Source organism: Scyliorhinus canicula, chromosome 14, assembly GCF_902713615.1.
Source record: "Scyliorhinus canicula chromosome 14, sScyCan1.1, whole genome shotgun sequence".
NCBI classification, from domain to species: Eukaryota; Metazoa; Chordata; class Chondrichthyes; order Carcharhiniformes; family Scyliorhinidae; genus Scyliorhinus; species Scyliorhinus canicula.
In genome coordinates this window covers 100,878,768-101,022,946 of record NC_052159.1, presented here as the reverse complement: position 1 = coordinate 101,022,946, position 144,179 = coordinate 100,878,768, and the positions used below count along the sequence as shown (strand labels likewise).

General features: G+C 48.4%; 3 protein-coding genes across 4 annotated transcripts in view; 2 read left to right on the top strand and 1 right to left on the bottom strand.

The window, feature by feature from the left end:
• The window catches only part of tex30 (testis expressed 30), a 9,143-nt gene extending 6,565 nt beyond the window's left edge, over positions 1–2,578 (top strand). Inside the window, exons 2-5 of the mRNA XM_038819062.1 lie at positions 128–358; positions 895–946; positions 1,087–1,283; positions 2,308–2,578. Coding sequence (XP_038674990.1) covers positions 128–358; positions 895–946; positions 1,087–1,283; positions 2,308–2,469 — 642 coding nt within the window. The 3' untranslated portion in view covers positions 2,470–2,578. The remainder of the gene's footprint in view (positions 1–127; positions 359–894; positions 947–1,086; positions 1,284–2,307) is intronic.
• Positions 2,579–37,112: 34,534 nt separating this feature from the next.
• On the top strand, positions 37,113–53,960 carry nepro (nucleolus and neural progenitor protein). Of its 2 annotated transcripts, none has more exons than XM_038818336.1 (9): positions 37,113–37,266; positions 43,639–43,793; positions 44,051–44,127; positions 45,038–45,169; positions 48,401–48,478; positions 48,583–48,965; positions 49,154–49,218; positions 51,319–51,563; positions 52,519–53,960. In XM_038818336.1, the coding sequence occupies exons 1-9, from the start codon at positions 37,182–37,184 to the stop codon at positions 52,973–52,975; spliced, it is 1,677 nt and encodes a 558-aa protein (XP_038674264.1). In that variant the 5' UTR covers positions 37,113–37,181; the 3' UTR covers positions 52,976–53,960. The 2 variants fall into 2 exon arrangements, with proteins under 2 accessions (XP_038674264.1, XP_038674265.1); XM_038818337.1 differs by lacking the exon at positions 37,113–37,266 and adding an exon at positions 37,274–37,416.
• Positions 53,961–54,638: 678 nt separating this feature from the next.
• On the bottom strand, positions 54,639–105,992 carry slc10a2 (solute carrier family 10 member 2). Its single transcript, XM_038817948.1, has 6 exons — positions 105,619–105,992; positions 97,256–97,374; positions 97,062–97,150; positions 92,238–92,413; positions 71,370–71,527; positions 54,639–54,892 (listed from the first exon to the last, which is right to left on the bottom strand). The coding sequence occupies exons 1-6, from the start codon at positions 105,990–105,992 to the stop codon at positions 54,639–54,641; spliced, it is 1,170 nt and encodes a 389-aa protein (XP_038673876.1).
• Positions 105,993–144,179: the final 38,187 nt, after the last annotated feature.

Genomic DNA, 144,179 nt, shown 5'->3' with positions numbered 1-144,179 from the left:
AAAATAATAATTTAAAAATAAGGTAGTTGGCATAGATTATACACTAGTTTTGGCAGATTATATAAAAACCTTTTATTTTATTATAACATGTCACAAGAAATCATAATTTATGTTCTTGATTTTTTAGGTTCAATTAAAAATACCATTTGGAGAAAAAATTCTGAATGCAATCTATACAGTACCAAATGTTCCTTTCACACAAGGAGTAATCCTCACGCATGGTGCAGGTGGAGACATGAACTTCCAACAGCTCGTATCCATGACAAAATTCCTTGCATCTAATGGAATCCTATGTCTTAGATTCACATGCAAAGGCCTCAACTTAGACTACAGAATTAGAGCTTACAGGGCAGTGATGGTAAGATTAAGTCACTTTTTGTGGTATTTGTTAACAAAACATTCAATAAATAATCTGCTCCAGTATTTTGTTTCCTCCTGTTTATCAGTTCTCCTTCCTCTCTTAAGAATATTAACCCAAAGCTGGGTACTATTTCAAAGGCTCCAGTAGATCATACTACTATTCCATATTTCAGTGTGAACCTTGACAATGAGCGTCAACAGATTATGCATTTTGTAGGATGGCATTAATACTAATCCAGCGTTGCCTTCATACAATGTCCACACATGTATATGTTGCAGTGGCCACTGGAATGAACCAAGACTGTAAACCCTGGATGAGTTTCCCCTCCCTAAGCCAAGGGTGTTACCAGCCACTCTGTCTGAGATAGACCCACCCAGTAGGCTGATGATCAACTTTGGAACCTGTCCAGTTTGCATAGCCCAGTCCTCACTGAACTATTGGGACGCTCCCGTAAATTCTTTTGAAAGTCACACTTTTTCTCAATATGAATTACTCTACATTGTAACTTTCCTTCTCAACCATAATTATTGCAGGAATACCTAAAAACATCAAAGGACTATGGAGTAAAAAGCTGGTTTCTAGGGGGTAAGTGAAAAAGTTCCCTGTCAGAACCACCATTATCATTAACAATTTCTACATTGAATATAATATATATGAAAAATTGATTTCTTCAAAAAAAATGTTTTACCAGAATTGTAGATAAGTAAGCAATCTTTACTTTCTAGGTCGATCTATGGGATCTAGAGCTGCTGCCTCTATCGTCAAGGAAAGCCACAATGAAGAGTTTGTGAAAGGTCTTATTTGTCTGTCATTTCCACTACACCCACCAAAGCAGCAGAGTAAGCTTCGCTCAGAGGAACTGCTTCTTGTACACCATCCGGTCCTTCTGATTTCCGGATCAGCAGATGACATGTGCGAGAAAGTGAGTTACATTGAATTTTCTTTGACAAATGAAATAGTGAGAGATGTCCAGTAGACGGCTGTGTATTAATTTGATGTCAACTGTTCTTTGTATGAAAACATATCTAGAAGAAATGGATTTAAGATCAGTTGATCAATGCCTGACAATTAGACACCACAAGGGCAGTAACATCAGCTGATATTTGTGGGCAGCACGGTAGCATTGTGGATAGCACAATTGCTTCACAGCTCCAGGGTCCCAGGTTTGATTCCGGCTTGGGTCACTGTCTGTGCGTAGTCTGCACATCCTCCCTGTGTGTGCGTGGGTTTCCTCTGGGTGCTCCGGTTTCCTCCCACAGTCCAAAGATGTGCAGATTAGGTAGATTGGCCATGATAAATTGCCCTTAGTGTCCAAAATTGCCCTTAGTGTTGGGTGGGGTTACTGGGTTATGGGGATAGGGTGGAGGTTTTGACCTTGGATAGGGTGCTCTTTCCAGGAGCCAGTGCAGACTCGATGGGCCAAATGGCCTCCTTCTGCACTGTAAATTCTATGATAATCTATATAGTTTTTTTTACAGTAGTAAAGTTTAATTCCATTTTATTTTTCTATTGTCCACAATCTCTTTGAACCACCAAACTGTTAGATGTGATGTCCAAATTCTGTGTACAGAAAGGTGAATTTTTGATGGTAGCTATAGTATCCTTTCTCGCGTGTACGAACTAGAGCTGGTTCAGTCCCTTAATGTGAGATTTGTCTGGGTATATTGCAAATGTCATTACAAACCTAATCTGAAAATTCAGGATGCATGTTTCTGGCAAGTATACTTAATAACTGGTGGACAAGTTAGTTATATTATCTGCTGTAAATTAAATAAAAGTAATTACTTACAGTAAAAGGAAAGCAACCATAAAGAAGTGTTTTGAGTAAGCAAAGGTTTCAGTGTAATATGCTAATTTTATTTAATGTAATGCTATATCCATTAAATTACTAAATTCATATTAATATTTGTATTTAATTGTGATTTTAAAACCATTTGTACACGTAGGGCTTATTGGAAAGCACATTGAACCAAATGCCAGTGGCTGTCAAAGTACATTGGGTAGAAGGAGCTAGCCATGGAATGGAAGTTAAAGGAAGATCAAAGGAAGACATCATGGCTGAGATTAATACTGAGGTCCTTTCATGGATCAGAGAATTCCTTCAATAAAAATAAGATTTAAATTATTTATGTGGTGGTCAAAAATATGATTAAAAAGATCAAATTTAAAATATGGGTGTAATGTGTGTGAAACGTCCAATAAAGACATTGGATGGGACTTGTTCTGCCCTAATGTTCATTGTTACTTAAAGTTAAATGAATTTTCCAATATCTGAGCACTTAAATGAAATGTTGCTGCAATTTATACTTAGGGGGCAGCATGGTGGCACAGTGGGTTAGCCCTGCTGCCTCACAGCGCCAAGGTCCCAGGTTCGATCCTGGCTCTGGGTCACTGTCCGTGTGGAGTTTGCACATTCTCCCCATGTTTGTGTGGGTTTCACCCCCACAACCCAAAGATGTACAGGGTAGGTGGATTGGCCATGATAAATTGCCCCTTAATTGGGAAAAATGAATTGGGTACTCTAAATTTATTTTTTAAAAATTATACTTAGGAGCTTCTTTGTGTATGTAAAGATTATACGTCACCAACTTTACCAGTAAATGTTCATTTGTACACGTTATTAAATAATTACAGTGTGAACGAGGTTAAACACAAACTTTTAGTTCTGCTGCTAGAAAATGTAAATAATCAGCAAACAGTGGAAAAATACAATTAAAAACAATAAAAAATAATGCCCATAACTTAATTTCAATAATAAACTCATTGAGTATTTGTCCATCTCTTACTAAACCGTTCATGGTGTAGTTCAGATCCATGATGAAGATGTATTTGTATTTAAATATTTTGGCCTTATAGTTGTAGCTCTAGAAAAATAAATTACCTGATGTAACTTGATTTTCTATGCCTTCATAGTAAAAATACAATGTGATAGTTTTAAATTGACATTGTGTACATACAGCCAATAAAAATCTAGCTATCTCCAGAAAATGTACTACTAATTTAACTTGTACAGTAGTTTGATGAGGGCTGCACCGATACAATATTTTTTGCATTGTTTTCTATTGGTCAATGTGACCACTTAACTGACTTAACTTAAAGCATAGGAAGGGACCATTGAGCCTAGGCTGGCTTTCTGAAGGAGAATTCCATTAAATTCTATCCCCTCCCCTTCATGATCACCCATCTAAATTTTACATTTTAAAATATTTATCGATATCCCTTCGGCCAGCTATTGTGGATTCTCTTCCCATTACTGTTTCTGGTACAACATTACATGCCCTAGTCCAACATCTCTCTATTTTCCTACTTTAAAAATGTCCTACATCTCCTTTGATTCTTCTGCTGATTGTTTATATATGTGCTCTAGTTATTAAATTAATAACTAGTGGAAATAGTTTTTCTTGAATACCTTTGTCATTTCTCCTCTTAAACCTATTTCATACTAACAGTCCAGACTCTCTAATCTCTCCTCATAGCTGGCACAGTGGTTAGCACCGTTGCTTCACGGCGCTAGGGTCCCAGGTTCTTGATTCCTGATTCTATGATTCTATCTATAATCCTATGATTCTATGGTTCGATTCCCGGCTTGGGTCGCTGTCTGTGCGGAGTCTGCATATTCTCCCTGTGTCTGCGTTGGTTTCCTCCGGGTGCTCTGGTTTCCTCCCACAAGTCCCGAAAGACATGCTGTTAGGTAATTTGGACATTCTGCCTCTTCCTCCGTGTACCTGAACAGGCGCCGGAATGTGGCGACTAGGGGCTTTTCACAGAAACTTAATCGCAGTGTTAATGTAAGCCTACTTGTGACAATAAAGATGATTATTATTATTATTATTAATTAAAGTCTTCCACCTTGGGTGTCATATTAGTGAATCTCTTCTGTGTCTTTACATGACCTTGACAACCTTCCTAAAGGTGGCTGAAATTGGATATAACATTACAATTGGCTTAACCATTCATGATCTACGCATGAAGGCAGAAGTCAATAGGACTTAAACAGAAAGAACATGAAAATAATTGCTCAGGTTCAAGTTAAAATACATCAATTTCCCTTTATTGATTATCATTAGTTGGAAGGTAATTATCACAAGAAAGTGAATGACTCGTCCTGGCCTTTACTGGTTTTAGAGGGACAAATTCTGCCTTTTGGACCGGTTGCAGTGTTAGGGGGTGAAATTCTTCCATCGGGAGACAAACAGCGGGAATCTCGGGCGCCGGGCCTTGACGCTTGCGTCAAAGCGGCGTGGCGGGAATGACATGGCCGGCGGCGCCTAAGTGACGTCAACCGCGCATGCGCGATTGCCGTCTTCCCCTCCGCTACCCCGCAAGACATGGCGGCTTGATCTTGCGGGGCGGCGGAGGGAAAAGAGTGCGTTTTTTAGAGACGCCGGCCCGATGATCAGTGGGCACCGATCGCGGGCGAGACATCTCCTGAGCACGCCCGTGGTGCTCGATCCTCCCTCCGCCCCCCACAGGCCCCACACACAGAGGTCGCGCGCTGTTCATGCCAGCAGCGACCAGGTGTGGTTGGCACTGGTGTGAACCGGTCGGGTTCGGCAGGCCGCTCGGCCCATCCGGCCGGTGAATTGCTGGTCGCCGTGAGAAATGGCGAGCGGCGATTCTCCGAGCGGCCTGTTGAAAAACGCGACATGCCATTTTGGGAGGGGGTGGGAGAATCGCGGGGGGTGCCAGGGCGGCGTGGCGTGATTCGCCCGGCCCTCCCGCAATTCTCCCCCCCCCCCCAGCGTGGGGAGCGGAGAATCGCGCCCAGGGTTTCTGGAAAGATTTAGGGATGGGGAAGATTTGGGGAGGCACAGGATAAGTTTCAAAATCAGTGTGATATGTGCGAGTGAATTAGTAAAAGTTAGGATGGATTAGATTGGCAAGTGGCAGTTGTATGGAATAGGATGTGTACGTTGAAGTTGAGGATGAGTTGTGTTTTATGGAGGGTACTAACGGAGGCCAGCAATGAAGGCGTTGGAAATGACTGGTGCTGCCTAAGGCACAGATGAGCGTTTTGGTGGCACGGTAGATGAGGTAGGATGGGGTTAACAATATTTCAGAGATGAACTGAACTTCAGGAAAAACAGGATGGTCTCAGTCTTGAGGTGCAAGAAGTTCCGCTTATCATTCTTGTTAACAGTAGAGCAACATTCATAGATTCAAAGGGTATAGTGAAGCAGTAAAGCTGGATATCATCATGACCATTGAGCCCATGCTGATGAATAATGTTACTGAGGAATGACCTATTGAAGAATAGGAGCTTGTCAGAAATGGAATATTGAGACACATGGGAGGCAATTACATGAGCAGAAAACCTATTGCAGGATATATGAGTGCTTCGTTGGAATAATTGATACTAGGACTGGGTAAATGTATAATATGGAGGTGGGTCATGAAGTAGTCAAGAGTGGTATAGTTTTGAATTGAAAGCTGTAGAGAGGATGGGGAGATATATGCAACATTCATACATAATAAGTGGTATTTATTGGGAGCAGAGAGGGTTTTGCCCATCAGCTGGAGATCCAGTGTGTCACCTCTTTTAGGGAACACTCTCCATGTGATGTGCCACTTAGGCACGTAACTGGACAGGTGCTGGGCTTTTCCAGGATCAAGGACCTGGAGATCGAAGACTTGCTCACCGAGAGCTGCTAGACATGTCACACGTGCCTCCCCCATGGTGAGTTTACATCTCATCTGAAAATGGGGAAGATCCTAGACAATATTGGTCCCTCGAACAAATTCCAAGAAAAATAACATTTGTTAATTTCCAATTTGTGGCAGTTTGCTGTGTGAATATCAGTTACCACATTTGGCTACATAAAAACTATTTTGGCTGCATTAAAATTATGGCAAATAATTTGAAAGTAATCCATTCGTGGTCGCGTGCTTTGGAGCTTCTTGGCCATGTGATAACGCACAACAGAAATGCTGTTTTTTTTCTTTTATTAAGATCAGTAACAAAGAAAACATACCATAATCTCATTGCTTGTACCGCCCCTGTCCTGGGCATCTTCCAAAATTGATCAAAATCATAATGGCTAATATTTTGTAGTCAGCAGCAAAGTCACAGCACTTACTGCTGATCTTGGCAAAAGTGCCTGCTTACTTAATGCGATGTTCTAACAAGAATTTCACTGGGAAGTCAAAAGGATTCCCTCACAACATGGGCCCCAGCATAGCTCTGGAGCATACTACAGTGTGAGCATCAGAGTATGTGTGGTGCATGAATAGAAACCACAGAATCTGTCAAAAGTCACAGGAGGAAAAGACACAGTTCCAAAAGTTTAGAAATATTGTTGACGTAATAAAGCCAATGTTTACAATGTCATATACACGTAAATAGGATTTTTTAAAGTCAGAAATATTCAGAATCATGTTTTAAAAATCCAAAGTTCATAATGTGAACAAAGTGCGGCGGTGGTGGGAATGAGAAGGGGTAGAGTAGGTTAGGATGGAGGAGATGTCTTGTAAGGGGTCTAGTTTGAGGGCTATGATGATGGCAGAGTTGCCAATGGCTCCGAGTAGGTATTCAAGGAGCCCAGTGGTGCAGTCCACAGTGAAGATTTGGAATCAGTTGAGGCATTTTAGGGTGGAAGGGATGTCGGTGCTAACGTCGCTGTGAGAGTATCTTGGGTTTGAGCCGGGGAGATGGGTAGTGTATACAGGAGGTAGAGGAAAGTGGGTCTGGTCAAGGTGAGGGATCTGTATTTGGAGAAAAGATTTGCCAGTCTGGAGGAGCTAAGGTAGAGCTGCTGAAGGATGTGAGTTCAGATATCTGCAGGTTAAGGACTTTGCACAAAAGGTCTGGAGGGGGTTCCCTAGGTTGCCGGGATACACCCTGCTGGAGCGACTGCTGCTTCCAGATGTGGAAGGGGAGGAAAGATTTGGGATATATACAAGTGGCTGGGGGAGAAGAGGCGAGCGGGTGGTGAAGATCAAGGAGAAATGGGAAGTGGAGTTGGGAGGGGAGATCAATTGAGGAGTATGGAGTGAGGCACCATGTAGGGTTAACGGGACCTCCTCTTATGCAAGGATGAGCCTGATACAGTTTAAGGTGGTTCACAGGGTGCATATGACTCAGGCGAGAATATGTGGGCTCTTTCAGGGGGTAGCAGATGAGTGTGAGAGGTGTGGGCGGGGGCCAGCGAATCACGCGCACATGTTTTGGGATTGCAAAAAATTGGGAAGATTCTGGGTGGGAGTGTTCGCGGTCTTAGCCAGGATAGTGGAGGAGGAGGTGGACCCAGACTCTTTGGTGGCGATATTTGGGGTTTCAGAGAAGCCGGAGCTCATGGAGAGGAGGAAGGCCGATGTCTTGGCCTTCGCCTTTCTGATTGCGCGGCGGCAAATTTTTAAAAATAAATTTAGTGTACCCAATTAATTTTTTCCAATTAAGGGGCAATTTAGCATGGCCAATCCACCTAGCCTGCATATCTTTGGGTTATGGGGGCAAAACCCCCCAAACACGGGGAGAATGTGCAAACACCACACGGACCGTGACCCAGAGCCAGGATCGAACCTGGGACCTCGGCGCTGTGAGGCCGCAGGGCGAACCAACTGCGCCACCGTGCTGCCCTCACGGTGGTGAATTTTGTTGGAGTGGCGGTCAGCATCACCATCGGTGGGTGGCGGCTTGGTTGGGTGACCTGTATGACTTCCTGCGATTAGAGAAGATAAAGTATGTGTTAAGGGGCACTTCGGGGGAGTTTGAGGAAAGGTGGGGGATATTTGTGACCGTGTTTGAGGGGCTGTTCGTTACGGGGGAGGGGGGGGTGAAAAAAGGGAAAAATCTGTACAGACTGTATAGTTGATTGTTGGGAAGTATGTTTCCCGGGGTGTTTATTCGCTGTAACCTGCTTTGACACATGTTTGTAATAAAATGCATTTTTTTTTAAAATCCAAAATTCATTATTTAATAAGTAAGATAAATGGTATCAATATAATCATTAATTAAGAATATTTATCTGACTTTTTATGTCAGATAAATTAGAAGGGAGTTGAAGAATTGGGATCATCATTGAATATTCCTAAACTTCCACCTCGGAAAACCAGTCATAACATTTTGAAAAGTCTGTTATTAATTGGCTATTAGCCCAAATTCACTCTAGAACATAGAACAGTACAGCACAGAACAGGCCCTTCGGCCCTCGATGTTGTGCCGAGCAATGATCACCCCACTTAAACCCACATACCCCTAACCCAACAATCCCCCCCATTAACCTTTACACTACGGGCAATTTAGCATGGCCAATCCACCTAACCCGCACATCTTTGGACTGTGGGAGGAAACCGGAGCACCCGGAGGAAACCCACGCACACACGGGGAGGACGTGCAGACTCCACACAGACAGTGACCCAGCCGGGAATCGAACCTGGGACCCTGGAGCTGTGAAGCATTGATGCTAACCACCATGCTACCGTGAGGCCCCTAATTCCACCTTTCCTGTTTGTGTTTGTGGCCCAGATTTTGCGGTCAGTGGCTAAGTGGTGGTGTTTGCCATTGGCCGTGCTGCGAAAGGAGAACTTAGTTTGCTGGCTATAGCGAGAATTTCAATTTCCATTTTGATCATTTGAATTTTGGGAATAATAAGTGTGGCATATGCCTAAAATGTTAGTATTTTGGCATGAAAGGTCACAGATGTCTGACTGCAATAGCATCATTCCACAGACCACAGGGAAATGTGACAAGAAATGTAATGATTTAACATGAATTGCCAGGTTTTGTAGGCTACTTGGCATTTTTACTTAATTAAAATTTAAATCTAAGATTTAAAAGTTATGAAGTGAAGATCTTGTTAGTTGGTGAATGATGCGTTCAGCATTAGATGACTTTAAATGGTTGTAAAATTTAGTTGCTTCGAGGCAGGGATTACCGTTAAAGATCTTTTAACCGCAGGCCACAATCTGGAAGTATGAAATTGTCTCCAAACCACCCAACAAGTTGTACCCAAACCGACAAAAAGCACAAAGTGATATTATTTTTTTTTTGCAGTTCTGTTTAGGAGTAAGTTGGTTCATAATGTCCAGGGACATTCATTGACTGGGATGGGGGGAGGGTGGTGGGGACCTTTCTGAAGAAAGTGCAGAGTTAATTATTGAGTTACATTTATACTTGTGTCTGTTGTTGTATTTACACATAAGCCTGTAATCGTTCTATAGTATTCAAAATAATTTTACCAACGTGAACTATTGTAATGTTACAACAATTTACAAAGCCGAAAATAAGTAAAGTTGCCATAGTCCCAGATGACCATTGGCTGTTTTCCCCTTTGAGGGGGAGAGTTGACTGGTGGTGATTTAACCTGAGGATCGCCACACCTCAGGCAAGGGGCAAGTTTGGGAAAGCGGGTCTTCAGTACGGGAATTGAACCTGCGCTGCTGATCTCTCTCTGCATCACAAACGAACTGTCCAGTCAACTGGGCTAAATCAGTCCACTGCAGAAAAATAGCTAATCAGACAAATGGTATTAAAAGGCTTGCACTAGGATGTGCACTAGCGGGCAAGCCAGGGCTGATGTTATCTTCCACCAGGAGGCACACCTGAGGGAGAAGGACCGACTGCGGGTAAGAAAAATCTGGGTGGGTCAGATGTACCAATCGTGTTACGGGATGAGAGCGAGGAGGATAGCTATACTATGAAACAAAAGGACAACCTTCATGGCAACAAGGATGGTTATGACTTCCAGTGGCGGCTATGAGGGAGTAAGTTGCGCATTTGATGGCTCCTGCTCTGGCCGGACTTTTGGACCTTTCCCCCCGACCTTTTTGCATTTTTGAGCGCTGGCTTTGACGGCGAAGTCAATCTGGCACCGGTTCCACACATTGGTGTATGGAACAAAGAACCCCAAGGGATCAAAAAGGGAGAAATAGGAAGACAAGCAAGGGCTGGGTGGAGGCTGTGGCAGAAGGCAATATGGCTGATGTTCGGACCCCTGCTGTGACGGCCCAACTATCAACGGAGGAGTTGATGCAGGTCATTCAAGAGGGTTTCGCTAGGCAGAAACAGGACTGTCTTGATCCGATAAAGGAATCGATCGATCGGATGGAGCGCAGGTTGGATGCCCAGGATCTGGAGAAAGCGCTGGCGGACGCCCAGGATCGGACGATTGAGGATCTGGAGAAAGCGCTGGTGGACGCCCAGGATCGGACGATTGAGGATCTGGAGAAAGCGCTGGCGGACCAGGAGGAGCACCAAACGGTGGTGGAGCTGGAGGTGAGGATGCTGAAGGAGCAGCAAAAAAGGCTGCTGGAGAAGGTAGAAGACCTGGAAAATAGAGCTCGCCGGCAGAACTTAAGAATTGTCAGCCTCCCGGAGGGGGCTGATGCTGGTGCGTTTGTGGCGAGTATGTTTCAGAAGCTTCTGGGGGAGGGGGCCTTTCCCAGACTGTTGGAGGTGGACAGGGCGTACAGAGCGCTGGCGAGGAAGCCGTTGTCGAGGGCCCCCCCGCCCCCCAAGGGCGATGGTGGTCCGGTCCCCAAGGGCGATGGTGGTCCAGTTCCACAGATTTTGGACAGGTAGTGTGTTTTCCAGTGGGCCAAGCGTACGCGGAGCTGCAAATGGGACACAGCATTTTGCGTGTTTACCAGGATCTGAGCGTGGGGGTGGCCAGAAGGAGGGCAGGCTTTATCACGTTAAGGCAATCCTGTTCAAGAAGTGGGTGAAATTTGGACTGTTATACCCGGCGCATCTTTGGGTTACGCATGAAGTAGGACATTTTTTAAGGCTATATTGGATTCGTATTAATATTTACATCATCAAAGCATTCTTCATTTATTGGACTGATTGGCACCATTTATGATGTAAAGGGATGGGCATTCGTTTTAATCCCATTTTTGCACAGCTGAGAAACCTTTTTCGAACAAAATGGAGAATCTATAATCTGCCTAGCAACAGCACGAAGCTGGATCTTAAAACGGCACCATGGCCAGAAGATCGGGATATCTGCGAGTCAAGACCCTGACAGTGGGGCAGATATATATATATTTTGATTAAAACTAAGACTTATAGAATGAAATGTTATAAAATTAAATGTTGTAAAACCAAAATGACCCAGGCAGGCAAAAGAAACCTAAGGATTAAATATATTGATTAGATTAGTTTTACACACAGACACAAATCCTATCAAATAGGAGGCTGACACAATAGATTCCCAGGTTAACCCAGGAACCACACTCAACACCTAATCAAGGTACAGCATAGAGATAATGGGACCCCATTGTAAATCAAGGGAACACCTATTAAAACCAAGCAGATTACGAGACATCGACGTCAGAGTCAGGAAGCCTGGGAAATCATGTATCTGTACTATTTATCTGTACTATTCAAATGTAAAACGGCAAAAGCCCGCCAAAACCTTGCAAATGCTTGTACTCTCTATAAATATTGAACCTCGTCTGCATATCGGGGAGATCACCGTGGTCAAGCCATTGTTAGGAGCTGGCTGCATGGGTCTCCCTGAAGGACTTCAGAACTTGTACAATACAGTAAAAACGCTTTGAACCTTGCCTTGAGGCTCGACCTCTTGAATGCACTGGAACAAGGGATTTTTCCCTACAAAACGCACAAGGACCAGCACCATTATTTTGAGTCACCCGAAGACCCGATGGACTTTGCCAAGAGGAAAGGGCTGGTGCTGAACTGAGAACTTATTGTTTTAAGTTGCAACTTTTCAAGTGATATTTATATGTTTCTATTGTCATTTCTCTTCTGTATTTGAGTTTGATTGAAGAAGGGGGAAGTAAAAGTTATTCGGTTTCTGCGGGTTTTCGGTGTGTTGATGGGGGTGGCTGGTGGGGCTTTTTACTTTGTATTACTTTGATTTACACTATTGGGGGGTTTTCTGTGTGTTTTTCATTTTGGGTTGTCTTTTATGTTAATTGGGCGATTGTTTGGGGTCGGTTTAATGAGGGAAGTCGTTTCGATGGGCGGGGAGGAGGGGAGTGAGGGAACAAAAGGTGGGAGACTTCTTGGCGCCGGAGGCGAGGGCCACCAGGCTAGCTGGGTGAACTAGTCTACGGAAGCAAAGTGGGGGGTGTGCATATGATTAATCTATGGCAGGGGTTAGGTTACAAAGTGTTGTTGCTGGGGGTGGGGGGGGGATGGGGGAGTTACTCTGCTGACGAGGGAGAGACTTAGGTTTCGGACAGAGAGGAGGTCGGGGGTGGGGGCTGCCAGGAGTCGGGCCGATGGAGGCGCGGCGCATGGGCTGGTGGCGGGCCCAGGAAAGGGGATGGCTGATCGGCGGGGGAGGGGGGGGTGGTGAGGTCAACAAGGCTGATCACCTGGAATGTTAGAGGGTTGAACGGGCCAGTCAAGAGGGAACGTGTGTTGGCACATCTGAGGGCTCTGAGGGCTCAGGTGGGCAGTATAGTCTCGGACGGGGGTGGGGGCCGTTATGTCATGGTTAGCGGTAAGCTGGAGGGGAGGAAGGTAGGCTTGGTTAATTTGTACGTGCCAAATTGGGATGATGTGGAATTTATAAAGAGGTTGCTGGGGAAGATACCTGACCTGGACTCTCACAAGTTGGTTATGGGAGGGGATTTTAATACAGTCATCAATCCCAGCCTGGACCGGTCGTGTTCAAAAACGATTAGGGTGCCAGATATTGCAAAGGAACTGATAGGGTTCATGAAGCAGATGGGGGGGGTCGACCCATGGAGGTTTAGGCAGCAGACAGGGAAGGAGTTTTCTTTTTATTCGCATGTTCACAAGGTTTATTCCCGGATAGACTTTGTCATTTTGAGCAGGGATTTACTGGCGAGGGTGCTGGACACGGGGTATTCGGCCATCACTATTTCGGATCATGCCCCACACTGGGTGGAACTGCAGGTTAGTGAGGAGAGCTTCCAGCGCCCGCAATGGGGGTTGGATGTGGGGTTGTTGGCGGACGAGGCGGTGTGCGAGAGGCTGAGGAAGTGTATGCAGAATTCCCTGCAGGTTAATGACATGGGGAAGTCTCAGCAGCAGCGGTCTGGGAGGCGCTGAAGACAGTGGTGAGAGGGGAGCTGATTTCGATTCGGGCTCATAGGGACAGGACGGATAGGGCAGAAATGGACATATATCTTGCAGACAGGAGGTATGTGGTGACCCCGGGGGTGGAACTCTTAAGGGAACGTCGGAGGCTGCAGGCGCAGTTCTGGGTGTTGTCCACAGGTAAGGCAGTGGAGCAGCTTAGAAAGGCGAGGGGTGCGTTTTACGAATATGGGGAGAAGGCCAGCAGAATGCTTGCACGGTAGCTTAGGAAGAGGGAGGTGGCCAGGGAAATAGAGAGGGTAGTCGATGGGGATGGGAACGTAGTAGGGGAGTCGGCTGGGCTAAACAGAGCGTTCAGGGACTTTTACAATAGGCTCTATTGCTCAGAACCCCCCACGGGGCCTGAGGGGACGAGATGCTTTTTGCATGGACTGTCCTTCCCAAGAGTTGGTAGGGAGCTGGTACATGGGCTGGGGGCCCCGATTAGGGCCAAATAAATAGTCGAGGGCTTGAAGGTAATGCAGTCGCGTAAAGCCCCGGGGCTGGACGGGTACCCGGTGGAGTTCTATAAAAAGTTCTCGGGAATTTTAGGGCCATTGCTGGTCAAGGTTTTCAATGAGGAAAGGGACAGAGGGGTGCTGCCCCCCCCCCCCCCCCCCCGATGTCACAGGCCATTATCTCGTTCATATTGAAGTGGGACAAGAAGCGGGACAAGAACCCGGAGCTATGCGGGTCATATAGGCTGATCTCCCTGCTTAATGTGGACGCCAAACTTTTGGCCTCCAGGATTGAAGATTGTGGGCGCGATTCTCCCAAAACGGGAGAAATCGTAAGGCTGGCGTCAAACCCGGGCGGGTTTGACGCCAGCGCGCCCCTTCCCGACCGGGAACCGATTCTGGTCCCCGGTCGGGGCTAGCAGCCCGACGCCGCAAGCTCCGGCATCACGGGCTTAACGAATTTCGTTAAGCCCGCTTGCCGGAGTTAGCGCCGGCTGACTCGTCATATGACGTCAGCCGCGCATGCGCGGATTGGAAGACTCCAACCCGCGCATGCGCGGATGACGTCATCGCGTATTTGCGCGAAACCCGCGCATGCGCGGGCCGGGATGCCCCTCAGCCGCCCCGCGAATGGATACTGCGGGGCGGTGGAAGGACAAATAGTGCGCGGGCATCGGGCCCGCTGCCCGCGATCGGTGCCCACCGATCGTGGGCCCATGGCACCCTTGGCATGGCCGTGGTACTGCCGTGCCAATCGGTGCCATGGTTATAAAAAGCGAGTTGTTCCCGCCGTTTTTACGAACGGCCAGACCAGGTCTGTTTGCCATTCGTAAAAACAGCGTAAAGGGCTGGGACTTCGGCCCATCGAACAGCTGTGAATCGCTGCCGGCCGTAAAAAAACGGCGCCAGCGATTCGTGTCGGGAGTTGGGCGGGGGGGGGGGGGAGAATAGCGGGAGGGCGGGAAAAATGTCGGGAAGGCCCTCCCGCTATTCTCCGACCCGTCGTGGGGGTCGGAGAATTTCGCCCTGTGTGTCGGATGTGATTATGGAGGATCAAACCAGGTTTGTCAAGGGCAGGCAGTTGGTGGCCAATATAAGATGGCTGCTCAATGTGTTCATGATGCCCCTGGAGAGTAGGGAGGTTGAGGTAGTTGTGGCAATGCATGCGGAAAAGGCATTCGGCCGGGTGGAGTGGGACTATCTATGGGAGGTGCTGGGACTATTTTGGTTTGGTAAGGGCTTTATTGACTGGGTCAGGCTGTTGTACCAGGCCCTGGAGACTAGTGTAAGGACAAATAGGACGATCTTGGAATATTTTAGACTGTACCAGGGGACAAGACAGGGGTGCCCCCTCTCCCCACTATTGTTGGCAATTGCTCTGAGAACTTCAAGAGGCTGGAAGGGGCTTGAAGGGATGGGGGAGGGGGGGGGGGGGGGTGGAACAGTCTTGTACGCGGACAACCTGCTCTTATGCGTATCGGATCCAGGGGCAGGGATGGGCGGAATTATGAAGATTTTGGAGGAATTTGGCCGGTTTTCAGGGTATAAACTGAATATGACAAAGAGTGAGATGTTTGTAGTCCAGGCGAGGGGTCAGGAGGGTCGGCTGAGGGGGCTGCCGTTTAGGTTAGTAGGGGACCGTTTCAGTAACTTAGTGATACAAGTGGCGCGCGACTGGGGCCGGTTACACAAGTTGAACTTGGCTCGGTTGGTTGAACAGATTGGGGTGAGTTTCGGAGATGGGATGCGCTCCCGCTGTCGTTAGCTGGGAGAGTGCAGATGATCAAAATGACGGTCCTGCCGAGATTTCTGTTCGTATTTCAGTGTCTCCCAATTTTCGTCCCGCGATTCTTTTTTAAGAGGGTCAATAAAATCATCCCGGGCTTTGTGTGGGCGGGTAAGTCCCCGCGAGTGAGGAAGTAGATGCGCGAGTGTAATCGGGGGGAGGAGGGGGCTTGCACTGCCGAATCTTAGTAATTATTACTGGGTGGCTGACATAGCCAATGATAAGGAAGTGGGTGGTGGGGGCGGGGTCGGTTTGGGAGCGGATGGAGGCAGCTTCGTGTAGGGGCACCAGCCTGGGGGCGTTGATAACGGCACCTCTGCCGTTCCTGCCGGCGAGGTACTCCACCAGCCCCATAGTGGTGGAGACCCTGAGAATCTGGGGTCAGTGGAGGAGGTACGCTGGGGCAGTGGGAGCATCGGTCTGGTCCCCAATATGTGACAATCACCGGTTTGTCCCGGGGAGCTTGGATGGGGGGGTTCCGAGTATGGCGAAGGGCGGGAATTGAGAAGATGGGGGACTTGTTTTTAGAGGGGAGCTTCCCTAGCTTGAGGGCGCTGGAGGAGGTTTGGGTTGGAACGAATTTAGATATTTACAGGTGAGGGACTTTCTGTGCAGGCAGGTTTCATCCTTCCCACTCCTGCCACTAAGGGAAATCCAGGGTAGGGTAGCGTCCAGAGGATGGGTAGGGGAGGGGAGCGTCTCGGAGATCTACAAAGAACTCATGGGGGCGGAGGGGACGCAGACCGAGGAGCTGAAGCGTACGTGGGAGGAGGAGGTTGGTGGCGAGATGGAGGATGGCTTATGGGCGGACGCCTTGAGCAGACTCAACGCGACTGTAACATGCGCCAGGCTCAGCTTGATGCAATTCAAGGTGGTCCAGCGGGCCCACATGACAGTGGCGCGGGTGAGTAGATTCTTTGGCATGAAGGACAGGTGTGTAAAATGTGTGGGAGGACCAGCGAACCATGTCCACATGTTCTGGGCGTGCCCAAAACTTCGGGGATATTGGCAGGGGTATACGGACGTCATGTCCAGAGTATTGAAAACAAGGGTGCAATGAGTCCAGAGGTGGCGATTTCCGAGGTGTCGGAAGACCCGGGAACCCAGGAGGAGAAAGAGGCAGATGTTCTGGCCTTTGCTTCCCTGGTAGCCCGGAGACGGATACTGCTAGCTTGGAGGGACTCAAAGCCCCCGAAGTCGGAGACCTGGCTAACTGACATGGCGAGCTTTCTCAGACTAGAGAAGATTAAGTTCGCCTTGAGAGGGTCACTGCTAGGGTTCGCCCGGAGGTGGCAACCATTCATCGACTTCTTCGCAGAGAATTAATCATCAGCGGGGGGGGGGGGTTTAGAGTTGCGGGTAATAGGGGGTCAATTATGCAGGTCTTGGCAGGATGTTTCGTCGGTGATTGCACTATGTTTATTGCTCTTTGTACATTGTTTTTATACTGTTGCTGTTTGTAATGCCAAAATTACCTCATTAAAATTGTTTATTACGAGCCCAGGGGGACGGGATGTCATGGTTAGCAGTGTCTTGGAAGGGGCACCAGTGGTCCTTGTCAACTTGTATGCTCCCAATGGGATGACACAGAATTCATGAAAAAAACCATGGCAGAAATCTTCAACACAGAGGCACACCGACTCATCATGGGAGGCGACCTTAACTGCGTACAGTACACACAGACAGACAGATCCAGCTCAACATTGGGGAAACTAACTAACTATGATGGCAAAAGGGCTGAACACCATCATGGAGCGATTGGAGGTTCATGCACCCAAGGGAGAAGGACTTCTCCTTCTTTTCCCAGATCCACAGGATCTACTCTTGGTCCAACATCTTCGTAGTGGGGAAATTGGTACTTACAGGGGCAGTAGGAGCGGAATACTCCACAAGCGTAATCTCTGACCACGCTTTATACTATATGGATGTAAGGTTGGAGTTGGGCAGAGCTCAACGCTCCCATGGAGACTGGTCACAGCCCTCCTTGCCGAGAAAGCATTTTGCGATTTAATATCACAGGCCATAGACAGCCACATTACCAACAACCAGAACGGGGAGGTCTCACCCTCCACATTCTGGGAGACACTGAAGGCAGTGATCAGGGGGACAATTCTTTCATTCAAGACATGCAAAGACGGAAAGGAGAGAGCTGCCAGGCAACAGCTGGTAGACTCAATACTGGAAGTGACCGGTGGTACTACATAGCCCCAACTGAAGTGTTGGGCACTGTGAACTCGTGAAGCAGACATATGCCACCAACACTGAAGAAGGTTCAACACTGTTTTATTAACTCTTATAAAATACTAGACATACTATAACTGTGGGTTTACACAATGCTAGTTTAACTAGAGACCTGTGCCTGTCTGAACCAGTTTAATCACTCAGCACGTGGTGTGAGTCTGTACTTTATTTGATGAGCTCTTGTGCTTCTGAGAGGCAGCATCCAGAATGAGCGGGAAAAGTGATGCCCTCTGTCTTTATAGTGCATGTGTTCTAACTGGTGATTGGCTGCGGTGTTTGTGCATGTTGATTGGTCCTAGTGTATGTCCATCAGTGTGTGTCTGCACCATTATATACTGGTGTATATTATGACACCGACCATGGAACTGCTGGCAGAGTAAAATATTTTAAATGGACTTTGACCTCGCCTCCACTGGGAAAATAGTGAACCAACTCGACCACACATTGGGGACCTTTTATGAGCATGGAGACAAAGCCAGCTATCAGCTGACGAAGCAGGCAGTCACGAGCAAAATAACTCAAGTCAAAGACAGGTGCGGCAAGCTAGTCGCAGCGCTGGAACTGATCAACAAAGCCTTTTCAACCTAATACCGAGGGCTGTATTCCTCTGAGCCACCGGAAAGGGGCTCAAAGATGAAGTAGTTCCTTGACGGACAGGTCATGCTGGTCATCGGGGCGAAGCACCATTAGAATTGAGGGAAGTCATGGAGAGTATCATCTCCATGCAAGCGGGGAAAGTGCCTGGGCTGGATGGATCCCGGGCGGACCTCTACAAAAAATCTGTCCGAGCATTGGCCCTGCACCTGCGGGAGGTGTTCGTAGACTTGCTAGTAAAGGCTACCCTGCTACCAACGCTGACCCAAGCCTCAATATCGCCGATGCCCAAAAAAGTCAAAGACCCGACGAAATGCAGGTCCTGCAGACCCATCTCACTCCTAAACACCTTGGGGCTGGTTTAGCACACTGGGCTAAATCGCTGACTTTTAAAGCAGACCAAGCAGGCCAGCAGCATGGTTTGATTCCCGTACCAGCCTCCCCGGACAGACGCCGGAATGTGGCACTAGGGGCTTTTCACAGTAACTTCATTGAATCCTATTCGTGACAATAAGTGATTTTCATTTTCATTTTCAACATTATGCAAATATCCTGGCAAAGGCCCCAGCGAGGCGGCTGGAGAGCTATGTGCCTGGGTTAGTTGCGGAAAGTCAGACGGGCTTTGTCAAGGGCAGGCAGCTAATAGGGAAAACCAAGTGCCTGCTGAACGTGATAATGACCCCATCTGGGGAGCGAACACCGGAAGTGATCATCTCTCTGGATGAAGAAAAGGCCTTTGACAGAGTCAAATGGAAATACTGGAACAGTTTGGGTTCAGGCCAGGGTTCACCTGGGTGAAACTACTGTACAGTGCCCATGGCGAGTGTAGGGACAAACACCACCAGCTCTAGATGCTTTCAGCTGCACAGAGGCACGAGGCAGGCATGTCCTTTATCCCAGCTACTGTTTGCCCTGGCAATCAAGTTATTGGCGATCACCCTCAGAGTGACAAAGGGTGGGCAGGTATCCAAAGGGGGACAGAGAGCATAGAGTCTCAGCCTACGTAGATGGTCTGCTCCTCTACATCTTGAACACCCTGGCCAGCATGGAAGGGATAATAAACTCCTAAAGGAGTTTGGAGCCTTCTCAGGTTACAAGCTAAACCTGAGCAAGAGCGAGATCTTCCCTGTGACGCACAGGTGGTGGCCGGGGGTGGGGGGGGAGTGATACAGCTGGGGGGGCTGCCGTTCAATCGGGCCCAGACTAAGATCCGCCACCCAGGATCCAAATAGCCCATGACTGGACACGGACCCACAAATGGAGCCTGACAAGTTTGGTGGAGGAAATCAAAAAGGACCTGCAGAGGTGGGACTCACTCCCACTTTCCCTGGTAGGGAGAGTGCAGCCAATCAAAATGAACCTGCTGCCCAGGTTCCTCTTCATGTTCAGACCCCTCCCGATCTACATCCCCAAGGCCTTTTGCAATGCAGTCAACAGGTTAATCATGGTGTTTGTGTGGAGGGGTTGGGGAAACAACCCGAGGATCCACACGAAGGTCCAACGAAGGAGAAGAAATGTGGGAGGCCTGGTCCTCCAGAACCTACAGTTCTACCACTGGGGGGCCACAGCAGAAAGAGTTTGAGGATGGGTCAAGGAGCCTTCACCAAAGATCCACTTCCAGGATTTCAATCCCTCCTTTCAGTATTCCTCTGCCTTGGATTTCCATATGTATTTGAGCTTCTATACGATCTCTCGGGTACCCAGCCATGGCAACAGAACACTACTGCTTCACAGGCTGTATTAAGATGTCACCAAACTTTTATTTACCTTTTTTGTCTGTTTTTCCACTTTAAATCTGGTTACTGCAGCTGACTCTAATTCAGAGTACTTTCTCTGCTTTTCACTTAAATTCTCCTGAATACGATCTTGTTCAACTTCTTGTTCTTTTCATTCTCTGGTTTCTAGAACTATGTTCCTTAGCTTCTCAGCATTGTTTGCTGCCGCATACTCCATTTCTTGCCTCTTTGCTGGCAGTTCCTGTGAGAGATGCTTTCTTCCCAGGTACCTGGTTCCAACTGAAGCAGAAGTGCTGATGCACTTCAGTGTGGGCCCCTGATCACTAAGCAACAGTCAAGCCTTTCTTTCAATTCTGATTGTTTTCATGTCATAAGCCCTTTACAATGCAGACAGTTTAAAATGAAACCAAAACCCAGACATGCAGGCACCTTTGGTTCACATGAGCCAACTGAAGTTTTAACTCTTTATCAGCACATGACTACAGAAACACAAATTAACGTAAATTAACATAAACCTTATTCCAATACCCACAAATACAAATATAGATTACTTAAAACTACCTGTATCCTGACAGATGTGAGATTCCATATGGGTGAGGGTTGAATTTTGTCCTGTAATTACTGTTGGAAGTTTCCCAAACTGTAGCCAACTTGCAAATCATGTGACCTGTTGTTGCCATGTTTTTGCTCCAGCAAAGTCAATTTTTAAACAAGCAAAAAGTAAGGTTTTTTTTTGTATGGATCCTTCCTGTTTGTTTCCTGTTTATTCTCTTATTTCCCTTTTCTTTTATTTTGCTATTACCATTTTGATCCATGACTGAGTAATGGATCTGTGACCTTAATGCAGCCGGTATCTTTTTTAAAAATATATTTTTATTCTCCTCCTTTTTCCCATTTTCTCCCAAATTTACACCCATCATCAATAAACAATAATCAGCAACAAATATGTCAATCCCCATATCAATAACAATGAACCCCTCCTCCCACCAACCCTCAAACATTAGCCTGCATATCTACGTAAACAAATGACAAACAGGAATCAGGGATTACCCACAGTCTTCCCTTAATAAACACAGACCCCCCCCCCCGCAACCCTCCCACCCATCCCCCCAACTAATGTTTGATGTTATCCAGTTCTTGAAAATGCATAATGAATAATGCCCATGACTTTAAAAAAAAAAAATGTTATTGAAAAATTTTGTATTTATATAACATCAACGAACCGCAATAAAATACCAACAATAACAATAATGATAACAGTCATAAATATTCGTCCATTTTCAAGAACAACAAAACATATTAACAACAACTCAAATTAACACAATATTAAGTTAAATAACCATAGAAAAAATAGAAACAATAATAAGGAACACCCCCTCCCCCCCCCCCCCCCCCGGGTTGCTGCTGCAATTGACCAAGATACCTATCTTTGAGCCAGAAAGTCCAGAAAAGGCTGCCACCATTTATAGAACCCTTGTATTGATCCTCTCAGGGCAAATTTGACCCTCTCCAATTTTATAAATCCCGCCATGTCACTGATCCAGGTCTCCACACTTGAGGGCCTCGCATCCTTCCAATGCAGCAAGATCCTCCGCCGGGCTACTAGGGACGCAAAGGCCAAAACACCGGCCTCTTTTGCCTCCTGCACTCCCGGCTCTGCCGCAACTCCAAAAATCGCGAGTCCCCAACTTGGTTTGACCCTGGATCCAACCACCCTCGACACCGTCCCCACCACCCCCTTCCAGAATTCTTCCAGTGCCGGGCATGCCCAGAACATGTGGGCATGATTCGCTGGACTCTCCGAACACCTGGTGCACCTGTCTTCACCCCCAAAGAACCTGCTCATCTGAGTCACAGACATATGGGCCCGATGCAGCACCTTAAATTGGATGAGGCTAAGCCTCGCACATGAGGGGGAAGAGTTGACCCTCTCCAAGGCATCCGCCCAAGACCCATCCTCTATCTGCTCCCCTAGTTCCCACTCCCATTTAGCCTTCAGCTCCTCCACTGACGATTCCTCCACCTCCTGCATTTCCTTTTAGATGTCAGACACCTTCCCCTCTCCGACCCACACCCCCGAAAGCATTCTGTCCATCGCCCCCGCGAGGGCAGCAAAGGAAATTCCTCCACCTGTCGCCTAGCAAATGCCTTTACCTGCAAGTATCTGAACATGTTCCCTTGGGGCAGCCCAAATTTATCTTCCAGTTCCCCTAGGCCCGCAAACCTCCTGCCAATAAACAGGTCCCTCAATTTACTGATGCCCACCCTATGTCACCCCCTAAATCCCCCATCAGTGTTCCCTGGGATGAACCGATGATTTCCACCCAGTGGAGCCTCCATCGAGCCCCCTGTTTCCCCCTATGCCGTCTCCACTGTCCCCAGATTCTCAGGGTCGCCGCCACCACCGGGCTCGTGGTAAACCTCTTAGGGGATAGCGGCAACGGCGCCGTTACCAGGGCGCCCAAGCTCGTACCTCTTCAAGACGCCATCTCCATTCTTTTCCATGCCGCCCCCCCCCCCCCCCCCCCCCATCGCCCATTTACGCACCATTGACACATTGGCTGCCCAATAGTACCCCAAAAGGTTGGGCAGCGCCAGCCCGCCTCTATCCCTCCCTCGCTCCAGGAACACCCTCTTCACTCTCGGAGTCCCATGTGCCCACACAAAGCTCAAAATACTGCTAGTCACCCTCCTAAAAAAAGCCCTGGGGATGAAAATGGGCAGGCACTGAAAGAGGAACAAGAACCGCGGAAGCACCGTCATTTTGACGGACTGCACCCTCCCCGCCAACGACAATGGCAGCATGTTCCACCTCTTGAACTCCTCCTCCATCTGATCCACAAGCCTGGTGAAATTATGCTTGTGAAGAGTCCCCCAGTCCCTGGCCACCTGCACCCCCAGGTACCTAAAACTCTCCCCTGCCCTCCTAAGCGGGAGCCTACCAATTCCCTCCTCCTGGTCCCCAGGGTGCACCACGAACACCTCACTCTTGCCTAGATTTAGTTTATAGCCTGAAAAGGTCCCAAACTCAGCTAGCAACTCCATCACTCCCGACATCCCTCCCACCGGGTCCGCCACATACAGTAGCAGGTCATCGGCATACAACGACACCCTATGTTCCTCCCCACCCCGCACCAAACCCCTCCACCTCCCTGAATCCCTCAATGCCATCGCCAGCGGCTCGATTGCCAGTGCAAACAACAAGGGGGACAGGGGCAACCCTGCCTGGTCCCTCGGTAAAGCCGGAAGTACTCCGACCTCCTCCCATTCGTGGCCACACACGCCATCGGGGCCTCATATCGCAGCCTTACCCATCTAATAAACCCTTCACCAAATCCAAACCTCCCCAACACCTCCCATAAGTACCCCCATTCCACTCTGTCGAAGGCCTTCTCCGCATCCAGCGCCACCACTATCTCTGCCTCCCCTTCAATCGCCGGCATCATGATGATATTCAACAATCTCCGCACATTCGTGTTCAGCTGCCTTCCCTTCACAAAACCTGTCTGGTCCTCGTGTACAACCCCTGGCACACAGTCCTCTATCCTGGTGGCCAGGATCTTTGCCAGCACCGTGGCATCCACATTAAGGAGAGATATGGGCCTGTATGAACCACACTGCTGGGGGTCCTTGTCCCTCTTTAAGATTAAAGAAATCAGCGCCCGCGACATCGTCGGGGGCAAAGTCCCCCCTTCCCACGCTTCATTAAGTGTCCGCACCAGCAAGGGGCCCACTAGGTCCACAAACTTTTTATAAAACTCCACCGGGAACCCATCCGGCCCCGGCGCCTTCCCTAACTGCATCTGCCCGATCCCCTTAACTAGCTCCTCCAGCTCAATCGGCGCACCCAACCCCTCCTCCTGCACCTTCGGGAAAGCTAGCCCGTCGAGAAAACTCTCCATTCCCCTCCTCTCCACCGTTGGATCCGACCGGTACAGTTCCCCGTAAAAGTCCTTGAAGACCTCATTCACCTCTACCCCCTTCCGCACCACATTCCCACTCTTATCTCTCACTCCAGCAATTTCCCTAGCTGCATCGTGCTTGCAAAGCTGATGAGCCAGCATCCTACTCGCCTTTTCACCATGTTCATACACTGCCCCTTGTGCCTTCCTCCACTGTGCCTCCGCCTTTCTAGTGGTCAACAGATCAAATTTAGCCTGTAGGCTACGCCTCTCTCCCAACAATCCCTCCTCTGGTGCCTCCGCGTACCTCCTATCTACCTCCAGCATCTTCCCCACCAGTCTATCCCTCTCGCTCCTCTCCCTGTGTGCCAGGATGGATATCAGCTCCCCACGAATCACTGCCTTCAGAGCTTCCCAGACCATCCCCACCCGGACCTCCCCCGTATCATTCATCTCGAGGTACCCCTCAATACTAGCCCGGACCCTCCTGCACACCTCCTCCTACGCCAACAACCCCACATCCAACCGCCACAACGGGCACTGGTCCCGCACCTCCCCCATCTCCAACTCCATCCAATGCGGAGCGTGGTCGGAGATTGCAATGGCTGAATATTCGGCCTCCTCCATTCTCGGAATCAGTCCCCTACTCACCACGAAGAAGTCTATCCGAGAATAAACCCTATGTACATGGGAGAAGAAGGAGTACTCCCGTGCCCTCGTCCTCACAAATCTCCATGGGTCCACCCCTCCCATCTGGTCCATAGCACCTTGGCCACCGCCGGCCTCCTACCCGTCCTTGAACTGGACCGATCCAGTGAAGGATCCAACACCGTATTGAAGTCCCCCCCCCCATAATCAGACCTTCCGCCTCTAGATCCGGGACACGTCCCAGCATACGCCTCATAAAGCCTGCATCATCCGAGAATAAACCCTATGTACATGGGAGAAGAAGGAGTACTCCCGTGCCCTCGTCCTCACAAATCTCCATGGGTCCACCCCTCCCATCTGGTCCATAGCACCTTGGCCACCGCCGGCCTCCTACCCGTCCTTGAACTGGACCGATCCAGTGAAGGATCCAACACCGTATTGAAGTCGTCCCCCCCCATAATCAGACCTCCCGCCTCTAGATCCGGGACACGTCCCAGCATACGCCTCAAAAAGCCCGCATCATCCCAATTTGGGGCATACACACTAGCAAGTACCACCTTCTCTCCCTGTAGCCTGCCCCTTACCATAACAAACCTACCCCCCTTATCCGCCACCACCTCAGATGCCTCAAACGACACATTTTTCCCCACCAGAATCGCCAGTCCCCGGTTCTTCACATCCAACCCGGAGTGGAAAACCTGCCCCACCCACCCCTTCCTCAGACGGACCTGGTCCGCCACCTTCAGGTAGGTCTCCTGAAGCATTGCCACATCTGCCTTCAGCCCCTCAGATGAGCAAGTACCCTAGACCGCTTCACTGGCCCATTCAGTCCTCTCGCATTCCAGGTGACCAACCGAATCAGAGGGCGTCCTGCCCCCCTCCCCCGTCGACTAGCCATAGCCCGTCAACAGCCTGCCCCAGGCCAGCACCCCCTGTCCGACCCAGTCCCCACAGCAACAACACCTCACCTCTGTCCCCCCAGCCCCCACCAGCTCCTTCCTGACCCTACCAGCAGCAACCCGGTATTCCCCTTTCCCCCCCTCCCTCCCCCCCCAGGCTAGGAACCCTCCTAGCCACGAACCGTCCTCCATTGTACTTCCGTGGGTCAGCTAACTTCTGCTAACGCCGGAAACTCCTGCCAAAAACCCGACCCCTCCCAAAGTGGGATCATCCCCCATCCTCAAGGCACCGCTCCAGCGCGGGGAAGAACCAGTTAAGGCCCCGCCTCCCCCCGTCATCATCTCCACCCCCCAGCCCCGCAACGCGGGAAACCAGAGGAAAACCCGTGCTTTCGCACTGCCCCACCACACCCTTCTGACGCAGCTCCCAAATACCAGCCCCACTCCATACCCCCAACCCTATACAGAATACAACAAACCCCCCAACCCTCCCCGCAAAATACAAAACCCAAACAGTGCCCCCCAACAAAAAACAGAACAACACCCCAATAAATAACCATATCAAAATTACAAAAGTACAGAAAAAAAAACACAGCAACAGCAGAAACCAGCAATAAAGCATTACAACCGACCCCGCAACCCCCAACCCCTAGTTCGAGTCCAGCTTCTCCGTCCGCACGAAGGCCCACATCTCCTCCGGGGAATCAAAATAATAATGTCGCTCCAGATAAGTTACCCACAAGCGTGCAGGCTGCAACATTCCAAACTTTATTTTCTTCTTATAGAGCCCCTCCTTCGTCCGATTAAACCCGGACCACCGCTTAGCCACCTCCGCACTCCAATCCTGGTAGATCCGTACTACCCCATTCTCCCAGTTGCTGCTCTTCACCCTCTTGGCCCAGCGCAGCACACACTCCCGATCACTGAACCGGTGGAACCTCACCAGCACCGCACGCGGGGGTTCGTTCTCCTTAGGCATCCTGACCAGTACTCTGTGGGCTCCCTCCAGCTCCAGGAGGGAAAGATCCTGCCCCCACTAGCGAGTTCATCATCGTGGCCACGTAGTTTGTCAGAACCGACCCCTCCAGTCCCTCCGCAAGGCCCAAGATCCTCAGATTCTTCTGCCTCATGCGGTGATCAAGCTCCTTGAAGCGGTCTTGCCACTTCTTATGGAGTGCCTCGTGCCCCTCCACCTTACTCACGAGGACCACGGCCTCCTCCTCACGTTCAGCGGCCTGCGTCTGCAACGCCTGGATGGCAGCACCCTGGGTTGTCTGAATCTCCGAAAGCCTTTTATTCGTTTCCTGCAGAGAGCTCAGCACCTCAGCCGTAAAGTCTGCAAAACAGCGCAGGAGAGCAGCTTGCTGCTCCTGCGCCCACAGCCTCCACTCCTCTGGTGCTCCGCCGGCTGCCATCTTGGAATCCTTCCCCCGTTTTTTCTGGGGAGCTGCTGCCGTTTTTTCCCCCTTTCCACTCCGAGTTTGAGTCATGAAATGCGGAGAAAGTCGATCACCACACCTTCTCCCACCGGCAGACGTCGAAAAAATTCTGTTTTGGGCTCTAAAAAGAGCCGAAAAGACCGTTTGAATCGGGAGCTCCCAAATGTGCGGCTTCCTACGTCATCGCCGCCACCGGAACATAATGCCCATGACTTGTAGAACCCCTCTGTCCTTCCCCTCAGTTCAAACTTAACCTCCTCAAGAGTCAAGAATTCCAACAGGTCCCCCCCCGCCACACCAGGGCACAGGGTGGAGAGGCTGCTCTCCATCCCAACAGGATCTGCCTTTGGGCGATCAACGAGGCAAAGGCTATGATATCGGCATCCGCACCCGTTTCCAACCCTGGTAGGTCTGACACCCCGAATATGGCCTCCCGGGGACCCGGGTCCAGTTTCACGTGCAGCACCTTGGAAATTACCCTAAAAACCTCCTTCCAGTAATCCTTTAGCTTTGGACAGGACCAAAACATATGAACGTGAAGCAACGCTTCCACACATCTACTCCTTCAAAGAATCGGCTCATCCTCCCCCTCGTGAGATGTGCTCTGTCTCCCACCTTCAGCTGTATCAGCCCCAACCTTGCACATGAGGTGGAGGCATTCACTCTCCGGAGCACCTCACACCAGATCCCCTCCTCTATAACCTCTCCCAAATCTTCCTCCCACTTTGCTTTGATCCCTTCCAGTGGTGCCTTGACCTCTTCCAAAATAGCTCTGTACACCGCTGACACTACCCTCTTCTTCAGTCCCCTTGTCATCAGCCCCTCCTCCAGCAATGTGGAGGCCGGCTGCTCCGGGAAGTTCTGTATCTCCATTCTGGCAAAATCTCGAATCTGCATGTATCTAAACATTTCCCCCTGCTCCAGCCCATACTTTGTTTCCAGCTCCCTCAATCCTGCAAACCGACCCCTAAGAAACAGATCTTTTAGGGTCTTAATCCCCTTCTCTTCCCATTTCCGAAAGCTTCCGTCCCACCTCCCTGGCTCAAATCTGTGGTCCTCCCGAATCGGCATTTCCCTTGACCCTGCCTCCAACCTGAAGTGTTGGTGAAACTTCCTCCAGATTTTCAATGAAGCTATTACTACCAGACTCCCTGAGTATTTCCCCGGAGCTATCGGGAGTGGCGCCGTTGCTAGTGCTTTCAGCCCCGACCCCCTGCACAAACTCTCCTCCATTCTGACCCACTGGGAATCAATCCCTCTGACCCAGCTCCACACCTTCTCCACATTCACCACCCAGTAATAGTACATCAGGTTCGGGAGACCTTCCCTCAATCTCCCTGAAAAAAGCCTTTGGCAGGAAAAGTGGTAGGCATTGAAAAATAAACAGAAATCGCGGCAACACATTCATTTTAACCACCTGTACCCGACCCGCCAGTGACAGAGGGAGACCATCCCACCTCACCAGGTCAGTTTTGACTCTCCCCACCAAACTGGTGATGTTGTACCTGCGAAGCCTCCCCCACTCCCGGGCAACCTGCACCCCCAGATACCTAAAGTGAGTCCCTGCCCCACGGAATGGCAGCCCCCCCCCACCCCTGCCCCACCCCCAGCCGAGACATCACAAAATACTCACTCTTGTCCAGGTTCAGCTCAGTACCCCGAGAAAGACCCAAGTACTCGCAGTAGCTCTAATATTCCCCCCATCGACGCACTCGGTTCCGACACGTACAGCAGCAAGTCGTCGGCATATAAGGCCACCCTATACTCTAGCCACACCACCCCCCCCCCCCCCCCCCCCAGCACTATTCCTTTCCATGCTCTGAACTTCTTAATGCGATGGCCAACGGCTCAATCACAAGTGCAAACAGCAGGGGGGGACATAGGACATCCCTGCCTTGTCCCACTGTGGAGAGAAAATTATCTCGAGCTGATGTTGTTTGTACGGACACTCGCCTTCGGCTCCTTATATAGTAGCTTTACCCAGTTCACAAATCTCGGTCCAATCGCAAACCGCTCCAGAACTGCCATCAAGTACCCCCATTCTATCCGGTTAAACACCTTCTCGGCGTCCAATGCCACAACCGTCTCTGTTTCCTTCCTTTCTGCCGGTGCCATAACGACGTTCAAAACCCTCCTAATGTTCGAAAAAAGCTGCCTGCCTCTCTCGAACCCGTCTGATCCTCACCTATCACCTTCGGGAGGCACTCCTCCAGCCAACCCGCCAGTACCTTCGCCAATACTTTTGCCTCCACATTCAGAAGTGATATGGGCCGATACGACCCACACTCCGTCGCATCCTTATCTTTTTTTAGCGACAGTGAAATCGATGCCTGCCCCAAAGTTTGTGGCAACACCCCCTTCCCTATCGCCTCTTCAAACATCCCCGCCATCAGGGGTGCCAGCTTATCCTTGAATTTTTTATAATATTCCACCGGAAACCCATCCGACCCTGCCACCTTCCCCGAATGCATCCTCCCAATCGCATCCTTTATCTCCTGCTCCACTATTGCTCCTTCTAATATAGCCCCGTCCCCCTCCCCTAGCCTTGGGTCCTCCAACCCATCTAGAAATTCCTGCATCTTACGGTTTCCCCCAGGTGGCTCTGACCTGTACAACCTCTCACAGAACTCCCCAAAAACCTTGTTAATCAGCTCTGGAGCCACCACCAACTTATCTGCCCTATCCCTCACCTGAAGAATTCCCCTTGTCGCTGCCTCCCTCCGGAGCTGACCTGCTAACATACGCCCTGCCTTGTCTCCATGTTCGTAAACTGCACCCGTTGCTCGTCTCAGTTGGCGCACCGCCTTCCTGGTAGATAGTCGGTCAAAGCTTGCCTGTAGTTCATTCCTCTTTTCCAGCTTTGCTGGGTCCCCATCCTCTGCATAACTCCTATCTATCTCCAACATTGCATCTGTTACCCTCTGCCGCTCCAACCACTCCTCTTTGTCCACCCTGGCCTTAAACAAAATTTCCTCACCCCTCACCACCGCCTTTAGAGCCTCCCAGACAACTGCCTTCGACACCTCACCCGTACAGTTGAAACCTACATATTCCTTAATTACCTTTTCAATTTTCTCACAGAACACTTGGTTTCCCAAAAGCCCCACATCCAGTTTCCACCCCGGTCTCTGCACTACCCCCTTTTCCAGTACCATATCCACCCAATGCGGAGCATGATCTGACACAGCAATTGCCGAGTATTCCGACTCCTTAACCCCAGCCAGCAGAGCCTTCCCCACCACAAAAAAGTCGATCCGCAAGTATACCTTATGGACTGCTGAGAAAAACGAGCACTCCCGTTCCCTTGAGTGCAGAAACCTCCAAGGATCTACCACTCCCATTTGCACAATTAGCCCAGCCAGTGCCTTCGCCCCCCCCACCCGCCCCCTGTTGCTCGTTCTGGGTGAGTGTGCTTAACACTCAATTTGGCTCTGTTTCATTACTTAGCTCTGGAGTCGTCAGGTATCGTTAAGATACCGCCACAAGTTTCAAGGTCAAGTTCAAAGCAATAAACCATACACCAATTAGTAAGTTCAAACAAATGAGTTTATTATAATACAATTATAATACTACCCATGCACACGCTTAGATGATTAAACTATTCCTACCACTAAATAAACCAATACTTTTTTTTAATAAATGTTTTTTATTGAGTTTTCATATTTTATATATGACAAATTACAAATTATTAGAGAGAAAAAAAGAAAACACAAAAATTTAACATGTATATTTACAGGTAAGCATCTTCATAACAACAATTGTGGCCGCCCCCTTTAGCCGGCATACATATTTTACATTCCCCATACTGATCTTAAAGGGAACTGCCGGATCAGGGGACAAGGCCTCTTGCTCTGCACTGGGTCCGCAGACTTCAGGTTGGTACGGGTTAAAAGGGGTCAGGAGTGTCTATCTCTGGTAGCGATCGTTGTGAGACACTTATTTGCTGGCGGCTGCTGTCCGAACCTCTCCTCTCTCTCGGTCAAGGTCTTCTTCGGTAAAGGCTGGTCGAGAGGGCTGGTCAAGAGAGGAGGGCTGGTCAAGAAGAACAAACTGAGTTTGGGACCTGTCTTTTATAGGTCCTAAGGCTTCGTGCCCTTTTGGGCGGACCCTGTATCTGCTGGGAATCGATTGGGTCTCTTCCCAATCGATTTGTTTGAATCCCCCCAATACTGAGGCTGTCCCTCAGCTACTGGGCGGGCCTTCAGGTGTTTTGTCTTTGAACCCCGCTGGTGCCGGGGTGTCTGATTTCCCATACACTGTTGCAATCACTTCCCTATTTGTGTCCTTTGTCCCTGGGATCGTTCCATTACTATGCTAACTGTCCCGGAGATTGCCTCATTAGTATGCGGAATGTTTGTTTCGGTGCTGTCTGCTCTCTTAGCAGACAGAATACACAGTGGCTTGTTGCAGCCTGCTTGTGCTGCAAACTTTGTCCATTTTACCCTGCAAGCTTTGCGTTCCTCCATTTTGTATTGAGGGAATGGGCAACTTTGGTGGCTACCCCCCCCCCCTCCCCCCGGACGGGACCAGCGAGCACAGCCGTGATCTGTCCAACCTTGGGCTCCTGCACCAAGTTCCAGTCCCCCCCCTACAATCAGCTCGTTTGTGTCCAAGTCGGGGATGGCCCCAAACACCTTCTTCGCGAATCCCACATCGTCCCAATTGGGACCGTATACACTTAACAGCGCCACTAGTCTCCCCTCCAGTGCCCCTGTCACAATCACATATCTATCCCCCTGATCTGCCACCACCTTCTCCATCTGGAAGCGGACCCTTTTGCTGACCAACACCGCTACCCCTCGAGCCCTTCCATCAAATCCAGAGTGAAACACCTGACTAACCCAGCCCTTTTGAAGTCTCACCTGGTCCTTCACCCTCAAATGAGCCTCCTGCAGCATTGCCACATCGGCTTTCAAACTTTTAAGATGTGCAAGCACCCTTGACCTCTTGACAGGACCTCCTAACCCTCTCACGTTCCAAGTGACTATCCTTACTGGGGGTATCTCGCCCCCCCCCTCCCCCCACCTTTCTTATCAGTGGGTTGGTGGCCCGGTAGCACAGTGGTTAGCACTGATGCTTCATAGCGCCAGGGTCCCAGTTTCGATTTGTGGCTTGGGTCACTGTCATTGCGGAGTCTGCACGTTCTCCCTGTGTCTGCGTGTGTTTCCTCCGGGTGCTCCGGTTTTCCTCCCACAAGTCCCGAAAGATGTGCTGTTAGGTAATTTGGACATTCTGAATTTTCCCTCTGTGTACCTGAACAGGTGCAGGAATGTGGCGACATAGACTTTTCACAGTAACTTCATTGCAGTATTAATGTTAGCCTACTTGTGACAAGAAAGATTATTATTATATACTGCTGAGATGCAAGACCATTACATGTTGTAGGCCATAGATTTTAAACAACACTCATACTGTGAAGCAAGTGCATTAAAGGACTCATCATTTGAAGCAAGGACTCTTTTTTTTCACAGTAATCATTATTATTTTTTCACTTTCCCCCCTTCTGTGTTTGTCTGTCTCATGTGTGTGGGTTGAAGGTGGGGCAATTAAAGGGGTGTCGAGTATTAGCTCGATGTTAAGCAGCTCTGTTTACTGTATATTTCATATTTGTTCTAGTTATAAATAAACAATATTTGTATTTCAACTTACAAACCTGGTAACTGTAATTATTGGGCAGCCAAGGGCCAAAGATTTGGAGGAAATGTTCTGAGAATTATGGATTAATTCACTTGTGTTGTGACTCCAGGGCACAAGCTGGAATTGCCCAGGGTGGCGTAACAATTCAAACCAGGAGTTCCCAAGCGTTTTCAACAACGGACCCCTTTGCCCTCCCAAAAGTACTGATGGAACCCCTGAGAAACATTCTTATTATGACCAAGAGTTATACTACAAAAATTGAGTGTTATTGCGCAGTAAGTACTAACATGAAAAAACAAATCTATAAAAGTATTTTCTATTTCCTATTTATATACATTTATTTTAATTATAAAGTTATCTCATTCAACAAAATACTTAAGTCTTACCTTTTTCTAATTTTTATCGGGAGAAATGATGCTGTTTCTTTTGCTCAAATTTGTTTAATATTCTGAGTGCTGCTGGAGAGCTGGATTTGTGTAACAGACATGTGCACACACTCTCACTCTCTCACACACAAACACACGCATATACATTCACACCTGACAGCACTACACTGCTGCTTGCCCCTGGTCATGGCTGCAAATGCCTGGAGGCTGCTGTTGCTGTTTCCTTCCTTTTCTGTAGCCGGAAAGAATAACTATTTTTTCTAAGATACATGGGTCCTGGAACATACAACTCAGGGGACGTATGAGTCCAGAAGGCAATCCAGTTTGAAGCACAAAGGCGCTGCAGGACCTTGTGCGTGACATTGATCCAAGTGGGCCATCTGATGACGCCATTGAAGAAATGCTTTTTGCAGGTTGCTGATGCTTTTGTTCCTGGTGTGGTGAGTGTTGCATGTAACTGGCATGCCATGGCGGATTAGACATGCTGGAAGTCAAGGATGTTCAACTGCACCTTGAATGCCAGTGGAATATGTGAATGCCGGGATTTGGTTCCGGTGAGATTGGACAGTGTGGGAGAGCCTGCACAGCTGCAGCTCCTGGATGAAGAATGGCTCTGATACTTGGATAAAGTAACACATTGATGAACAAAGGTCTGGACATGATAACACAGTCTCACGCTTATCCTCCATTTCTTTTGAGGAACCTGTGAGGGGTGATATTGTGCGTTTGTTGTTTTTTGTGAAAATGAGCTGATATAGCTTTGCATTGGTACCAATATGGAAAGGTAACGTTTCCTTGTTATTTAATGGTTAGTGTGATATGTGGAATGCTACATAGTTGATTTCCAATCTTTGTTATTGTTGACCGTTTAATAAACAAAATATTCTACACACTCACCTGACATGCACACTCACCTCTCTCACACACTCCCATACATGCACACATTTACTCACCTTTTACACATGCACACTCATCTTTTTCTCCCTCTCTAACACTCATCTCATCCTTGGTCCATGGCTGCTACTAACCTCACTCCACAATCCGCTCACGCCTGGAACTTTGAACACTCACTTTGTTTCTATTTCCAGCTCATCCAGTCAGAGGCCCGCTTCGCAGTGCATTGTCTGTAGATGGGCTAACTAGTGCACATATCAGTAGCCAAAACAGTAGTGTGAAAACCATCTCTGATTGAACAAGCTTGGACACCATTTTTCAAATTTACAACATCCAGACTTACTGCGGATGTTTTCTACAGAATTCGGTTTGGGAAATATATTGGTTTGGTTGATAGCTTTAAGTTCCTGGGGGTCACCATCACCAACAGTCTGTCTTGGTCCACTCACGTTGATGCAACAGTCAAGAAAGCCCAACAATGTCTCTACTTGCTACGGAAGTTAAAGAAATTTGGCATGTCTGCATTAACTCTCACAAACTCTTACAGATGTGCGATAGAGAGCATCCTACCCAGCTGCATCAAAGTTTGGTATGGCAACTGCTCGGTCCAAGATCGCAAGAAACTGCAGACTGTGGTGAACTCAGCCCAATGCATCACACAAACTTGCCATCCCCACATTGATTCTGTATGCACCTCCCGCTGCCCCAGGAAGGCAGACAGCATTGTCAGAGACCCCCTCCCACCCAGGCATTGCCTTCTTCCAGACCCTTCCATCAGGCAGAAGATACAGAAGTCTGAAGACCCGCACATCCAGACATAGGAACAGCTTCTTCCCCACAGCTATAAGACTCCTCAACGACTCTCCCTTGGACTGATCTGTTCCCTGTAAGAACACTATTCATGACGCCCGAATGCTGCTCTTGCTCATGTATTTGCTTTGTTTGGCATTGTTCCGCACTGTAACCAATCACTGTTTTGTCGATGTATCATTTGTCAATATTCTCTGTTGATTATTCTTGTGTCTACTTTGTACGTACTGTGTACCTTCCTCGGCCGCAGAAAAATATTTTTCACTGTACTTCGGCACATGTGACAATAAATCAAATCAAAATCAAATCAAATAAGCAAAATACTGTGGATGCTGGATTCTGAAACAAAGAATGTTGCAATGCATATGCTGCCAGACCTGTTCGAGTTTTTTTTTCCCAGTTTGGAAAATATTGATTTAAATTGTTTTTGATCTCTTTCATGTCTTATGGACATGCCACTATACTGAGGAGACCAAATGAAGATTGGGTGACTGCTTATAGAGAACTTTATCCTGCCTCCTACAAGGATTCCTACATCAGACTCCTATTTATTGACTACAGCTCCGCCTTCAACACCATAATCCCAGCCAAGATCATATCAAAGCTCCAAAACCTAGGACTTGGCTCCCCAATCTGCAACTGGATCCTCGATTTTCTGACCAACAGACCACAATCAGTAAGAATGAACAACAACACCTCGTCCACAATAGTCCTCAATACTGGGGCCCCGCAAGGCTGCGTACTTAACCCCCTACTCTACTCCCTGTACACACACGACTGCGTGGCAAAATTTGGTTCCAACTCCATCTACAAGTTTGTTGACCATAGTGGGCCAGATCTCGAATAACGACGAGTCAGAATACAGGAGGGAGAATGAGAACTTAGTGGAGTGGTGTAGCGACAACAATCTCCCCCTCAATGCCAGCAAAACTAAACAGCTGGTCATTGACTTCAGGAAGCAAAGTACTGTACAAACCCCTGTCAGCATCAACGGGGCCGAGGTGGTGATGGTTAGCAGTTTCAAATTCGTAGGGGTGCACATCTCCAAAAATCTGTCCTGGTCCACCCACGTCGACGCTATCACCAAGAAAGCACAACAGCGCCTATACTTCCTCAGGAAACTAAGGAAATTTGGCATGCCCACATTAACCCTTACCAACTTTTACAGATGCACCATAGAAAACATCCTATCTGGCTGCATCACAGTCTGGTATGGCAACTGCTCGGCCCAGGACCGCAAAAAACTTCAGAGGGTCGTGAATACCGCCCAGTGCATCACAGGAACCTGCCTCCCATCCATTGACTCCATCTACACTTCCCGGTGCCTGGGGAAAGGGGGCAGCATAATCAAAGATCCCTCCCACCTGGCTTACTCACTCTTCCAACTTCTTCCATCGAGCAGGAGATACAGAAGTCTGAGAACACGCACAGACTCAAAAACAGCTTCTTCCCCGCTGTTACCAGACTCCTAAATGACCCTCTTAAGGACTGACCTCATTAACACTACACCCTGTATGCTTCATCCGATGCCAGTGCTTATGTATTTACATTGTATTCCTTGTGCTGTCCTATTATGTACATTTTAAAAATTCCCTTTTCTTCCCATGTACTTAATGATCTGTTGAGCTCCTCGCAGAAAAATACTTTTCACTGTATCTCGGTACACGTGACAATAAACGAATCCAATCCAATCCTTCAACCATGATTCTTATTTTTGTGTGGCTGGCAACTTGTGATTTAATTTTTCACTTTGACCCCCATTAAAAACAAGCTAAAGACAAGTTATAGGAATACCATCAGTTTATTCTGTATTCTGAACTAACATTATCTTTAGCAACTTAAAATAAGGCTAAGATTAGTCTTTTTCCTCTGACGCAGTGGGTGTGATCATGGCTGACAGCTGACTACAACCTATTCACTTTGTTTTATCCCCCCCCCCCCTTCTATATTTTCTCATTTGAATGCATCTTCATTAATCCTATCTTTTTTCAGGGCTCCTTGGGTCCACAAGGCAAGGCGTGAGCCAAATGTGTTTAACCCATTCGCCGCCATAAATCTCAAGATGCTGGCTAGTTCCCTGTTATGTTTGTGCATTCGCATTAGGAATTACGATTTTGAGGCCCTCGGAATTCCAAAAAATAAGACGACACGGAGGATGATTAATAAATTTAAGCAGAGCCGAGTCATGCCCCTGAATTGCTCCGGGGGGAATGCCCCTGACTGTGACCCATCCTCTCCCCTGCAGAGGTGAGCGAAAGGCAGCAGGCATCTGTGGAAGGCGCAGCGCGAGCTCCTTCCCCAGCGCAGCCCCGCGCCAAATCCCGCCCCTCGGCTGCTCTGGGCGGGGCGGCGCGAGGCTGGCCTTCCTGCTGTGGAACATGGCGGCGGAACGCTGGAATGCGGTGAACGTTCCATTCCCGGGCGCTTCTTGCAGCGTGGCTGTGTCCACGTGCAGCAGCCCAGGTACCAACGACTCTGCACACGGGGAGGGCCGACTGCACTCACCGCTGTTTCCTAAACTGTTTAGTCGGATCCGTATGCAGCATTTAAAAAAAAAACCTCTTGAAAAACTTTGACCTGATTTAAGGGGAATGATCTTCTGCAGTTTTGCAGGTTGTTTTTTGTAAAATTCCAGCCGTTTTACAGATGCTCTTTTCTGTCTGTTTTTGGCCTGTTATAGTCCCCCCCCCCCCCCCGCCCCCCGCGCTCTCTGCCGCCACATGTCTTCAATTTTGCTGTATAGATTTTCAGATAGTGATTAACATTTTACGTACATGTGCACAAGGTTTATTAAATCATTTTTTTTTTAAATCCGAGAGTGCGGGAAATATTCAGTTCACGTAGGTGCAGTGAGAGAAACGTTTAGCGGCTGGTATTTAATAGAGGAGACAGGCTGGACGTGCGAGCTCCCTGCCAGCTGCTGGGTTAATGCCAATGGGATGGGGAACAGAGACGGTGGGAAACACACCAGCCGTCCTCCTGTTTGATTAAATGCACAGTGGGGAGAACATTAAATCAGATGTGGGGCGGGATTCTCCATTAGCTGACACTGAAATTGGGAAATGTGATTGGACGGAGAATAGCTTTCCACGCCAAATTGTGATTCTCTGTCACCTCGAAATCTGCATCAATGCGTTTCATTCCGCACGTACAATAGACCACCTATAGATGGGCAGCATGGTCGGCACAGGCTTGGAGGGCTGAAGGGCCTGTTCCTGTGCTGTACTCTTTGTTCTTTGTTTTGCATATCATTAGCAGGCCCTACCCAGTACTCTACAGAGTTCCCGACGGCGTGGTTCACTTGTGCTTTTAACAATCGTGAAACCGGAGTTTTGCTGAGGGAGCGAGAGAGGGTACGGTAGGTGTCCAACATCGGACTTGTGCCACTGGTTGGGAGGCTTCTGCCAGGGCTGGGGGGAGTAGTGGGGGGTGGCCAGGAAATGGGCTGTGGGGTCGGGTTGGACAGGCAAGGAGCACCATTGCCACAAGGCCCCCAATCAGCTGTGCACACTGCTAACAGCCCACTTTGAACCTTGTGCTACGGGTTGTATCGATGTCCCGTCCCAAAGTTGGAGAAATCCCTCTTGGAAGCTCCCAGGTAAGGGTTTACCTGGCAATTGTTCAGAAGCACTAACTTCCCCTGGACGATTGCATTGTGCTGTGAGCCATCCGACAAAGCGATTTAAATCACTTACTTTGGATGGTTCTGCTAGTGTTATGCTGATAGTTACTCTGAAAAAAATAGCAGAAATAAAACTACTAACTTCAGCGTGATGACTTTAAATACCCAGATTGGTCCGTGCATGAGACCCTACCCCAGCCGACCCCACAGGGGACTGTTTTCCCTCCCTCCACTAAGCACCTGCCCCCTCTGTATTCCCCACCCCAACTTCTCTGTCCATATGGGATTCCCCACCCAACCTAGCTGGACAGCCCCCTCCCCTGACCCCACCGGCCCCCAGTCTGGCTGGACTCCGACCTGACACCCCTCCCTCAACAGATGTCCAACCCCATCACTCCCAAAATCACAAAACTTACCCTAGACATTTACCTTCTCTCTGGCTTGTTATTTTCAATGGGACCATTAAACTCTGCTTTACGGCAGCTAGTGCTGTAAAAAAAGGAAGCGCATCCTTTGCTCCCTGATTCTTTTAGAATTGTCCGTGGAGGGATCAACCCAGTGATCCCTGTGCTGCCAGGATCCCGTCCGGCGTCAGTCAGGAAAGTTGGGCTAAATGGGCACTGAAGAGATTTAGCGCAGGTAAATGGTTACAGTGTGGTAATATGTTGATTGCCACTCTGCGGAGGCTACGGCCCTCCCCACTGAATGCTGAATATTTCCATCATTTTCTGTTTTTTATTTACGATTCCCAGCATCTGCACTGCTACTTTTGTATTTTTTAAATCAAGTTAAAACTTGGTCAACATCATTTCAGCTCATAAATATTGTGTTTCTGAACATGAGTGACTTGCAGCTACTATATTTGCTCCATGTGTTATCTTATCAATCCTGACATAGCAAGGTGGCCTCTAATTTATGGGGACTTGCATTTATGTGGTAGAGACACTTGAGCAGTGCAAAAGAAAGGCTGTTATTGGGTATTAATTATGCCACTCCATATCTTTCTGGGATTTATGTTAACTTAGTTGTCCTCCCTGAAAACAGATGGTGATTATAACTCCACTTATACAAAAATCGGCAACAGTTTCATGGTCATCATTTATTTCCAGATATCTATTGAATTCAAATTCCACCAAGTGACAGATTCCAACTCTCGATCCGAGAACATTACCCTGGTTCTCTGGATTACTAGTCCAGTGAAAATAACACAACACCACCGCCTCTCCTCACTCGATCACACTGTTGGTGACGCCATCTTTCACATGAGACATTAAACCAAGGTCCCAGCTTTCCCTCGGGTGAACGTGAAATGATCCAGTGGTATTATTTCTTAGGGGAACAGCAGAACGCACCTAGTGTTCAGCCCAATATTCATCTCGATTATCACCACAAAGACAGGTTATCTGGTCATTATCATAAAATCTTGGGAAGAGATACCACCTCTTGATTTCACAATGCCATCTTTGTTTCACTTTTCACGAGGGTGATAAATCCATATGTGGGAACTATAAAGACACATCCCTTCTGTTTACACAAATCCTCCTGGATGACCTAATACCCATCAGCAAAGACCCAGGTGGTTTCCGGTCATCTCGGGGAACCACAGATATGGTCTTTATTGCTCAACAAATTCAAGAAGAGTGTGTGGAACCATGCAAAGACCTCTACGTGGCCGTTATGATCTCTCAAAGGCATTTGAATTTACCCACTGCATAACCCTCTAGAAAATCCTTCTGAGACTTGGATAGTTGGCAAAATTTGTTTCTTTCCTGCAACCCTTGCATGACAGTGTGGCAGCAAATGTCCAACTGGATTGGAGACTGAGCCCTTTTGTGGCTGAACAAGCAGCACCCATGATTGCACTATCTCTTTCCACTAGCTGCCTCCACTTGGTAATAGAATTCATTCACAGCCAGTTTCCACATGGGATCATGATTGCATTTCGATTCGACGGAAACCCTTCAGCCTCAACAGGCCGAGTGCCAAAACCAAGGTGACTTGTCAGCGTATCTGCTGCTTACGATATGCCCGCATGACTGTGCAGTTGTGGCTTACACTGCAAGTGACACTTGGACCTCTCTCAACCCCTTCAATTCTGCAAGGCCAGAATTCTCCATCAGCCCTCCCATGGACAAACACCAGCTATTGTAATTGGGGGAGAGGCCATAGAAATTATGGAACATTTTCCATATCTCATGACGCTTCACAGTGCCAGGATCCCAGGTTCGATTCCCTGCTGGGTCACTGTCTGTGCAGAGTCTGCACGTTCTTCCCGTGTCTGCATGGGTTTCCTCCGGGTGCTCCGGTTCCCTCCCACAGTCCAAAGTTGTGCAGGTTAGGTGGATTGGCCAGGCTAAATTGCCCTTAGTGTCCAAAAAGGTTAGGAGGGGTTATTGGATTACGGGGATAGGGTGGAAGTGAGGGCTTAAGTGGGTAGGTGCAGACTCGATGGGCCAGAGAAAACATTTTAAGGACACTGAAAGCATAATTGACATGGGGGCAAATTGATATCACTGCGTGGGAGGAACTTGTAATTCATGCCATGTTATTAGACACCATTTGACATGGTGCCAAAAGGGAGATTTAGGACCCATGTGACCATGTAGACTTTAAGGAACATCTTGAAGGAGGAGAGTGAGCCAGAAACATATAGGAAGGAAATTCCAGAGCTTGGCAGGGTCTCCAGTGGTGAGCTGATTTCTACCAGGTGCATGAGGTAAGTTGGAGGAATGCAGAGTTCTCCGTGGAGTAGTAGCTTTGAAGAGGTTACAGAGATAAGGTGGGACGTGACCATGGAGGAATTTGAACATAATGAGAATTTTGTATGTTCTATGTCTTCATGCTGCTTGTCCTGCATCCAGTATTACAAATCAGAGGCACTGGAGGAATGCGGCGAGGTGATGGTAAGATATAGCTGAGGCCATCAACATAACATGTAGGATCTGACTTGTTTTGCATGATGTTGCCGAAGATTTGAACTTGTTTGAAAAAGTGGGAGGGGAACTAGCCCTTGAGGTACTCCAGCGGAAATCATTTGGGAACTGAGAAACAACTGCAGGCGATTTTCTACTTCTGGTTAGATAGATAAGAACAAGGAATAAGCATCAAATGTTGCTTAACTGTAACCTGTGTAAAATGTGTTTGAAAGTTAATTGTATCTATTTTCTGTGCAATTAATGGAAGCAAAATAAAACAGCCGTCGAGTCCCATTTCCATATTTCCCAGAAGAAACAAACCTTTCTAGAAATGGCGTGTTTCAACTTCAAACATCATCTGTTCTGTTACTTTTCGCGAAGTTTCTTAACTGAATTTAGCATCAAGTCTATAATCAGTCAGTTCCAATTTTGTCTGTTATTGGAAATAAATTCATGAAATTTATTTGTGTCAGGACACACATTGCTTCTGCTTTTAGCGGTTCCTCGACCGCTTTGCCAGTGGTATTTTAAAATTGAAATCCGGTATCCTGTTAATTAAAATGTATGGAAGTATCTGCTTGCAGTTACTGGGATCATACCAGTGCCAGTAGCATGATGCCATGGATAAACCCTATTAACCATGGAGCTGTGCTTATACTGGTTTTGCTGCTGGTTGGTCAATGTAAAATAATCTCCAATGCCCATTGAACAAAGGTTCAGGCAGTAACCTGACTGCAGGCCATTATAGCAAAAGATGTGAGTCTATGGTGAAAAATATATTATCCTATTAGTATTTATGCCTGACACATTTTCAAAAAATGAGAACTTTAAAAATGTTTTAAAGTGCCCAATTTTTTTATTTTCGAATTAAGGGGCAATTTAGTGTGGCCAATCCACCTACCCTGCACATTTTAGGGTTGTGGGGGTGAGACCCATGCAGACATGGGGAGGATGTGCAAACGCCACATGGACAGTGACCCGGGGTCGGGATCGAACCTGGGACCTTGGCACTGTGAGGCAGCAGTGCTAACCACTGGCCACCGTGCCGCCCTTCCCACATGAGATTTAACATACGTTAAGAGCCAGTGGTGCAATATGCTAACTCCTTACATGAAAATTTCAGTTATGCTTTGATGTCAGCAGGGTTTTGGATAAGGAAGACTCCTTTACACCTGGTGAGTTTATGATATGGGAAGTGGCAGTGTAATATTGAGCCGGCTAAACCTGTGCGGCAGAGGTCTCCGCTTCATAGTGGTACCCACATTATAGTGAGAGAAGTGTTTGGATGAAGACTTTGATGATGCATTGGAATGTATCTGCCAAAAAAAGTGATTTGCCTTCACTGCAGGAGTCCACTATGTACACGTTCAGATTATAAAGAATTAGCCAGACAGGTTATGAATTTAAACAAATAGCATGATGAGGTTATTGAAGCTACTTCCGAAAAAAGTCTAGGTAAATCGCAACCACCATTCACATGTCACACACATTCCCAGGTCCCCACACACACTAATACAGATGGTAGGATAAGAGAATAGCTGAAGGGCAATTTCCAGTTTGTAAGTAGATAAAACAAAGGAGTACACGGTTAACTTATTTGTTTGGTCTCGATGTGGTGACTCATGTTGCAGCAGTGCTGTCCGGTTGTCTTGCTGGATGATGTTGTATGAAGCAAATTTCCACATTTAATTCCCAACAGATGTTGGTTTGCAAAAGATTTCCCTTCTCAGGATGGTCACTTTGCAAATCCTGGCACAGTACTTTCGAGAGAGACAGTTTCTTTGCAGCCATACGGTCGAGTATGTTAATCTCTGATCTCTCTGGCTTGCTAAACAGTTCTTAAAAGTCCTGCTGACTGTATAATCCAGAGGAATTCAATTAATCCATGTCTGCTACGGCCATTTTTTTAAGAAGATAATTGCATTTTGATATCTCATCTCTGAAACCTTTGAAGAATTATAGGATTGTGGGAAAGCCAGCAGGAGATAGTGTCTTTCATACTCCCCAGGGGTTGTTTGGTGTCTGTTCCCATTTCACCCTACTTGGGTGAAATGCAAGTTGCATGTTGTGGCTGGTTGGCAGTCTTTCATTGTCTTAATATGATTACAGTTCTTATTCTTTAAAATTCAGCCAAAGAAGGAATAATTAGAAACTATATATGTTTATTTTCAGAAGAGCACATCCTCGTAACAGGGTTGATTCATAGGGATTGGAATAAAGTCTTTAAAATGTTTACCATGCATCTGTTGTGATTCAAGTAAATTTAAATGACAGAATTCCTCTTTTAATTTGTTCTAGATGGATATATACAAGATCTTGTAAGAGCCTGTGAAAATGCCTTAACAGCATTAAGGAGTAAACTTCTTACAGTAGAACGTAACGTTCTGCATTCTCTGTTGTATGTGTTCCACAACAGGTTACGTCAGCACAAGCCTTATCTTGCACTGAAGCAGGTTAGTATACTCGTCCAAAGGGTAGGGTTAGCACTGGATTTAGTGTACGATTGCTACAGTGCCAAATTATGATTTAATAAAATCAATTGTTCTCATGATATTTGAGAAAAACTTCACTTTCACTATAACAATTTTAGCTAAGGGAATGGAGCAATGTGCAAATTCAGTTTTGAAATTGATGTAATTTATATTCATTTATGTATTCTGGTCCAAATATAAAGTGTACGTATTTAATTTATTTCATTAACCTTTTTTAGGTTGAACAATGTGTAAAGCGTTTACACAATATGAAACTTGAAGGTTCAATTCAAGATCTGATCCAATTATGCCCAAGGTAATTTATGAAGCAGGTGTTATTTTGTAATAAATGTAGGAAGGGGAGAGAAAGCAGGAAACTACAAGCCAATTAGCTTGACATCATTTGTCAGGTAAATGCTGGAATCTATTTTGGAAGTCTTAAAAATGCACATTGAAAATCATAGAATGATAGATAGAGTCAGCATGGTTTTACAAAAAACAAATCGTATTTGACAAAGTTATAGGTTTTTGAGTATGTTACTAGTAAAGGAGAGCCAGTAGATAGAACGTATTTGGATTTCAAAAGGCATTTGATAAGGTATCATACAAATGGTGAATGAACAAAATAAGGGCCCATGGAGTGAGGGATATATTAGATGAAGGATTGGCTAATGAGCGGGAAGCAGGAATAATTGAAGCATTTTCAAGTTACCGGCTATAACTAGGGGAGTGGCGCAAGGAGCATTGCTGGGTATCCATCTATTTGCAATCAATATTAATGACTTAAAGAAAATTGAGCCTATACTCAATGGAGTTTAAAAGTGTTTTCATTGAAATGTTCAAAAATTTTAAGGGGCCTGATGGATAAACACCAAGAGGTTATTTCCTCTGACTGAAATCTAAAACAACAGGGCACAGTCTTGGATTGGGAGGTAAATCATTTAGGACTGATGATATGAGGAGAAGTATGTTCACTCAGAGTTGTGAATCTTTGGAATGATCTATTCTGGAGCAGTGTGGATGCTTCCACTACTGAATATGTTTAAGACCGATAGGTATTTGGTATCTCAGAGAATATGGGGAATGAACTGGAAAGTGGAGTTGAGGCAGAAAGTCAGCCTTGATTGTATTGAAAGGCAGAGAAGGCTCAAGGGTCCATATGGTCTACTCCTATTACTTATGAACTTTAGCTTGTAATTTCGATCTTTCTTTTTTAAAAACATCAGGACAGCCAAGATACAAAATGCTAAGACAACATATGTCCCCAGCCAACCAGTCCTTGAGTGGATATCGCTGAAAGTTTTGGGAGGCTCCAAGTTGATTTTACGCCTGATGGAAATGTGCTCCAAAGTATTTCTGTATCCTTAAATCTGGTTATATCCCACTGCATGTGTATGCGTAACGTGTCTCAATCTGAAATTTGCTAATCTATAAAAAATATAGACCATAGAGGTACTCACGGTCATGTGTGACCTTTAGCAAAAGTGCTGCCTTGGCAACAAAAAATTAATGAATAATTAGACATTTGATCATGTGTCTGGACTGTGGAAATCATATAATTAATGTTCATTGCTGTTTCTTTTTGAGTGAACAAACTTCCTTTGTTTTATTCCCTAAGTCATGTATGCAGCCAATTGATAATTGCTTTGAATTGGTGTTGAACCATGTGTAATTGTGCCTTGGTATTTTTTCTCTTATTCATTTTTTCCTCCAGTTGTATGGCTCAGTTGAGGAGCTCAGTTGTACGTTTCAATCACTGGTATTGCACAAAATTGTATTCAGCCATTAGCATTGTACAGCGTGTCAATGAAAGACTGTCATATTTAGCTCCGTTGGCTGGACAGCTGGTTTGTGATGCAGAATGAGACCAACAGTGGATTCAGTTCCCTTACCGGCTGAGGTTATTCAAGAAGGCGCCACCTTCTCAAACTTACCCCTCGCCTGAGGTGTGGTGATCGAGATCAGCAATGATGGTAAATTGAATTTTGTGTAGGATGGGACATGGCTGGCAGAGCTTTTGGGCTGAGGTTCGTGAAACATGTGAGGCTGGCCAGAAGAGCATTAGAGTAATCAGATGTGGAGAGGGAGAAGGCATAAATTAAGGTTTTAGTGGCAGAGGAGCTGAGGGAGGAATGGAGTTGAGGAATATTGAGATGAAAGTCAGTGGGTTTATAAGTAAAATAACTTAGAAGCCATGTTCCCTCTAAGTGGCTGTGCAAAAACCCAAAGGTTCCCATGCACACAAGTTCAGTCGACCAGGCTAGATGGAATTGAGGTTCACAAGGAGGAGGTGTTAGTAATTTTGGAAAGTGTAAAAATAGATAAGTCCCCTGGGCCAGATGGGATTTACCCTAGGATTCTCTGGGAAGCCAGGGAGGAGATTGCAGAGCCTTTGTCCTTGATCTTTATGTCGTCATTGTCGACAGGAATAGTGCCAGAAGACTGGAGGATAGCAAATGTTGTCCCCTTGTTCAAGAAGGGGAGTAGAGACAACCCTGGTAATTATAGACCTGTGAGCCGTACTTCGGTTGTGGGTAAAATGTTGGAAAAGGTTATAAGAGATAGGGTTTATAATCATCTTGAAAAGAACAAGTTGATTAGCGATAGTCAACACGGTTTTGTGAAGGGTAGGTCATGTCTCACAAACCTTATTGAGTTTTTTGAGAAGGTGACCAAACAGTTGGATGAGGGTAAAGCGGTTGATGTGGTGTATATGGATTTCAGTAAGGCGTTTGATAAGGTTCCACACGGTAGGCTATTGCAGAGAATAAGGAAGTATGGGATTGAAGGTGATTTAGCGGTTTGGATCAGTAATTGGCTAGCTGAAAGAAGACAGAGGGTGGTGATTGATGGCAAATGTTCATCCTGGAGTTCAGTTACTAGTGGTGTACCGCAAGGATCTGTTTTGGGGCCACTGCTGTTTGTCATTTTTATAAATGACCTGGAAGAGGGTGTAGAAGGATGGGTTAGTAAATTTGCAGATGACACGAAGGTTGGTGGAGTTGTGGATAGTGCTGAAGGATGTTATAGGATACAGAGGGACATAGATAAGCTGCAGAGCTGGGCTGAGAGGTGGCAGATGGAGTTTAAGGCGGAAAAGTGTGAGGTGGTTCACTTTGGAAGGAGTAACAGGAATGCAGAGTACTGGGCTAATGGCAAGATTCTTGGTAGTGTAAATGAACAGAGAGATCTCGGCATCCATATACATAAATCCCTGAAAGTTGCCACCCAGGTTAATAGGGCTGTTAAGAAGGCATATGGTGTGCTAGCCTTTATCAGTAGGGGGATTGAGTTTCGGAGCCACAAGATCATGCTGCAGCTGTACATAACTCTGGTGCGGCCGCTCCTGGAGTACTGCATGCAGTTCTGGTCCCCACATTATAGGAAGGATGTGGAAGCTTTGGAAAGGGTTCAGAGGAGATTTACTAGGATGTTGCCTGGTATGGAGGGAAGGTCTTACGAGGAAAGGCTCAGGGACTTGAGGTTGTTTTCGTTAGATAGGAGAAGACTGAGAGGTGACTTAATAGAGACATATAAGATAGTCAGAGGGTTAGATAGGGTGGACAGTGAGAGTCTCTTTCCTCGGATGGTGATGACCAACACGAGGGGACATAGCTTTAAATTGAGGGGTAGTAGATATAGGACAGATGTCAGAGGCAGTTTCTTTACTCAGAGAGTAGTAGGGGTGTGGAACGCCCTGCCTGCAACAGTAGTAGACTCGCCAACTTTAAGGGCATTTAAGTGGTCGCTGGATAGACATATGGATGAAAATGGAATAGTGTAGGTCAAATAGGCTTCAGATGGTTTCACAGGTCGGCGCAACATCGAGGGCCGAAGGGCCCGTACTGCGCTGTAATGTTCTATGTTCTATAAGTTAGGTCCTTGAAGTTGCCTCAGATGTGCGCAACACAAAAGGTTAAAGGACCTGAACCCGTGCTTACAAAACTCAACTGGAGTTCGAACAACAGTCATTGCAAACTATCTAGTTCAGCCTGAAACAGGATCCAAGCAAAGAGGCATACGGGTATGAAATTTGTGACGACAGGTAAGAAATATTTACTCAATCCTTTTGGTATTTGAAGACTGTCTAAGAGTGATTGTTGAATAAAAGCAATCTGACAGCACAGAGTGAGAGTTAGAGGGCTCAATAGGAGTGTGGAGAGATCTCGGTGTTATTTGTTGTTTATGTGGAATCTGACTCTGTACCTGGCTATGTGGTAGAATTGAGGATTTTAAGGCGGAAATAACAATTCCCTGAAAGGATATGCTTCTGGGAAATTACCTAGTTGGAGCACTGCTGTTTTGATCTGCTGGTTAGAAAAAGCATTTTGAAATGATGTATCCAGCATGTTTATCTTTGATAAGCTACCATTCAAGTGAATAAGGATTGGAATCCTTTTTGGTCTCGTCGCTCTCTTCAGGTATCATACCGAAGAGGGCAGTGGCGACCATGAACTTTCATGTGTTGGTCCATGATTATTCTTGGCAAGGTATTGCAGGAATTTGCCATTGTCTTCTGCAGGATCAAGTGTAACATTCATTAACAGAATTCTGAACTGTTGGATTACCTTAATTCTAACGTACAATAGTTTGACTACTCAATATCTACGCTGCGAAGAATTTATTGTCCTAAATGTGGTTATTACAGGATTGGTCAGCAGGTTGTGGTAAGTGAAGAATTGATTCTGTTGACATTTAATTTATATTCATTGATTTTTAGCGAATTAGTTTTAGGAAAAAGAAATATGCTGAAATGTAACTTTTTTTTTAGGGTCCTATCTACAAATATTTTATTCAGCCTCGATCTTATGTATGATAGATTGTTCCTGTTGCTGAATGAGGTGACTAAAATTCAACAAATGGCATACGTGAAGGAGTTCCCCTTCCCTGTTAGTATCAGGAAATGGCTTGGCCTTTCCCATTTCAAAGTCATACCATCGAAGTTGCCAAGTCTCTCATCGCCGATGAGTGGGATACCTTCAGGAGAACCAGGTTTACTTGACAAATTGTTCTCGGGGCCTGAACGTTTATTATTGGATGATGATCAAGATGCAACATCAGAAGGAAATAAAATAAATGGCAGTAGCACCCCTGAAACAAATCAGAATATCGATATCGGACTCCCTGAACCGGACAAAAGACTTTGTGAAATTGGTGAGTGTTTGCATGATGCTATTGCAATAAATTGTTGCACTGCTTTGCCGGCTTAATAATCTAAACGTTATTGCTACGTTTCCAAAATGATGTGTAGTAATGTTATATGCCTCTATTAATGCATTATTGTTACTGTTTCTAATCTAAATTGTTTTTGTGTTGAATTAAATTTTATGTTTCTCTTGAAGAAATTGGAATTCAGATGGGATTTGGAATGAAGTCTCTGCAAGCTCACAGTCCGAACTATTCCGAGGTCAGTATGGTTCTAATTTTTTATGATTCATTATTTGCTCCCACTCTGATTCCTCGTCCTTGGCCTTTGACTTGTTCTCAGGAAGCTACATGGAAACTCGAGGAACAGCACCTAATTTTTCAATTAGGCTCTTCACAATCTTCTAAGGAGAACCAGTGGACATGACCTATTTAGATTTCTAGAATCTTTGACAAGGTGCTGTATAGGAGGCTGTTAAATAAGTTAAGAGCCCATGGTGTTATGGGTAAGATACTGGCACAGATAGAGGATTTGCTGACTGGCAGAAGTCAGAGAGTGGGGATAAAGGGGTCTTTTTCAGGATGACAGCCGGTGACTAGTGATGTGCCTCAGGGGTCAGTGTTGGGACCACAGCTTTTCAGAATATACATTAACGATCTGGAAGAAGGAACTGAGGGCACTGTTAAGTTTGCAGATGATACAAAGATATGCCGAGGGACAGGTAGTATTGAGGAAGCAGGGGGGCTGCAGAAGGACCTGGACAGGCTAGGAGAGTAGGCAAAGAAGTGGCAGATGAAATATAATCTGGAAAAGTGTGAGGTTATGCACTTTGGTAGGAAGAATGGAGGCATAGACTATTTTCTGAATGGGAAAAGACTTAGAAAATCAGAAACACAATGGGAGTTGGGAGTCCTAGTTTAAAATTCTCTTCAGGTTAACGTGCAGGTTCAGTCGGCAGTTAGGAAGGCAAGTGCAATGTTAGCATTCATGTTAAGAGGGCTAGAATAAAAGGGAGGGGATGTACTTCTCAGAGTGTATACGGCTATGGTCAGACTCCATTTAGTGTATTGTGAGCTGTTTTGGGCCCCGTATCTAAGGAAGGATGTGCTGGCCTTGGAAAGGGTCCAGAGGAGGTTCATAAGAATGATGCCTGGAAGGAAGAGCTTATCATATGAGGAGCGGTTGAGGACTCTGCGTCTGTATTCATTGAGGTTTAGGAGGATGAGGGGTATCTTATTGAAACTTAAAGGATACTGAGAGGCCTAGATAGAGTGGACGTGGAGAGGGTCTTTCCACCAGTAGGAAAAACTAAAACACGAGGACACAGCCTCAGACTGAAGGGATGATACTTTAAAACAGAGATGAGGAGGAATTTCTTCAGCCAGAGGGTGGTGAATCTGTGGAACTCTTTGCCACATAAGGCTGTGGAGGTCAAATAACTGAGTGTCATTAAGACAAAGATTGATAGATTCTTGATTAATAAGGGGATCAGGAGTTATGGGGAGAAGGCAGGAGAATGGGGATGAGATACATATCAGCTATGACTGAATGGTGGAGCAGACCCGATGGGCCAAATTACTCAATTCTGCCCCTTTGTCTTAAGTCTAATCTTGATATTGCATTCAACAGTTTCAGATTATAATCTCTGTCCCTGTCTTTTCAGACAGCAGGTCTGGTATTGATTTTGCTAATATCATTTATAGCTCTCCTGCACCCTCCTTGTTTATTACTTTTTAATTTACCTGGTTCCGTCATCGGTTCTGTCATTTAATCATTCCTTCCTGCCTTTTTGTTCTTTTCACCCCACTATACCCTTCTTTTCCTACCTTTGTACTTGCTTAAAACCCATTTCTAACTTTTTTTAGTTCCAATAAAAGACCATTGACCTGAAGCATTAACTCTGTTTCTCTCTCCAGATGCTCCCTGTTTTGCTGAGCATTTCCAGCATTTTCAGTTTTTATTTCAGGTTACCAACATCTGCAGTGTTTTGCTTTTAGTGCTATAATTGTACATGAGAATATATATCTCATGCGGCATGTGCATAGTGGTTAGCACTGTTGCTTCACAGTGCCAGGGTCCCAGGTCACTATCTGTGCAGAGTATGCACATTCTCCCCGTGTCTGCATGGGTTTCTTCTGGGTGCTCCGCTTTCCTCCCACAAGTCCTGAAAGACGTGCTTGTTAGGTGAATTGGACATTCTGAATTCTCCCTCCATGCATCCGAACGGGAGTGTGGCGACATGGGGATTTTCACAGTAACTTTATTGCACTGTTAATGTAAGTCTACTTGTGACACTAATAAAGATTATTATATCTCTTATTTAGCTACCATCTTTTGTAAAATCTAGTTTTGTTTTTGTAGAACATCCAGAAGTTTGTGAAAGAATTTCACTGCAGTAGTTCGAAGAAAGATAAGCAACCACTTCCTTTGTCGGGCGAGTATGTGAGAAGGATTGGTGCAACACAGACTTTCAATGTACTGTGTTTGGAGCTCCAGACAATATTCCATTGGTTTAGGGGCAAAAAATTAAAACCTGAAACCTGCTATTTAAGAAATCAGCTTCTCAAATGTCACAGACTTGGAATGGTGGAAGCTCTTGGATACAGGTATGTATGGTATGCATAGGGAGAGGGTTAGAGAAAATGAAAATAAAATCTTAGTGTTCTGGTGGTGAAACATTCTGCTCCAAATTTATAAATATTACTCTGCAATAAAATCAGCTCAAATAAAGTTATAGGTGTGCAGAAAAGCTATTAGATCTATACTTGCGCCTTGGTTTTGAAACCATAAGAATTTATATATTGCTGCGATGCAAATAAAGCAATGACTAAACATAATAGTGTGTAACTTTTATTTGAAATGTGTTGTAGATCGCGAGAATTTTAATAATGAATCTCCACCCAGGAAATACTCATGACTTCAGACAATCACTTCTGGGAGGATTGAACAAAGTTCATGACAATGAAACGTTGAGTCATTCTCTTTTGCTTGTAACTATAAAAACATATTAATTGTTAAACATTTAATCAGATCACTGCTGGGAATAATGGAGAACTCCTTCCTCAAAGCTGAATTTGCTCGTGCCTTATAAGTTGTCAAGTCATTCTCACTTGTTGAATGTGGGTATTCACTATCCCAGTTGTACAGCAGTTGTGCTTTTCCTTAGGGGTAGAAGGAAAGGAAGGGAATGCAATACTGCTTGTTGTGAAATTTGGCCACATTTTCTGCAATGCCTGTCTAGTATGACCATATTAAGTGACTCTCATCTCACTCAACCACCGCTGAACCTGTGCGTCTTTTCCATTTCCCACTTTAGCCACCCTTCTAGCTTTACACTACTGAAATGAGGATAGCTTTCTCCCAGAGCATTATGAGCTTCTAGGTCTAATCTATTGCACTTAAAACTTTCAGTGGCATAAAGAGTGAGTAGAGACTCAACCAGATTCAAACCCAAGCCAGAAGTGAAAAAATGTATTAACTGAATGAAAGTTACAATAAATGATAAGTCTCATGAAAGCTGAATAGTAACAATATCTGTATTTATTTTCATTAACAATATAGATTTCCAAAGAAGATACATTTCATAAAAATGGCCATCTGCAGATATCTCACTAAAAGGTCTCGGGGGAAATTGCATCAAGATAAAACGTTCAAAAATTGCAAGAGCACAGTGTTCCTTCGCCAGAACTATAAGATGAGACAATCAAAATTATACAAGGTATTGCCAAGGAGAAAGAAGTGCTCACTCAAGAAGAAGCAGGCGAGGGTTAGACTTCATACGAAGAAAAGATGCAAAATGACATTACAAACCACTCCAAATTTTCTATCTGATACACAAGCTGTTATAAAGAGACTGCGTGTTACTGGAGACATGCCTACTGAACTCGTTGGAAACAATGGTTTGTATCAGAATCTCAAGAATATGGCACTCCCACTAGGTTCTTTGGGAGGAGGTTCGGCAGTTCTGCCCAAGGTGGACAATGATATTGATGACATTTTTGCATCGATTGGAATATAGTTTGTTCCTTGAAATTTAAAAACCACGGCAAGTAAAATATTTGACAATCCTATCAAACTTGGAGATGTGCATTTCTCTTGGCATGGATTTGAAAAGTGAATGCATAATTTATATGCTGCCTCAAACTTGTGCCACTTTTACTATTCTGTTCTAATAACTTTAGAACCAGGTTTCAGGTCCAAGAAAGTGGCTCCATGTGTTTTTTTTCCCTTTCTCAAAATAAGGGTGTGTTAGAGTGTGGAAAAAAGGAAGAAACAAATCCTAATTTCCTTCAGGTTTTCAGCTTTGCATTCGTATCACCTGGAGTTTGCAGATGTAGTTATTAGTTTTAATAATTTGTTATACTTATTGCATTTATTGCTACATTTGAGCTGGGCCATATCCTTCAATCTTTTCTCCCTAATGAAAACTAGGTTGGTTCCGTTAGTCACCTCTTGCTATTTAGCTTTAATTTCTAAAATAGTCATTTAAAAAAATTATACAAAATTGGCATAAATTTGGACGGGTGTCGTCTTAGCAGTTTTCTTTGTCTTAATAACTACTGTAAGATACTTCTCTACTGTACAAAATGGACCATTACCTAATTTTTCTGCACTCTTACTTAACTTGATTTTATTACTGTGTAATATTTCATATATTTGCAATTTTATGTGTGGCTGAGTAACAAAAACAGCATTGTGATAATATCTCTTGATTTAAATGTTAAGCTCCAATGTGTACAAGTTCTTGACATGTTTTAAGTTCATCTTGACAACCCTCAATGCTATGTCTGCGCTAGTGTAAAGCCAGATTTTTCACCAGTTCCGAGTGGTGCTTATCTCAGTCAGGACTGGAGACATGTTGCCACATGTAGTGAAATCAGCACCTTATGTATCATGCCGTTCCGCTTCATTTTGTGCATATTTCGGAAATTACACCGTAATAAATGACTGTGTAATGGTACAATAAGTTGGAGTTTTCATAATAAATATCTATGCAAAAAAAATCGATAAATTATAAATTTTTATAATTAAAAAAAAACGTAATTTTTAAAACAAATGTGGAAGACAGGAGGCAGTCACAGTCATCTGCCAGTATCTTTGGTCAAATATTGCTGATGGAACTGCATTAATCTTCACTGAAGTTCATGACTGGTTCTCAAACATGTTTTGGCAGTGTCCTGGTGAGTACCTTATAACCTACTAACTCAGAACACTGGTAACTAAAGAGGACAACCATCATTCTTGTTCATTTATCTTTCTCCTTCCATTCTGCTTTCCTCTCTACATTTTCTCAATTTTTAGTTAAAGTGATGTTGTTTCTTTCTTTTCTACACCATTATGCTAATGCATGGAAAGTAATAGAAGTGAGTAGGCATGATGACTGATCGAAGTGGGAATAGTTTGGGAGGTAGGATTCCTTCGTGTATTAGGTTAACCGGTTACACATATTTTGAGATTTACCCCTGAAAAGCGTTTCCAGCTCCTATCCTCCCTCATGGATGCAGCATGAGAAAGGGAGGTTCCAAAAGGGAGGACAAGGTACAATTAACCCACAATAAGAATGTATTGGTTTGTTAAGTTCTTCCAAAAAAAACCCACTCCATTAACATCTATTATGGTAAAACTCAAATGACCTCATCAAGAATAATGTTTAGCATATGTACACATTTAAGCAAAATATTTTATAGGTTCGTACTTGTGTTCAAGACATAACTTGGTGACTTCTCTGCTGTGAGCTCCCCCTTCAAGATGCCTTTGTGGTATTTCTCTTCCAGATGGGGGCCCCCATTTGCTAAGACATCACCGGATACTATTTCATCTGTTTGAAATCCTCCATTTGTTAAAGCATTGGCCGGAATAGGTTTTTCTTCATCATACGCACATTCTGACGAATCATCTGTGGTTCTCTTGCAGTATCGTTTGTAAAGTTGGTAAACTGAGTAAAATACACAAAATGTTTAGACTTTAAGTCCATGTGCTTCATGTTATTTTGCATTTATATAGTACATTTAACATATTCTGTGACTTCATAGGCATTAGTAGACAAGAATGGACACCACGACATTGGAGGAGGTACGTGCTCAACAAATAGGGTTTTAAAGAGCATCCTAATAGAAAGGGGAAAGGCAGTGGGATTTGGGTTGGGTGTGCCAAAGCATAGTGCAGAAATGCCTGAAGGCACGAGCAGGTGATGTGAAGGAAATGTGGGATGGGCAAGAGACAAGACCCATAAGAATTTAAAAAAAAAGTAAGGGAGGGGCCATGCCAGTGAACTGGAAGCCCATCGGTCAGCAAAAGGGCCAGACGCTTCCTCATGCAGGAAATTAATCTGGAATACAGCTTTGGGGTAGGGTGATCAGGCAGTACCCAAGAAGGCCTAACTCTGTTGTCAGTATCCAATGGGCTCTGAATCAGATGTCCACCTCAAACATGGATCCTAACATTAAAGGAGACAGGGTGGCACAGTGGTTAGCACTGCAGCCTCATGGCACCAGGGACTCTAGTTCCCACTGTCCAAAGATGTGCAGGTTAGGTGGATTGGCCGTGCTAAAATGCCCCTTAGTGTCCAAATATGTGCAGATTAGGTGGGGTTACGGGGATGGGGTGGGGGAGTGGGCCTAGGTAGGGTGCTCTTTCCGGCGGGGAGGGGTGGGGCGCGGATTGGTCTCTTTCTGCGTGGATTCTGCAATAGAATTCCTGCTGCTTCTAACTCCTATTTGATTGGTGATTTTAATACTTGGATGAATATAATATCTGAATCACTATACAAGGGCAAATGTGGGGTCCACCGTAATTTTCAGACAGAATTAGGGTCTGGAGAACCCCAAAAATACTGTCAGTAACTTGTTAGGGCTGATAAGCCACAAATGGATTTCTCGTTTTTTTGCTTTTTAAGAGAACATATTTTTTAACATAGAATTAACTTTGAATTATTTATTTAAATGTTTCCCACTCTTTATTGCTGCTATATAATTTAGTCTATTTACCAATCAGTCTTTACTTTCCCCTGCTCTCCCCCCATACCTATGAGGTATTTTAAGCTTTAAGATTTTTGCTTTGGATTTGAGTGTGTCACTCAAACTTAGTATGGAATTCAAGATCTTTTCTGATGAGATTACTAATTACTCATGACTTAATCGCTTGTCTTAAGCAATTAAGGATTGGTCTTGCCGTGTCATTCACATCCCATGAATGAATAAAACATTTATTGCAGGAAAGCATTCTGCAAACTCGCCTTCCAGACTGCGTTTATCAATTTGATTCGTCAAGTCCATATGAAGATTAAAATCTCCCATGATTATCATATTATATTGCCTTTGTTTCAAGCCCCAATTAGTTCTTGCTTCATGCTCCATCCAGTGGTATAACCGCTCTTAGAGGTCCTACAACCCAGCAGCATTCCCTAGCACTTTGTTATTTCCAATCTTACATCCAGGTTCAACTTCCTGATTTTAAGATTATTTTTCACTACTATTTAACTAGTAAATAGGGGGAGGCCTCGGTGGAAGTTAATACAGTTTCAAAAACAAGTCACAGGACAGAGCTAAGAAACAGCAATCCTACTTCAGGTACGGCAGGTAATGGCTTAACTATCAGAAATATATTGATTAAACCAGAAAAGAGAAATAATAAACAGGTAAATAAAGCATCAGTGCTGAGGAACAGGTGAGAATGTATGGCCCACATAAGAGTTCTATATTATGCATCAAGCGTAAGGAATAAATCAGCTACAGGCACAAATTCAAATTGGAGATTATGATCTCGTATCCATTACTGAGACATGGCTGCGGGTTGTTCAGGACTGGGAACATAACCAGGTTTTTAAGTTCACAGGAAGGATAGGGGAAATTGGGGGGTGTGGGGAGAAAGTGGAATAGCCTTACTGATTCGAAACAAAAACATTCATTGGTGAATGGATATAATGAGGTGAAAGCATCCAGCGGAGACCTTGTGGGTGGAACTGAGGAACAGTAAAGGATCAAAAATTGTAATAAGTGTGTATAGACCCACTGTTAACAGCTTGGAAGTGCAGAAAATAGGCAAGTGTGTCACAACTACAAAGTAATATGTATCTAATTTTTTTCCAATTAATGGGGAAATTTAGACTGGCCAATCCACCTACCCTGCACATCTTTGTGTTGTGGGGGTGAGACCCACACAGTCACGGGGAGGTTGTGTAAACTCCACGTGGACAGTGAGCCGGGGCCGAGATCGAACCCGAGTTCTCAGTGCTGTGAGGCAGCAGTGCTAACCACTGTGCCGCCGGCGGCAAAATAGTATTAATGGGGGATTGTAACTTTAGCGTAGATTAGGAGAGGCAGTCAAGCAGCTGTCAGAAAGGTAGTGAATCTCTGGAGTGTGTCAGGGATAGTTTCATTCATCAATATATCCTGGATGCAACAAGGGACAAACAAAATTGGATTTAGTAATGAGCCAGATTTAGTAATGAGTCGAATTTGATTAGTGACATAATTGTATGTGAACGTTTATCAAATAGTGATTACAGCATGATCAAGTGCAATGTAATATGAGACGGAGACTGTCCATAGTAAACTGGCAAAATGTGTGATTGGGTAAAACAACTGAAGAACAGTGGAAAATGTTTAAGGAAACATTTAATGCAATACAGAACCTGTTTTCATCTCTGAGGGGAGAAACACCCATGGACAACAAAAGAGATAATGGTCAGCATAAAACTAATTTAAAAAACGGTTTACAAAAATGCAAAGAATATCTCAGATCCTATCGAATTGGAAAGATACAAAGACCAGCAAAGGGCCAAAAAGCTGCTTTTATAAGAGCTATGGAAAGAGATTATGAAAGGAAACTTGGAAGGAACATCAAAATCAATAAGAGGTTTTATAGTTACAAAAAGGGAAAGCGTGTGGTCAAGATCAATGTTGGCCCGCTAAAGACTGAAAATGGGGATAGCGTCAGTGACTATGGGAATATGGCAGACATGTTGAATAATTACTTTGCCTCAGTATTTACAGCAGAAAAGGAGGATAACTTGCAGGAAGTCCCGAGGACATTGAAATTAAAATAAATAAATAAATAACTGGCGGAATTCTCCGCTCCCCACGTGGCGTGGGAGAATCGTGGGAGGGCCTCCCGACATTTTACATGCCCCCTTGGCGCCCCCAGCGATTCTCTCCACCCACCCACCCCCCCACCCCCCGGCTCGGATAAACCGCCGCTCGCCGTTTTTCACGGCGAACGGCGATTCTCCGAGCCCGATGGGCCGAGCGGCCAGCCCTTCACGCCCGTTTCAACACGCCAGCAACCACACCTGGTCGCTGCATTCGTGAAATGGGCGCCAGATGCCCGTTCGGGGCATCTAGGGGCCCGATTGGCACGGGAGCACCACGACTGTGCTCGGGAGGGGACAGGCCCGCGATCGATGCCCACCGATCGTCGGGCCAGCGTCCAAAACGGACGCACTCTTTCTCCTCCGCCGCCCGGTAAGGTCAAGCCACCACGTCTTGCCGGGCGGCTGAGGAGAAAGATGGACACCACGCATGTGCGGTTCACGCCGTCTGCGCGATGAAGTCATCCGCGCATGCGCGGGTTGGAGCCGGCAACCTGCGCATGCGTGGATGACCTCACAAATGCGCTGTTTTGCGCGTCATTTCCGGCGTGACAAGGTCGCGGGAAAGACGGAGGCCCGCTCCTAGCCCCACCGGGAGGGGAGAATAGGGGCCTCCGAGGCCGTCGTGAAACTCGGCCGAGTTCACGACGGCCCTCCCGATTTTGCCCGCGAGCGGAGAATTCCGCCCAAACTTTATTGTCACAAGTAGGTTTACATTAACATTGCAGTGAAGTTACTGTGAAAAGACCTGACAGTGGATCAGGGACAAAGATGAAATAAAATGAACGTATGCAAAATATTGATAATGAGGAAATTAATGGAAGAGAATGACAAATCTCCAGGACCTGAAGGTTTCCATCTGAAGGTGTTAAAGGAAGTAGGGGAGCACATTGTAGCTGCCTTAACTAGGGTGGGATTTAACTAATTGGGAACAAGTACCATAGCCAGCACATTTAACCACGTTTCCCGGTGCTCGCAGTACTGAGAAACCACCATAAAATGGCACTCATGTTAGATAAGGGGCCTCAGCAAAGAATGCACTGCCAATGCCGCACATAGCCCAATTTTGTGCACTGAGGAGCTCCACCCGCTGGTACTCAGTGTAGCAAGAGATCAGGATGCCATTTTTAAATGTCCCAATCTCTGGAAACCAGAAGTGACCCCAAATCTACCAAACCCCAATGCACGCTGGGAGGGTCCCCCCCCCCCCCCCCCACCAAAACCCATGCAGGGCAACCCTGGTCAGATCACCACTGCAAGAAATTCCAGCTTGGCACCTTTTGATGCCCTTTCCAGCTGGCAGAGCCAGGATATCAGCCTGCCCAAAGTGCCTGCACCTCCGATCCCCTGGGAGAACCCCACGAGTGCCGTTCCATCTGGTCCCTGGTTGTGTGGACATACACCTCAGCTATGCTGTAAATCTACACATTGAAGTAAGTTAATATTTGTGAAAACTTTAGATCTTCCGAGACGTTGTGAGCCGGGTAGATCCTGGGAGCGGAGTCTCCCAGTTTCTTTCGGCCATGCTGCGCCGTGGCGAGCTGCTTTTTGCGCGCAGTGTGGCCATAAAATCGCACCCTGTATCTTTCAGATTTCCCTAGAATGGGGAGTCATGTCTGGATTGGAAAATTGCTCATATCACTCCACATTTTAAGAAAAATGAAAGACGGAAACCTGGGAATTACAGGCCAGTTAGCCCAACAACTGTGGTGGGGAAATTGTAATCTAAGATAGGGGGCTGGATTCTCCGCTATCGGGTGTTCAGTTTTTCCGGCAGCCCGAAGGTTTCCCGACTGCGTGGGGTTGCCCCGCAATGGGAAACCCCATTGACAGGCCGGAGGAAAGGAGCATCCTGCCGGTGGGGTGAAACAGAAAGGTGGCGCGATGGGCAGAGAATCCCGCCCATTGTAACTGGGCACCTCACAGATTTTCAGTTAATCAGGGAGAACCAGTATGGATTCATGTCAAGTAGGTTAAGCTCATTGAATTTATAGAAGAGGTGACTAAGGTAGTGGACAGGGGAATATATGTAGATGTTGTTTATGTGGACTTCCAGAAGGCATTTGATAAAGTTCCACATAAGAGACTGTTGACAAAGATAGCCCATTGAATTGGGGGCAAATTGGTTGAGTGGCAGGAGACAGGAAGTAGGGATAATGGGTAGGTACTCAAATTTGCAGGATGAGGGATCTTGCCGTAGAAAATCAAGGAGTAGATTCACTGTAGGTGCAAATTAAGAATAGTAAGGGCCAGAAAACCCTGGTGTGTGTGTAGTTTATAGGCCCATTAACAGTTGTTAAACTCTTGGACAGAGCATTAAACAAGATATTCTGGGAGCTTGGAGCAAAGGTAATGTGAGGAGTAAAGGTAATGAAACTAGTTGTGAGGGACATTAATATTTATATAGGCCAAACCAGTTGTGGGGGGCATGAATATATAGGCCAAACCAATCATATCTGGGAAATGGGTTTGTAGGATGCTTTCATGACAGCTTCCTGGTGCAATATGTTTTGGAACCAGCTAGGGATAAAACTGTTTTAGAATTAGTGTTTGGATTAATGAGCAATGCCACAGTAAAAGATTACTGGGAAATAGTGATCACAATATGATGGCTATGATTTTTTCAAAACTTCCTAGATTCTGGAATAGTTCAAGCAGACTAGAAATTAGTAAATGTAATACAGTTATTCAAGAAAGGGAAAGTGCTGGGATATATTATTAAGTACGTTTTAACAATGTACTTTAGAAAAACAGTATTATTGGAACAAGTCAGCAATGATTTTGCAACGAAAGAGAAACTGCTGGAAAATCTCAGCAGGTCTGGCAGCATCTGTAGGGAGAGAAAATAGCTATCGTTTCGAGTCCAGATGACCCTTTGTCAAAGTACTATGCACAAAATGAATTTTGCAAATGTGAAATCCTGCTTGTATTCATTTTTTTGAGGATGTGACTAGGAGGGGAGATGAAGGGGAACCAGTAGATGTGGTACACTTGATTTTCCAGAGGATATTTGAAAAGGTGCATACAAAAGATTAAAACACAAGATAAGGGTTTATAGTTTTGGGGTGTGATATAGCATGGGCAGACAATTGGTTAACAGATAAGAAACAGTTACTAGGGATAAATGGGGCATTTGCAAGTTGGCAGACTATGACTAGTGGAGTGCTGCTTAGCTGTTTACTACCTATATTAATAATGAAGAGATCAGACCGGAGCAGGCACGAGAATCAATAAACTGGCTGCTGCCCAGACAAAATCTACCCAGTAACAGGCATTTCATTGCTATGCAAAAATGAGACACTATAAAAATTGTTGCAGTACTGGCCACACAGCAAGAACTTGCTGCATCTTAAGTTTCTCCAGCAAAGAGAATGCTCAAAGAAGAAATTTAAGGGAAGAAACTAAACAAATTCAGCTAAGAAAATTCACAATGTAGAACAAAATGAGAGTAACAACAATGTAGACACAGAACAAAATTCTGATGAGGAATTGAAGTTGGATGTACTTTCAGCTTAAGGTGAATCACATCAGTTCTGGGTAGATCCAAAACTGAATGGACAACCTGTAAAATGGAGTTGGATATGGGCTGCCGTCTCTTTAATTCCCAAGAACATCGATGAACAAAAATTGGATCACATACCATTAAAACTAGCAGATGTAATCCTTAGGACTTATACCAAGTAAATAGTACCTTTTAAGAAAATGCATCATAGTCAAAGTAAAGTTAAGTGGACAAATTGCGGAGCTACCACTCCATATTGTTTGAGGAAGTTTTCCAGCTCTCTTTGGCCGATCTTGGCTGGGAAAGATGAACTTGAACTGGAGTACTGTAAACAGCTTAGATAATTCAAAAATGAATTTACAGACCATTGAGGAAAATACAGTATTTGAGGACACATGGGGTCCATGAAAGGAGCACAAGTGTCATTAAAGATCAAACAGCCAGCCGAAGAGTCTCATTGCTAGAGCAGTACCATATACTATAGTTATTTGTTGTGTTGGACCTTAGAAGTGAAGGGGGAGGGATGTTATATATGTGGGTTGTTGTGTTGTCTTGTTGCATGGTCACTAAGATTTTAGTCACCTGATGTCCCATGACATCATCGGCTACTTTGCGGGCTTGAGTCAGTCTAGACTAAGCTTTTGTACAGTTAACAACCATCAAATAAACCTCTGATCATTGCATTCAACCCATGTGCTTCAGCATTTCCATTCTTTTATCCTGCAAGTAAAATTCACACCATCCGTCTCTTCCTGTTGCACTCTCAGTTCTTAGTACCCTTCCCGCTACTCTGCACTATTGCCTTGTCCTTTCTTTTCAACTTTATACATTTCTGTGGAATTCCACTCCCTCCCCCCTCTATTTAGTTTAAAGCCCCTCTGCAGACCTTGTACCAGTGTATGGTTCAAGTGAAGACTATCCCAATGGTACAACTCCCTTTTTACCCCATTACTGACATCACTGACCCACAAATCAAAACCCATTTCTCCTACACCAACCTTTGAGCCATTCATTCAGCTTTCTGATTTTATTTCTCCATTCCAATTTGCTCATAGGTCAGGTAATAATCTTGAGGTTATTACCTTTGTGATTTTGCCAATAAGGTTGGTCAAGCAAGGTTTCCCTTTTGAGATGCATGTTTGACTATTCATTATTATACATTTATTTTCTAGTTGTTCCATTCTCTAGTAGGGATCCCATTAATCTTCCTACCACGTATGTTACTCTGTCTGGTCCATAATTCCCTGGGCATGTTCCACCCCCCCTTTTTAAAATATAGGAATTATATTAGTTATCCGCCAGTGCTCAGGCATTAAGGGCGAAATTCTCCACCCCCCACGACGGGTGGGAGAACCCCCCCCCCCGCCGAAGTCCCGACCCGAATCGCTGCCGCCGTTTTTTTACGGCCGGCAGCGATTCTCAGCTGTTAGATGGGCCGAAGTCCCAGCCCTTTACGCCGTTTTTACGAACGGCAAACACACCTGGTCTTGCCGTTCGTAAAAACGGCGTGACTAACTCGCTATTAATAACCATGGCACCGATTGGCACGGCCGTACCACGGCCGTGCCAAGGGTGCCATGGGCCCGCGATCGGTGGGCACCGATCGCGGGCAGCGGGCCCGATGCCCGCGCACTACTTGTCCTTCCGCCGCCCCGCAGTATCCATTCGCGGGGCGGCTGAGGGGCAACCCGGCCCGCGCATGCGCGGGTTTCGCGCAAAAACGCGATGACGTCACCCGCGCATGCGCGGGTTGGAGTCTTCCAAACTGCGCATGCGCGGCTGACGTCATATGACGCGTCAGCCGGCGCTAACTCCGGCAAGCGGGCTTAACGATTTTCGTTAAGCCCGTCTTGCCGGAGCCTACGGCGTCGGGCTGCTAGCCCCGACCGGGGACCAGAATCGGTTCCCGGTCGGGAAGGGGCGCGCTGCCGTAAAACCCGCCCGGGTTTTACGCCAGCTTTACGATTTCTCCCGTTTTGGGAGAATCGCGCCCTAAATCTTTTGCGAATAAATTATGTGTAGAATGCCTATGCTATCTCTTCACTGGGTTCTTTTAAAATGGTGGAGGTTATCTATCAGGACCAGGGATTTTATGCTTGAGTTTGTTTAGTTTATTCAACACATTCCCCTTTTTATTTACAATGCACTTATGTCATTACTCACCTCATTCAACGTCTACCTGTCCTATCTCATTGGTAAGTACTGAAGCAGAATAATTATTTAATATTTCTGCCATCTTACTATCGTTACCTGGGTTGTTATCCTGCCTATTGATTACCGATCCTATTCCACCCATCTTTTTAAATTGATGCGCTTGTAAAATACTTTACTATTTTATTTTATTTTCCTTGATCCTTTAATTTCATAGTCCCTCTTTGCCTTCCTGACTGTTTTTTGACTTCTCTCCTAATCTTTTCACACCCTCCCTTTATCATACACTTCTCTGCTGTCTGTGCATTAAATGTATGCCTCTTTCCTAAGCCTCAGTTTTCCCCTTTCTTTTTGTCCCACTGATGTTTAATTCATTATTTCCTATTTTTCCTGCACCATTTCAAGTGTTTCCCATTTTATTCTACATCACTGTTTGCCCATATTGTTTCCCATTTTCTTTTTCAAAGTGTTACTCTCAGCCCCACAAAATTAGCTTTTCTCCACTCTCCTAATCTGTTTTTCATCATATTAATAAAAGCAAATTACTGCGGATGCTGGAATCTGAAACGAAAGGGAAAATGCTGGAAAATCTCAGCAAGTCTGGCAGCATCTGTAGCGAGAGAAAAGAGCGAATGTTTCGAGTCCGATTACTCCAGCTTTGACAAAGAGTTATTAGACTCGAAACGTTAGCTCTTTTCTCTCCCTACAGATGCTGCCAGACTTGCTGAGATTTTCCAGCATTTTCCCTTTCGTTTCATCATATTAATATTCTTCTAATAAGCTTTATTATTGTCACAATTATGCTTACGTTAACACTGCAATGAAGTTATTGTGAAAATCCCCTAGTCGCCACACTCGGCTGCTTTTTCGGGTATACAGAGGGAGAATTCAGAATGTTCAATTCACCTAACAAGCATGTCTTTTGGGACCTGGGAGGAAACCGGAGCACTGAGAGGAAACCCACACAGACACGGGGAGAACTTGCAGATTCCACACAGACAGTGACCCAAGCAGAAATCAAACCTGGGACCCTGGTGCTGTGAAGCAACAGTGCTAGCCACTGTGCTACCGTGCCACCCATCTCTATCACCATCTTAAAGCGTATTATGTAATGGTCATTATTGCTTAGACATTCCCCTAATATTACTTTTATTTGCTCTAGTTCATACCCATACTGATCCAAAAACAAATTATCCCTTTGGGGTGTTTACATATTAGGTTAGAAAGGAGTCATATGGACGGCATGGTGGCACAGTGGTTAGCATCACTGCCTCACTGCGCCATGGACCCCAGTTCGATCCTGGCCCTGGGTCACTGTCTGTGTGGAGTTTACACATTCTCCCCGTGTCTGCTTGGATCTCACCCCCACAACCAAAAGATGTGCAGGATAGATGGATTGGCTACACTAAATTGCCCCTTAATTGGAAAAAAAGGAGAAAGGAGTCATATATACATTGTATAAATTTCATTCCCTTATCTACTTTACTTACCTCCGCTGCCCAAATAGTATCAAAATAGTTGAAATTCCCCCTTGATGATTATACTGTGTTTGGACTGTTTAAGGGCAGAAGGTTTTTTTTTAGTCAGGGCATCAAATTACCTAACAAGCACGACTTTCGGGACTTGTGGGAGGAAACCGGAGCACCCAGAGGAAACCCACGCAGACACTGGGAGAACGTGCAGACCCCGCACAGGCAGTGACCTAAGCCGGGAATTGAACCTAAGACCCTGGAGCTGTGAAGTAATATTGCTAAGCATTGTGATACCGTGCCACCCATGATGGAGCCTTCACATTTCTAGCTGAATCGTCTGATCCTATCAGGACTTCGGAGTGTCCCCCTGCATATCTTGGGTCATATGAAGATCGAGGCCATTATTTCAGTTTAATGATCTTTCGGGTCAGAGGACAGAACTGCTGAAAGGTCATTGACGTGAAATGTTATATATGAACGGGCAGCACAGTAGCATAGTGGTTAGCACAATTGCTTCACAGCTCCATGGTCCCAGGTTAGATACCCGGCTTGGGTCACTGTCTGTGCGGAGTCTGCGCGTTCTCCCCGTGTGTGCGTGGGTTTCCTCCGGGTGCTCCGGTTTCCTCCCACAGTCCAAAGATGTGCAGGTTAGGTGGATTGGCCATGCTAAATTACCCTTTGTGTCCAAAATTGCCCTTAGTGTTGGGTGGGGTTACTGGGTTATGGGGCTCGGGTGGACGTGTGGGCTTGTGTAGGGTGCTCTTTCAGGGAGCCGGTGTGGACTCAATGGGCCGAATGGCCTCTTTCTGCATTGTAAATTCTATAATTTGTTTCTTTTTCCACAGGTACTTCCTGACCTGCAGAGTATTTCCAGCATTTTCTGTTTAGTTCCTGTAATCAAGCTCCTTTTTCATAGAAGGCCACACCGTCTCCCAAATTCCATTCTCTATCTGCAAAGAGTAATATGTATTCCTGTATATTTACCCAGCTTGTGTCACTGTTGAACCTCATCCTTGGTTACATTCATGATATTGGAGATTTCCTGCCCAAGGTTTCCTGATTTTATTTCGAAGGTTCTTTATGTTTTATGTAGCGAGTTTTGAGGGATGTATCTTCCCAGTACGTAGCCTGTCTTTATCTGATCAATATTTTTCCATTTCATCATATGCTTATAATCCATACACATTCCGTAATATTAATGTCTGTGCCTTGAACAGTTATCGACCAGTTCCTGCTCCACTCTGTAATTCCTTCACTTCTTTTGTCCTAATTCTGAATCATAGAATTATAGAATCCCTACAGTGCAGAAGGAGGCCATTCGGTTCATCGAGTCTGCACCAGCCCTCTGAAAGAGCCCCCGATCTAGGCCCAAAGCTCACACTATCCCCGTAACCCCACCAAGGGTAATTTAGAATGGCCAATCCACCTAACCTGCATATCTTTGGACTGTGGGAGGAAACCCACACAGACACGGGGAGAACGTGCAGACTGCACACAGCCAGTCACCGAGGTCAGAATCGAACCTGGATCCCTGGTGCTGTGAGGCAGCAATGCTAACCACTGTGCCACCATGCCGCCCCGGTTTGTCATTCCATCATGCTTTATTAATTTAAATCCCCTTCTCATAAATTAATTACCCTCTGTGCAAGGGCACTGGTACCAGCTCAATGCTGGGACAACCTGTCTTTGGTCTACAACTTTGGCTTGCCCAGTGTTTGTCAAAATCTGTATTATTCTTCCGGTGGCGGCTATGAGGGAGTAAGTTGCGCATTTGGTGGCTCCTGCTCTGGCCGGACTTTTGGACCTTTCCCCCCGACCTTTTTGCGTTTTTGAGCGCTGGCTTTGACGGCGAAGTCAATCTGGCACTGGTTCCACACATTGGTGTATGGAACAAAGAACACCAAGGGATCGAAAAGGGAGAAATAGGAAGACAAGCAAGGGCTGGGTGGAGGCTGTGGCAGAAGGCAATATGGTTGATGTTCGGACCCCTGCTGTGACGGCCCAACCATCAACGGAGGAGTTGATGCAGGCCATTCAAGAGGGTTTCGCTAGGCAGAAACAGGACTGTCTTGATCCGATAAAGGAATTGATCGATCGGATGGAGCGCAGGTTGGACGCCCAGGATCTGGAGAAAGCGCTGGCGGACAAGGAGGAGCACCAAACGGTGGTGGAGCTGGAGGTGAAGATGCTAAAGGAGCAGCAAAAACGGCTGCTGGAGAAGGTAGAAGAGCTGGAGAATAGAGCTCGCCGGCAGAACTTAAGAATTGTCAGCCTCCCGGAGGGGGCTGAGGGGGCTGATGCTGGTGCGTTTGTGGCGAGTATGTTTCAGGAGCTTCTGGGAGAGGGAGCCTTTCGCAGACTGTTGGAGGTGGACAGGGCGTACAGAGCGCTGGCGAGGAAGCCGTTGTTGGGGACCCCCCCCCCCCCCCCCCCCCCAAGGGCGATAGCGGTCCAGTTCCACAGGTTTCTGGACCAGGAGTGTGTTTTCCAGTGGGCCAAGCATACACGGAGCTGCAAATGGGACACAGCATTTTGCATGTTTACCAGGAACTGAGCGTGGAGGTGGCCAGAAGGAGGGCAGGCTTTATCAAGTTAAGGCAATCCTGTTCAAGAAGCGGGAGAAATTTGGACTGTTATACCCGGCGCGTCTTTGGGTTACGCACAAGGACAAGCACCATTATTTTGAGTCACCTGAAGACGCGATGGACTTTGCTAAGAGGAAAGGACTGGTGCTGAACTTAGAACTTGTAGTTTTAAGTTGCAACTTTTCGAGTGATATTTATATGTTTCTATTGTCGTTTCTCTTCTGTATTTGAGTTTGATTGAAGAAGGGGGAAGTAAAAGTTATTCGGTTTCTGTGGGTTTTCGGTGTGTTGGTGGGGGTGGGTGGTGGGGCTTTTTACTTTGTATTACTTTGATTTACACTATTGTGGAAGCTTTCTGTGTGGGCTTCTTTTTGGGTTGTCTCTTATGTTAATTGGGCGATTGTTTGGGGTCGGTTTGATGAGGGAAGTGATTTTGATGGGCGGGGAGGAGGGGAGTGAGGGAACAATAGGTGGGAAACTTCTTGACGCCGGAGGTGTGGGCCACCAGGCTAGCTGGGTGAGCTAGTCTACGGAAGCACAGTGGGGGGGGGGGGGTGTATATGATTAATCTATGGCAGGGGTTAGGTTACAAAGTGTTGCTGCTGGGGGGAGGGGGAGTTACTTGGCTGACGAGGAAGCGACCTAGGCTTCGGGACAGAGAGGAGGTCGGTGGTGGGGGCTGCCAGGAGGCGGGCCGATGGAGGCGTGGCGCATGGGCTGGTGGCGGGCCCAGGAAAGGGGATGCTTGATTGGCGGAGGGGGGTGCACGGTGCCCCCCAACTAGTCTGATCACCTGGAATGTTAGAGGGTTGAACGGGCCAGTCAAGAGGGCACGTGTGTTCGCACATCTGAGGGCTCTGAAGGCGGACTTGGTGATGTTGCAGGAGACACACCTGAAAGTGGCGGATCAAGTCAGGTTAAAGAAGGGTTGGGTCGGTCAGGTCTTTCATTCGGGGCTGGACATCAAGACTAGAGGGGATGGCGATTTTGATCACCAAGCAGGTGCAATTTCAGGTGGGCAGTATAGTCTTGGACGGGGGAGGTATTATGTCATGGTTAGCGGTAAGCTGGAGGGGAAGAAGGTAGTTTTGTGTACGTGCCAAATTGGGATGATGTGGAATTTATAAAGAGGTTGCTGGGGAAGATACCTGACCTGGACTCTCACAAGTTGGTTATGGGAGGGGATTTTAATGCAGTCATCAATCCCAGCCTGGACCGGTCGTGTTCAAAAATGGGTAGGGTGCCAGCACTGGCAAAGGAACTGATAGGGTTCATGGAGCAGATGGGGGGGTCAACCCATGGAGGTTTAGGCAGCAGACAGGGAAGGAGTTTTCTTTCTATTCGCATGTTCACAAGGTTTATTCCCGGATAGACTTTGTCATTTTGAGCAGGGATTTACTGGCGAGGGTGCTGGACACGGGGTATTTGGCCATCACTATTTCGGATCATGCTCCACACTGGGTGGAACTGCAGGTTAGTGAGGAGAGCTTCCAGCACCCGCAATGGAGGTTGGATGTGGGGTTGTTGGCGGACGAGGCGGTGTGCGAGAGGCTGAGGAAGTGTATGCAGAATTCCCTGCAGGTTAATGACATGGGGAAGTCTCAGCAGCAGTGGTCTGGGAGGCGCTGAAGACAGTGGTGAGAGGGGAGCTGATTTCGATTCGGGCTCATAGGGACAGGACGGATAGGGCAGAAATGGACCGATATCTTGCAGATAGACAGGTAGTATGTGGTGACTCCGGGGGTGGAACTCTTAAGGGAACATCGGAGGCTACAGGCTTAGTTCTGGGTGTTGTCCACAGGTAAGGCAGTGGAGCAGCTTAGAAAGGCGAGGGGGGCATTTTACGAATATGGGGAGAAGGCCAGCAGAATGCTTGCACAATAGCTTAGGAAGAGGGAGGTGGCCAGGGAAATAGAGTGGGCGGTCGATGGGGATGGGAATTGGTAGGGGAGTCGGCTGGGCTAAACAGGGCGTTCAGGGACTTTTACAATAGGCTCTATTGCTCGGAACCCCCCACGGGTGTTAGACGGACTGACCTTCCCAAGAGTTGGTAGGGAGCTGGTAGATGGGCTGGGGGCCCTGATTAGGGCCAAAAAAATAGTTGAGGACTTGAAGGCAATGCAGTGAGGGTCAATAAAATCATCCTGGGCTTTCTGTAGGCGAGTAAGTCCCCCCGAGTGAAGAATGTGATGCTCGAGCTGAATCGGGGTGGCGGGGGGGGGGCTTGCGCTGCCGAATTTTAACAATTATTGCTGGGCGGCTGACATAGCCATGATAAGGAAGTGGGTGGTGGGGGCGGGGTCGGTTTGGGAGCGGATGGAGGCAGCTTCGTGTAGGGGCATCAGTCTGGGGGCGTCGGTAACGGCACCTCTGCCGTTCCCGCCGGCGAGGTACTCCACCAGCCCCATAGTGGTGGAGGCCCTGAGAATCTGGGGTCAGTGGAGGAGGTTCGCTGGAGCAGTGGGAGCATCGGTCTGGTCCCCAATATGTGACAATCACCGGTTTGCCCCGGGGAGCTTGGATGGGGGGTTCCGAGTATGGCGAAGGGGGGGGAATTAAGAGGATGGGGGACTTGTTTTTAGAGGGGAGCTTCCCTAGCTTGAAGGCGCTGGAGGAGAAGTTTGGGTTGGGAAGGGGGAACGAATTTAGATATTTACAGGTGAGGGACTTTCTGTGCAGGCAGGTTTATCCTTCCCACTCCTGCCACTAAGGGAAATCCAGGGTAGGGTAGTGTCTATAGGATGGGTGGGGGAGGGGAGTGTCTCGGAGATCTACAAAGAACTCATGGGGGCGGAGGAGACGCAGACCGAGGAGCTGAAGCGTAAGTGGGAGGAGGAGCTTGGTGGTGAGATGGAGGATGGCTTATAGGCAGACGTGTTGAGCAGAGTCACCGCGACTGTAACACGCGCCAGGCTCAGCTTGATGCAATTCAAGGTGGTCCAGCGGGCCGACATGACAGTGGACTGGATGAGTAGATCCTTCGGGGTGGAGGACAGGTGTGCAAAATGTGCGGGAGGACCAGCGAACCATGTTCACGTGTTCTGGGCGTGTCCAAAACTTAGGGGATATTGGCAGGGGTTTACGGACGTCACGTCCAGAGTATTGAAAACAAGGGTGGCAATGAGTCCAGAGGTGGCGATTTTTGGGGTTGCGAAGGACCCGCGTGTCCAGGAGGACAAAGAGGCTGATGTTTTGGCCTTTGACGGATACTGCTAGCTTGGAGGGACTCAAAGCCCCCGAAGTCGGCGACCTGGCTAACTGAAATGGCGAGCTTTCTAGGCCTAGAGAAGATTAAGTTCGCCTTGAGAGGGTCAGTGTTAGGGTTCGCCCGTAGGTGGCAACCGTTCATCGACTTCTTCGCGGAGAATAGGGGGTCAATTAGGCGGATCTTGGTGGGATGGGAGTCGGAAATTGCACTATGTTTATTGCTCTTTGTACATTGTTTTTATACTGTTGTTTGTAATGCCAAAAATACCAAATTAAAATTGTTTATCAAGAAAAAAAACCTATTATTTTTCTCGCAATGTGCATATGTGTCTAATATGCTTCTTCCCATGTGTTTTAATTCTAGCCAATGATCTACTTGAAGACAAGGGAAAAAACCAGAGACTTACATCCAATGAGTATAGCTGCAAACGCAATTTGAAAAACGCTGTAGATGAGGGGAAATGTGAACATGAGCACAAGTTGTTCTGATGAAAAGGAGAGCTGGACAATGGTTGTGCAGAGCTGAGTGTTCTGTGCACCAGTCTCCAAAGCTACAGTACGACATCTGTAAGGCAAAGAAAATTGTCACTGTTGAGTTGAAGTCGCTGGTTGAATGATTTAAAAAAAAAAATTTAGAGTACCCAATTATTTTTCCAATTAAGGGTCAATTTAGCGTGGCCAATCCACCTAGCCTGCACATCTTTGGGCTGTGGGGGCGAAACCCACGCAAACATGGGAGAATGTGCAAACTCCACACGGACAGTGACCAGGACTCAAACCCGGGTCCTCAGCGCTATAGGCAGCAATGCTAACCACTGTGCTGCACTGGTTGAATGATTAACAAGACAATATCTAGCATTGCACTGATCTCTCAAAACAAAATGTACTAAGAACTTTGGTTCCTTAAATTGAATTGGGTGAAAACATCTATCAGGAAGAAGAATTTGGATTCCTTTGGAAAACAATTTTTCAGTTCAATGTGGTATATGTAAATTGAGGTTAGAACTTTATCCTGGTCTGACAAATCTATGTTAAGCGTACATGAACAAATTCATAGCAAAAAAATGGACAATCATTAAAAACACAAACATTCCTTTGTTATTGGGTCATAAAGCCCTTAAAATTAAGCATTTGTTGCACATAAAGTAATTAAACTGCAAATAAGGAGGATCATAAGCTTGCTAATTAGATAATGAACTCTACTTTTAACAGCAAGCTAGCACTCCTACAAGATTATACACTATGTTCAGCGACATTGACTGATTGAAGATTTCACAGTATCCCTTAGCAATAAGTTTAAAAATCTGAATTTGTTTCAGTTTCTTCGATTAGTATTCGATAACTATATCTTATTATCTTATTATGAATCCTGAATTCGCCTCTGAAAAACAAATAGCAAATACTGCCAAAGATAGAAGTTGAACACACAACAGGTCAGCATACACCTGTAGAAAGAGTCGGCTATCTATGTTCTAAGCCCATATCTTCAGAACTGGAAAAAGGAGATGTCTACGTATCTTAACAGAACCAGAAAAAGGGAATGAGGTGAGGTGAGGTGGGGTGGAGTGGGAGCTATTAATTAAGCACCAAATGTAATTTAGTGGAATTTTTGTGGATGGCTTTGATGAGGAAATGACATCCCTCGTGAACTGTGGTAAGTTCTATGGCCTGGGGCACCTAAATGTCTGAAGGCATTTGATTAATTTTGACACAAAATGGTGCTTGATTAAACTCTGTGCTCTCGGGATTCACAATAAACCTTGGGTCAGAAGGCACCTGAAGTGTGGAAAACAGGGAGTACTTAATAGAGGAGTCATTTTGGAATGGGGATGAAATACTGAGCAAGTTAGCCCAGGAGATGAGACCAGCAGTGTTTCTCACAATTGAAAATGGCCTCAATAGTTTGCAGATGATCCCAACCTAAAAGTGCAGAGCAAGCAGCGCACTAATGACAAGATGCGTTAGAAATAACTTGCATTAAGAATAGATAAAATGTTTATGGCATTTGTGTGGGGGGGGGGAGGAATCCAAGAATCCCTAAGACAACACTGCAGAGGAGGAGAAGAACGGGAGGGCCTGGTCGTCCTGAACTTGCAATATCATAACTTGACACCCACAGCCGAGAGAGTGAGGGAATGCATAAGGGAACCGAACATGGAATTGGTGAGGTTGAAGGAGTCCTCCTGTAAGGGAACGACCCTCTGAGCCCTCACCATGTCAACACTCCCATCCCGGCCGGCCTAGTGGTAGTAGCAACACTATGAACCTGCAACCAAATGAGACAACACTTTGGTTTAATTGAGGTGTCCACCATGGCCCTCATCTATTGCAGCCACAGATTCCCACCAGCCATGCTAGACGCCACCTTTAAGAAGTGGAGACAGAACGGGAGGGGGGGGGGAACACTAGCAATCAGGGACTTTTACATGGGGGACAGACTCGCAACGTTAGAAGAGCTGACGGACAGACTGGAACTACTGAACGGACAGGAAGTCCCAACATTTACAAATCAAAAACTTCCTCCACAAGGAGACGCCGAATGGAGTTTGGCAATGTTATGGAGGTGGAAGCAAGTGGTCTCAGTGATGACAGGATTATAGTTGGATTATGTTATCACAGTCAATAGAGCAAGGAACAATTTGAAGATTCTGAGGCACTGAACTGGAGATCTTTGTGCAGGAGGTGGAATCAAATAGAGATAGTTTGTACTCACTGCAGGGAAGTAGGTCCTCTAGACACATGCTCAAATCACAGTAAGGATGAATCAACCATTGACAATATGGTTCTTGTCAGACTCTGTGGTTGTGGCTGCTGCAGTAAGGAAATGTCCTCACTGAGATGCAAACATCTGACACATTGCCCAGGGTTAGGTAGGAGAATTTTCCCTGAACACATTGAATGGACATAGGGTGGGCTCCATTCCTGAGAACAAGGGTGGGATTCTACGGTCTCCAACGTTGAAATTGCATTCATCGATCGGCAGGAGAATCCATGTTGGTGCCAAAATCGGGGGCAGCGCCGCTTTCGTGATAATCCGCCCACTCCAAAACGGCATACTCTAGGAGTACACTGCACGCCGTCAGGACGTCCTCAGGACGTTATCTGAGGCCCTCCCCCCCCCTGAATCTCCGCCTACGATGGGCCGAGTGCCCGACGGCGTGAGCTCGAGCCCAGCGATGACATTGATCTCCTGGCACAGCTGTCTCCAACACCCTCCATAATCCCAGAGACACTCACCTCGGTTGGGCACCTTAGTGAAGAGATTTCCAGGACACTCTGGTGCGTACCACACACATGCTGTGGTATATGAGGTAGAAGTAGGAACATCCAAGGGGGCGGACAGTCCGAGGGTGGGCCAACCCCAGGAACTAGCTGACGTCCAGATGGATTTTGAGCTTCTGGAACAGGCGGTCCCATTAATTGTGGAGATCCAGTCACAGAGCCAGGGACTACATTAGGGGTTGTCAGAGAGCATTTAGTACCTGCAGGCGCAGTTGGAGTCCATATGCGTGCAGCAGCAAGAGGTGGTGCCAACCATGCATGCCACCCAAGCCAATACCACATGGGTGGGGTCTGTGGTGGAGGCTTTGGGGGCAAAAGTTTTGGCAAAGGATCAGCATTCCAAGGCCTGGGGCTTTGTGTGCAGGCAGTGGCCAAGGCCCAGGACAGGGCTGCTGCCTCACAGCCATGTGCCACAGCCACCTGGAAATTTCAGCGGTGCCAGTGTGGCCCAGTCACAGTAGGTCATGGCTGGGAATGTCAGCGGATTTGCTCAGGCGCTGGCCGACATGGAGCAGATACAAAGGGAGGTGGCGCAGTCCCAGAGAGAGATGACGTAGTCACTGGCCGATGTGACATAGACCCAGAAGGTGGGTCACAGCATGATGTGGTGCAATCCCAGATGGCGATGGTGCACTCCCTATGCTCCATGGCCGCGAGCATGCAGAACCTGGACGATGCCAGAGCGGGACTCCAGTATGGGCAGCGGTAGGTGGCATGGGAGCCTCAGGGGATAGCTCCGCTCACACCCCCATCCCATGGAGTAGCCTAACAGCCACTGGGCACCCAGAGGGAGGAGAAGGTGATGGCCTGGGCTCCACCCCCCCCCCCCCACCCGCCCCACCACCATCACCCCACTACTTGCATGCAGAGATCACCCAGGTGCATGGTGGAACGTGCTACCGTGGGCAGGTGTCAGGTGTTGTCATACGATGCAGAGCACCAGAGCTCATCACAGAGCGGGTTGTCACCATCCTCCATCCCATGGACCAGGCTCGCTGTTACTCCCAACCCAGGTCCCGCACCCTGTGGTGAGGCAGGCATGTATCACGGAGGGTGTTGAAGATGGGGAGTTGGCCGGGGTGGGGTAGGGGGTCCGGGGGTGGGATGTGGTGTCCGTGCCATTAGCCAGTTCCCCCCTCCATCCCAGTCAGTGAACCTGGGGGAGCCCAGAGCATCCTGAGTGTTGGCCCTGGCGCACACGTTGTGCGGCCTTCCGTGCCCGCCTGGGCCCCATGTCCTGCTGCCCCTACCCAAAACCTTCTCGTCGGAGGAGGACTGGTGTTCATTCTCCTCCTCCAGCACATCACCCCACTGCTGCGCAATGATGTGGAGGATGCAGCAGGCTGCCACGATGTGGGTGACCCTCTCAGTGCCATAGTGGAAGACCCCTCCAGAGCGGTCCAGGCACCTGAACCACATCTTCAGGAGGCTGAAGCCCCGCTTGATCATACCCCTGGTCGCTGCATGGGCATCGTTGTAGCGGTTCTCCATGTTGGTTTGTGCCGATCGGGATAGGCGCCATGAGCCATGACCGATGTGTCCCTGTTGCCCAGGAGCCAATCCCCCAGCTTGGTGGAGCGTCTAGAACATGTCATGAACCATCGAGTGTGCCAGAATGAAGGGACGCTGCCCTGGTATCAAGCGCAGATGTGCATGATGCTCATCTGATGGTCACATATCAGTTGCACATTCATTGAGTGGAACCCCTTTCAGTTTGTGAAGAGCGGCCTGTCATCTGCGTGTGCTCGTAGAGCGATATGCTTTTTAAAAAACTGATTTACAGGATATGGGCATCGCTGGTTAGGAAAGCATTTATTGCCCATCCCGAGTTGCCCTTCAGAAGATGGCGGTGAGTGTTCTTGAACCGTTGCAGTCCTTGATGTGTAGGTACACCCACTGTGCTGTTAGGGAGGTAGTTCCAGGATCTGAAGTCTGCATACCACCAGCTCCCAGTCCGCCCGGAGGACCGCCACCATGGCTTTTGAGGTAGACGACCGCCTTTTCCACTTCCTCCGGGTTCCCTTTGGCATCATGAACGGGGTTTCGGTGTTCCAAAGAACAATGGACCGAATGGTGGACCAGTACGGGCTGCGGGCCACATTTCCGTACTTGGACAATGTCACCATCTGCGGCCATAATCAGCAGGACCATGACGCCAACCTCCACAGATTTCTCCAAACCGCCCAAACCCTAAACCTCACGTACAACAAGGAGAAATGCGTTTTCCGCACAACCAGACTAGCCATCCTTGGCTACTTCGTGGAAAACAGGGTTCTAGGGCCCGACCCTGACCGTATGCGCCCCCTCCTGCAACTTCTGCTCCCCCAAGGCCATGAAGAGGTGCCTCGGGTTCTTTTCATATTATGCCCAGTGGGTCCCCAACTATGCGGACAAAGCCCACCCACTAATCAAGGCCACCATCTTCCCACTGGCAACTGAGGCCCGCCAGGCCTTCAGCTGCATCAGGGCGGACATCGGCAAAGCCGCGATGCACGCGGTGGACGAGTCCGTCCCCTTCCAGGTGGAGAGTGACGCATCAGAGGTCGCTCTCGCCGCTACCCTCAATCAAGCAGGCAGACTGGGAGCGTTTTTTTCGCGCACCCTCACCACCTCCGAAATTCGGCACTCCTCAGTCGAGAAGGAGGCCCAAGCCATCGTGGAATCCGTACGGCACTGGAGGCACTACCTTGCTGGTAGGAGGTTTATCCTCGTCACCGACCAATGATCGGTAGCCTTCATGTTCGACAATATGCAGCGGGGCAAAATCAAGAACGATAAAATCTTGAGGTGGAGGATCGAACTCTCCACCTATAATTACGATATAGTATATCGTCCTGGGAAGCTCAACGAGCTCCCAGATGCCCTGTCCCGTGGTGCAAGATGACCGACTACGGGCTATCCACGATAACCTCTGCCACCCGGGGGTCACCCAGCTTATCCACTATATCAAGGCCCGCAACCTGCCCTACTCCACCGAGGAGGTCAGAGCCATGACCAGGGACTGCCAGATATGTGCAGAGTGTAAACCGCACTTCTATCGACCGGATAAGGTCCACCTGGTAAAGGCATCCCGGCCCTTTGAATGCCTCAGTATCAATTTCAAAGGGCCCCTCCCCTCCAATAACCGCAATACATATTTCCTCAATATTATTGATGAGTTTTCCCGCATCCCCTTTGCAATCCCTTGCCCCGACATGACCACGTCCACCGTCATCAGAGCCCTACATAGTGTCTTCACTCTGTTTGGTTTCCCCAATTATGTCCACAGTGACCGGGTCTCGTCGTTCATGAGCGATGAACTGCGTCAGTACCTGCTCAGTAAAGGCATCGCCTCGAGCAGGACTACCAGTTATAACCCCAGGGGGAACGGGCAGGTGGAGAGGGAGAACGCGACAATCTGGAAGACCGTCCTATTGACCCTGCGGTCCAGGAATCTCCCAGTTTCTCACTGGCAGGAGGCCCTCCCCAATGCGCTCCATTCTATTAGGTCCCTACTTTGCACGGCCACAAACCAGACTCCTCATGACCGCCTATTTGTTTTACCTCAGGGGCCTCGCTTCCGTCCTGGCTGAAGACACCGGGGCCAGTCCTACTCAGAAAGCACGTCAGGAGCCAAAAGCCCGATCCTCTGGTAGAGAGGGTCCAGCTCCTACACTCCAACCCCCAGTACGCTTATATCGAACACCCCAATGGCCGACAGGATACGGTCTCCCTCCAGGACCTGGCGCCCGACGGTTGCACCACTGCCACCGCCGCCCCTCCACAATATTCCTCCCAACCTACCATGACCAGCGCCCCCGCCCCTATATGGTGGGTGGGGGGGAGGGGGGGGGGGAGGGAGTAGGGGAAGGGGGGTAATTCACAGTCACACAGAGCGGGGGAGGGGGTGGGGGGAGGGGGGTAACTCACAGTCACACAGAGCGGGGGGAGGGGGAGGGGGGTAACTCACAGTCACACGGAGTGGGGGGAGGGGGAGGGGGTAACTCACAGTCACACGGAGCGGGGGGAGTGGGTGGGGGGTACCTCACAGTCACACTGAGCGCGGTGGGGAGGGGAGGGTAACTCACAGTCACACAGAGGGGGGGAGGGGAGGGTAACTCACAGTCACACGGAGCGGGGGGAGTGGGTGGGGGGTACCTCACAGTCACACTGAGCGGGGTGGGGAGGGGAGGGTAACTCACAGTCACACAGAGAGGGGGGGGGGGGGGGGGTAACTCACAGTCACACAGTGCGGGGGGGTAACTCACAGTCACACAGTGCGGGGGGGTAACTCACAGTCACACAGAGCAGGGGAGGGGGAGGGGGGTAACTCACAGTCACACAGAGGGGGGGGGGAGGGGGGTAACTCACAGTCACACAGAGCAGGGGGGGAGGGGGGTAACTCACAGTCACACAGTGCGGGGGGGTAACTCACAGTCACACAGAGCGGGGGGAAGGGGGTAACTCACAGTTACACAGAGCAGGGGAGGGGGTGGGGGAAGGGGGTAACTCACAGTCACACAGAGCAGGGGGGAGGGGGGTAACTCACAGTCACACAGTGCGGGGGGGTAACTCACAGTCACACAGAGCGGGGGGGAAGGGGGTAACTCACAGTCACACAGAGTGGGGAGGAGGGGGGTAACTCACAGTCACACAGAGCGGGGGGGAGGGGGGTAACTCACAGTCACACAGAGCGGGGGGGAGGGGGGTAACTCACAGTCACACAGAGCGGGGAGGAGGGGGGTAACTCACAGTCACACAGAGCGGGGGGGGAGGAGGGGGGTAACTCACAGTCACATAGAGCGGGGGGGAGGGAGGTAACTCACAGTCACACAGAGCGGGGGGGGAGGGGGGTAACTCACAGTCACACAGAGCGGGGGGGAGGGGGGTAACTCACAGTCACACAGAGCGGGGGGGAGGGGGGTAACTCACAGTCACACAGAGTGGGGGGGAGGGGGTTAGGGTAACTCACAGTCACACAGAGCAGAGGGGGAGGGGGGTAACGCACAGTCACACAGAGTGGGGGAGGGGGGTAACTCACAGTCACACAGAGCGAGGGGGAGGGGGGGTAACTCACAGTCACAGAGAGCGGGGGGGTTAGGGTAACTCACAGTCACACAGAGCGGGGGGGAGGGAGGAGGGGGTAACTCACAGTCACACAGAGCGGGGAGGGGGGGTAACTCACAGTCACACAGAGCGGGGGGAGGGGGGTAACTCACAGTCACACAGAGCGGGGGGAGGGGGGTAACTCACAGTCACACAGAGCGGGGGGAGGGGGGTAACTCACAGTCACACAGAGCGGGGGGGAAGGGGGTAACTCACAGTCACACAGAGCGGGGGGAGGGGGGTAACTCACAGTCACACAGAGCGGGGGGGGAGGGGGGTAACTCACAGTCACACAGAGCAGGGGAGGGGGGTAACTCACAGTCACACAGAGCGGGGGGGAGGGGGGTAGCTCACAGTCACAGAGAGCGGGGGGGGAGGGGGGTAACTCACAGTCACAGAGAGCAGAGGGGGAGGGGGGTAACGCACAGTCACACAGAGTGGGGGGAGGGGGGTAACTCACAGTCACACAGAGTGGGGGGAGGGGGTAACTCACAGTTACACAGAGCGGGGGGAGGGGGGTAACTCACAGTCACAGAGAGCGGGGGGGGAGTGGGGTAACTCACAGTCACACAGAGCGGGGGGAGGGGGGTAACTCACAGTCACACAGAGTGGGGAGGAGGGAGGAGGGGGTAACTCACAGTCACACAGAGCGGGGGAGGGGGGTAACTCACAGTCACACAGAGCAGGGAGGAGGGGGGTAACTCACAGTCACACAGAGCAGGGAGGAGGGAGGTAACTCACAGTCACACAGAGCAGGGAGGAGGGAGGAGGGGGGTAACTCACAGTCACACAGAGCAGGGAGGAGGGGGTAACCCACAGTTACACAGAGCAGGGAGGAGGGAGGAGGGGGTAACTCACAGTCACACAGAGCAGAGGGGGAGGGGGGTAACGTACAGTCACACAGAGTGGGGGAGGGGGGTAACTCACAGTCACACAGAGCGGGGAGGAGGGGGGTAACTCACAGTCACACAGAGTGGGGAGGAGGGGGGTAACTCACAGTCACACAGAGCGGGGGAGGGGGGTAACTCACAGTCACACAGAGCGGGGGGGAGGGGGGTAACTCACAGTCACAGAGAGCGGGGGGGGAGGGGGGTAACTCACAGTCACAGAGAGCAGAGGGGGAGGGGGGTAACGCACAGTCACACAGAGAGGGGGAGGGGGGTAACTCACAGTCACACAGAGCGGGGGGAGGGGGTAACTCACAGTTACACAGAGCGGGGGGGAGGGGGGTAACTCACAGTCACAGAGAGCGGGGGGGTTAGGGTAACTCACAGTCACACAGAGCGGGGGGGAGGGGGGTAACTCACAGTCACACAGAGCGGGGGGAGGGGGGTAACTCACAGTCACACAGAGTGGGGAGGAGGGAGGAGGGGGTAACTCACAGTCACACAGAGCGGGGGAGGGGGGTAACTCACAGTCACACAGAGCAGGGAGGAGGGGGGTAACTCACAGTCACACAGAGCAGGGAGGAGGGGGGTAACTCACAGTCACACAGAGCAGGGAGGAGGGGGTAACCCACAGTTACACAGAGCAGGGAGGAGGGAGGAGGGGGTAACTCACAGTCACACAGAGCAGAGGGGGAGGGGGGTAACGCACAGTCACACAGAGTGGGGGAGGGGGGTAACTCACAGTCACACAGAGCGGGGGGAGGGGGGTAACTCACAGTCACACAGAGCGGGGGGGAGGGGGGTAACTCACAGTCACACAGAGCAGGGGGAGGGTGATGCACGATCAATTGCACAAAGACGAGAGTTGGATACAATCGAGGCTTTAATACACGAAGATGTGTGGCCTTCTTCAGCAACTGGCGCAGTGGCTGCTGTACGGGGAGCACACATATTTATACTCCGCCTACTGGGCGGAGCCAGCAGGCAGGGAACTACCCCTGTACCTGTCGTACAGGGCCTTACCACAAATCACCTAATATATACATCAGTGGTGACTACCACATTCACCGCCTGTTAAAATTGAGTCCAGCGGGAGTGGTGGAGAACTCTATACAAGTACATGTTTTTTTAAATACAGAGAGAATTATACAGAAGGATGATGTTTCAAGAGTCCCGATCAAGTTACAGGTTCAGTCGGACCGGAGCCTTGATCTGCAGCTGGGAGTGCCGCAGCAGTGGCAGCGATTGTGGTGTCGGTCTGGTCCTCGGTGACTCCGGGAGCGTGCCAAAATCCTCGTCATCCTCGGGTGTGGGCAGGGGGAGGACGGATTGTCCTGGGGCGGGGGTTGCGGCTGTGTGTGCCGGGTGAGGGGAGGATGGCGCAGAGCCGGAGGGGTGTGTGTGCAGGGAACCTGCTGATGCCAGGTCCCTGAGGGAGACAGTATCTTGGCGGCCGTCGGGGTACACTACGTAGGCGTACTGTGGGCTGGCGTGGAGTAGATGTACCCTTTCAACCAACGGTTCTGCCTTGTGGAGTCGAACGTGCTTACGGAGGAGTACGGGTCCTGGAGCTGCGAGCCAAGTCGGGAGCGATACCCCGGAGGTGGACTTCCTGGGGAAGGCAAAGAGACGTTCATGGGGTGTGCCGTTAGTCGCAGTACAGAGGAGCGACCGAATGGAGTGCAGTGTGTCGGTGAGGACCTCCTGCCGGCGGGAAGCCTGGAGATTCCTTGGGTAGGGCCAGCTGAACTGCCCTCCAGACCGTCCCATTCTCCCTCTCCACCTGCCAGTTTCCCCGGGGGTTATAGCTGGTCGTCCTGCTCGAGGCGATACCCTTGTTGAATGAGGATCCCCTGTCACTGTGGACGTAGGCAGGGAAGCTGAACAAAGCGAAGATGTGTTGAGGGCTTTGATGACGGTGGCAGACGTCATGTCGGGGCATGGGATGGCGAAGGGGAATCTGGAATACTCATTGATCACACTGACGAAGTACGTGTTTTGGTCGATGGACGGGAGGGGGCCTTTGAAGTCAATGCTGAGGCGTTCAAAGGGGCGGGAGGCCTTCACCAGGCGCGCACGGTCTGGCTGATAGAAGTGCGGCTTGCACTCAGCACAGACCTGGCAGTCTCTGGTGATTGCCCTGACTTCCTCGACGGAGTAGGGAAAATTGTGGGCCTTGATGAAGTGGTACAAACGTGTGACTGCTGGGTGACAAAGATTGTCGTGCAGAGTCCGGAGTCAGTCCACCTGTGCGCTGGCACATGTACCTCGGTGTAGGGCATCGGGGCGCTCATTGAGCTTACCGGGTCGATACAAAATCTTGTAGTTGTAGGTGGAGTGCTCGATCCTCCACCTCAAGATTTTATCGTTTTTGATCTTGTCCCGCTGTGTGTTGTTAAATGTGAAGGCTACCGACCGTTGGTCAGTGAGGAGAGTGAATCTCCTGCCGGCCAGGTAATGCCTCCAATGCCGCACAGCTTCAACGATGGCTTTTCCGACAGAGGAGTGCCGAATTTCGGAGGCATGAAGTGTCCGTGAAAAGAATGCAACGGGACTGCCTGCCTGGTTGAGTGTGGCGGCCAGAGCGATGTCTGAAGCGCCACTCTCGACTTGAAATGGCAACGTCTCGTCGACTGCGTGAATCACGGCCTTGGCGATGTCGGCCTTGATACGGTTGAAGGCCTGGTGCACCTCGGCCTTCAGAGGAAACAGAGTGGATTGAATGAGTGGGCGGGCCTTGTCCGCATTGTTTGGGACCCACTGGGCGTAATGAGAGAAGAACCCCAGGCATCGTTTGAGGGCCTTGGGGCAGTGGGGAAGGGGGAGTACCATGAGGGGGCGCATGCTGTCGGGATCGGGCCCCAGAACTCCGTTCTGGATCACATAGCTGAGGATGGCTAAGCGGTTCGTGCTAAATACGCACTTCTCCTTGTTATAAGTTAGGTTGAGGGGAGCGGCGGTGTGGAGAAATTTGGCAAGGTTGGCGTTATGGTCCTGCTGATCGTGGCCGCAGATGGTGACATTGTCCAGGTACGGGAAGGTGGCCTGCAGTCTGTACCAGTCAACCATTCGGTCCATTTCCCGTTGGAAAACCGAGACCCTGTTGGTGACGCCAAAGGGAACCCTGAGAAAGTGGTAAAGGCGGCCATCTGCTTTGAAGGCAGTGTATGGGTGGTCTGCCTTATGGATGGGGAGCTGGTGGTAGGCGGATTTCAGGTCCACTGTTGAGAAGACCCGGTACTGTGCAATCTGATTGACCATATCAGATATGCGTGGGAGGGGGTACGCATCGAGCTGCGTTTACCTGTTGATGGTCTGGCTGTAGTCCACGACCATCCTTTGTTTCTCCCCAGTTTTCACCACTACCACTTGGGCTCTCCAGGGGCTATTGCTGGCCTCGATAATGCCTTTCCGAAGCAGTCGCTGGACTTCGGACCTGATTAAGGTCCTGTCCTGGGCACTGTGCTGTCTGCTCCTGGCGGCCGGGGGCGTAGGCCTGGATGTTGCGGGAAGCGACTAAGCGAGAGCGCTAGCTTTTTAAACTCCGTGAAGTCGAGTGTGGCCCCTTCTAAGAGGAGCTGTCGGATGTAGTCGGACTCTATCCCTGTGACAAAAGCGTCTCTCATGAGCAAGTTCGAGTGTTCCGTGGCCGTGACAGCCTGACAGTCACAGTCTCTAACCAGGGGAATCAGGGCACGCCAGAAATCTTCCACTGACTCACCAGGATGTTGACAACGATGGAGAGGATGTGCCTGGCGTAGAGTGTGTTAGTCCGCTGGGCGTAGTTTTCTTTCAGTAGCGCCATGGCTTCGGCGTAGGTCGGCGCATCCTGGATAAGCGGAAAGACGTTGGAACTCAGCCGCGTGTAGAGGATCTGAATCTTCATAGCTTCAGGAATTGGGTCCGGCGTAGACCCGATGTGTGCTTCGAAACAGGCTACCCAATGTTGAAAGCCCTTTTTGGTATTGTCTGATTGCGGATCCAGCTGCAGGCGATCCGGCTTGATGCAGAGGCCCATCTTCTGAAAACTTTAGTGTATTAAATTGATGCACGATCAGTTGGATACAATCGAGGCTTTAATACACTAAGATGTGTGGCCTCCTTCAGCAGCTGGTGAAATGGCTGCTGTACAAGGAACACACAAGGAGCACACATATTCATACTCCGCCTACTGGGTGGAGCCAGCAGGCAGGGAACTACCCCCGTACCTGTAGTGCAGGACCTTACCACAAATCACCTAATATATACATCAATGGTGACTACCACAGAGGGTATCAGGGGTTATGGGGAGAAGGCAGGAGAATGGGGATGAGAAAAATATCAGCTATGATTGAATGGCGGAGCAGACTCGTTGGGATGAGTGGCCTAATTCTGCTCTTATGTCTTATGGTCTTGGATGGTGTCAAGATTCTTGAGTGATGTTGGAGTTGTGCTCATCCAGGCAAGTGGGGTGAACTCCATTACACTCCTGATTTGTGCTTTATAGATGGTGGACAAGCTGTAGGAATCCCAGCCTTTGACTTGCCCTCGTAGCCACACATTAATATGGCTAGTCCAGTAAAGTTTCTGATCAATGTTAGCCCCCAGGATGTTGATTGTGGGGGGCTCAGCGACGACAATGCCATTGAATGTCAAGGGGCGGTGGTTAGATCCTTTCTTGTAGGAGATGGCCATTGCCTGGCACTTGTGTGGCGCAAATGTCGATCACCCCCTGGACCTGGGACCAGTGATGGCAGTGAAATCCACTGCCCAGGCATCCTGATGGGCTAGGTCCACGTTGAAATGGATGTTTTGTGCCGACTGGGTTATATAGGGCCCACGTGATGTTGCGGATACACCGTGCACTGAGGTCAGTGAGATCTCGGATAGGCAGCTGTCCAGGATGAAGAGCCATCCGCCTAACAGCCCGAGAAGGAGGAGGAGGTGCAAAGGAAGCGCCGCATGAGGCTTTGAGTGTACTGGCACCACCTGTCATTTGAGAACCTGCCGGACGGGGCATGCCGTCGAAGACTCCAGCTGAGCAGCGGGCAGTGTGACATATCTGCCAGATCAAAGTGCACCTGACACCTGGCACTGCGGAGAAATGAGAACACCCGCTCCTGGTGGCCGTCAAGATGCCGATCGTCCTGAATTTTTACGCCGCGGGGTCCTTCCAAGGCAGCCAACTAGCAAGGCAGCCATCTTGCTATGCACCCCACTGATAACCCACCTTGGTCCCTGGTTCTACAGAGTGACACCAATGTTATTCTCTAAGTCTGAATGAAGACTGTAGACTTACAGTTAACACAAACACTTTATTCAAAAGGTTTGTTCTGCTTCCAGAGCTCAGCTAGATGTAAAACAGTCAAGAGGTATGACCAGTGAAACTAAGGTAAGCTGCCTATGCTGAGCTGTCTCTGTGTGCTGCTGCTCACTAGCTCTGAGATTGTCAAAGAGGTGGATGCTGCTTTGGGCTCGACCCTTTATATCAGCTGTGGCTGATACATCTGTGCTGCAATCCCTGGTGTATGTGCAGATGTATGTAGAGATGTAGAGATCACTACATCCCCCCCCTTTTGATTTGATATGTTTCCTAAACTGACCACAAGAAAACTGTACAGAACAAGTGGTGAGAATAAGCAAATCTGCACACTATGAAAATGATAAAGTAATACAGAAACAAATAACAGCGTTATGAGTGCATTGTTAGAAATGTTCATATCCGTCTTGTGGGTGTATTGAAGCGTCGTTACAAATTCAGCCGGTCGGGTGCCTTACAGCTTCTGCTGGAGCGTCGTAACGGTGGAGGTGGGGATGACGGTTTGATGTCATCGAGAGTACTGTCTGGCGTTGTGTGGCTAGGACCTTCCTGTGGACTAATGGACTTGGTCAAGTCCAGTGTGGGAAACACCGGCGTTGTAGGCCGAAGCATTAACAGATCCTGCCGGTTACGGCGAAAGAGTACTCCCGCCGACGACTTGACAATGTAGGACCGCGGTGCCTCCTGCCTGAGCACCGTGGCTGGCTCAGACCATCTGCCTTCTGGGTCCCTGATCCTGACAATGTCGCCCATGTTCAGTGGCTTGAGTTGGATCACATGTTGATCGTAGTATTGTTTTTGTTTGGACCGTAGTACCCGCATTTTGTCGAGTACCAGAGCGTTATCGGGATCTCGGAATTGAATCACCGGTAGGGTTGTCCGGAAGTCCCTACCGAAGAGCATCTGCGCTGGCGACAGTCCTGAGCTCAATGGGGTTGCTCGATAGGATAACGCGAGGTTGATGTCCGAGCATGAATCTGTTGCCTTGCTAATAAGCCGTTTAATGATGTGGACACCCTTTTCCACTTTCCCATTTGACTGTGGGTAGCGCGGACTGGACGTTACAAGCCGAAAGCTGTAGCGGTCTGAGAAGTCTTTCCATTCCCAGCTCGCGAAGCAGGGACCATTATCTGACATGACCACGTGCGGGATTCCATGTCGCGCGAATGTCTCCTGGCACGCCTTGATGACAGATGAAGACGTGAGATCAGGGAGTTTCAGTACCTCCGGATAGTTTGAGTAATAGTCCATGATCAAGACGTAGGTCAATGAAATAGGTCAATGCCCACTTTTGTCCACGGCGGCATTGTGAGTTTGTGTTGCTGCAGTGGTTCTTTACACTGTGCAGGTTGATGTCTTTGACAGGTGTCACATGTCATGACCATGTCCGTTATGTCTTGATTCATGCCGGGCCAGTACACAGCCTGTCGTGCTCGCCTTTTGCATTTTTCAATGCCTCGGTGGCCTTCATGAATCTTACGTAGCATCTCGGCTGAAATTGTCGACATTGGCCCCTTGTCCAACCGTGCTGGAGTAGGTACAGCACCCTCCGTAAGGTTGCATCTTTCTGCGTCTCCTGTCAGATTAGGCAAAGCTTCTCATCTGAAGCAGGCAAATTCTCCATGCATAACTGTGTTTGGGCCTCGATTTCTCTGATAGGGGTTGATGGTGCGTTGTCAGTGCCAATTGATCGGGACAGTGCGTCGGCAATGGCAAGGTCTCGTCGGGGGGTGTATACGAGGGTGAAATCATACCTTTGCAGCTTCATCATGATGTGCTGCAGACGAGGTGTATGTCATTTAGATCCTTGTCTATGATATGGACCAACGGTCTGTGGTCGGTTTCCACTATGAATGTGGGCAGGCTGTACACAGTCATCGAACTTCAGAATCCCAGTGAGGAGTCCGAGACATTCTTTTTCGATCTGTGCATATCTGCACTCAGTTGCGGTCATGGCCCTGGACATGTATGTCACTGGGACCCATTCAGACTGGTCTTCCTGTTGGAGGAGAACGGCGCCAATCCCGTCCTGGCTGGCGTCAGTGGAGATCTTGGTGGGTCTGGTTGCGTCAAAGAAAGCAAGGGTCGGTGCCCTTGTTAGTGCTGTTTGAGATCCACCATTCATTTTGGTGACGTTGTGTCCACTCAAACGCAGTGGTCTTTCGTAGGAGATTGCATAAAGATGCCGTCCGTGCAGACAGGTTTGGGATGAACCTGCCGAGGAAGTTGACAAAGCCCAGAAATCGTAGCACCGCCTTCTTGTCGTGTGGCGTCTTCATGGTCCATATTGCAGCAATTTTCGCCTCATCAGGGCTGACACCCTGAGATGATCAGGTGTCATCCAAAAAGGTTGCAGACTCCTTCTCAAATGTGCATTTTGCCTGGTTCAGTTTCAAACCGCATTTATGAATCCTCTGAAGCAGTTTCCTCAGACGACAGAGGTGTTCTTCTTCAGTGGTGGATCAGACGATGATGTCATCCACATAGACTCTGACACCCTCGATCATTTGCTCCATTATCCTGTGGAAAATCTCTGACGCAGAGATAATGCCAAAGTCATGCGATTGAAGCAGAAACGCCCAAATGGCATGTTGAACGTACACAGTAATCTGCTCGAGTCATCGAGCTGTATCTGCCAAAACCCCTGCGAGGCGTCGACTTTGATGAAGATACGTGCATTCGCCATCTCAGATGTGATCTCTTCACGCTTGGGGATGGGGTAGTGTTCCCGGCAAATGTTCTGGTTCAGGTCCTTCGGGTCTAATCATATGCGAAGATCTCCAGAAGGTTTCTTAACACAGACAATGGAGCTAACCCAGTCAGTCGGCTGTGTGACTCGCGATATTACACCTTGTGACTGCAGTCTGTCGAGCTCCGCTTTCAACTTCTCCCGCAGTGGAGTTGGAACCCTCCTGGATGGCTGAATGACGGGTTTGCCTTTGTCTTCAGCATGATTTTGTATTGGCAGGGTAAGGTGCCCATGCCTTTAAATACGTCGGGTATTCTTGTAGCATGCTGTGGGTTTTAGCTTCCAGGCTTGATGGATCCTGGGTGTGCATGTAAATGCGTTGCACCAGCCGCAGGTCTTTGCAGGCCTGAGCGCCTAACAGTGATGATTTGTTGTCGTCTACAATCTCGAATCGTAGCTGCTTGCGTATCTTCTTGCTGTCCATCCGAAGATGGCACGATCCCTTTGAGACGATCTGATTGCCGTTGTAGTCCTTCAGCTGACATGCAGCGGGTATTATTTCATGGTCTCCTGGAATCAAATGGAGATCCTTGCTAGTGAGGAGATTAGCTGAGGCCCCAGTGTCAAGCTTGAAGCCTAATGGAAAGTCATTGACTTGCACAGTCGCAGTCCACTCACTGCTGGAATCTATGCTGTTGATCGGGTGAGGTGTGGCAATTGTTGCCTCATGTTCCTCGATTGTCTCGATCGTGTCCACAACAAGTGAGTTGTCGCAAGCGAGGTTGTCCTCATCCAAGGAATACTCATCATTAGGTTTGTTGTGCTCCGTTGAATCGATGCTTTTTACATTCAAGTTCATGTGTTTCCGTCTACTTGTCTTCATTTGCAGTGCAGCTCTGCACTGTGAGGCAAAGTGATTGTATTTGCCACACTTTAAACATTGTTTTCCAGAAGCTGTACATTGCCCTTTTAAGTGGGCGTGTTCGCAGCGGGGCCACGTCATGACGCTGTCCCTCCACGCTCGCGCATGCGCAGTAGGCCTTTCTTCTGTGTCATATCTTCGGGAGAACTGCGCATGCATATGGCCTGCATCCAGGTTCGCGCGCGTGGGATTGCCTTTCGAGGAGCGTCTTCTGGAAGCCTGGGCCACCCTTTTGATGGGCTCAACCTCGTGGTGAAGGCCTTGGTCCTGGTAAGTAAACTACTCATATTCTTTACTTTTTTCATAAGTAGAGCATCTCTGCATGGCTGTTTCTAGTGTTAGGTCTGTTCGTTTTAATAAGGATTTTCTAAGTCCCTCGTCAGATATACCGTTGACTATCTGGTCTCTGATGAGGGAGTCATGGAGGTTTTCAAAGTTGTAGGATTGAGCTAGTAATTTTAAATCAGTTACAAAAGTGCTGAAAGATTCTCCCGGTTTTTTCAAGCGCCTGCTGAACTTGAATCTTTCAAATATCTCATTGACTTCAGATTGACAGTGGATTTCAAATTTTTTGATGATTATTTCCAGCTTGCCCTTGTCCTCCCCTGCCAGGTAGGTAAATGAATTATATATTTCTAATGCCTGCGGCCCAGCCAGGGATAAGAGCAAGGCTATCTTCCTGGCATCAGGCGCTGAGGTTAGATCCTTAGCCTCTAGATATATTTTGAACTGTTGTATAAAAAGTTGCCAATTGGATTGCATATTACCAGTGGTCTTGAGCAGGCGTGGAGGTTGGATTGGGTCCATCAAGGGTCCAAATGCTGAGAGGCCTTCCGTGGTCAAATTTCTGGTTTAAGTCCTCTTCTCTTGCTGGTGTCTAGCTAGCTTTCTGAAATCATTCCTGGTACCATATGTTATTCTCTAAGTCTGAATGAAGACTGTAGACTTACAGTTAATACAACCACTTTATTCAAAGCTCCAGAGCTTTATCCAGAGCTCAACTATATGTAAAACAGTCAAGAGGTATGACCAGTGAAACTAAGGTGAACTGCCTATGCTGAGCTGTCTCTGAGTGTTGCTGCTCCCTAGCTCTGTGCTTCTCAAAGAGGCAAATCCTCCCTTGGGCTCGACCCTTTATACCCGTCTCTGATGCTGCCCTCTAGTGGCGCTGTGGCTGTTACATCTGTGCTGAAATCCCTGGTGTATGTGCAGATGTATGTACAGATGTACAGATCACTATAACACCGGCCGTATAGATGCCCCCACCGCCGCATCAACCCTCCACAAAACCCCTGCACTACCCAACCAGCTGCCCCCCCCCGCCCCGTCGGCAGGGCATCAGGCAGCCCACCCCGGGTGGCTCTCCATATTGGACGGCTGCTTATCCGGGATCTCACTGACCTCAGTGCACGGTGTATCCACACCATCACGGAGGCCCTATATGCCCAGTCGGCACAAAACACCCCCCAGAAATACGGCGACTAAGAGGAAAGCCACCATTGCTGGTTGAATTCCAATATCCATTGTCTGTCGGGTTTGGAAGGCCGACATGTTAGCATGGCGTATACCCTGTGCTCAACAAGGTCCAATGGGCTACATGGTGGCCCCGGTTGGCACTGCGGGCTCTGCCCCTGTATTCCCCCCCTCCATCCCTGCAGAGGAGAATCATGGGGGCTCTCTAATGATATGCAGGCAGTGTTTATTGTATGTGCATTCTGGAACGTACTGACGGTGCTGTCGAGGCGATAGAGAATTGCGATTTGGCGTCAAATCGGCTCCCGCCATGTTTTTGCATCGGAACCGATTCTCCGCTCATCCCGTTTCCCGATTTCAGCGACAGCCGATGGAGAAACACGCCCATGATCTCCAGCTGTGAGCTGTTCTCCCTCTTTTATTTCTTGCTATGGCAGCAGTTCGCTCTGCTCTGTACACCTATGTTTGGTCTCCTAATCATGATGTTAGAGTAACTATTTCTGGGTACAGTAGACTTGTGCAGAAACTTTAAATTCATCAAAATGCCCTTCAGCATTTGGCACAACATTTTCTAGAGACTGTTGCAACTTGAAGTATAGAAAGCACAAAAAGCTTGTGGAATCACAACAACCGTTAGACAAAATCAACCAGCAACTAGTCTTTACATAGTTAATGAGCCCTTTAAATAGCACTAATGCGGGGTCCTTCCTGTTGCTGGCCGCATGTTCAGCTGCGCAAGGTTAAGAGATTGCATTAGCTGATATATTATGTTGAACATGAAAATAAATATTGCTTGCATCAATCAGCATTGCATATTGAGTGAATTTGTTACCTGTCAATTCTGCATTTGTCTGTCATATGTTGGCTGCACATGTGCTGATACTTTTATCAATATGACCTCTGCCATGATTCTCCTCTTAAGTATCCCAGTGGGTCCTTTTCCGGTAGTCTTTGCCGCTCAGTTGGGCTCCTTTTCACTGATTTGGAGCTACCGTTGAGGTTGGGTGGGCTAGAGGGGCAGGTGGGGGGAGGGCTGTTCGGTGTTTGATGGCTTGAAAGCTGGTGGTTTTGTTTCCTTGTTGATTATTGGTTTCTGTTTCTGGTGTATTATGGATGTTTCTACCGCATTGCTGATTGTTTTGTATTCGGCTGTGTTCTTTTGTATTATGGAGTTGTTTAATAAACCTAAAATATCTGCAAATGGGCTGTAGGTGCATTTGAAACTCCAGGGGCACTCATAGTTCCTGGCAAACAAGTGCTAACAAGCTCAATTTCTCACCCAATGGTTCTTTCATGCTTGTGGCCATTATTCAATTGACATCATCCGGCCACCACTGATAGTTCAGCTCAGATTTTAATTCACTTCAGACTCATCCACTTTAGAGTTGAAATCGGATCCATCACTTCCTGCCTGCGTGGGTGTTGGTCTGCGTTTGCCTCCTGGTTCCCTTATTCTGGGTCTAAAGCTACATGTTTATCACTTATGTTTCGCAATATATATGAGCCTGAAATAGTCATTGCTTGTTCAATGCTGTGACTGTGTTTTCAGCTGCTTCAGTTTCTGTTTCTTTGAAAAAGTGGATCACAAATTATATCATGTAACAATATTTCATTTATGATTTTACCAAAAATCTGTACCTGAACCAAGGCTGACCGGCAACACGAGCCAATACGAATCCTAGTGTATAGCCAATAGCTGGATAGATTGTTCCAATGATCCAGAGAGAAGGAGATGTTACCCAGGATCCCCTGTACAGGAGGGCTCCAGTCACAGCTATGCCAACTATGAGGAATATTCCAGTGATAGAGCCAATCTAGCGAGAAAAGATTTGGTTCAGAATCAAAAAAGTCAGTCACCATCGAATCCATACTTGTTCTCTGTTGAGCAATTCAGTTAGTCCCATTCCCCCTCTACCCTGTAGTAATGCTGTGTAAATGACACAGCCGTTTGTCAGTAATGTGCAAATCAGATAACAATTTGTGATGAGGCCGAAATACCTCATGAACTGTCAATCACCACAATTTGTTTGACAATTTGTGCCACTTTGCTGTTAGTCTCACAAAAACAGTATTGTGCCCTTGACTTCCCAATACATTTCTTGAAGTTTGTGCATTTGCACAATTTGGCATTAAATTGTCACAGGAAGCTAAGTCTTGTAATTGATTATGCAAGTGTTCTTTTAACAATATGATAATTGTTAATGACTGCCAATCACCTTCCCCACCCAGAGTGGCATGGTAGCACAGTGATTAGCACTGTTGCTTATCAGCGCCAATGTCCCAGGTTCGATTCCCGGCTTGGGTCACTGTCTGTGCAGAGTCTGCACCTTCTCCCCGTGTCTGCGTGAGTTTCCTCCGGGAGCTCCGGTTTCTTTCCATAAGTCCCGAAAGACGTGCTGTTAGGTAATTTGGACATTTTGAATTCTCCCTCAGTGTACCCAAACAGGTGCCGGAGTGTGATGACTAGGGGCTTTAAACAGTAACTTCATTGCAGTGTTAATGTAAGCCTACTTGTGACAATAAAGATTATTAAAGAAAGCGAAGAATTAAAGTTCCTTGTTCCTTCACATATGAATTATTGTTGGAAACTTTTGAGATGCTAAATTTTCTTTGCCTAACTTTTTTTTCACACCAAAAAAATCCAGTATTTCTTTCCTCAAGTTATTTCTCTTTGTGTACCTGATGCTGTTCATTACATTTGAAATTTAATTCACCTGCTTTAATTCACCTCCTCAGTCCTTCCTCTGTTTATTTGCAAGGCTTAGATCTCACTAGTTAAGGAGATACATCCTTCAGCAAGGTTCTGATGCTTCCTTGCCTTGCCACTATCAGCTTGCGTTTACAACGATTTACAGGGGAAAATAAATTGAACTGAAGGTTGAGGGAATGGGCAACACGGTAGCACAAGTGGAGAGCACTGTGGCTTCACAGCGCCAGGGTCCCAGGTTCGATTCCCCACTGAGTGACTGTCTGTGCGGAGTCTGCACGTTCTCCCCGTGTCTGTGTGGATTTCCTCCGGGTGCTCCGATTTCCTCCCACGGTCCAAAGACGTGCAGGTTAGGTGGATTAGCCATGATAAATTACCCTTAGTGACCAAAGGGGTTAGGAGAGGTTATTGGGTTGCGGGGATAGGGTGGAAGTGAGGGCTTAGATGGGTCGGTGCAGACTCAAAGGGCTGAATGGCCTCCTTCTGCACTGTATGTTCTGTGTTCCATGAATATGTCTGACTAACCAGGCATTTCATGAGATGCTCTTCTGGGACGGATACAGGCCCAGTAACCACATTCTGGCTACTGCTGCTGTTTTAAAATTTCCTTTCTGTTTTAAAATAAATTTAGAGTACCCAATTATTTTTTTCCCAATTACGGGGCAATTTAGCGTGGCCAATCCACCTACCCTGCACATCTTTGTGTTGTGGGGGTGAGACCCATACAAACACAGGGAGAATGTACAAACTCCACACGACACTGACCTGGGGCCGGGATCAAACCTGGGACCTCGGCACCGTGAGGCAGCAGTGCTAACCACTGTGTCACCATTTCTTTCTTTGTTTTTATCCATTTGGTCTGTCTCTGATATTAAACTAACAACACTGGAGCTTGGACTGATCTCAAAAAATGGGGAGGGAAAGTTTCTATTTACATACTGCAACATTAGAGAAGTAGTACAATAGGAATCCATTGGTATGAAAAACAATGTGAACTAAAAACAGAACATGCTGGAAAAGCTCAGCAAGTCTAGCAGCATCTGTGGAGAGAGAAGCAGAGTAAACAGAATTCAAAGCCTTATGACTTCTTCAGAAGATGTGTCATACTGACTTGAAATATTGGGTTGGATTCTCCCGCCCCACCCGCCAAACAAACACCAGGGGTGAGACGGTGGCAATGGAAAACTCCATTGACCTGGGGCGGGATTCTCCAGCTGCAGGGCGAATGCGGCTGGAGAATCCCCCCCCATTAATTTTATTTCTCTCTCCACAGATGCTGCCAGACTTGATGTGTTTTTCCAGCATTTTTTGATTTTATTGTTGGTATTGTTCTGTTGGATCACCTGGCCAGAAAAATTGCTTTACTAGTAGGGTAATCTGCCAGGAACAATTCATGTGTGGAGGAACATTCTCTCAGCTTCCATTTGAAAGTGATTGGAATTTCCAGTCTTCTACAGGAAGATATGGACTGTGGCCCTGTAAATATGTGTGGTCCTCCAGAGCTAGTGCCACAGGCGGGATTCTCCCTTCTGGGACTAAATCCCCATGCCCACCGGAAAACGGGAAGCATCAATCCATACTTTTTCCTAGAAATTTTGGGGTGATTCTCCGTTTTCAAGGGGGCTAGCAGGGCCCCGGCCTGCATCCCGCAGCTCCGGCTGCCGGTGGTGCCCTGCAGTTATGCCTCCGCGGCCGCGCATGCACACAGCGGCCAGCCACGGGGGTCCGCGCATGTGCACGACCGTCGTCTCCGCGCCAGCCCCCGCGCAACATGACAGAGCGCTACAGGGGCCCTGTTCAGAGGAACATAGGGCCCCCCCTCCCGGAATGAGAGCACCCGCCAATCAGTAGCCCCTGACTGTGGGCTTGGCCACCCTGGAGGCCCCCCTCCGGAGTTGGATCCCCCTGCCTCCCTCACCAGGACGGCCCCTGCAGCCAGAACGCCGAGGACCCGCCGGGTGGGACCCCATGTGAACCACGTGGCGGGACTCGGTGGGCACTCGGCCCGTTGTGCACGGAGAATTGCCGCGGGGGCCGCTTTCAATGGCCCCCGACCGGTGCTGCGTCATCTGCGAGCGCCTGGCAGGTCCACGGAGAATCGCGGAAGCGCTGGCACGCTGGATTTCCGGCGTGAACGGCTATTCTTCGCCCCCGCGTCAGGCGCGATTCCGGCACGGAGGGCCAGAGAATTCTGCCCCACATCTTTGTTTAGAGACAGGAAGATCCCCAGGTAAATAGCATAAATAGCTGATATTAATCAGCCAAGCTGGAGCTAACATCAAGGGACTGGGAAAACCCGCTTGTGTAATTTTAAGACAAGTAAGTATCTTCTACTTTGCTTTGTGTCAATCATTAATTAAGCAATATTTATTTATTTTAATGTAACATTTTTATAGTCTTGGAATTGACATGTGTATATTCTTTGGATTGATGCTTTGTGGAGCTGCTCTGATTCTTCATTGTGACCTTTGAAGAAAATTGGCAGACATGCCATAAATGGCTGTTTATGCCAATTTTCTGACATCTTATGACATTTCCATTGAAATTACATTCAGATAATCATGGAAATTCTATGCTGATCACTTTGTCAAACTTAATTCTTGATGCAACAAGTGAAATAAAAGAAATTTGTACTGAAATAAAGAAAAAAACTTGTGAGGCCTAATGGACTTAGCAGCCTCGAGTTTGTGGTCAGCAGTCAACCATGAAGTCAGTCTCGCTGAGAAGACTAGCTATCTCGCCGCCATAAATTTCAGATACTGCAATCTTTTCATAGCTGTGTTTATTTGGGCCGCAATACGGACGGTACGGTAGCACAATGGTTAGCACGGCTGCCTCAGAGCTCCAGGGTCCCGGGTTCAATTCCAGCCTCGGGTGACTGCGTGGAGTTTGCATGTTCTCCCCGTGTCTGTGTGGGTTTCCTCAGGGTGCTCCGGTTTCCTCCCACAGTTCAAAGATGTGCAGGTTAGGTGGGTTGGCCATGCTAAATTGCCCCTTAATGTCCAAAAGGTTAGGTGGGCTTACTGGGTTACAGGGATAGGGTGGCGGTGGCGCCTTGGTGTGGTGCAGACTCGATGGACTGAATTGCCTGCTTCTGCACTGTAAATTCTATGATTCTATGAACACTATGGGAAGTAGTTCTTACACACATACAGTCTCAGTGTCAGAGTGCTAGCTGCATGCATTAGAACAAAAAAGTTGGCTTGACACAAACTAATAATACAGTTTATTTTTAGGTCTGCGCTGCCCTTAACCAATTGAAAATTCTTGCATCTAGCACACCAGTCTTTGCAAAAGATTGCTGGAAATCCCAAAGCAAGTGCATTAATAGCATTTAGCCAATTCTCCCGCCCATAGAGCATACAGTGCAGAAGGAGGCCACTTGGCCCATCGAGTCTGCACCGACCCACTTAAGCCCTCACTTCCACCCTATCCCCATAACCAAATAAGCCCTCCTAACCTTTTTGGACACTAAGAGCAATTTAGCATGGCCAATCCACCTAACCTGCACGTCTTTGGACTGTGGGAGGAAACCGGAGCACCCGGAGGAAACCCAAGCAGACACAGGGAGAACGTGCAGACTCCGCACAGACAGTGACCCAGCGGGGAATCGAACCTGGGACCCTGGCGCTGTGAAGCTACTTGTACTACCGTGCTGCCCTTCTGAGGTTTTGTCAACTAATTTGGAGAAGCCCCAAGAGAACTTCTAAGCCTTCTTAAATATTTCGCTGGTTTCAAAACTGGAAGTTGCTTACCTTCAGTATTAGCTTGGCCTTTACTGGCCATCTATAGTTGACATAAACCCCAGCAGCAACTGGAATTAGGAGGCTTGCCAAGGTAATGCCTGGAACACATAAGTTTCATTTTTATTTGTTTCCCATAACTGAACATGTGAAAATATAGTATCATGCTCTGACAATGATTGTGAAATTTGAAGTTCACAAATTACCTATGCTGTCATAAGGGATCTGGATGGTATCTGAGTCAACCCAGGTTTTAGTGTAGATGAAGAGGCAAAGAGGCATCATCCCCATCCCCAGTATTGTGGAACAGGTCGTCATACTCACACTGAAAGTAAAAATATTTTACAATAAACGTGGGAAGCAATACTAAACAGCATAATACGTTCTTAGCCCTTGAAATTATGTTGTAACATCTGAGCAGCGAAATGCTTAATTGGGTTATAAATTTTCAGTCTGAATTTGCAAATAAAATGTAGGCTGAACCCTTTGGAGCTCCAATTATAAATAACATTAAACTATTGGACGGTGACTTGGATAAAGCTTACCCTTGGAAAGTTGATTTGCCAACAATATTTAATTGCACAGCTATGATAGCACTTTTAAATCTTCTGCTCCAAATAAGTTACAGTCAGGCTATGAACAAAATTAAAAATTGATGGATCTAATTATGCATATTTCAGAGGTCAGGGCAGGTCACCATTTAGATTTAATTTTCTTTGTGTGCACTTTTTCATGTGCTGGTTGACGTAATTATTAAAATGTATACATTACTCTGTTTAGTTTGAAATAACAAGCAGGAAAATAATAAAACCGTGTTAAACAACCCTCTGAAAAGTGGCTCTTGGTGGTAACTAAGTTAATAAGTGAAAATTCACCTTGTATCACGCATGCTAATTGCTAACAATACCTTCCTAACAAGACTGAGATACACTTTGGAGGTGAAATTGATCTCTGTGATAGAGCAAATTGGGTGATAACAGTTTTACAATATGTAGATTTTATTTGCGGGATATAAAACTGGCTGCTGATATGCTAACATCCAATTTGCATTGTTACTGATGACTAATTTTACTCCTTCTATATCTAGCCTGCCACTGGTTTTAAACAGAAACAATGCTTAAATTTGGGGAGGTTTCTATACATTTGGATGCCGGCGAAACAATTACATTGGTTATATCCAATACAGAGAGGGCAATACTCGAATGGATCTGGTGTTGGTGTTGCTTGCTTCTCCCGGACGGTTTTCGCTGCCGTTGTCGTTTCGCATTCACCTCTGCTTTGGCCATTCGTCCCGTCTTTCACCCGTATTTTCCTTGCTCTCTGTCCCTATAGATGCCAAGTTTATTATCGTTTCCCGTGCTCTCCTTCAGGCTGTCATTCCCTTTCCACCCCCTCTCTGGTTCCCCTCTATTGTTCCTTGTCTCCCCCTCTTCCCTCTTCCTCCCCCCCCCCTTTCCGTCCCACTCCCACCTCCCCTTATTCTGTGGTTTGCCTTCCTTTTCTCTTAGGTTTAGCTGTTTCCCTCCCCTCCCCGGTCTATCCCTCCCTCCCCCGCCTCGGCTACTTTCCCCTGATTCTTGGCTATCTGGCTATTCTTCTGCTTGTTCGTTGGCCACAAACAGGTCCTGGAACAATTGGGTGAATGGCTCCACGTTCTGTGGAAGCCATCGTCTGACCCTCGGATGGCGAATTTGATTTTCTCCATTTGGAGAGATTCCGAGAGGTCGGACAGCCAGTCTGCAGCTTTGGGTGGTGCTGCTGACCGCCAGCCGAACAGGATTCTACAGCAGGCGATCAGGGAGGCAAAGGCAAGGGTGTTCACCCTCCTCCCCATGAAGAGGTCTGGCTGGTCTGATACCCCGAAGACCGCCACTTTTGGGCATGGCTTCACCCTCATCCCCACCACTTTGGATATTGCCTCAAAGAAGGCTGTCCAGTACCCTGCAAGTCTGGGGAAAGACCAGAACATGTGGGCACGGTTGGCCGGGCCTCCTTGGCACCGTTCACATCTATCCTTCACCTCCGGGAAGAACCTACTCATTCGGGTTCTTGTTAAGTGGGCTCTATGTACCACTTTTAGTTGCGTCAGGATTAGCCTTGCGCATGTGGAGGTGGAGTTGACCCTATGCAGTGCTTCGCTCCAGAGTCCCCACCCTACTTCAATCCCCAGGTCTTCCTCCCATTTCTTTCTTGTTGCGTCCAGTACGGTGTCGTCCCTTTCTACCAGTCGGTCGTACATGTTGCTACAGTTCCCTTTATCTAGCATGCCTGCGTCCAGTAGGTCTTCCAGTAGTGTCTGTCGTGGCAGTTGTGAGTAAGTCCGTGTCTTCTTTCGTAAGATGTTTATGAGTTGCAGGTACCTCAGCTCGTTCCCCCTGGCTAGCTGGAATTTCTTCGTCAGTTCGTCCTGTATTTCCAGTGTTGCGATCCTGTCGTCCGTGTATAGGTCCCTGACTGTCATTGTCCTTCCGTCCTGTCCCCACTTTTTGAAGGTGGAGTCAGTCAGCGCTGGTGTGAACCTATGGTTGTTGCAGATGGGAGCTTTGTCCGACATTTTGTACAGGCCAAATTGCTGCCGCAGTTGGTTCCAGGATTGGAGGGTGGCTATCACCACCAGGCTGCTGGAGTGTTTATTGGGTGGGGATGGGAGTGCTGCCGTGGCGAGGGCTTGGAGGGAGGTCCCCACGCAGGAGGCCTGCTCTGTGCATACCCACTCAGCTTCTGGCTCCTGGAACCATCCCCTTACTCGCTCGGCTGTTGCCGCCCAGTGGTAGAATTGTAGGTTTGGAATGGCTAACCCCCCCCCCTGGATTTTGTTTTTTGTCGGACCTTCTTTGGAATCCTAGCATTCCCCCCCCCCCCCCCCCCCCCCCCCCCCCCCCCCTCCCCACCCCCATACGAACGCCAAGATTAGTTTGTCTAGTGCTTTGAAAAAGGCCTTGGGGATGTAGATCGGGATAGATCTAAGTAGGAAGAGGTACCCGTGCTGTACATTCATTTTGATCGTCTGGACTCTCCCCACGAGGGAGAGTGGGAGTGTGTTCCATCTTTGCAGGTCCTTTTTTACTTCCTCCGTCAGGCTGGTGAGGTTCTATTTGTGGATCCCTTTCCAGTCATGGGCTATTTGGATCCCCAGGTAGCGGAATTTGTGTTGGGCTTGTTGGGCTTGATTGCTAGTGCGAACAGCAGCGCGGACAGTGGGCATCCTTGTCTGGTGCCTCTGTGCAGCTGGAAGTATCGGGAGTTGGTGTTGTTGGTCCATACGCTCGCCATGGGAGCGTTGTATAGGAGTTTTACCCAGGAGGTGAACCCTATTCCAAGTCCGAACCGCTCCAGTACCTCTATGAGGTACTTCCATTCGACACTATCGAAGGCCTTTTCTGCGTCCAGGGAGACATACAATTGTTCAGTGTGATTGAACAGTCACGATATTAAGAATATTCAACGCGATCTGCCAGTTGCATCCCACCGGAACCGGGGCAAGATGCAGCCGGTAAAGGCTGGGAAGGCCTCCGTATGGTGTTCCCTAAGGTCATTACGCCTTACGAGATCGGGTTAGATCTCGCACAGCTAAGTGGCTTTAACAACCCATTTAAACATGCTGACACCAGATTTAACTCGCTCCTGGCATTTATCGGTCGCCCCAAGGAGATCCAGTCAGGTGCCAATTAGTGCTGGTCCACACAAACATGGACCAGGCAGAATGGCAAATGGGGGGTCGCCCAGGCCATTGGTGTCCCTGGGCAGTCAGGGACAGGGCAGGGTGGCACCCCTGTTCTCCCCATGGCACCCAGAAACCTTGGCACTGCCAGGCTTGCACCTTGGGACCGGGCGCTACCAAGGTGCCTGGGTGGCACTGCCAGGCTGGCAGGAGCACTGCCATGGTGCCATAGTGACAGTTCCTGGGTTCCTAGGTGCCACTGCCAAGGATCAGAACCTGAGGGGGGCTATGCCCATGATAGGAGTGATGAGGGGAATATGATGTGTGGGAGGTGGGTGAAGGGTGGGTATGAAGGGACCACTGGAAGTTTGGGAGCTGGTCAAGGTGGGAGTCCTGAAAGGGGGGGGGGCGAAGAGGAGGACTGGGATGGCCTGAAAACGGGAGATCCTCAGTCACCTCATAGCGGGGTGGCCTCACTTGGCCGCTGTAGGGTAATGTCCATGTGTGTGGGGTGACATTGTCCGTGGGTGGGGGCCCTCAAGCTCACTTAGAGATCGGGGTACCCTTTCAAAATAGTGGCCTGATCTCCCAGGAGTCGGTCTGGCCTACGGGTTCAGGACCCCGGTGATGAAAATAATTCTAAGGGCGGAATTTAATGGAAACATTTCTAAGTTTATCTGTGGCGGGTTTTACAAGGAGTTTCCCGCTGGCTCTGCCAGGGAGTTCCCCACCGCTACCAAACGATAAAAGTCATTATTTTGAGCACCGGGGAGTTTCTCACCGGTTTAGCCTACACTTTGGGCGCGATCCACCGGCCGGGTTGCGCTCAATCAAGAGTGCAAGGCAGACGGGAGAGGTCTCCCACAGGCTTCCCAGCAGCCTTTAGGCCTCGGGAGGCGTCAGAATCAGAATCCTGCCCAAAAGGGGCATGACCAAATTACGCACTCCTACATAGGTTTTAAACCTTAGGCAGATTACCCGAGATCTACAGGCCTCCAGGGATCTACCAGCCGCCCAGGAAGGCTGCAGCCGAGCGCCGTTCACAACCGGTGCACACAAATGTGGAACGGGCAGAATGGCATCTGGCGAGTCGCCCGGGCCACTGAAGGTCCCTAGATGGGCAGGGATAGCGCAGGGCAGCCCCATGGCTCTCCCACTGGAATGTGGGCACCTTGGCACTGCCCAGATGGTACCTTGGCACTGCTACTCTGACATTGCCAAGCTGGCCAGAGCACTGGCAAGATGTCAGGGTGGCAGTGCAAGGGTGCCCAAGTGCCAGGGTGGCACTGCTAAGAGTCAGGGCCAAGGGGCACCATGCCCATGAAAGAAGGGTGGATGGGGGTATGAAGGGCGGGGGGAGAATGAAGGGCAGGTAATAGGGGCCTCTGGGAGATTGGGGGTGTGACGGGTGGGGTTCCTGGAGGGGGGGGCGTAATGCCAATGTGTGTGGGGGGGCGGGGTGGTGGTGTGCGGAACCCACAAACTTACTTAGAGATTGGGGCATCCTTTAAAATGGCGGCCCGATCTCTGCATTATGCTCCGCAGTGCTGAGAAAATTGTAAAGGCTGATTGAATCGCCACGTTGCTCTTAAGTGAGAGCTCGATGAGGTCGTTAAATCACAGGAGGGGGCAAAAATGAGAACTGTGCCGGCCAGGCACCGATCTGTTTGCGATCTAACCAGCCGCTCCCATTGGCGAAATCAGGAGCCCGCCATAGCGTGGCAAGAAATGAATAATCACCACTCAAGCCCAATCTCCATATAATTCACGGGAGTGACTCGCTATCTAACAGCCTCCTCTGACTTAACCGCCTCTCCAACAAGTAGTCACGTGGGTGGTGATTAGTACTCCTTTTTAAAAACAAGAAGCTGGTGGGAGGGTAGCTGCGAGGTCCCAGGAGGTGAGGAGCCATCTTCGCTCAGAGGCAAAGGCCCTTGGTTGGGGTGGGTGCCATTGGGTGAGGGGGGGCCGTAACAGCCGGCATTATTTGCATTGGTTTTCCCGCCTGAAATGACACTTAAGGCATGAGCCAATGGCCACGCTGCACCCGTAAAGCATCTCGCTATAGTGCAGCGTGGCTGATAAAAGCTGAGAGACCGCACTCCCAGATTCTACCTGGCTCGCAACTCCTTGCGAGATTCAGCCCAATCTCCCGATCCCATTGTGGGGCGGGATCACTTTTTGGCAAATCTGCATAGAAAGCGAGATAGCTAGTCTCACTTTAATGTGCACATTCCTGACATACCTGAAGCTTTGGGATTCATCCTCTCTGCCTCAGAGACCTTGGGTGAGTGCTGTTTGGTATTGGTGTGCACAAATGGGGACCAGTCTGTCTGCCCCTTGTGGGGGTCTCCCAGGGGATTAGAGGCTCCCAGCTGCATGCCCTTTGGACAAGGTGGTGCCCTGGCACTGTTGGTGCCACCTGGGCACCCTGACAATTCTACCCTGGCAGTGCCACCTGGGTGCCAGCCTAGCACTGCCATGATAGCTGGCATGAGCACTGGCAGGGTTATTGGGCTGGGGGAGCCCTGCATGGATGCTGGGGATCCTCTGATAGTGTGCCTGGGGAGGTTGGGAATCACTTTTGGGGCCTTGGAGTTTGAGACACCATTTAAAAATGGTGTCCTGATGTCTTGCTGCACTATGTCACCTACCCTGCTCAGGCCCACTATACAAAGTGAGTCGTGCTGTATGGCCATCTGTTTCTCAGTACGGTGAGCGCTGGGAAACACTTGGCTAAACGTGCTCGCTATGGGACTTTGTTCCCATTTAGTTGAATCCGGAACTTAATCATTTTTTGGCAGATTTCCGCCCGAACCATATACATGGCAAATAAACTATTAAGGGTATCGAGAAGGGTGAGCAATTTGTATTCAGAAATGTTGGTGTTGATTTGAATTTTGCTCACTGGACATAAAACCAGAGTTATGGATCAACTCTCTTGTACAGAACAACCCAATTTGTATTTCTGTTTATTGAGTGGCAGGCTTGAAATGCCAGTTTTAGATCCCAGAGGCAAGTTGAAAATTTGCCCCATTTGTTGCCATGGCAAACAAAACAGAGAGGGCTAGATGAGTAGATTGGTATCCACCTCTTGCTATATGTTTCAGAAATTACCAACTATATTTGGTTTTAATTTGCAGGCAAGGGAAATATTCCTTCTGTTGCTTATCATCCAGTGAGCCCTGCTAGAAAATGTTGTGGATGTCAGAGTAGAGGATAGAACTTGGTTGTGGATCACTGCTAACACTGTGGAGGCAGAGATATGAAAACTACACAGGTTCAGAAGGATACCGGAGGGTGTCAAACTGCCTTAATGTGAGTCTCCGCCATTAGCAGAGAAAGGAAGCAAAGAAGATTCTGGCATGTCTCACGTAATGCAGGCAGATAAATAATAATGAACTTCTGATAGCTTTTTGCTGCATATTACTATAAAATACATATTATAACCAATTAAAATAGTTTATGTTTGACTGTTTAATTAGAAATGAAACTTTATATGTTATATGTTTAATCTGCATGGATCTCTTACCTATGATAATAAAGATAATAATAATAATTATTATTATTATTACCTAGGTAAACCATTTAGGACTGAGATGAGAGATTTCTTCACCCAGAGAGTGGTGAGCCTGTGGAATGTTCTACCATAGGAAGTAGTTGAAGCTAAAACAGTATGTTTTCAAGAAGGAGTTAGATAGAGCTCTTGGAGCAAAAGGGATGAAAGCATATGGATGGAAAGCGGGAGCAGGTTACTGAGTTGGATGATCAGCCATGATCATTATGAATGGCAGAGCAGGCTTGAAATGCTGAAAGGCATATATTTGCTTCTGTTTCCTATGTTCTATGTTTCTAGCTTTAGTGAGTTAAATTTGTCCTCCACAAATGTACCTCAATGAGGTTTCAATGCATAGCCAAAATGAAAACACATTTTTTTCTATACTGTCATCATAAGCAGTTCACATGACAGGCAGGGCTAATACAGCATAGGATAAATATTAGAGACATATAGAGTCATACAGCACAGAAAAGACCCCTCGGCCCAACATGTCTGCACCGGTCAAAAACAACCCATCTAACTATTCTAATCCCATTTCCCACAACTCGGCCCATAGCCGTATATGCCTTGGGACTGCTAGTGCACATCTAACTACTTCCTAAATGTTATGAGGGTCTCTGCCTCCACCACCCTTTCAGGCAGTGAGTTCCAAACTCCCACCACCTCTGGGTAAAAAGCATTTTCTCACATCCCCTCTAACCTTCCTATCCCTTACCTTAAATCTATGCCCCCTCCCCCCCCCCCCCCCCCCCCCCCCCCCCAACATTGACCTCTCCACCAAGGGGAAAAGGTTAGTATAAATCTGTGTAAAACCTTTATTGCCATGACCATTAAGTATGTACAGCTGACACATCTAAAAGTATGTAAAATATACCTGTTGGCATGCTAGCTGAGGGTTCCACCAAATGCCAGCCTATAATCTTCTGCCCATTAAAGTCAATGAGCAGAAAACCATGGGCTGGCTCATGCAGAGGCAGCAAGGCTTGACTGATGTGCTTTAGGTCTGCAAGGTTGGAAACTTTGTGATCGATACGCCCAACAACCTCCGCCATTTTAATCACTATCAACGTGCAGCAGAGGAATAGATAAGCTCCCAATCAAAAGATTTAGATTTTGTGGCAGTTTTTTTTGGTAGTATCAACTTTTAACAACTTACAGTTCCTCCAGAAGAAGTAAATCTTACATTAGATAGTAATAATGGAGAAAACGGGAAAAAACAGGCCATTTTGAAAATTACTGCATGTAATATATTGTTCGAACGTCAAGTCAAGTCAAGATATGTATGAGCATAGTTAGACTGATTGGAAGAACATATTCATGATAATACGAGAGCAAAGTTATCTACTCACCTTAGATCCATGTCCCCATCCATCCAGTAGGACATTATGTTTGAACCTGTTCCGCCTGGACAGCATCCCATTATTAATACCGCAACTGCTTGAATGGGGTGAATCTTAAAGGCCGTTGAGAGCAGAAAGGCTGTGAGGGGCATAATACCAAACTGACAAAGAAAGCCCACACATATACCCCAAGGTTTCTTAATGTGGCCCCAAAGTTTTTTTGCTTCGACATTGCAACCCATGGCAAACATTACCATAGCCAACAAGATTGTCAGCACAGTACTTAAAATGAGGCTCATCGATTGGTTAAAATTGTCAAGAGGCAACAAACAGGACGAATCGTTACAGTTGGTGGCATGTTCAGGACAGAAATCATCAATCATTCTTCGGCTTCTGGCTATCGCCATCGTCATAGCTTCTCGCTGTCTTCTCAGGTCCACAGCCCTTACCAAAATAAATCTTGAGGAGAGAAACAGATCGATGTAAGGAGCTTGGAGGCAAGCTGCTCAGTATCCTCAGCACACAGAGAAGGTGCTGAATGTGCTTTCTCCTTTAATATAGTCAGATAGCAATAAAAGTTGTCATAAACACCTACTCATTTTATAGGTCTGGTCATTGGAAGTGTCAAGGAATGAGCGTCATTATACGAGTTAAATTATATTGTTAACCCTCTTGAATAATGTATTTCAGCTTCAAAGGTACTGTGCAGATATTATTGTTGCGCAATAGTATATTTTCTTACATATGTATGGCTGGTTATTGCATTATAGGACTAGAAAAATGTATCACATAATAGGACTTTACAAAACATGTTATTCAATTACATAGGACTACGTAGAATATACGCCTCAGAGACAGGCCAATCAACTCATTTAGTCCATGTCAGCGGTTCTGCTCCACTGCAGCCTAACTCCACCTTTCCTCATTTCAATCTCTCATTGTAACCCTCTGGGCTGGATTTTACGTGGCCCGCCAGTCATGTTTCTGTCAGTTGGCCCGGGGCGGGGGGGGGGGGGGGGGGGGGGGGGGGCACAAAATAGGTCAATGGCCAATTCATCACCTTTGTGTCCATCCCCAAGATCACCCCGAGGCAGCCTGCCCCTAATATATAAATGAATAATTAAAGTCATTTCGACTCATTAACAGCCTTATTGACATGAATAATGTGCTGCCCACGTCATCATTTGGTTGGCATGGGAAGTCAAGTGGAAGTGGGTAGGCCACTCTTATAGGCCTACATAAACAAAGAAGAAAGGAAGGGGGGTACCTCACTCGGGAAGTGCCCTGTGTGCATTGAGGGCATCCCCAAGATGTCACCCCCCCCCCCCCCCTTCTCCCCCACTTTATTCCACGCCACCTGCCTGACAGAACCAGCACATGAACCCCTCTCTCCCTCTCTGGGATCCCTGCCCACTCTAAAGCTCCGGCTCTGACCTTCTTAGAAAAGCCATGGGCCTCTTTGTTTTTTCCCTGTAGCCTGCCAGCATCCATGACTGCGCTCTGGTGCTGCCAGCAGTGGTGGAGCTGCTGGCCAGTCAAATTAGCTGGCAGCTCCCATGGGCGGATCTTCCTCCTGTTTAGAATCATAGAATCCTTACAGTGCAGAAGGAGGCCCATCAAGTCTGCACCGACCCTCTGAAAGAGCACCTCCCACCCAGCTCTACTCCCTCACCCTATCCCCGTAACCCCACCTAACCTTTAGACATGAAGGGGCAATTCAACATAGCCAATCCACCGACCCTGCACATCTTTGAGGGGTGGAAGTCCCACTGTTCATTAATTTGGGAGCGGCAGCAGCGCCTTCCTCACCCGTCATGTAAAATGCTGCTGTCTATTCCTTTCTGCCTGATATGCTTGTCTCCCTTTCCTGTAAATGCATCTCTACCATTCACTTTAACCACTCCCTGTGGCAGAGTTCCAACCTTCTCACCACTCTTTGGGCAAAGACGTTTCTTATGATTTTGCTGCTTCTATAGCAGATCTGCCCTATTGTGAATTATAGGCGCGATTTAGTGGCCTCGTTGTGCTCGTGTGAGAGCACGATGAAGCCGGTGAATAGCGGGAGAGGCCAAAATCGAGAACTGTGCCAGGCGCCAAACCATTTGTGATGCAACCGGCCCGCTCCCCGTGGGTGAAATCGGAATCCTACCGCAGTGTGGTGAGAAACCAATAATTACCACTTAAGCCCTATTTCCATACAATTAAGTGGAACCGCCCCAGATCCAACTGCCTCCCGTGATCCAGCCTCCTTCCCAGCAAGTGGTCACATGGGTATCGATTAGTACTCCTTTTGAAACGTGAACCTGGTGGAAGGGCTCCTGTGGGGGGGCCAAGAGGTGAGTAGCCACCTTCGCTCACAGGCAAAGAGCCCGGGGGGCACTGGGCTTGCTACCCCTGAGCTCGGAGATGGTTGGGGGCAACCGGTGTGGGGGGGGGGGGGGGGGGGGGGGGGGTCCACCCTCCACCCTCAGCTGGAGTGGACCACCATGGGGGGGGGGTTGTCAAAGCTGGGGGATGGAGGGGGTGCTCCACTAGGGGGGCAACCGCGCGTGGCTGCACTATGCCAACCTCCGGATTGTGTGTGCCCATCCCAGGTGCCCCGCCTATTTGCTCCACTGACCACCCATAACCCCTGCTGAATGTTTCACAAGTGTCAAACACTGCCCCACTCTCCCGATGGTGCTGTCCCACTCTCCCCACCACCTCCTCACTCCCCCAATGCGCACCCCCCAATGCTCCCGCCCCCTACCTAACCACCCCCCCCCCTCCAGTGCCCTCTCAGTGATCCTCAACGTGCTGTACCGCTGCATCTAGATGTGTCCCCAGGATACACATTAGAGGCGGAGGCAACCAGCTGCTTACCATTGCAGCTGTGGCCTTTGATGCTCCTGGCGGGCGTCCTCTGGGGGCTCTGGAGCCAGAGGACCCCAGTGCACTTGACGGTGGCACATGCACAGCTGTGCTGCCCTGTTCCAGGTGTTGGCAGTGAGACGAGGCCTCATCAGAGAGGTCGAACCCGGGAGTGCTAGTGGCCCCCATCTCCACTCCATGGACGTGTCCGGGTTGGTACCCAGTGCCAACTCGGACACATCCTCCTGGTCAGTGCCTATAGGGCCCTTAATTCACCTTGGGTCAGAGGGGCAGTTGGACTGAGCCCCGGCTTCCCCTGCATCATCTGGCTCTGCCAGCCCTGGCAGCTCCCCAATGTCTGCACCATGATGTTGACACCCTTGGCTCCTCAGTGACTGGGACATGCTCTGCAGTGCGTTGGTAATGCCCATCTGTGACTGGGGAAAGCTCTACAGCGCCTCTACCATTCTCACCTTAGTTCGGGACAAGTCCTGCAGTGCCTCATCAAGGTCAGCCAGGTACTGGGTCACATACCCCATCGAGTCAGACAGTCTATCAAGGCCCTCAGCCATGGCCGTTAGCGACTGCACAATGCCTTGGACACCTCCACTCATGCTGCCAGCATCGTGCACCAAGCTCTCCACTGCAGTCGCCACCCTAGCAGTGTGGGCCTCAGTGCCACATGATGCTAGCAACATCTCCTGCTCCCATAGCCTCTGGGATTCCTCCAATCGGCTATGGACCTGCTGGAGTGTTGCTGGCATCACCCTCTGAATGTACTGGCCGCTCTCTAACATTCACATCGGCTCCGGGATAGCATCTTCCAGAGGTTCAGCCTCTCACTGGGGCCCAGTTGGGTCTTGGGATCGAGCAAATCTCTGACTGTTGTCTCACCTGGGTGTTGCTGCCTCCACCTGATGTGCATCAGCAACTGTGAGGTGCTCACCAGAATGTGCCCCAGAAGCCTGACCACTAACGTTGCCCACTGAGATGCGTGTCTCTGTGCTGTTGGAGGATTGGGAAGACATATGTGACACATCAATGGTATCGTCGGAGCTCTCCTCTGAGGTGGTCTCATAGGGGGGAGGGACAGCTTTATATGGGCCTGCGCCGTTGGCTGGCGGTCCTTCGGGAGAATGAACACATGGTCAGTAGGAGGGGTCGGCCATTCAGTATGGCAACCACAAGTCACATGTGACAGTCCATCCGGGTGGGGCTTGATGGATCCTCACCTCTCCTGCGTGTGCCGACCTCCACGTTGGTGACCGCTCTGTCCTGGGCTACCCCGTAACCTCCAGGGCCCATTCCTCGAAGGTGGTGAGGAATCTCAAGTTCGGCAATTCACCGCCAGTCGGGCCAGCTCCTGACCTGCTGTGGGACCGCTTCTCCTTTGGAGACACAGAGAGGGCATCGTTAGCCGCACGTATGCTTCAGTGCGCGTGGGGGGTGGGGAGGAGGGCGTGATTAGGGAGGGGACATGGCGAGGGGGAGAACATTTCGAGGACGGGTTTGGGGAGGTGGCAGCATGGGCAGGTCTGGGCAGGGCAAGGCACAGTGCCGGGTGGGGTACTGCAGGTGAAAGCTTGGGGGGGGGGGGGGGGGAGGCGTGATGGGAGGCGGTGCCAACTCACCCGTGCGGCCTGGTGCAGATCATTGACCTTTTTACAGCATTGGGTGCCGGCCCTCCTGGTCATGCCGCCTGACAGGAGGTGGAAATGTATCTGGGGAAGAGTATCTGACCTGCAAGAATACTTAATATAGTTCAACAGGGCCAAGAACATGCTCCAGTTTTCTGACAAAGCTCTGCAGGCCTTAGTGAATGAAGTGGACTGGGAAAGTGAGGTCGTCTGTTGACAGGGGTTCTGAAGATTTCCAAACAAACTTTATGGAGGCAGTGGAAGCAGAAAGCCATTGCTGTCAATGCCTGCACAGTGTAGCCCTGAGGCCATAGACGCAGTGCAGGAAGAAGTTTAATGATTTCACAGGGGTGGTCAAGGTCAGTGAATTACTCTTCCCAATGCATCACACCCATATCGCTCACCAACAACAATCTATTGAACATGACTCATGCCTCACATTCTTGCATCATTTCACCCTCACACACTTTGCATTGCTGCAAGCCCCATTCACCTCAGAACGTGTGCACACTGCCACCTATTCAACCATGACAGATACATCACCTAAACACATTGCATCATATTCACTGACATATCTCCCTCTCTCTTGCAGGACAATGTGATGTACAACCACAAACAGCAGGGGGTCTAGCGATGTCACATATCCTCACTCCATGAAGAGATCACAGTGAATATTATTGTCGAGGAAAGGGCCAGTGCTGTGTCCAAGTCAATAGAAGATGATGGTGCGTTCATCACTAACCCTCCTTCTCAATTCTCTCTCATAGGCCTGACTTTTTCGGAGGGCAGGGTCTCACTTCGTCCCATCTGAAAACTGCCCACTCCGTGCCGTACGGCCATTTCACCCGGGAGGAACTCCTGCATTAGTGAGCTGTCGACAATCTGATTGGTCAGCAGCTTTCCAGTTTCTGCAGCGACAGTGCCGCAGTGGATGCCTGAGATTAAGTCCAGGCACCAGAGGTTCAAGGGGTCCTAAAGCAGGGAGAGTAGGGAAGACCTGGGGGTGGGTGCATGAAGGTAGAAGCCTGGGTGCTGCTGGGGAAGATCAGACTGAAGTCAGGTAAGGCGAGTTTGTTGCCATGTGGGTTTAGGCTGCAGGTTCCATGATCAGAGAGGTATGTGGGATCTCAGAGCAATCCAACAATCTGTACTTTCTTGGCAGCATTTGTCTTCCCACTGTCGCGCTTCTGCCAGTCTATTGCTGTCGTCTCAGGGGCGAGGTCAGGTGGGGTAGATCCTGTGACCACCAGATCTTAATTGGCCACTTAAGGACCTCAATTGGGAAAAGGATGGCTTCCTGTCTGAGGCCTTGTCCACCCCAGTGTTAAATCGCTGTGTGGTCAGGGAGAGTGGTAGCCCGGAGAAAATCACATCCCTTCAATCTTATGCCCCACATCCCGCCTAAAACCGACCGTTTGGGGTCATAAGATTCTGGCCATTGATTTGTAAAATACAGATTGTCTAAGCTTACACTTCTCACTTTCCCCTTTTTCTCACCACAACCCTACCCTTGTACCTTTCTCCATTCAGTTATTTAAAAGCTACAAACCGAACAGGAAGAGGCAGGATAAGAAAAAGAGACGGGTGGTGAAAAAAGACAGTCACTCGCTCTGATGCTCAGATATTGGCAATGTGCATTCCTCAGAGCATAGCAAAGAGGCAGTGAGTCATTGCACATGAGTGGACTGCACCCAGGGAGAGGGTTAGGATCGTACAGGTACCAGTTCAGCGGATTGGGAGCCACACATGAGTTCTTCTTCAGAGGGCTTCGATCATGAGTTCAGTGAGTCAGCCTACGCTGGTGGATATGCATTTAGACATACTTGGCTGAAAGCCTGCTCTCACTGTTGAAGAGCACAGAGGAACCTGTCACCAACTTGGCACTGGCCTTTGGCCAGACCTTGGCACTCACCCTTTCAGCATGTAGGTCTAGGCTAATTCCATGAGAACCCATGAAAACCTAACTATGATGCACTGTCTGATGGCCAATGTCTCTGCTTCCATTCCAACGCAAGTAGAAGCCTGGGTGCTGCTGGGGATGATCAGACTGAAGTCAGGTAAGGCGAGTTTGTTGCCATGTGGGTTTAGGCTGCAAATTCCATGATCAGAGAGGTATGTGGGATCTCAGAGCAATCCAACAATCTGTACTTTCTTGGCAGTATTTGTCTCCCCACTGTCACGCCTCTGCCAGTGCTATTGCTGTCATCTGTCAGCCATACAGCCCAGGCCACAGCCTCACAGCTGAGTTGATGCAGTGTGTCGCTGGGTATTTAAAGGCCAGAACTGCATGTAGTCAGCTTGCAAGGACATCTACAGTCTACCACACTGGAAGTCAGTTTCCTTCCACTAGCCATGGTGTTGCTGCAGGTATAGCGCTGTGTAGGACCAACCTTGCTGAGGTTGAGGTAGGAGAATTGCTCATTAAAGATCCTGGGTGGATATGGTTTCCCACCGTGAGCCTAAGTCCCTTACTTCATCTTCCCTCTCTTGGCAGTCTGTCCTTTCTGTGTGGCATCTCATTCTCTCTGTCATACTGCAGCCAGCCAAGATCAACTAGCAACAACCCTGAGAGTGGGCGCTGATCCCTTTAAATAGCAGTTAGGGGATCCTTTCAACTGTTGAACACATGTCCAGCTGTGTGAGGTTGAGACAATGTTTGTTGGAGTATTGAAGTTGAAAATGCAACGCTTGGACCTTTCCTTTGAAATGTTGTTGTTCTACCTGGGAGTTTTTCAATGTACAATACCCTTAATTTGTTCTGTGTGGCTCCATTGTGGGTATTAGTTATAAATGAACAGAAAAATACATAATGAAGAAGTTGAAACAGCAGAGAAAGTTAACAATGCAATACTTAACCCTAGCATATACTTTGTCAACTGTGTTCCAGGACAAAATAACCAAGTATTTTAGTTACTTTTACTGAGAAACAGATTAGAAATTTGGTTCCCTATAGCAACCTAAAGATATGACTGATCTGAGTGAATTGATGAACCCAGGGCTGTTAGTCCAGAAGCCTCACATCTCAGAACAAAAGTGATCTTTCATTGCAAATAAAGTTCTTGTGAATGAACTTTAGACCCTTTCTTAAATACAGGAAAACCCTTGCTCCATACCAGCAGCAATGAAGAAAAGAACATTTGATTTCGCCCAGATAATGTTCACATGAAACATCTGTTTTCTAGTCTAACAAAGATCCAAATAATTTTCTGGGTTAATGGGTCTGTTCAAGTGGTGGGTTCATATAATCATTTCAGAATATTAATATCACCATGACATTTTCAAGACATCTCCATTTAGTTTTATATCTCAATAAAATAAGTTTTAAAAACTGGTACAGAAATGTTACTGTAGTTTTTAAAGGGTTACGTCAATAAAGTGTGGTTGGCACTGCATTTTTATAGCTTAACTGCGATTTATCAGATGATATCATCTAACTGAGTTAAATTACCAAAAAGATAAAGCTGATGGGACAATAAAGTGATAACAGCACAATCTACCAATGTCTTCAGTTTGATCATTTTTCCCCATCTATGATAAGTGATGAACACGGTTGATATATTAGTACTCTAGTGTAAATCACATGTATGGAACAGAGGATGGTCAAACATTCAGATTTACTTTGGACTTGAATTTAAGGTTCCATCGTAGTCTCCCTGAAATTCATATTTTATGGCTTCCGGTTGCGGCTATGACCAGCTAAGTCGCACGTTTGGCTGCTCCTGCTACAAAGGTGTTTTCGGGCCGATTGGAGGGCCCCAACGGCGCTGTAAGGACAAATCCCGGTGGGGGAAGGCTCCCTGAAGAGAACCAGACCAACTTCATGGTCGGTACCCGGAGTGGGGTGGTAAAGAAAGCAACAGCAGCTCCCAAAAAAAAGCGGGGGAAGAAGACCAAAATGGCGGCCGGTGGCGCACCCGAGGAATGGAGGAAATGGGCGGAGGAGCAGCAGGCCGCTCTCCTGCGCTTCTTTACGGAGCTGAAAATGGAGCTCTTGGAGTCAATGAATGCGACGACCACCAGGCTGATGGGAGCCCAGGCGACCCAAGAGGCGTCGATTCGGGAGCTGCAACAGGAGATGACTGTGAGGGAGGAGGAGGCCACGGTCCTCGTGGGAAAGGTAGAGGTGCACGAGGCACTCCACCTGAAATGGCAGAGCCGTTTTGAGGAGCTGGATACCCGAATGAGGCGGAAGAACCTGAGGATCTTGGGCCTGGCAGAAGGCCTGGAGGGGTCAGACCTCACGGGATATGTAGCAGAAATGCTGAGCTCCCTGATGGGGGCAGGGGCCGTCCCTTCGCCCCTGGAGCTGGAAGAGGCCTACAGGGTCATGGCTAGGAGGCCAAGAGCAAATGAGCCCCCGAGGGCGGTGCTGGTGCGGTTCCAGCGACTCAGCGATCGTGAGAGAGTGCTGGAGTGGGCCAAGAGGGAAAGGAGCAGCAAGTGGGAGAATTCGACGGTGAGGGTCTACCAGGACTGGAGTGCGGAGGTGGCAAAGCGGCGGGCCCGGTACAACCGGACGAAGGCGGTGCTACATGCAAAACGGATCAGGTTCGGAATGCTGCAGCCAGCGCGCTTGTGGGTCACCTACAGGAACCAACACCACTATTTTGAGTCCCCAGAGGAGGCGTGGGCCTTTGTACAGGAAGAGAAACTGGACTCGAATTAGACCCAGGGGATACTTGGCGGCCGTAGCCGCTCGGGTACTTTCAGCTGAATTCTTTGTTTGGATTTTGAACTCTTGCTGTGGTTTTTCTTCTGATGTTTTTCCCCCTTTGCCAACTTCCCTTAGTTATTGTTATTGTGGTTATTCATGGTTATTTATGGTTATTTATGCTGTTTGGTAGAGGGCGACTGTTAAGTACATTGTTATTTGTTATTTATCTGTTATTTATAATGTTAAGTTGGGGAGGTGGGACGGGGGGGAGAGCAGATCGGGGATATGGGCTCCTAGGGGGGGTCCTTTTACAGGCATGGACGGGGACGGGGGTGGAACTGAAGATGGTGGGGTGGGGTGTGGCAGGGCGAAAGCGCGGGCTTTCCTCTGTTTTCCCGCGCGCGGGGCAGAGGAGGGGGGAGGGGAGGAGTGCGGGGCGTGGCTAGCAATGGCGACCTTTCCCGCGCTGGAGCGGGGCCAGGGAGGAGTGGCAAGGGGGGGGAGGCCCCCCCCCGAGCCGGGGGGAGTCGGAGTGTGGCAGGAGCAGCCGGGTCAGCGTGAACCAGCTGACTTACGGGAGTACGATGGAGGGTACATCGCGGCTAGGAGGGGTCCTAGCCTGGGGGGGGGGGGGGGGGAGGGGGGTTAGGGAGGGACACCGGGTTGCTGCTGAAAAGACCAGAAACGGGAAGTGGAGGACTGGAGAGGTGGGGGGAGGGGGACATCGTCATGGGGGGCGGGTCAGAAGGGGAGGGTCGACCCGGGGCGAGCAGGGAACAGGACATGGCTAATCGGCAGGGGAAGGGGGCGGGTCGTCCCGCGACCCGGCTGATCACTTGGAACGTGAGGGGGTTGAATGGGCCGGTCAAGAGATCAAGGGTATTCTCACACCTGAAGGGACTGAAGGCTGATGTAGCAATGTTACAGGAGACCCATTTGAAGGTAGTGGACCAGGTTCGCCTGAGAAGGGGGTGGGTGGGACAGGTGTTCCACTCTGGATTGGACGCAAAGAACCGGGGGGTGGCGATTCTGGTGGGTAAGAGGGTGTCGTTCGTGGCGGAGGAGGTGGTGGCGGATAAGGAGGGTAGGTATGTGATGGTGAAGGGTAAGCTGCAGGGGGAGAAAGTGGTGATGGTCAACGTATATGCCCCGAACTGGGATGACGCGGGTTTTATGAGGCGCCTATTGGGCCTCATTCCGGGACTGGAGGCAGGGGGCTTGATCATGGGGGGGGACTTTAACACAGTGCTGGACCCCGGGCTAGACAGATCGAGCTCAAGGACCAATAGGAGGCCGGCAGCGGCAGAAGTGCTGAGGGGGTACATGGAGCAGATGGGAGGAGTAGACCCATGGAGGTTTGGTAGGCCGAGGGCGAGGGAGTATTCCTTTTTCTCCCACATCCATAGAGTGTACTCCAGAATCGATTTCTTCGTGTTGAGCAGGGGGCTGATCCCGAGGGTACGGGAAGCTGAGTACTCGGCCATTGCGATCTCTGATCATGCACCGCATTGGGTGGATGTGGAAATGGGGGAGGCGCGGGACCAGCGCCCGCTGTGGCGGCTGGATGTGGGGCTGTTAGCGGATGACGAGGTGTGTAAAAGGGTCCGGAAGAGCATTGAGAGCTATCTGGACTTGAATGACACGGGTGAGGTGCAGGTGGGGATGGTCTGGGAGGCCCTGAAGGCAGTGATCAGGGGAGAGCTGATCTCCATAAGGGCGCACAGAGAAAGAAAGGAGAGGCAGGAGAGGGAGAGGCTGGTGGGGGAGCTATTGGAAGTGGATAGGAGATATGCGGAGGCACCAGAGGAGGGGCTGCTGGGAGAACGGCGCAGCCTGCAGGTCAAGTTCGACCTGCTGACCACCAGGAAGGCAGAGACGCAGTGGAGAAGGGCACAGGGCGCGGTCTATGAGTATGGGGAAAAGGCGAGCAGGATGCTGGCACACCAGCTTCGCAAACGAGATGCGGCTAGGGAGATTGGGGGAGTGAAGGAGAGGGGCGGGAAGGTAGTGCAGAAGGGGCAAGAAGTGAACGGGGTCTTCAGGGATTTTTACAAGGAGTTGTATCGGTCTGAGCCGCCGACGAGGAGAGGGGGAATGGAGGACTTCCTAAACAAATTGAGGTTCCCAAGGGTCCAGGAGGGGCTGGTAGAAGGGCTGGGGGCGCCAATAGGGCTAGAGGAGCTAGTCAAGGGAATAGGTCAGATGCAAGCGGGGAAGGCGCCGGGGCCAGATGGGTTCCCGGTGGAATTCTATAAGAAAATGTGGACTTGGTGGGACCGGTGCTGGTACGAGCCTTTAATGAGGCGCGAGAGGGGGGGGTTCTGCCCCCGACAATGTCGCAGGCTCTGATCTCCCTGATATTGAAGCGGGATAAAGACCCCGTGCAGTGCGGGTCCTACAGGCCTATCTCGCTTCTGAACGTGGATGCCAAGTTGCTGGCAAAGATCCTGGCAGCTAGAATAGAGGATTGTGTGCCAGGGGTAATCCATGAGGACCAGACGGGGTTCGTGAAGGGGCGGCAGCTCAACACGAACGTGCGGAGACTGCTGAATGTAATTATGATGCCGGCAGTGGAGGGGGAGGCTGAGATAGTGGTAGCGCTGGACGCGGAGAAGGCATTCGATAGGGTGGAGTGGGAGTACCTGTGGGAGACGTTGGAACGGTTTGGGTTTGGGGAAGGGTTTATTAAGTGGGTGAAGTTGCTCTACTCGGCCCCGATGGCGAGTGTAGTGACAAACGGGAGGAGGTCGGAGTATTTCGGGCTCCACCGAGGGACCAGGCAGGGATGTCCCCTATCCCCCCTACTTTTCGCACTGGCGATTGAACCGTTGGCGATGGCACTGAGGGGTTCAGGGGGGTGGAGAGGACTGACTAGGGGAGGGGAGGAACATCGAGTATCGCTGTATGCGGATGATCTACTGCTGTACGTGGCAGACCCAGAAGGGGGAATGCCGGAGATAATGGAACTATTAGCAGAGTTTGGGGACTTTTCGGGGTACAAACTAAATTTGGGCAAAAGCGAGGTTTTTGTGATACACCCGGGGGACCAGGGAGAGGGTATTGGGAGACTCCCCTTCAAGCGAGCAGGAAAGAGCTTTAGGTACTTAGGGGTGCAGGTGGCAAGGAACTGGGGGACCCTCCACAAGTTGAACTTTTCCAGGCTGGTGGAACAGATGGAGGAGGAATTTAAGAGGTGGGACATGGTACCGTTGTCGCTGGCGGGGAGGGTGCAGTCAATCAAAATGACGGTCCTCCCAAGGTTCTTGTTTTTATTTCAGTGCTTGCCCATCTTCCTCCCTAGGGCCTTCTTCAAAAAGGTGACGAGTAGCATCATGAGCTACGTGTGGGCGCATGGCACCCCAAGGGTGAGGAGGGTCTTTTTGGAGCGGAGTAGGGACAGTGGAGGGCTGGCACTGCCCAATCTCTCGGGGTACTACTGGGCGGCAAATGTGTCAATGGTGCGCAAGTGGATGATGGAAGGGGAGGGGGCAGCTTGGAAACGAATGGAGAGGGCGTCCTGTGGCAACACAAGCCTGGGGGCCCGCGTAACGGCACCATGGCCGCTCCCCCCCACGAGGTACACCACGAGCCCGGTGGTGGCGGCCACCCTCAAGATATGGGGGCAGTGGAGGCGACATAGGGGGGAAATGGGAGGTCTGTTGGCGGCGCCAATAAGAGGGAACCATAGATTCATCCCGGGGAACATCGACGGGGGATTTCAGAGCTGGTACAGGGTGGGCATACGGCAGCTGAAGGACCTGTTTATAGAGGGGAGGTTTGCGAGCCTGGGAGGGCTGGAGGAGAAGTTTGAGCTCCCCCCGGGAAACATGTTCAGATATTTACAAGTGAAGGCATTTGCTAGGCGGCAGGTGGAGGGGTTTCCCCTGCTCCCCAGTAAGGGGGCGAGTGATAGGGTGCTCTCGGGGGTCTGGGTCGGAGGGGGGAAGATATCAGACATCTACAAGATAATGCAGGAGGCGGAAGCAGCATCAGGGGAGGAGCTGAAAGCCAAGTGGGAAGGGGAGCTGGGAGAGCAGATAGAAGACGGGATGTGGGCGGATGCACTGGAGAAGGTCAACTCTTCCTCCTCGTGTGCGAGACTGAGCCTCATTCAATTTAAGGTGCTGCATAGAGCTCACATGACGGGGACAAGGATGAGCCGGTTCTTTGGGGGTGAGGACAGGTGTGTCAGATGTCTGGGAAGCCCAGCGAACCATGTGCATATGTTCTGGGCATGTCCGGTGCTGGAAGGGTTCTGGAAGGGGGTGGCAAGGACGGTGTCGAAGGTGGTGGGGTCCAGGGTCAAACCAGGATGGGGGCTTGCGATCTTTGGGGTCGGGGTAGAACCGGGGGTACAGGAGGCTAGGGAGGCCGGAATACTGGCCTTTGCGTCCCTAGTGGCTCGACGAAGGATATTAATTCAATGGAAGGACGCGAGGCCTCCAAGCGTTGAAACTTGGATTAACGATATGGCTAGCTATATTCAGCTAGAAAGGATCAAATTTGCCCTGAGAGGGTCGGTACAGGGATTCGCCAGGCGGTGGCAACCTTTCCTTGACTTTTTAGATCAGAGATAGACGTTCGGGGTCGTGGCAGCAGCAACCCGGGGGGGGGGGGGGGGGGGGAGGGGGGGGAGGGGGGGGGAGGGAGGGGAGGGAGGGGGCAGCAAGGGTCGTGGGGGGACATGCACGACTGTAACGCGGGCAAGTCTGCTCGCTGCTCATGTCTGAAACTGTAGGCTGCCTTGTTTGTTAAGGCTGTCTGGGGGGGGGGGGGGGGGAGGACTGGTGCGCGCGAGAGGGCGGGCGAGGGAGGGACATTTGCCTAGAGGGATTGTGTTGTAAATAATTTAAAAATTAGTAGGGGTAAATGTTTGTATGGAAAACTCTTTCAATAAAAATTATTTTAAAAAAAAAGAAAAAAAAAAAAAAAAAAAAAGAAATTCATATTTTATAGAATCATAGAATTTACAGTGCAGAAGGAGGTCATTCAGCCCATTAAGTCTGCACTGGACCATGGAAAGACCACCCTACCTAAACCCATGCCCCCACCCTATTCCCGTAACCCAGTAACCTCACCTAATCTTTTGGACACGAAGGGCCAATTTAACATTGCCAATCTACCTAACCTGCACATCTTTGACCTGTGGGAGGAAACCAGAGCACCCGGAGGAAACCCACGCAGACACGGGGAGAACGTGCAAACTCCACACAGACGTTCACCCGAGGCCGGAATTGAACCTGGGTCCCTGGAGCTGTGAGGCAGTAGTGCTAACCACGGTGCCACCGTGTCGTTTTTACATATGTAGTTGTGGGAAAGAGCTTATTAGAACTCCTAACAGATTGGTCGAGAACAGACACAAAGTAACTGCGAGATTGATCCACAAATTATAAACTAGGATAAATAAATGTAATCTGTTAAAACACCTGGGAGATTAGTCAAAATCTAATGTTGAACGTATATGAAACCAAGGATATATCCTCAGTCCCTTCTATCTCTTACGTACATGCTGTCCCTCAGCAACATTATTGGATGTAGCACAGCATTAGTTTTCACATATGCGTTGATGTCACCCTGCTCTACCTCACCACCACTTCTTGTGACTCCTTCACTGGTCTGAAATTATCAGTTTTCTTATCAAACATCCAGTACTGGATGAGCAGAAATGTCCCCCAATTAAATATTATTTTCAGTCCCCGCTCCAAACTCGGTTATTGAGCTACCAACAGCATCTTCTCCCTGGCAAAAGTCTGACACTAAACCTTTCTGTTCAAAATCTTGTGTCATTTTTGACCCCAAGATGTGCTTCCAACTACATCTTCGTACCATTGCTAAGGCCACCTATTCCACCTCCGTAACATCACCTGACTTTGTCCCTGTCTTAGTTGATCTGATGTTGAAATTCTCATTCATAACCTCTTTACCTCTACGCTCGACTATTCTAATGCACTCCTGGCTCCTCTCACACATTCTACCTCTGTAAACCTGAGGTCATCCAAAACTCTGCTGCTCGTGTATTAACTCACAGTATGTCCCATTCCCCTGTTGTCCCTGTGCTTACTGACCTGCATTAAGCAACGTCTTGATTTTAAATTCCTCATTATTGTTTTCAAATCTCTCTATGGTCTTTGCCCCTCCCTATCTCTGCAATATCCTCTATTCCCACAGCCCTCTGAAATATCTGCACACATCTAATTCTGGCTTCTTGCACATCCCCAAATGTAATTGCTCCACCATTGGTGCTCGTGCCTTCAATTATCCAGACCCAAGCTCTGGAATTCCCTACCTTCATCTGTTTGGTTTCCTCCTTTGAGCTAGTCTTTCAAACCTATCTCTTTGACCAAGCTTGTGGTCATCATAGTTACTATTTCACGGTTTGGTGTGTTACCATCCATCCCAGTTGACGTTATGACTGGACGGGAAGATGCCAGAATGGCTCAAAAGACCGTCAGCCTAATTCTCCGTTGGCGGGATCCTCTAATCCACTGGCAGCGCACCCATGTCCCCAGGTTTCCCGATGGTGTAGGGTGGCCACAATGGGAAACTCCATTGGCCGGCTGCAGGAATGGAGAATCCCGTTGCCAGTGGAGGCGTGCCATACAGGAAGGCGTGTCTGGCAGACCAGAGATACCCACCCCTTAACTTTTACTTCTTCTTAGTCAAAGATAGAGGAACAGAGCCACAGGACCATTAACTAGTTTTAACAACAAGAACAAGTAGGGGCTGGTTTAGCACACTGGGCTAAATCGCTGGCTTTTAAAGAAGACCAAGGCAGGCCAGCAGCACGGTTCAATTCCCGTACCAGCCTCCCCGAACAGGCGCCGGAATGTGGCAACTAGGAGCTTTTCACAGTGACTTCATTGAAGCCTACTCGTGACAATAAGCGATTTTCATTTCAAAAGAAAATTTATTAAACATGAACAAATAGATTATAATACAATACAATTACTCGCAGGTTTTAAGATTAGCACGGACCTGTACATTTGAAGCTATAATGGTCACATTAGCACCCAAAGTTTTTTTAAAAACACACAGATTGGCAGCGACCAAACACACACTCCACTTTGAATCCAAGTTAGTGTCTGTGGATATTTCCTCAGAACCCCCCCTGATGATTGTGATATGAGAGTTTTTCAAAACTCCACTCCCAAAAAACGCTTTGATAGTTTTTCTCATAATCATGCTTTCCATTACGTTTTCATTCTGAAATTTAGTTCACATTTTCCAAAATACTTTTGTGAACACGGCCATTCCACTTTTACTAGCGAATCCACTCCAAGTTTTACACCAACCCCTTTTAGGATTTCTGTGTCATAACTGTTTTTACAGTTAAATGAGTTTGAAAACCAACTTAGCCATTAGCTCTTATGGACTGATGTCATTAACACTACACCGCTGTATGCTTCACCCGATGCCGGTGTTCTGTAGTTACATTGTGTATCTTGTGTTGCCCTATTATGTATTTCCTTTTCTTTTCACATACTTAATGATCTATTGAGCTGCTCGCAGAAAAATACTTTTCACTGTACCTTGGTATATGTGACAATAAACAAATCCAATCCAATCCACACAAATTCTGATATCCAGCCACTGATTGTTTCACAGTTATTTAAATCAACGTCTCACAAACTGATGTAACACAGCACAAACCAAAGAACCACTTCAGATATTTTTCTGACTTCCCACTAGCCATATCCTTTACAGTTCTGCGTCTTGAAATGAATAGGACTCTGTTCTTCTTCCAGTTCCTCTTTGTCCCTTTAACTTCAGGCTCCCTGGAAACTCCTCTTCGTTTATCTAGTTTCCTCAAGTGGCTGTCCTTTAGATTTCTGGCACCGGCTTTCTTAACCATGGCTCCATTGTATAGCATTTTTTCTAGCGAAGCTGAGCGAGGTGTTCCCTCTTTAGCTGCCTGACCCCAAAGGCTGTAGCTTCCAGTTTAAACTAAAGAACAAAGGAGGTTTTCTTTCTTACCAGGACCTCTAATTGCTAAGCAGCAGTATTTGTTATTCACATTGTAGATCTGTCTATCACAATAGAATCCCAGTTGGAATTGAAACAAACATGCACTCACCGCACCCCCCCCCCTCCCAACACACAAACTCCTTTATCCAGCAATAATCTAACTATAGGTCTCTTCGAGACACAGAAGCATTAAATTAAACCCATCTAAAACTATACCTCTTTTTTTTTCCTGATAAGTGTAATACTTTGTTTTATATTGGTCCTGTGAAATATCTTGGGATGTTTTATTTTGCTAAAGGTGCTATGTTGTTGTTTTTAAGTTCTCAGTAAGATTTACAGCTAGAGTGTTGTGTGTGCTTTTGGATTCCATGCTGTAGGAAGGAATTTAAGTGACAGAAAGGATGCAATGCAAATTCACCAAATCTGATGAAAGGTCATTAACCTGAATTGTTCTCGCTCTCTCTCCACATATATTGCCACACCTGCTGAGTCATTCCAACATTTCCTGTATTGATTTCACTGGGATGCTGCTTGGTATGGGTACAAAGAAATACAAAGCAAATATTGGGGTGGTTTATGTCAGAACAGAGGAGATTATGGCGTGATATGATAGAGCTGTTTAACATTTAGAAGAAATGGGCGATAGTAAAAAGAACAGATTCTTTCCATTGATTGAGGCGTCTAGAATGAAGAGTTCTATGACAGTGCAGGAGAAATTTGGGCGGGATCTAACTTATAAAAATAGATTCAGTACCGCGAACGCCTGTCCCGGGGGCCACACAGCGCCATTTTCTGCACTAAGGAGCTCTGGCGAACGTAATTCCTCAGTGCAGGAAGAGATTGGGACGCAATTTAAAATTGGCGTCGTGATTTCTCGACCCCCCCCGACCCAACCCCCAAACACCCCCAATGGCACAGCTCACCTGTAAGGGGGGCCATTGAGCCCCCCTGCATCTCACATCACACGTAGGGCATCCCTGGCCTGCTCCCGACGTAGGCAAAATACCAGCCTGGCACCTTGGCAATGTCACTCTGGCCCCCTGACCCAGGCAGTGCCTCTGCCAGCCTGACAGTGCCACCTGGGCACACTGGCAGTGCCAGGTTGGCACCCAGATAACCCTGCCAGGGTGCCAGGCTGGTCATGCCAAGGTGCCTGGCTGGCACCAGCAGTGTCAGGGTGCCACCCTGCCAGAGGCTGACCACCCAGGGCCCCCCGATCGCCTGGTAGACCCCCTCCAAGTGCCGTTCCACCTGGTACCCGTTTGTGGGGATCTGTAGTGTACGGCACCTGGCTGGGGTCTCCTCAATGAGGCTGGTAGGTGCCGGGTGGCCGTTAGATCTGGCGTGAGCAAGGCTAAGTTGGTTTTTAAACTCACTTTGCCGTGTGAGGCTCGGTCCCGCCCATTGAGGCAGCACAATAGCACGAGTGGATAGCACTGTGGGTTCACCGCGTGAGGGTCCCAGGTTCAATTCCCTGCTGGGCCACTGTTTGTGCAGAGTCTGCACGTTCTCCCGGTGTCTGCGTGGGTTTCCTCCGGGTGCTCCGGTTTCCTCCCACAGTCCAAAGACGTGCGGGTTAGGTGGATTGGCCATGATAAATTGCCCTTAGTGAGCAAAAAGGTTAGGAGGGTTATTGGGTTCTGGAGATAGGGTAGAAGTGAGCGTTTAAGTGGGTCGATGGAGACTCAATGGGCCAAATGGCCTCCTTCTACACTAAATGTTCTAAATCTGTGTGATAGTTCTGAACTTCTGTAGGTACATCTGATTGTATCATTGTTCTCAACATCATTCTGTACATTGACATTTAACTCACTCATTGCTTGTGCCAGTTTCGATGTCTGTAAACTTTCATATACATCCTCGCCTTGCTGTTCAGCGACAGGTTGTTTCACTTTTAGGATTGCTCGTCTATTCCTCCTTAAAACCTGTCCTTGCTCAGCTATCGCAGAATAGGATCTTGGACCTGTTTTCTGTAATACCTTAGCATGTTTTGCCCATCAGGATCCTCCACTCTCACCATGTCATTTGGTTTCAAAGATTTCAGACTCCTGTTAGACTTGTCATAATATTCCTTTTGTTTCATCTTCTGAGATCCCATTTGATCTCTTATCTCCTCATTCAGCCTCTGCTTGTTATGGCATGGCGGAGTTGTTCATAGTTTCTGATTCGTCAACATTGCTGCTGGCGGTAAATCACAATTTAAGTAAGATATTCGATAACTTAGCAGTGCTAAATATGGATCATCTTTACTGTCCAATTACTTCTTCAGTAACTGCTTAACAATCTTTACCCTTTTTCTGTTTTGCCATTTAATTGCAGGTATGATAGACTTGATGTTACATGCTTGAAATCATATTGCTGTGCAAATTCCTGCCATTCATTACTGTTAAAGCATATCCATTATCACTCATTACTAACTCAGGTATTCCATGTTGTGCAAATGTTGTTTTTGGATGCATGATTATACAATTTGCTGATGGGATAGATAATTGTTCTACCTATGGATAATTTGAGTAATAATCTACCACAACCAAATATTACCACCAAGGTAGTATAAGTCTATTCCAACCTTTTGCCAAGGAACTGACACAATTTCACCTATTTTCATTGGTTCCTTTGCTTGATTGATATCGTCGATAAGTGGTACACTTTTCCGCCATGTTATGTCTGTCTGTGTTTATTCCTGGCCAATATATGGTATCTCACACTCTTCGCTTGTATTTCTCGATTTTAAGGTGACCCTCTTGAATCTTTTGTAGCAACTTCTTGCGCAGAGACTGTGGAATTATGATTCTCTCTTGCCTCAGTAACAAACCATTTGCTACACTTAGCTTTTATCATAAGTGTTGATACTTAGAACATGAACCTTTCGGCCATCCATTGTTGAGATTATGTATCACCAACTGTAATACTTCATCCATCTTTATTTCTTCAACAATCAGTTTTGACTTTGCATCCGGCACTGGTAGTATTTCCGTAATCATATCTACATGAGCCTGCACATCTTCTCCAATGGAATAGTTAACTTGTGCTGCTGTAGTTCTAGACAATGCATCCACTACCACAATATGCTTGCCAGGTTATAGATTAATTCAAAGTCATATCTCTGAAGTTTCAATATCAGTCGTTGAATACGAGGCAACATCTCTCTGAGATTCTTCTTGACTATTGGAACCAACTGTCTATGATCTATCTCGACAATGAACGTAGGCAGACCATATACATAGCGATGGAATTTCTCCAAACCATTTACTAGCCCTAAAAACTTTTTTTCTATTTGTGTATAAAGACATTCAGATTCTGTCATAGATCCTGACCCATTTGCTGCTGGTTTCCAATCATTACCATTTTCTTGTTGCAGCAATACTGCCCCTAGACCATCCTGCGATGCAACTGTTGAAATCTTGGTATTTTTTGTTGGCTCGAAAAATGTAAATACTGGTGTGGTTGTTACAGCTTTTTTTAAGTGTTATCCATTCTGTTTCATGCTGTTCAGTCCAAGTGAAATTGTTCACTTTCTTCAGGATATCGTTAAGACATGCTGGGCGGAATTCTCCGCTCCCGGGAAAAATCGGGAGGGCCGTCGTGAATCCGGGCCGTCGTGAACTCGGCCGCTCCTCGCCCCCTATTCTCCCCTCCCAGCGGGGCTAGGAGCAGCGCTCCGTAAATCTCTGCCGCGGGGGCATCGCGCCGAGAATGACGCGGCCGGCGCGCCTAATGACGTCAGCCGCGCATGCGCAGGTTGGCCGGCTTCAACTCGTGCATGCGTCACGACGCTGACAGCTCGAACCCGCGCATGCGCTGTGGCCGTCTTTCCCCTCAGCCGCCCCGCAAGACGTGGTGGCTTGATCTTGCGGGGCGGCGGAGGGGAAATAGTGCGTCCGATTGAGACGCCGGCCCGATTGCGGGCCTGTCCCCTCCCGAGCACGGTCGTGGTGCTCTTTCCCCTGTACTCCCCCCACAAGCCCCAAACGGGCATATCTCACCCGTTTCACAACAGCAGCGACCAGGTGTGGTTGCCGCCGTCATGATACGGTCGCGAACGGCAGGCCGCTCGGCCCATCCGGGTCGGAGAATCGCCGTTCGCCGTGAAAAACGGAGAGCGGCAATTCTGAGCCGGTTGGGGGGGGGGGGGGGGGGATCGTGGGGGGGTGCCAGGGGGGCGTGAATTTTGTCAGGGGGCCCTCCTGCGATTCTCCCACGCCGCATGGGGTGCGGAGAATCACGTCCGCTGTGTTTTGTGAGGGCCACAAAGAATCCAGCACGAGTTTGTAGAGCCAAAAGGAAACATCTTTATTACAATTACATATATACAAAGCAGCAGTACTCCACCACTTCTCTCTCTTCTCCAGCTGGTTCCACACTGGCCAGCTCTATTTATGCAGGTGACTCTGCTAAGGATTTCTCCGCCCCCCTCATTGCCGGAGCTCATACTCACTGAGGATCGTGGGATTGGCAATAGTCCCCAGCCAATAGTAATCAGGCAGGTTATGACCCTGTCTTTGATGAGAGATTTGGAATGAACTTTCCAATTAAATTGATCAGGCCCAGAACTCTTAATACTCCCTTTTTAGCTGGAAGTCGCAGCATATTTATGATGGCTTGTAGCTTCATGCCATCAGACTCTATTCCTTGAACAGATAATATGACTCCTCGGAACGTCATTTCCTTTCCACCAAACTGACATTTGGCCTTATTGAGTTCTAGCCCATTTCTTCTGATATTTTGCAGTACCCTAATTAGCATGTCATTGTGTTCCTCTTGTGTGGAACCCCAGATTATAATATCATTGATGTATACCTTTTTTCTTTCTTAAATTTAGAGTACCCAATTATTTTTTCCAATTAAGGGGCAATTTAGCGTGTCCAATCCACCTACCCTGCACATCTTTTGGGTTGTGGGGGTGAAACCCACGCAGACACGGGGAGAATGTGCAAACTCCACATGGACAGTAATCCAGGGCCGGGATTCGAACCCGGATCCTCAGCACCGTAGGCAGCAATGCTAACCACTGTGCCACCGTGCTGCCCTTCATTGATGTATACTTGAACACCCTGGGCGGGATTCTCCAAAGCCGCGCCGGTTGGGAGAATCGCCGGCCGCACCATTATATCGCGCGATGCTGGTCCGACGCCGTCCCGCCATTCTCCCAACCAGCGAGAACGGCTCCATCGAGGTCGGCGCCACGACAGCCGGAGAATCGCCCGAGACACTCACAATGGGGATTCTCCGGCACCCCAGCTATTCAGCGGCCCAGACGGGCCGAAGTCCCGACGGCGTGACCCCAGATGGCGGCTGGTGCTGGGGGTGGGGAAGGCTTCTCCGAGAATGCTGCCACTAATTACGGGGGTGGGGGGAGGATGCCTACGTGGAAGGCTGCAGGACATGCCCGGGGGGGGGGGGGGGGGGGGGGGGGGGGGGTGGGAAGAGGAAGAGGTGGCCTATACGCGGGTGCCACATGTCATGGCAGGACGGTGACGAGGACACGTTTGCAAGTTGAAGTCTCGCCGATGGACAGAGGCGACTGGCGCACCAGGGAGGAGGACGGTGTGAACTGGCCGGTGGACGCTGACAGTGACCAGGGGTTAGGCTGGCTGCATGTCTGCAGTGAGACCAGGCCACCAGGGCACACAGCTATCCCATGCCAGCTGGCTGTCGAGGTGTCCAAGAACCTCCATGTAACATGTCATTTCTCTACACCCCCTCCCGCCCACCACCCTCCTGCAGGTCACCATGCATGCTAACTAGACAGCGATGTTCACCGCAGTGGTTGGAGCGGCTGCACTGCAGGTGGCCATCCGGCAGTGTAGACTGCGACGGCTCAGAGTGGCAGCGGCTGCTGCTGCTGAGGGGATGGCTGCAGAGGGCCCCGTCATCGCCCCGCAGGCTGCAGGCGGCCACTGCCGGAATGTCCAGGAGGATGCTGAGGGGAACATTTACCACCAGATCGTCGGGAATGCACAGCATGTGGGCACTGATCTCGATGGTGCGCAGGTGGGGGTGAGGAGGAGGAGGAGGAGCCAGTGCTGGCGGTACCAGGGTGCCAGAAGGGGCCCAGTGAGGCCTGGGGTTTACCGTGACCGAATGTCCTTCGAGGACCTACCGGGCAGGGCATGCAGGAGGAGAGTACGGTTCAGCAGGGAGACAGTCGCACATATATGCCACCTCATGGCGCAACTCGCACCTCGTGGAACAGGAGGAGGACACGCTACACCGGTGTCCGTCAAGGTGACGGTGGCCCTAAACTTTTATGCAACCGGTTCTTTCCAGGCGCCGAGCAGGGACCTATCTGGGATCTCACAGGCATCGGTTCACAGGTGCATCTGGACCGTGACTGACGCCTTGTCCGTCATCGCTGACAGGCACATTCAATTTCCCGAGGACCGCGCACAGCAGGAAGCACGGGCATGTGGATTCGCCAACGTGGCCGGGATACCGATAGTCCAGGATGTCATCGATGGAGTGCACGTCGCCATGCGCCCGCCTGCAGAAAACAGGGGAGTGTTCATGAACAGGAAGGGCACATACTCGATGAACATTCAGGTGGTCTGCGACGCCCACATGAGGATCAGGCACGTGCGCACACAGTACCCCGGGAGAGTGCATGACGCCTACATTCTGGCACAGTTGTTCATCCCAGCAATGTTCGAGGGACCCCCCCCCCCCGCTGAGGGGCTGGTTGCTGGGTGACAGGGGTTATCCGTTGAGGTCGTGGCTGATGACTCCAATACGGAGGCCCCAGACCAATGCGGAGACACTAGACAATGAGTCCCATTCAGCAACTAGGGGTGTGATGGAGCGCTGCTTCGGACTGCTGGAGATGTGACTCAGGTGCCTGGACCGCTCCGGAGGGGCCCTGCAGTACCACCCTGACAGGGTCGGTCGCATAGTTGTGGTCTGCTGTGCGCTGCACAACATGGCGATGCAGAGGGATGATGCCCTGGTGGGGGAGGCTCAGGGAGAACCCGATGGCAGCAGAGAATCCACAGATGAGGAGGAGGAGGGATGACGAGCATCAGGCTGGGGGGAGGGGGGGGGGGAGTGGTGGGGGGGGCTGGGCACAGAAACAACCCGGGTGTTGGTTATGGCCGGGAGGTTGCATGACGGCACCATCGAGGACTGCAGGCCGCACAGTTAACACACTGCGGGGGAGGGATTCGCTGAACACTGGCACTTGCACCGCCATTCGCGCACACGGGCACCACCCAGCACCCACCACCCTCACCCGCACCACCGCACTGCGTACACCGCACTAATTTCAAATCACCTTGCGACTGCGCCACTACGGGATCGCACTGCATTGATGATTGTGTCAGCGGGTGTGATCAGGGCCATGTTGAATGATGACAGCCCGCTCTGCGATGAGCTGTGAGCTCAGATTCGTTAGACAAAGTCTGACCCATGGCACTATGAAGCCACAGTGCCATTCACTTGTGCTACTGTGCTGCCCAATATGTGGGATTGGTGATGAGATCAGTAGTGTGCCACTATGTAAGGTAGGTTAGAGAGTCTGGTGAAAAGTGAAGTGGTAGTTGAAATAATAAAAGAAATACCATTGCCAGAGGTACAATTTACCTAGGTAATGATATCGCTGGATCACAGGTGGGAGTGCAGCCTATTGTAGTTGAAAAGCCAGTGGAAAATTAAACAACAGAGATGTGGCAAAAAGTACATCTGGGTTCCTGATTGTGTGTTAACCCAATCGCAAAGCCAGAGGCTGAGATAGGAGGAAGAGAACTCGAGGAGCGCCAATAGGGAGGCTGAGATTGAATTATAAGAAACCACGTTTGATCAGATGGTTGGTCAAGGCAAAGTGCAAATGGTGGATGAATTGTCAGGAACCATTGCCGGGATTCTCCCCGGCGGGGCGGGGGGGTCCCGGCGTTGTGGAGTGGTGAGAACCACTCCGACGTCGGGCCTCCCCAAAAGTGTGGAATTCTCCGCACCTTTATGGGCTAGGCCCACGCCGGAGTGGCTCCTGCTCCGCCGGCCAGCGCGAACGGTGTTTGGCGCCCCGCCCGCCGGGGTCGAAAGGCCTTCACCAGCCGCTGACGCCATCCCGGCGCATGCGCGGGGGAGGGGGTCTCTTCCGCCTCCTCCATGGTGGAGACCCGGTGGGCCCCGATCGTGGGCCAGGCCACCGTGGGGGCACCCCCCGGGGCCAGATCGCCCCGCGCCCCCCCAGGACCCTGGCACCCGCCCGCACTGCCAATCCTACCGGCACCAGATGTGCTTTGATTCCCGCCGGCGGGAAAGGCTTGTCAGCGGCGGGACTTCGGCCCATCGCGGGCCGGAGAATCGCCGCGGGGGGCCCACCGACTGGCGCTGAGCGATTCCCACCCCCGCCGATTCCTGAGTAGCAGAGAATTCGCGCCACGGCAGGGGCGGGATTGACGCTGGCCCTGGTAAATTCTCCGAACCTGCGTGGGGTCGGAGAATTCCACCCCATATTTGATCAGATGTGTGGTGCAGCACCAGAGCAGGGACTGGATGAAGTGGCTATCTTTAGTTCAAGCAAGTTGGTTGAATTACGACAAAGAGATTCAGAGATAAAGAAGTTATACCAGAAAACATATCCAAAAATGGAACCTGAATGTATACCAGTACATTATTACATTAGAAAATAATGTATTAATGAGAAAATGGAAATCTTTACATATTAAAGCAGGTGAGAAATTGGCAGAAGTTCATCAAATGGTATTACCGGTAGGTTATAGAAAGAAGGTTTTGTGGGTAGCACATGAGGTTCCAAAAGGGGTGAGAAAGACTCAAACAAAAATACAGAGACGTTTTTATTGGCCTGGACTGCATAAGGATGTAGTTGAATTTTGCTGCACATATCATCCATGTCAGGCAATAAGGAAACCTCAGGCGGTAATCAAACCAGGACCTTTAATACCCATTCCCGCAGTTAAGGAATAATTAAAACAAGATTTAGTGGGCCTTATCAGATCGAAAGGAAACTGATTGAGGTAAATGATTTGATAATAACAACCATACATTTTAGAGTGTCAAGTTAATATAATGGAGAAGGAAAGATGGGGAAAATGCTAGTCCTAGTAAATCAGGGAGAAGAGATAAATCCAGACAATTTTGATTTTGACATTCTTCAAGTTAAATTGGACAATGAGGCAACATTCAAAAATTGGGACAAATTATTGAGTTACCTTCTGGACGAAAATCAAAATGACCTGAAAGAGTCTTTACAGTCACAAAGAGCTCTGTGGGGGGATAACTTGGGATGCACAAAAGTAATTAAGCAAAGTGCAGTTATTTGAAATGAAGTTCCCATTAAACAACACCCATGCAGGCTCAATTCGCCAACGACAGCACAGGTACAAATGGAGATGGTGGAAGCACGTAATTGAACAATAGAACTCCTTGAGAGTGAATGGAGAACTGAAGGTTAGGAAGCAGCTTGCATGGGAACTTCATCCAGCAGGAGGCATCAGTGATAGTTACACAGAAGAGAAAGCTAGTCTGGAAAGGCAGATTCGGAGGACAGCTGAGATGCAGCATCATATTGCACAGGAACTCCAGCATACCAGCATTCATCTGCGTGAGATCGAAGATGAGGAACTCCAACAAGGGAGAGAGCTACTCATGAAAGAAACTGCAGGAACTGCGGAGTTCCAAGAGCAGTCAAATTATTAAAATAATGGTTCACTGGAAGTGATAACACTAGGATCAGGCAGGAGGAACAAATGAAGGACTAAAGCTGTCTCACCGTTTCACAGAGAGCATCATCTGTGGAATCTGGAGGCTGAAGAGCTGGTACAAATGTAGCCAAAATAGTCAGTAAGCCTTTCAACATGAAGTAACTGGTATTTGACACTGTCCAAATGCACTAGCTGTTACCAATTATTTTGGCTATCCTCAACAGACAAATGTAACAAACTGTTGATGAATGCTGCCACAACCATCAACCATCAACAATATGTCGTACGATCACCTGGAAAGCTCTGCTGGTAAAGCTAGACAAATGCATGTAACTGAATTATTGATGAAGTTTTTTTTGTGTCTATGGAGACTGTCACCGAGACTACTTTTAGGTCTGATAATGCCAGGACTACTTGGACAGAAGTAATGCAAAAGTGTCAGAAAGATCACAACTGTGATATGGGAAAAGCCTACAACGGACTATATTCATGTAATCTTTGCTTATTTAAAATTTAAAAAAAGAGACGTATTGCACAGAATGTGGGGCTGGATTCTCCGCAACCTGACGCTGAAATCGCGGGCGACGTCGGAGCGGAGAATTCATTTTCACGCATGGATTCGGGACCGGCGCCGGTTCCCCGATTCTCCGGGCCCCGAAACGCAGCGTACGCAGAGAGTTCGCCGCGCCGCATAGCACCTACCTGCAACCATTGCTGAAGGCCCGCCCTGCCATTGTCCACCCCCGACCGGCCAAAGTGCCGACATAGATCTAACATGGTCCTGCCGGTCGGGATACTAGCGTGACGGCTGTCGACTCAGTCCGCGGCTGCCTTGGTCGGGGGCGGACCGATCGGAGGGCAGAGAGAGCCTTAGACGCTGCAGCACAATTTTTGGGCGGGCAGTCAGGGTTGGGCACGCGGCTGATCGGGGGCACAATGTTTAGTGTCCAGCTCTGCTGTCTGAGTCCGCCTGCCGTGCGCAGGCACGGCCTCTGACCCGGAAGTGCAGGGGCCCGTATCTGCAGCAAAAGCTGCTAGTTTCACGCTGGTTCACTGTTAGCCCCCTGCAGGGCTAGGAATATGTGGCCCTTTCACGCCAGTTTTTCTGCCGTGAAAGTATACAGTTTTTATGTTGGCGTGGGGACATAGTCCTAAAAACAGAGAATCCAGCCCGTGATCTTAGGAAATGTTTAGAATTGAAAAGGGTTCAGAAAATGAAGCCATTTGTGTATATGGATTATTGTATATACCACGAACGGCCTCCACCGTACCTTGAAGCCCTCTTCTGACCCATTTAAGGCAAGCTGAACCTTTTCCAAATGGAGAAACTTGTACAGGTCTCCCAGCCAAGCCACAACCCCATGTGGCGCATCTGACCTCCAATTCAAAAGAATCTGTTAATGGGGCAATCAGAGAAGCAAAGGCCACGGCATCGGCCCCTTCCTATCCAACAGCTCCGGCACTCCCAAATCCCAAAGATCGCCAGCATGAGGTCTGGCTTCACCTCTGCCCCCACTACCCTTGATAAGGTCCCAAACATCACCTCCCAGAAACTTTCCAACTTCCCAAAACATGTGAACATGGGGCGGGATTCTCTCACCCCGGGGCCGGGCCGGAGAATCGCCGGGACGCGCGCGAATCGCGTCATGCCGCCCCGACCCCAATCCGCAAATTCACCGCAGAGCGAAGAATTGGCGCCATTGGCGCTGGCGAGACACCGGGCAATTCTTCAACCGGGATGGGCCGAGCGGCCATGCAAAAAAAGCCGAGTTGGAAGGTGTCTGACCTGGGGGGGGGGGGGGGGGGGGGGGGGGTGGTCTCTGATGTGACCTGGCCCGCGATCGGGGCCCACTGATCGGCGGGATGGGCTCTCGGGCTGGGGGCTTCTTTAGTTCCGCGCCGGCCCCTGTTGCCCTACACCATGTTACATGGGGGCCAGCGCAGAGAAGGGAGCCCCACTGCGCGTGCACAGACCCGCAGCGCCCATCTGAGGCCGGGGATCGGCAGCTGGAGCAGCGTGAGTCACTCCAGTACCATGCTGGCCCCCTCTAGGGGTCAGAATCACTGCTCCTGAGGCCAGGTTGACGCCATCGAGAAACGCAACGGCGTTTACGACAGCGTCAACACTTAGCCTCAGGATCAGAGATTCCCACCCATGATTCGCCGGCCCTGTCCACACTTCTCACATCCCGCTGTTAAGAAGCTAGTCATCCGAGCCCGGGTCAGGTGTACTCTGTGCACCACTTTAAACTGACATAAGCTCACTTACTGTATCGCCTCACATCAGAAACCCCATCCTATCTCCCGCCCAAACTCCCCATCCCACTTGAAAAAAAAGTGAAAATCGCTTATTGTCACGAGTAGGCTTTAATGAAGTTACAGGGCAGCACGGTGGCCAAGTGGTTAGCATAACCGCCTCACGGCGCTGAGGTCCCAGGTTCGATCCCGGCTCTGGGTCACTGTCCGTGTGGAGTTTGCACATTCTCCCCGTGTCTGCGTGGGTTTCGCCCCCACAACCCAAAAATGTGCAGAGTAGGTGGATTGGCCACGCTAAATTGCCCCTTAATTGGAAAAAATAATTGGGTAATCTAAATTTATTTAAAAAAAAAAAAAAAAAAATTTTTATGAAGTTACTGTGAAAAGCTCCTAGTCGCCACATTCCGGCGCCTGTTCGGGGAGGCTGGTACGGGAATTGAACCGTGCTGCTGGCCTGTTTGGCCTGCTTTAAAAGCCAGCGATTTAGCCAAGTGAGCTAAACCAGCCCCTTCTCCTTCCGCTTCATCCTTCCACCAGCGCCTTACCCTGCTCTGCCAACCATCCATATATGTCCCTGATACTACCCTCCCCCACTTCATCTGGGAGCAGTAAGTTCTCCAGCAGCTCATCCAAGTATTGGGGGAAGGTTGGCAGCTCCTTTCGTGCAAGGTCCCGCACCTGCCAGTAACTAAACTCACCCCCCATCAGTAACACAAACCTCTCCTGCAGCTCAACCAACCCAGTGAAATTCCACTCCCAGATCATATCCCTAGCCCGCTTCAGCTCCTCCTCCATCCACCACCCATAAATCCCATCTCCCCCCCCCCCCCTCTCCCCTGGCTGTAGTTCCCATACAGTCAACACTGATATTTAATCCAATTTAAAGTGCCTCCTCAGCGGTTCCAAATCTTAATAGCCGACTCTACCACCGAACTCCCCAATATACTTCCTCCGGGCTAATGGCAATGGGGCTGTCATGATCGGCCTCAAACCTGTGCTCCTACCGGACTCCTCCTCCAACCAACCTGCCCCCCCCCCACCCCCACCAATGCCTCACCTTCTCCACATTCGCTGTCCAATGGTAGTGCATCAGGTTCGGTAGCACCAATCGCCCTCCATGCTTCTGCCTTTGCAACAGAACCCTCTTCATCCTTGGTACCTTCCCTGCCCACACAAATTCCGAGACCAGCGCCTCCACCTTTCGGAAAAAGGCCTTGGGGAGAAAAATCGGGAGAGACTTAAAACCAAACAGGAACCATGGCAGTGCATTCATCTTTACCATCTGCACCCTCCCTGCCAACATCAATTGCAACATTTCCCACATTTGAAAGTCCTCCTTAACCTCTTCCATTACCCCTGTCAAGTTCCACCTGTGCATTGTGGCCCACTCATGCGTTACCTGAATCCCCAGATACCTAAATCGCGCCCTTGCGACCTTAAATGGTAGCACCCCATGTTAGTTTGATGGCAAGCTCCTCCCATTAATTAAGGTCAATAGTTGAAGGGGATCTTCAGAGTATCTTTGAAGTATTTTCTTTGTCCTCTCCTGCAGCGATAGTTAATTGAGGGTTGTTAATGTGTGGGGAGGGGGACCTGATGCCTGTCAGGATGGGGTGCTGCCCCCATGCCTGTGAGGGTGGGAGGGGGTGTCAGATCACCCCGATCCTTGGGTTTGGGGGGGGCGATGCCCCGATGCTTTGGAGAGGGCCCCGATCGTCATTGGGGGGGGAGGGGGGGGGGGGGGGGGAGAGGCGGGGGCCTTTAATTACATTTTGGGATGGGACACCAACCTCAGAATCCAGGCATTGCTCTTGTGTTCAGGCCCCGCCCCTCCAGCTGGCTGCGTGATACTCGGCAGCACTTTGGAATTGTACAGAATGCTGTTAAATCAGATGGGAAAAGGTGTCTGTGAAGCCGGCGAGTTTCACAGAGATTTACTCACCTGATCCAACACTCTGTGTAATTTTGGGAAAATTGCACCCCGTGTGTTCACTCGTGTGGGTTGTAAGCTGCTGCTCCAGGCCTCAGCCCATTACTACTATTTCCTTCAGTTAATGTGTCATCTTTCTACCTCGTGGCCCTTTCGTACTCATTCCTGAACCTTCTTCCTCTCACAAAATCCCAGGTTCGACTCCCTTGAAGATAAACTATAACTTTCCTCCATACCTCTCTTGACACCCCATGAAAACCCAGAAAGGCACTTATCAGAGCTGCCTCATTTTCCTCTCTCCCTGAGCTACATCAAACTTGGTGAGTGATGAGGCAGTGGAACCAGTAAATCAGAGAAGCTGACAGACTTTTGAAAATTAAGATGCAGTTTGATGGATCTTTCTCTCCTTCACTCCAGCCGTATGTGTCAGTAAGGGTCTGTGTACAGAAGTGTCTGCCAGAGAAGTGTCTCTTTAGTCCCATGGGCTTCAGTGTTGTTAAACAATCTTATGTTTTTTCAGAGTTTTACTTGTACTCACAGTATAAACAAAGGATAAACAGGTTGCCACACTGTAGGTTACTTAACCAGTTGTCAAGAGTTTATTACGGCGACATCAAGAGGGCTATAATACAAGACCAGGGAGGTACTTCTGAGGCTGTATAAGGCTCTGGCCAGACCCCATTTGGAGCATTGTGAGCAGTTTAGTGCCCCGTATCTAAGGAAGGATGTACTGGCCTTGGAAAGGGTCCAGAGGAGGTTCACAAGAATGATCCTCAGAATGAAGAACTTGTCGTATGAGGAACAGTTGAGGACTCTGGGTCGGTACTCATTGGAGTTTAGAAGGATGAGGGGGGGATCTTATTGAAACTTACAGGATGCTGTGAGGCTTGAATAGAATGGATGTGGAGAGGATTTTTCCATTTATAGGAGAAACTAGAACCAGAGGACACCATCTCAGACTAAACGGACGATCCTTTAAAACAGAGATGAGGAGGAATTTCTTCAGCCAGAGCGTGGTGAATCTGTGGAACTCTTTGCCGCAAAAGGCTGTGGAGGCCAATTCACTGAGTGTCTTTAAGTCTGAGATAGATAGGTTCTTGATTAATAAGGGGATCAGGAGTTATGGGGAGAAGGCAGGAGAATGGGGATGAGAGAATATCAGCCATGATTACATGGCGGAGCAGACTCAATAGGCCGAGTGGCTTAATTCTGCTCCTATGTCTTATGGTTTAATGGACGTTGCTTGCTCACAGTCTACGATGAAAAAGAGGGAAGAACTCCTAAGTGCCTCTGGTGATGTGACCTTGTACAGAGTCATTGGTTAGAATACAAAACATTCTTCCCCCTTCGCTCCTGTAGTGCGCTGAAGCATATAAATGGCTAACATTGTGCCGTGAGGCATGATGGTAAAAGACGTTACTAGACTTGTTTGTGTGAAAACTGCACCTCAGCAAAATGAGTTTTGGGAGAAAATGGAGAACAACATCTGGACTTTTCACTGATAAGGCTTTGTGTTGAAATAGTGAAAACAAGATTCCTCAAGGACGACTGATGCCTATGTGGTAAAGATTGTTCATAAGAAAGAACGAAAAATCTTGTAAAAAGAAGTTTCCAAGATTTCAACAGTGATAACTCTGGAATCAACATTCGCAAGAAGAGACCCTGAGTTTGGAAACTCAGAGAAGAGCACACCCTCCAGAGCAGGTTTGGCCAGTTCTCACTATCGGGTAGGATTTTAAATTCATGTTGTGAGTCTTGAAACTTATGTCACTGTTCAAATAAGCACAAAACTAAATTCTTATCGAGTTAAATAAAGTTGTATTAAATAAAGTTTGCATTGAGTATAATCCACATTACAACTGATTTGTTTCATCAGATGAAGCCACTAGAGGGCAATGACAATTGTGACAGCAAATATTAACATAAACATTTATTCATGGTAAGCAGTGATAACTTAACCAAGTATTATTAGTATACAATTGTGTATATATATATGTATGTACATCAGTATGAATGGGCATCACGGTGGCACAGTGGTTAGCACTGCTGCCTCACAACTCCAGGTCGCGGGTACAATTCTGGCCTTGGATGACTGTGTGCACTTTCTCCCTGTGTCAGCGTGGGTTTCCTCCGGGTGCTCCAGTTTCGACCACAGTCCAGGTTAGGTGAATCAGCCATGCTAAATTGCCCCTTAATGTCCAAACAAAAAGGATTAGGTCGGGTTATTGTGTTGAGGAGATAGGTTGGAGGCGTGGGTGTGGGCTTGAGTAGGGTGCTCTTTCTGAGGGTTGGTGCAGACTCGATGGGCTGAAGACCTCCTTCTGCACTGAAAATTCTATGATTCTATGAGAGTCTTTGAGGTGGACATCGGTTCCACTTAGGCAGAATCTGTTGTTCAGGATTCTTTGCTTTCATGCTCTAGGTAGTCTGTTCCACACTTGGCTCAGGAACATTATCTGATAAGTGCAGTGGCCTAAGTGGTGAAACCCCAATATCTGTAAACATTGGCCAAATCAAAGAGAGGTAAGTGAAATCACACGCTTGAGTGATTGGAATGCACTTAGTGCCCTGATCAATGTTTACAAACATTGGGGTTTCACCACTTAGGCTGCTGAACCATGAAGGAGGATGAATGAATAAAAGCTGCAGACGGTTTGTAGAAGCTGTAAATCACAGATCACTACTAGAAAGCTATGAATGGCTTTTAGCCAATCTGTGGGAACCAGATGCAGACACAGCTGCTCTCCTTCCAGGAATGGACACTGGAGCTGCAAGGTAAGTGTTATCCTAACTGCCCCTGTTCACTTTCTAGACAAGGTCTCATTACTGGGGGGGGGGGGGGGGGGGGTCTGTAAGGGGATGTGGTCCGTTAGGGTCCCTTTAGGCAAGAGGGGTCCCTGTCGGGGTCTTCCAATCACAGGTGTCCCTTTGGGGGATCCGCCTATTATAGGGGTCCCGGGGGAGGGGGGGGGGGTGCTTGGGGGGAGGGCTGGTAGACGGAGCATGGGCAGGCACTCGGATGGGTTTGGATTGTCTCTACCAGCATGGTCTTGGAGTGGTGGACCTAGCGGTGGGTCAAGGAGGCCTTCTGCGAGGTCCACCCAGCCAGGGCCATACCCGTTGAGGCCACAAGTGACCACGCCCATGTGAGCATAAGGCTCCGGGCATGCTAAATATATGCAAAGGGGTCATTAAGACTCCTGTGGTGCAAGATGTAGACCTCATTCCTGCCACATCGGGGGGTTGGAGCATCATGTCCAAACAATATTTTCCCCAGACCCCCGATTCTACGATCCATTGGGGTACGCACTCTGAACATCCCAGGACAGTGAATCTTGCCGTCTGCCTTTCAAGACGCTCCATTGTGTCTTCTAAATTGTTTTAGTGCTCCTCTTCAGTCTTGTCAGTAATAAAAATGTTGCACAGATAATATTGAACACCGTTGACGCCACTACGGATTTGGAGCATGGACCTTTGGAACAGGGCTGGTGCTGACATTATTCCAGACAGTAGGCGCTTGTACCTGAAGGGTCCTTTGTGTGTTACAATAGTTAGAAGAGGTTGTGACACACCTGCTACTTTCACCTGAATATATGCTTGAGCCAAATGTATCTTACTGAGCTGTTGTCGGCCCGACATACAGCAAATAGGTCCTCTATTAATGATAAATGATGCTGGTCATCACACAACACTGGGACTACCGTCATTTTAAAGTCACCACAGATGGCTTGATAACTGGGACAATTGGGGTTACCCAATCGCTCATCATCACATTCTCAATCACTCCATCTTTGATCAATTTACCAAGTTCCACTTTGACTTTTGGTTTGATCACATATGACAGTTCTTGCTTTTAAGCATTTAGAAGTGCTATCAGGTTTTATCTTAAGTCATGCCTTGACTCCGGAATTTCCGCTGAAGTATTTTCAAATATTTTCTAAAAATTCTATTTTATAAAAATGAAGAATTCCTTTAACATGTTCTTTCCATCAACCAATTGGTTTACAGCTTGACAATTTAGTTTGATTTTGTCTAACCATGTTCTTCAATAAAGTGTAGGAAATTTTCCTTTTACCACATCAATGGCAATTTCTCAGACAGACCATTTACATAGATTTACATAGAATTTACAGTGCAGAAGGAGGCCATTTGGCCCATCGAGTCTGCACTTTGACTTTAACTTTGACTTGCACCATGATGTAACCCTTTATTGCAACCGCCTCTTCCATGTAAGTTCTCAAGATTGTATGAGACAGTTTTAATAGTAGGTTTTGAGCTTTTGTTCAAATAACTTTTTAGTGATAAGAGATACAATGGTTTCCGTATCTACTTCCATTTTCATTTTGTTCCCATTTAGTTTTATCCAGACCCAAAATCTGTGTGTATCATCTTGCATCAATAATACATCAAGTTTTAGCTCTCTGATCTCCGTAGACATTGTGTCATCCTGGGAATTTTCATTATCTTTGCTTATTCTGTAGACTCTTTTTGTGAATTTGGGTGCATTGTTGCATTTAACCATCTTTGAGGTTTGAGTATTTTGTCTGGCCCAGCATGGCCTTTGTTATGTGACCTTTCTTGCCACAAGTAACGACATTTGTTTTGTCAACACCAACATTCCTGTGGAGAATGCCCCACCTGGGCACACCTATGGTATGCCTGCATATTGAGATCTTCTTCTCTCTGAATTCATCTTGTTTGTTTTGGTGCCAACTCCATTTTTGGAGGCATCTTTTGCTGCTAATTCCATAGACACTGCTATTTCAAAAGGAGGTTTGAGCGTTTTAGAGCTTTCTGTTAGAAATCGTCTTTGTCTCATTTCTCAATCCACATGGAAGTCTGTCTCACAGTGTGTCCTCAAAGGTCAATCCAAATCCACAATTCTTGGATAGTTTTCATAATACTGCTACAAGTTGTGGAATATTTTCACCCCCTCCTTGACTACGTCAATGAAATCGGAATCTCCCTGCTATGATTAATAGTTTGGCTGTAAAGTGTTCTTCAAGCGTCCTTGTCAATTACTTGTAGGTTTTTGTACCAGGCTTTGCAGAATGGAGAAGACTTTGTAATAGGGTGAAGGTTTTTTATTCTTTTACATTGAAGAAAGTTGCTGCTTTGATTTCACCCAGCATCCTGTTTTCAGCAAGGTGATATTGGAATCTCTCTTCGAATGGTTCCTTCGCGCCATCTTTCCCCATTATCACCTTTTCCCATTTCCCCATTATGTTCTTAAATTGTAGTAGTTTCTTTAACCTTCGTTCCCCCCCTCTGATTTCTTTCTCTTCCAATGTAATTTGTTATTTCTTGAAAAAATGTTCTTTTCTTGGTGAACTGTTGCTTTTAAGAAGGTTTTGGCTTTTTTTTGCAAACACCTATCTGTTTTTAAAAAAGCAGATTTCGGCTTTAATCCAGTTTAATGTTGGTTACTTGTGCTGTATTTTGTCTTTTTGGGCAGTTACTTCCCAAAAGCAGGTCTCTGTCTTTGAGTTTGATGATCCAAAGCTGCAGCATGTCACATGCGAAAGCCCTAAGCTGGAAAATCTCCCCAGCTTGATGAGTAATTTCTCTTTTTTTTTACAGTGGACGGAACAAAATCCAAGAACGGCTCAGAATGCTCTCCGTCACCTCTAAAACTAACGTGCACTCTAAAACCCCGTTCCTGATGGCCAGTATTACCGCAAATCTATGGATGGTAGAGTGGCCTCCCAAAAATCAATCTTTGACTCAAAATCCAGGTCTGAGTTGTTTTTTTTTTTCCGGACTATTTCACGGGAAAACATCCTTGTCACCAGTTTTGCTTTTAATACTGTTACGTTTCTGGGGATTTTACTTTTACTCACAGTATAACCAGGATAACCAGATTGCCTTACCTTAGGATACTTGACCAGTTATCATGGGTTGCAGAGGTGTTGTTTGCTCCCAGTCTACGATGGAAGTGAGGGAATATTTCCCATGTGCCTCTGATGATGTCACCAGGTAAATATGTGACACACTGCAGAGTGGCATTGATTACAATAGATAACACAATCTATTATGCAGCATTTTTATTCAACACCCTTGACAGATTTAATATGAGGCCAAGAATGATGGAGTAGATGTGAGCTGTGTCTGCCATTAGGTGGCGCACCACATACACACACTGACTGATGATCCTTCTGCTTCTCTTGAATTGATGCTGGCATATTAAACATTTTGTGGCTTTCCTCGGGACGGGACCACGGGACCTTTTGTTAATAATAGAAATACAGTAGTACTTTATTGAGCTAGTTCTCTGTTATCCCCACAAAAGCATATTCACACAGAGCACTGACCAGCTGCAGCAAAGAAAGGGACCTTTTGGCCCATCCTGGCTCTCTGCAAGTTCAACTCAGCTAGTCTCATGCCCCCACCCTCTTTCCCTGTAGCCCTGAAAATCTATTCTCTTCAGGTTCTTATCTCATTTACTTTTGCATATTCTTGTATCCACCACCACATTCTGAGGCAGTGCAGACTTCTCAGGAATGTACCTGCCTGGGCTGTTAAAATTGCACCTAGCAAGTTTACTCCTGCTATCCCAGCATGTGGAATGATTTAAAATCTGTCCCATAAATACATTTTAAAAAATACAATCAGTAAGCAGTGTCACTGATAGCAGCAGGCTCCATGCTTTTTCAACAGCAGTGAAATTCAGCAGCTGAGCCAGTGGCAGACATATGCACTCGAAAGGGAAGATGTTAAGAGGCAAAGGAGCAATACAAAAGCATCTTGACATTGGAGACTTCCTTTAGTGAGAGTGGGATAGGCTTTGTGAATTACTGTGCAGCAATTTTATAAAATCATAGAATTCATACAGTGCAGAAGGAGGCCATTCGGCCCCTCGAGTCTGCACTGATCTTCTGAAAAAGCACCTTACCTCGGTCCACTCCCCCGCCCATATCCTGTATCCCTATATCCCCACCTAATCTGCACATCATTGGACTGTAGCAGGAAGTCAGAGCACCCGGAGGAAACCCACGCAGACATGGGCAAAAAATGGATACTCCACCCAGACAGTCACCTGAGGCTGGAATTTAATCCAGGTTCCTGGCGCTGTTTGGCAGCAGTGCTAACCACTGTGCCACCATGCCACCACAATTTGCTCAACAGGAGTGAGTTTTGGAAACTAAGGTATAGTGGTCAGTATGTTCCTCAGCTAGAGATAGGAACCTATGCTGAATGAACTGCAGAGAAGCTGTACACTCAGCAGGGAGCCCAAGTTCATGTGAGGTTATCATGACTTAAAACTGGCCTAACCTACTTAAAACCAGTAAGAAGTCTTACAACAGCAGGTTATAGTCCAACAGGTTTGTTTCGAATCACCAGCTTTCGGAGCCCAGTTCCTTCCTCAGATTCACCTGAGGAAGGAGCTGCACTCCGAAAGCTAATGATTCAAAACAAACCTCCTGGACTTTACCCTGGTGTTGTAAGACTTCTTACTGTCCCCACCCCAGTCCAACGCTGCCATCTCCACATCATGGTTACCATCATACTTAAAACCAGACAGCACTTTTTAAAGATGAGTTGCATTCTGGTTGCCACAAGAGGCAAGAGACCGTGCCCCAGGGTTTCCGATACTTCAGCAGGAGATTGTTTCTGGTGTC

Coding starts and splice junctions, on each gene's coding strand:
- nepro (XM_038818336.1), top strand. CDS start 37,182: ATGGCGGCGGAACGCTGGAATGCGGTGAACGTTCCATTCCCGGGCGCT. Junction 37,267..43,638: donor GTCCACGTGCAGCAGCCCAG/GTACCAACGACT, acceptor AATTTGTTCTAG/ATGGATATATACAAGATCTT. Junction 43,794..44,050: donor CTTATCTTGCACTGAAGCAG/GTTAGTATACTC, acceptor AACCTTTTTTAG/GTTGAACAATGTGTAAAGCG.
- slc10a2 (XM_038817948.1), bottom strand. CDS start 105,992: ATGATTGATGATTTCTGTCCTGAACATGCCACCAACTGTAACGATTCG. Junction 97,375..105,618: donor GATGGGGACATGGATCTAAG/GTGAGTAGATAA, acceptor TTTTACTTTCAG/TGTGAGTATGACGACCTGTT. Junction 92,414..97,061: donor AGGCCAAGCTAATACTGAAG/GTAAGCAACTTC, acceptor TTTTCTCGCTAG/ATTGGCTCTATCACTGGAAT.